At 50.7% G+C, this 142,449-nt stretch overlaps 1 protein-coding gene across 5 annotated transcripts; it reads right to left on the bottom strand.

The window, feature by feature from the left end:
- Window positions 1–623: 623 nt before the first annotated feature.
- Window positions 624–83,342, bottom strand: PAX2 (paired box 2). Of its 5 annotated transcripts, XM_063628005.1 has the most exons (12): window positions 83,286–83,342; window positions 81,787–81,897; window positions 78,156–78,324; window positions 77,174–77,371; window positions 48,369–48,454; window positions 46,695–46,814; window positions 41,054–41,122; window positions 21,437–21,612; window positions 19,000–19,126; window positions 3,538–3,639; window positions 1,195–1,281; window positions 624–745 (listed from the first exon to the last, which is right to left on the bottom strand). In XM_063628005.1, the coding sequence occupies exons 2-12, from the start codon at window positions 81,827–81,829 to the stop codon at window positions 624–626; spliced, it is 1,299 nt and encodes a 432-aa protein (XP_063484075.1). In that variant the 5' UTR covers window positions 81,830–81,897; window positions 83,286–83,342. The 5 variants fall into 5 exon arrangements, with proteins under 5 accessions (XP_063484075.1, XP_055098929.1, XP_055098941.1 ...); XM_055242947.2 differs by lacking the exon at window positions 83,286–83,342 and having other exon boundaries at window positions 625–764; window positions 81,787–81,981; XM_055242954.2 differs by lacking the exons at window positions 41,054–41,122; window positions 83,286–83,342 and having other exon boundaries at window positions 81,787–81,981.
- Window positions 83,343–142,449: the final 59,107 nt, after the last annotated feature.

Consider the following 142,449-nt stretch of genomic DNA (forward strand, 5'->3'; position numbering starts at 1 on the left):
GGTCCCAACCTTGGAAAGACCTGACACCCCCAAAGCCCGTTCCTAGAGCTGGACCCCCACGCCCCCTTCCACCTTCTGCGACAGGGCACACCCGGAAGGCGAGGGCAGTCCGGCTGGCACTGGGGGTGAATAATTTTGCCCAGGGATTCGGCAGCGGGCTCTTCCTCCTTCTGCAGAAAGTCGTTTTCTTCTTAATCTCCTTGGCTCAGCCCCTCCAGCGAAGCCTCCCGGCGCCCGAGCGTCCGAGGCGGGTGCCCGGGGCTGGGCCGCGCTGCGGTCCGCGCTGATTGTGTGTCACAGAAACATCCGGGGCGCGCCAGCAGGTCGCGCCCGAGTCCGGCGGGGTGGCTGGCGGGCTTCGGGGCTGGCTCGGTGGAGGCCGGGACGAGCTGGGCCGAGTCCCCCTCGCGGCGCCGCGCAGTCCAGGCAGGCGGGGAGGGGCGGCGGGCGGGGCTGGGGTTGGCGGGCCCGGGCCTGAGGGTCCCGCCCACGGCTCCACCCATCCTGTCCGACCTTCGAGGGGGGTGATGTGAAGGGTTGCGGGGGTCCTGGGATGGGGTGAGGCTGGGGCGGTGGCCGGGAGGCATCGCGTCGCGTCGGTCCTCCCTCCCTCCGGGGTGGGGTCAGACGGGGACGATGTGGAGGCCGAAGCTGTCGGCCTGAAGCTTGATGTGGTCCCCGCGGTAACTAGTGGCGGTCATAGGCAGCGGCAGCAGCGGCAGGGGCGGAGCCCCGGGGGGCGGCACTATAATAATAAGGGGAACCTGGAAGTTAACACAGGAGAAGAATGGGCTGGGTGAGAGGACAAACAGGAGAACAAAAAAGGAAAGAAAAGCAAAGAAAAGACCTCCCCTGGCTGGGGTCCAGCGGGATCCGGACTGGGAGACTTTGGCTGGGCAGTGGAGCCAGTTGCCCCGGAGAATAGTTGCGTTCACGGGGCATGAGAGGGACCCGATCCGGTGACTCCCGGCTGCGCACCCTCCAGGGGATCCGAGGGCGAGGGCGGCGCAGAGCCTTCGAGCGACCAGGGAGGGCACGGGAGTCCTCGAGGGGTCCCCGGGCCTCAGTGCTGCACTAACAAGCCTGTCCCCCTGGCCCGGCCGGGTCCCCAGAGGTCGGGTGGCCGGGAGTGGGACCGTGCCCAGAAGCCGCGCGGCCGCGCTGAGCCGCCGGCCAGCCAGGTGGCGTACTCACTTAGTAAGGCGGGGTTGCTGAATCTCCAAGCCTCGTTGTAGGCCGTGTACTGGGGGTGGCTGTACGGGTTGCCGGAGAACTCGCTCCCTGCGGGAGGGTGAGGGAGTGGGGATCAGACGCCCGCACGCCGGGGCGGACCCCACGAGTCCGGCCGGTGGCTTCTCCGCCCGCTCCTCCCTCCGGGTCTCAGGCGCAGGTGTCGCGGGCAGGGTAATGGCCGTGGCGAGCGGGCCGGGCGGAGGTGGGGCGATCACCGCCTCCGCGTGGGGAGAGCCCGAGGAGGCGGGAGGCACCGACGAGCTATCACACCCACGGGCGGAACCTGTGGGCCGGTGCCCGCCCAGGGCTTCCCAGCGGAGGCGCTAGCGGCCACCCAAGAAGGGTTTGTATTGGGGCGCGTCCTCCCTGTCGCGCTGGGGGCCAGGGCCTTTATAGAGGCCACTCCGGTTCTGGGAGGCATGGCCCCTAATGGGTGGAAATGGGGGTGGGGGGCGGTGGCGAAGAAAGGCCTTCGGGACACTTTTCTCCCAGAAAGTCCTAAGAATGGCATCAATGCGCGGTGCCAAAACAAGAGGTGGGAGCTCTATTGTGAGACACCGCCCTCCCGCCTTTCCCTCAAGAGGTTGGATGGGTGGGCTACGCGGCAGGGGATGGAGGCGGCGCAGGTGGACTGCCCGCTGGTCCGCTAGCGGTGAGCGGAGGGCCCGTGGGTTGGGAGCCGTCGGAAGCTGCCTCCCTCCCTCTGCAGGAGAAAGGCCAGGCCTCCAGGTTTCCCCCTCGCCCTTTCTCCTGTGTGATGACCCCAGACTGTTTACAGTGATCCCTAACCGCGGGTTAAGTAGAAGAGAAGGGGCCCCTCTCTGAGAGGGAGCTGGGGTGGGGGTGGGGGATGCAGCCACTGGAAAGCCTGTTTATTGACGAGGAGGGAAAGCATGCGTGCAGCAGGATAATGAGCTTCTGAGCTCAACTGTGACCAAGAGGAACTGAGCTATCTCCTTCCCCATCGCTAATGAAACAAGTGTAATTTCCTCATCAGCACTAGATTCTGTTTAACGACTCCCCCCTCACCACCACGAGCTCTCTGCGGCTCCCCTCTTCCCCACCTCCCTGCAGACTCCCTGCCCCCACCTCCCCACTCTTCCCTCACCCCACCTCTTTAAAACCTCCTCCAGCCCCCACCTGCTCACTGCTGGGAGCTTCTCCCTAAAATCTCCTTTCCTCCCAACAAGGCTGCTACTTCCCTTCCCCTAAATCTGCCCAGGAATCCCTTTACCCACACCTCTAACTCCCTTCAGCCCCTAGTCCATAAGACCCAGCAGCAATCTCCCTCTTTGCTGCTGCCCCCACCCCAAGCTCTGCTTACCCAGGGTTATCCCAAAATGTCCCTGGATGGATGCGGCCAACCACTCTCTTCTATCCTCCCCATTCCCCATACCAATGAGAGTTGAACTTCAGGGAAAGGCCATATAGAGGGCGGCCAGAGGGAGTGAGTTGCTGGCTGAGTGAGTCTAACCCTCCTTAAGACAAGAGTGTTTTGGTGTTTGTGCACATAGGAACTTCAGCTCTCTTTGGCTTCAAGCCCCTGCTCCCAACCTGGGGTTAGCGGTTAGGTATAGTACAACCTCCAGCTGCAGTCACCAGACCTTAAATACAGCCTCTGCCTCTCTGATCCAAACAACCCAAACCCAACTCCTCTGATCAGGGATAGGTCAGAGCCCCAGAGGAGCAATGGAAGGCTGGCTGCCTTTGAAGAGGTATAGGGGTGTTCCAGCCTGTCTCACTGCAGCGAGTCTCCCTGGTTCCCGCCGCAGCCTGACCTCCATTCGTCTTAGGGACTAGCTCCCTCCTCTCTCTGGGTTGGGGTTGGGGTTGGTTCTCAACACTGGTCTTCCCTTGTGTCTTGGTGTGGACCAGGGTGGCTTTGTCTGAGTGACTGACATGCCCCTGGAAATGGTTCTTGGCTCCAAGTTTCCATGGAAACCAGGGCAGGCTCTTCCAAGCAGTGTCAGCTGGCTGGGGTGGGCTGGGCACTGAGGGTGGAGCTGAGGCTGAGTGCTCCTCGGGCACAGACTTGGGTGGGTGGGCGCTGTGGAGGGGCCATGACATACAGTGGGTTGCACACAAGGGGGCACTTCTGCAAGCTTCCTCCCCGGCTTGCTCATGAGGGAGGATGAGGGACCAACTGCAGCCTCTAAGGAGAGAGAGGGACAGAATAGCAGTGGTTTGCAGGGAGGGGACGTTGGGTCTCCCCCCACCCCAGCCTCAGACTACAGACCATTCAGCAGCTCACCCACAATTTACTTCCCCCCACCTAGATTAGGCAGCTGCAGCATTGTCACCTACCAGGCACCATTCCTGCCAGGGTGGAGGTGGGGTAGCTTCCCTGGCCAGTGGGGGGCACGTGAGGGGGGTAACCAGGCAGAGTGGTGCTCGCCATGTCACGACCTGGAAAAACACAAAGGGGAAGGGGTAAGGCCTGGAAGAAAGGGGCCTGCCTCTACTCACAGGAGGGTACTGCATGGAGAGGAAACTCTTGGAGAGGAAAGAGCTCCGTGCAGACATGCAGGGGTACGTGTGCCGCTGTGCACCTGAATGCACCATCTGAGTGTGCCTTTGCATGTGTCTAAGCTAAATGTCTATGATCAGCTGTGTGTACGCATCTCTGTTTTGTGTATCTCTTTGTGTGTCTGTGCATTTGTGTGTGTGTGTGTGTGTGTGTATCTGCCTTTGCCTGTGTCTCTGTGCATTCCAAACCCAGATGGAGATGGGAGGGAGATGACCTGGTTTTACTCCTCCTTCTCAGCAAGATATTCAGCTGTGGTCTCTCCAGCAGCCAAATGGACCTCTATCATCTTGCTTATCTTTCCTCTCCCTAACACCCCATCTTTCCTTCAGGCTTAGAGGACACCCCACCATCACCCCTACAGGGACTGATGGCTATTCCTTGTCCTCTCCAAGTGGAGCTGCAGGTGCTGGGCCTGGCAGGTGTGGAGAGCAGGGGGCCAGCCAGTGGGCTATTTTGCTGTTAGTGTTTATGGCATTTACATGATAGAAAACCACCCTGAAGTGAATCAGGAGCTTTGAGCCAACAGTGTAAGTGGACCAGATAAAGTTCCAATGAGCAAAATCTGCTCCCCCACCAGCTGCTGGACTTCTGTCCCTGGAGGGCTCTATCAGCTAGAGCCTGGAGAGTGGGAGACAAAGCAAGTCAAGATGAGGGTGCTACCCCTGGTCCACAGACATGTCCTCCGGGACACAGCTGCACATGACTGGGCTCCCTTCCCTGCCTGCACCCTCCATTGCTATGAAGAGGTCACCACCTCCCTTTGCAATTTAGCATGCTCTGATCTCTAATAATAATTTGCTTTCTCCCCTCTGCCATTATCTCTTTATCCTCTCCTGGACCTCCTGGAACCCCCTTAACCCCTCCGGATTCCCCTTATCCTCCTCACTAGCCAATGCCACTCTACTACTCTAATGCCTCTGTCTATCCTTGGGAAGGCAAGGCATGGCTGGAGAAAGTAACAGAACTATGCATACCTGGGCCCATTCAGTTTCTTTTCATCAGCTGGGCCATAGTCATTATTCTCCCAATGGCTATTCCAAAGCATCTCTCTCTCTCTTTGCTACTCTCTCTTTGAAGATGGCCTCACCTCCCTGCATTCCAGAGCTATATGAGTTTCCTCACCCCTACCTTGACACATCTGAGTGATTCGTCCTTCCCTAGCTATACAGAGCTACAGCTCAGGTTTTTGCATTTCTAGCACCCTGCTGAACATTTTCCTTAGCTGTCCCTCTGTCACCTCAAACCTAACTGGAATAAAAACAGATTCATCTTCCCTCTGTCGCTTCTTATGATCTTGAAGATCACAAGACCAAAAACTTTGGAGTCCTTCTTGACATAGCCTTCTTCCTCCCATTCTAGATGAAGTCAGTCACCAAGTATTGTCAATTCTCCTTGGCAATGTCTGTTACATCTGCTCAATTTCCATTTCTTCCACTACCTTCCTAGCTCAGCTTCTAAGCACCTTTTTTTGCCACAGAATATTTTTGCTTGCATTCCCTGCCTCCACATTCTTCCCCTCCTGTCTATCCTAAATGTGGCTGCTTGGCTAGTCCTCATGAAACTTTGCTTTCATCACACCACTTCCTTTGTAAAAACCATTACTGATTCCCTGTAGTCTATAGTTTGAAATGAAACTCTGTGGCTTTTAAAGCTGCTAAAGTACTCTCTCCACCCAATTTAAGATTCTCACCTCTCCTGGTTTAGTTTGACTGTTTTCAGTGGCTTGTGTGATGTGAGCCCCCTATGCTTTTGCCATGACCTTTTCTTCTTCCTTATGGTTTTCCTCTCCTTCCCCACTGAAGCCTTAAAATCCCTACCATTCTACCCATCAGGGAAGTTTCTCTCTTCCAAACTTCCACAGCATCTGTGCTGCATGGTTTACCATGCCATTATATTTCATAATATATCAGCCCTGATGTTTCATATCATAGCTTGCTTCTTCAAACAGATCATAAGCAACCTGAGGGCAGGACCCTGTCTTCTGCTTTATCCTGCATGGTTGAGAACATGGTAGATGCTCAATAAACACTTGTTGATTAATCCTCCATCAATCTATTGCACTTAACAGCCAATTCCTGATGGGTTATAATTTTTTTATTGTTTCATATAGATTGGTCTCATTAAAGAAGTAAAGGCTGGGATAAAATGTAAATATTAGAATATGCTTTTCCTTTAAAAAACAATTTAAACAATAGATTATGGTTTTTTTATAGGCTGATAAGAGGTTTACAGTGAGGGACTCATATATTGTGACTTTATGATGCAATAGAATGACTTTCCTCTATACCTGTCTAATATAGCCAATATCTTTCATTTCCTAAAACTCGAGAACAAGCAGAGTAGAACTGCCAAACAAGAGATCACTTTTGACTCCTAGAGAGACAGAAGAAAGGATTTGTGTTTGCTTTGATGTGGGTTTTCTTTTATTGACTTCTGTTGTCAATGAAAGCTACACTCCTCCTGACTGTCTCTCAGTGGAGTGGACCTGAAGTAGACAATGACAGCAATATCAAAATCAATTCCTAGAGAGATTAATAATATGGTACTTATTGGTCAAAAACAAAAAAGGCCCAGGACAGGATCGAGTTAGGGAAGATGCAGAAGTTTTGAAGCTAAACAGATATAGAAACCTAATTCCTCCTTCCCTGTCATCATAAAGTCTGCAAAGCAGCAGGAAAAGGGGTGTGCCTCTTTCTTAATAAACAGGAATTTAAATGCATCTGAATTCTGGTTTTCAGTTGCATGATTCCCACAACCTGTCACCATGAATTCCTTATAATCTAAAGTTTTGTCACAGAATCTCCTACCTCACTTCAGGAGGAAGGAAGAAAGGCTGGATGACTAGAAAGATGTTTCCAGCTAATCTGGATGCAGTCCTATTGGAAAGTTTTATTTCTACTGGCTTTCTCTCTTGCAAAATGGCAACTTCCTTCAGGTAGGAACTTTTGCATGCTGAAAGTCACCCACTGAGCAGTTGATTGAAAGGCACATTGCCAAATTCTATTTAGAAAACTGAAGCTGGGCAGTACCATGTAGAAATTTTTTAAACGTGAAAGAAGAGTCCCAAGACGAGGAAAAAGCACACAAGCTTCCTCGTGTTCTGCATACAGCTGTGCACCTGCTGCTCCGGAGTCTATAACACCAGTATCTCCACAAAGGGGTACCCTGTTCAGGACCCCTGAGCCAACAAAGGTGCTGGCCGCTGCATACAAAGCACTTTCAATTGCTTCATTAGCACACAAGTGACACCTAAAGAGCAGAAAAAATTGACCAAACTCTTGCCAGAGCCATATATTCTTCTGGAACACCATTGTCAATAATGGAAAACACATACTGCAGGAAATTTTCAAATTACTAAGACTGTCATACCATTTGCCCAGCAGCATTCTTTGAGCAAGCCTCTTTTAGTGAAAGAATATGAATGGGTAATGGAATCTGTGCAAGCAAGAATCGACAGAGCACTGGGCCTTGCTGTACTATAGATGGATGGAAAAATAGGAGTGCAGACAGACTCTAAAACTGTACAACAGCACATTACCTCCTTTTTACAAACAAGCAAAAGCACAGAAAAAGGAGAAAACAGCTATGTGGCAGAATACATCAGTTATAAAATATGTGCCACCCAACAGAATGCAGTAGAGGATTTTTGTTGCTCACTGACAATGGCCAGTAACATAAAAACAGCATCAGAAATTACAAATGGACAAAACCCCACATATTATTACAAGAAGATGGGCATTTCATGTTCGACGCTTGCTTTGCAAGGTTACAAAGTTGTTTTTTGTTTCTCGTTTTTTGAGATGAAGTCTCGTTCTATCGCCCAGGCTGGAGTGCAGTGGTGCGATCTCGGCTCACTGCAACCTCCACCTCCTGGGTTCAAGTGATTCTCATGCCTCAGCCTGTAGCTGGGACTATAGATGTGTGCCACCGTGCCCGTCTAATTTTTGTATTTTTAGTAGAGACAGGGTTTCACCATGTTGGCCAGGCTGGTGTCAAACTCCTGACCTCAAGTGATCTGCCTGCCTTGGCCTCCCAAAGTGCTGGGATTACAGGCGTAAGCCACTGCGCCTGGCCAACGTTACAAAGTTTTTAAAGATGAAGAGCCTTCCAGATGATGAGGTAACTTCCTTGTTTCAAGGGTGAGACAATGAAGGCACAAAGATGCATCACAGTTTTCCCATGACTACAGAGCTAGTAAATGATACAGCCAAAATTTGAAGCCATGTTTATACCACACTGCCTTTTAATAACATGAAGTCAGATACTCCCCAAAAGAGCCAAAGAAAAGGAAAAGAAGTCATCTGACAAACAAAGTCTCATATCGTCATGGCTGTGGATAAAAAGGGCTCAGAGAATAAAATCCCGATGCCAAAAGTCTATAATAAAACTCCATGGGGTGGAGTATTAATCTCCTGCGAGAGTTTTCTGTAAAACAAAGAGGGTCTTCAACAAACAGTGGTAGTGGAGAATCTTAAAGTCCCCAGAAGTGTTCAAAGCACTGTATTTGATGAGGATGTCTTCTCAGTTCAACTGCAGAAGTCCCTGAAGATTCTAAAGCCAATTTCTACAGCAATCACTACAACTGCATCAGACAGTGCACTTTCGTCAGACATTCCTTACCAAATGGGCCAGATCAAACTGTTTTGGAGAATCTAAGTGCAGCTCCTCTTACAAGTACAGAGAAAAGCAAAGTGAAAGACTTTATTAAGAAAGTTGAAAAATTGTAGTCATCAGGTAATTTGTGCTACTTTCACCATCAGGTCTAAGATTCAAGGTCGGAGCTGTGTTTCTACTTGCGCCAGGACTACCTAGCATTCATTGAGCACCTACTATATGCTGGGCAGTGTCCTTAACATTTTATATGATGTATTATCTCATTTAATCTTCATATCAACCCTATGATGTTGATGTTTTATTTTTATTTTTATTGAGATGGAGTCTCGCTCTTGTCACCCAGGCTGGAGAGCAGTAGCGCGATCTCGGCTCACTGCAACCTCCGCTTCCTGGGTTCAGGTGATTATCCTGCTTCAGCCTCCCAAGTAGCAGAGATTACAGGCACCTGTCACCACGCCTGGCTAATTTTTGTATTTTTTAGTAGAGATGGGGTTTCACTATGTTGGCCAGGCTGGTCTCCAACTCCTGACCTCAGGTGCTCCACGTGTCTCAGCCTCCCAAAGTGCTGGGATTACAGGCGTAAGCCACCGGGCCCAGCCATTGATATGTTTTTAAATCCCATTTTTTTTTTTTTTTTTTGAGACAGAGTCTTGCTCTGTCTCCCAGGCTGGAGTGCAGTGGTGCAATCTCCGCTCACTGCAACCTCTGCCTTCCAGGTTCAAGTGATTCTCCTGCCTCAGCCTCACGAGTAGCTGCCACTGCGCCCAGCTAACTTTTGTATTTTTTAGTAGAGACGGGGTTTTGCCATGTTGACCAGGCTGGTCTCGAACTCCTGACCTGAGGTGATCCACCCGCCTCAGCCTCCCAAAGTGCTGGGATAACAGGGTGAGCCACCATGCCCGGCCTTTAATCCCCATTCTATAGACGAGAAATAAACTCAGAGGGGCCAAGTATTACGTCTGAGATTTCACTGCGTATAGTGAAATGTACGCCAGTAGATGGCAGAAACTGGATTGCAGAACAGGCTGTATACTTGGGAACTGATCCTGGAATGATATTATTCTCAAATAGTGCAGACCCAGAAAATAGATAGGTGTTTGGTCCAGGAAAGTAATATGGGATCATGCTAAGTGAATCCTTCCTGTAACAGAACATCTTGTCACTTCTTGTTTCTTATGTGTTTCAGTTTCTTCCACTTTTTTACAGTGGGGGTTTTAAATTGGGGTTAACTGATCCCTCAAGAACCCATAGATCACTTCAAGGGGTCTATATAAATCTATACATAAAATGTTATGGACATTATTTATCTGTATCTTTCTGTGTAGATGGTACATGACTTTTATCATATTCTCAAAAAATAGGGCTTAAAGATTAATAAGCACTGTTTATAAAAAAGCAAAAGAGCCCTGTTCTTTGGCATAAGACACTGATTTGCTTGCAACTACTTGAATTGTATCAATAAACAAGATGATACAAAGCACAGCAAAATAACATGTGAAGTAGCAGGGAGGTTTATCTCAAGTCAAGGAAAATGTCAGCATTCAGAAGATCCAGGAAATAAAAAGGAAGCCATGAAAGAAGCAGAAACTGCTGCTCATGATGGCTCAGATGAGACTTATTAGACATAGATTTATACAGCAAAAGTTCTATCAAGGAGTTTAGAGATGCTTTTCCTCAGCATCTTTCTCTGAAAATGAGCACTTTTGCTACCCACTTGACACTGTGGAGGACCCCAAGGCCAGAAAACATAACTCTTGTTTTACTACCCTATCCTCAAGTTCTGTCTGTTTCTCATAAGGTAGCGAAAATGAAGACATTAGATTTCTTCAAGGCTGGCAGTCTGTGCCTTCATTTGACATAGGCATTTATAATACTTACAAGAATACACAGTTATTAAATTTGTAATTGCTGCCTAAATACATAAATGCATAATTGGTATTTACTATAACAATTATGAGCACCTTACGACCAATTCAACTTACACTAAAGTAACAAACTTTAAATCCACACAAGATGTTTTAAAAGGAGAGGAAAATAACTATCTACATATTTCCTTTCATTTCTTATTTTCCAAGCTTCCAAATCCTCCCAGGATTTGATTTGTCCTCTAGGGCATTAGGGACTATGGGACGGCCCACAGCCCCAGGCTCTGCCTCAGCCCCATACCCCACCTGAGGCTTGCCTGCTCCAGGTTCCAGCAGAGGGGGCTGTGCCTGCAACTCAGGGTGGCTGCTCTTCCAGCTGATCTCAGCTCCCACTGACAACTTGAATCCCTGGTGTGTCCTAGGCAGGGATGTTACCCAGATCTGCAGGGGCTTAGTGAGGTCTACACCTTGATGGCCAACCGGCTGGACACAACAAGTCATGCTGTTTCCATCCCTTCTCCCAGCACCCCGCCCTCCTCTGGGCTGTGTAGCCTGTTGGCTCAGGGCCTCACAGGAGGTGGTTTCCTTCTAATTCAGCTGGACCATGGATGGAAATGCAGCTTCAGCATCCTAGGATAACACTAGGGAGTGCTGGGGAGAATCACATTTTCAAAGGGCTGAGAAGGAACTTGGCTATCTTCTAGTCCAACTCCCTGGTTTTACGGAGGAGGAAACTGAGGCTCAGAGAGAGGGGAAGACATTTCCAGTCCTCTTCCCAGTTGGCAACTTCCCAGTCCTTTTCCCAGAAGGCAACGTCTCTGTGTTGCCTTCTCTGGCTCCATGAGCAAATCACAAATGAAGATTGGAGTTGGGCAGGTGCTGGCACTCAAGAGGTTGGGCCCAGGCTCAAAGATGGGCTCAGAGCATGAGAGACCCTCATGCTGGGTGGGCAGAGGTTAAGCCTGTTTGCACAGACTTCTGATACTCCAGGCCTCCCAGTTCCTCTCTGGCTTTATTTTGTTCTCTGAGAGCACTGAATTGTCAGCTCTAATCCTTCCGAAAGCGCAGTGTTTTTCAGGCGCTCTGTGTAAGTGAAACCCTAATCCCAAGGAAAACGGCCACTTAAGCCTCTGCAGCATTAGGCTGTTCTCCGAGCCCTGCAGGATTTCCTCCTTCCCTGCCTGCCAGCCCAGCCGCCACCACCACTGGGGAGAAGAGGGGAGGATTCAGGCTGAAGGCATGCAAAGCCCTCTCAGAAGTGGCAATAGTGGCGGAGCTTGTCTCCCAAAGCTCAGGGTTGCAAAAGCACTGGCTTGTTTGTCCTGAGGCTACAGCTAATTGTGGAGGTGGAAGGGATTCTGGCTACCCTGGGAAAGGAGTGGGGGGTCTTCCTGTCACCTTGGAGGTGGCCAGCCCTCTGGGGGAAACAGGTTTTCAGGTCTTGCCTAGGTGGCTTTGAGGCCACTGGGACATTTCTGAGCCCTTGGTACAAATACATACCTCTTTCATTGGGACAGCAGTCTTTACGATTTCCGGTCATTCAAAAAATGTTGGGTTGACTGACCTTACTTTTACTTAGCCAACATTTTCTTCTTAAAAAGTACCAAATAATGGACTAAAAAGCTTAGTGCTGGGAGATCCCTTTTTTCGAGAATTCCCCTGTGGGACACATCAAGCATCTACATGACATCTACAGAAACTGAAAGGGTCCCCGTAACCTGACGAATCATGAAAGCAGTGGCCAGTATTCTCAACTGGGCAATCCTTTATTGGCCTGAGTTGGCTATTGTTACGCACTTGATAGCAAGATCATTGATTTCTTAGAAAATATTTTGATTCAAATTCAGACTGGCCCCTTTCTCTCTCTCTCTGATCTCTGATGAACAAGTGAGGCCATCCTTGGAGGGATAAGCACTCCATTTGGCATGTTCAGCCTTTTGGGCCTCACGGACAGAGGGAAGAGATTAAGGGAGGAGGTAAGAAGAAAGGCCCAAGGTTAAGGGCCAAATTTGAGCTCAGCGTAGAAAACACCAGAACTACATCTTTGCTAAGACACCCCAAACCCTTCCTACCTTTGTCACCCTCCCTACAATGCTCCTCCCTCTGCAGCCCCATTCTCAGCCTGGGTACTTCTGCCATGGCACCCTCCTGGGGAGGGCAGCCCAGCAGCACAGGGTGGCCAGTAGGCACAGACAAGGACATGGGATTGGGACCTGAGACTGAGATGGCACAGCTTTTATTCTGGCCAAATATGGCCTGACTCTGATCCCGACAGTGGATTAGTGCCTCTTCTTTTCCATATCCTTTACCTCTAGCAGTGGACTGGATAAAGGAGGAAGGGAAAGAGGCCTGATCCAATGACCCCCTAGGCTGCAGGCCCAGAGCAGCCGCATATCTGTCAATGTCTCATTGCTATGGAAATGCCCCCGTAATTAAATCAGAGCTGAGGTTGGGGGCTGGAGGTCCTTGGGGATGTGGCTAGCAGACACAGGGATGTTTGAAGGAGGCTAGCCTCTTTTCTTGGGACCCTCACAGCCTAAAGGAAGGGTCTAGGGCATGTGAGCACTGAGGAGCAGCCCTCTGGCTTGCTTTGGCCTCCACAGTAAAGGGCTCTCTGACTTGCCACATGTCTGAAGTTGTCCTAGCCCTCTCCTTTCAAGGAGAGGAACTGTGATGTCTGTGCCCTAAATTCCTCTAGCTAATCAGGGGCTTTGAGCTGACAGACAAGACTAGGAGACTCTCAGCCTCCTTCAGAAACATTTCTCAGTCTTTATTGCCCTCTCCTCCCCCAGGGGCTGGCCAAGGGCTAAGCTGTTTGTTTTATGGAGGGAAATGCAGTTGCATTGGAAGGGGGTTGTTAACTACAGGAAAGAGGCAGTTCCTGGAGGTCCTCAGGATGCCCTGAGTAGGAGGAGGATGCTTCCCAGGGTCCACACCTCTATCTGCTAAAAGGCCACTTTGCTGACCATCTCAGATGCGGGCCAGGAGGCCGAGCTTCTGAGAGTTGGCAACACTTTCTCAGAAGCTACATCCACACTGCTCACACTGGTCCCTGCTGCTGTCCAGCTGTGAACTTTGCCTCTCTGGCCTCCCCCACCTCTGCTCAAATCAGCCAGCTTCTGGGAGATCAGCCTCTTCTGCTCCCTCTTCCTGCCTTGGGCACTTCCCTCTTGGGCAGCATCCACATCTCTTCCTGGATCTTAGTTATAGCTTCCTTCAAAACTGCAGTCTTCAGGAATTAAGATACATTTCTCCCAAGCTCTTGAATAAAACCACCTTCCCCCAACCAGGATGGGGAAGCTATGGAGGCTTCCCACCTGCCCCCACCCCACTGGGGAGAAAGGTACTGTCCCCGTCTCTAGCTCTCTAATGTTCAGACATTTCCCCAAAGAAAATATAAGATTTTCTGCTGAGGCTGAGCAGTGTGGGAGCCTGGACAAGCCTGGAACAGGCTCTACTTTCAGAGTTGCCTGAGGCTCAGCTCTTTCTATGCCTCCTGGACCCCAAAGCAATAATCTATAGGTGTGGTCCTCATTCTTTGCCCTTTTTGATCTCCATTATCTGACAATTTGGTGAGCAGTGGTGGGAAGGGACTGGGGGATCTGGATCTGTGATAAAGATACAACTGATACTTCCTTTGATCTTTTTTTTTTTTTTTTTGAGATGGAGTCTCACTCTGTCGCCCAGGCTAGAGTGCAGTGGCATGATCTCAGCTCACTGCAAGCTCTGCCTCCTCGGTTCAAGTGATATTCCTGCCTCAGCCTCCCAAGTAGCTGGGACTACAGGCGCCCACCACCACGCCCGGCTAATTTTTTGTATTTTTTTTTAGTGGAGACGGGGTTTCACCATGTTAGCCAGGATGGTCTCGATCTCCTGACCTCATGATCTGCCCGCCTCGGCCTCCCAAAGTGCTGGGATAACAGGCGTGAGCCACTGCGCCCGGCCCCTTTGATCTTTTTTAGAATATTAAACATGCTGAGTTTATAGCGCTTTTGGATTATTCTATTGTTTCCAGTTCTTGGGGGGATGTTAAATGTTCTATTTATTGCTTCTACTAACTTTCCCTTTTGAAAGTTTGTATTCACATGAGATGTGTATTTTTTTTTACAGTAAGCTCATCAATAGTAGTGGGGTTTTTTTCTTCACCCTGTGGGAGTCCCATGTGCCCTGGATTGTAGAATGTCTCTACAAAGAAGGTTTGTCATTGCTCCTGGTGAGGTTTCAGAATGGGTTACTATCCTGTACAAATGTTTATGTAAGTTCCTGGTTTGGGTTTCCTGCAACAGACGTATAAATTTGCACTCTGATCTGGCATCAGGCTTGGGGTCTCCATGTCTCATGGTGACCTTCCCTGCTGCCCCCTTCCTTGTTTTCCTGGGCTACTTGGACGAGTGTATGTGTTTGCCTTTCACAGATAGTGTGGTCCCCGTTCTGTTCCTTGCTTTATGCAGGATGATACTCAGTTCTAGCTTCCTGATTCCCAAAGTCACATTCCCTGACTGGTGTGTTACAATCCCATCCTCTCCCAGTCAGCAGTCTCCCTCCAGTGTGATGCCAGTGGCCTCTCCAATACTGATCTGGCTTTGAGTTCCCCTCTATTTCTGGCACCAAAGAGTGAGATTTGCTGCATATTAACATTTTTGTTGTTATATTTTATTCAGTTATGTTTTGGTGAGGTAGCCTGCCTGGGTCCCAGACATCAATCTCATTCATCCTTTACCTCTCTGTGACTAAAGCAAGGGCGGTGAGAGCTGTACTTGCTCAAGGCTCTGCCAGTGCGCGGCAGCAATGCCCACTAGAGGCCAGTGAAGCCTGTGGGTGCAGTGGCTCCAGGGACTGGTGCTTTCCCTAGCTTCTAGAGTGAGCTTGTCCAATCCACAGCCCACAGGCCACATGCTGCTTAGGACGGCTTTGAATGTGGTCCAACGCAAATTCGTAAACTTTCATCAAACATTATGAGGCTTTTTATTTTTGTTTTTGTTTTTAGCTCATCAGCTATCTTAGTGTTAGTGTATTTTATGTGTGACTCAAGTCATTTCTTCTCCTTCCAAAGTGGCCCAGGGAAGCCAAAGATTGGCCAACCCTTTTCTAGAGAGTGTGGAACTGTACAGTCTCTGACTTCTCCAGCACCGTTCCTTGCATCTGGGCTCTCTCCTTCGGGGTGGACTTGCACTGTGTCAAGGGACTCTCTAATGCTCAGAAACATCCCCAGTGACTTTGGGAATCCTGGAGTAAGTTCTCGTCTTCTCCTGCCAGAACAACATCACTGCCAGTGTCTCTGCATGCTCCTTTGTCACTGCAGCCTCGGCCAGACATAGGGAAGGGGGGGTCAAGGTGAGAAAGCTATGGGGAACAGGGGCTATCTTATCTACCAGGGATGGGAGATTTTAAGGAATGAAGGCTCCAGCATGAAGTTGGAGCCAGAGTCCTCACTGCAGATGCCCTGACCCGGAGGGCCCTGGGACTACTGAGAAGTGGATGGCAGCCCCCCTGGGCTCCTTTGGAGGGTCAAGAAGGTGATGAAAGGTACCAGCCACAGCCAGCCAACCTGAAAAAGCCTGGGGCCAGAATGCCCATGACCCATTCTCTCATGTAGCTGGTCCCTCTTTATCACTTAGGAGAGACTCGGCTCTGTTCCAGACCAGCAGCCTAGAGCCGTGGGCTGGAGAGAAGAGATGCCGCTGAGCCAGAGCAGCCCAGCGGCGGAAGGGAAAGTGGGTGATAAATTTAAATAACCAGCTTGACTTGGCAGCTTGCTGAGTTGTGATGCAGTGAAATTAAAATCTCGGCAGAACTTGCAAACACTACCCAGCAAAATCAGTCTCTCTCCTTGGTTCCCTGATGGAAGGTGGGGAGAAGGCTGAGCCCTAGCCTCTGGCAGCCACCCTTGCTTGCAATGTGACTAGCTGTGTCCTGGCCCACTGGGCCCCACTATCCCCTCCACACAATAGTCCAGGTTCCTCTCTCCTCTCAGTCCTGACCTTGTGGAATAGCTGCATCAAGTGGCTGGTGAAGTTTGAAATCAGCCTCCAGTGCCAGGAGGTGGCAGGAATCTCAATAAGGTCTGGCTTTTTAGGTTGGGCTAGGGCATTCCCTCATCCCCTAAGGTTTGCAGCCGCAGCTGCCAGTCCTGGGGAAGAAGATGAGCAGGGTGCCTGAGACGTGGAGGATAAAGACGGCTCCTCGAACACCTTGGCACTCCTAAGCCAGGCTATGGGCACTGGGTGACCTAACAGCTCCCCTACCTTTAGCACACACCTCCCCAGAATCACCTACCCACCTGAAAGAGCCTCCTTTTCTCTTCTCCCACCAAAGCCCTTAATATTTGCCAACAAAATGAGCTTTTAGAGACTCTTTGAGGGCAATGTCCACAAATATACTAAGGGCCTCTCCCACACTCCAGCTCTGCCTGGAGCCCAGTTCTCACAGATGCCAACATCTTTCTAGAAGAACTCACCCAAAGCCCACTCTCCTGTTTCTGTTCTCATTGCATCACTGCTCACTACTACCCACAATATCCTGGCCTGAAGGCCAACATGCTGGACCCACTGCTGAGATGGCCCATGGAGTCTCTGAGCAATGCCCCATTGCTCACCTTGACAGTACCTCTAGCAAATTCTGTTTGTCCCCATAATAAACACATAATAAATCATTCATCTTTAATAGATTATGCAAATTAGGAGGACATAAAATCAACAAAGATCAATAACTGCAGCAGTTTAATTGCCAGCAAAAACATTTTAAGAATGAGCATAATCTGCAGCTCTTTCTTGGGTAATGGCACTATTAATCCAAACACTGGATCTTGGCCTAAGTGTGGAAAAATCATTCCCTACCCCTATCCCCATCTTCCCTCCCCCACCTCTCCACACACTTCTCTCTTTTTGGTAATTTCCAGTTTCTGAGTGAGTTTCCCCGTCATTACCACTGGTGAACAGCTCCGAATGTTAATGGTTCTGCTTTTGTTACTCCTTGCTTGATTGAAATGTCGCATACAGATTGAGATGTTAGTGCTAACTTGCCACCTGGGAATGTCAAGCTGGGTCTGAAATGAACTTTTCTCACACTTGGATCCAGATGGATCAGCCGGAGATGTTCCCAGGCTGAGCTGGGACTGTTCCAGGGCCATGGGGGGGAGGCGGGTGGGGGCTGCTCAAGGTGGAGACACTTCTCTGCACCAGCCCCTGGGTCTCCTATGGCAGGAGCCCTACCCTGAAGATTCATACCTCCACCCCAGGAAGTCCTTGCCTTCTGGACTATGGCCTGAGCACTGGGCAGCAGACGGGGTTAGAGAAGTCTCCCGGCTTCTCTTTGAACAGTGCCTGGAGTGGCCATCTTTGGGAAGTGACCACTGCACCTCTGAGCAGGTCAGGAGAAAGGTGGCCTGGCCTGGGCCGTCTCTCTGCCTTGGGTCAGAATACCTAGCAGGTCAGAGAGCTTCCCAGCTGGGCAAAGGATGGCTCATGCTGAGGGCCACTCGGTCATGGGCTATGTCCTGGCCCAGCTAACCCAGCTAAGGTCGTCACTCCTGAAAGCCCAGTCCAGGTCTCCAACACTTCCAGAACTCAACCTCTGACTCCCTAGTCAAAGATCTAGGCTGGAAACAGTTGTACCAGTACAGCCCCTTAGGGAGAGGCTGGGAAAGCTGACAGGGCTCTCCTAAGCCCCCAGGTGGAGGATGGGTGGCCACTGAGCCCAGCTCAGACTCAAATGCAGCCACACTCAGACCCGCTCCCAGGCAGAACCAGGGCCCAGTCCTAGAGCGGGCTGTGCCTGTTCCCTGCCTTTGCCGCTGGCTCTGCAGCCCTGCTGCCGGGTCCCCAGGCCACCTCCACTTGCTTCGCTCTGCAGGTAACGCCTCAGTGTCTCCCAATCCCCACCGAGACCCTTCTCAATCATCCTGTCTCCCAAGGAACAAACGGCACATTGGCTTTAGTGTCTCCAGAATAATTAGGTGAATTTTAATAACACCTCAATGCGTGTCTCTCCCACTTGGGCAGTCTCCTGGCCTGGAAACCCTTCTGCAGTGGCATGCGCCTTCCACAGCCTGGAGCTCTGCGGCCTTCCCTGGACTCCACCTCCCCTTGCAAACTAACTGGCCCTGCTGCTCTTCATCTGTAGGGGCTCCTGGCCATGGCGCCCCTAGCTCTGCATTTGATTGTGGGCCAAGCCTGATCCTACCTGGCCTTGAAATCAAGCCTTGGTGTCAGTGACTTCTCTGGGAAGCAGGAGGAAGGCTGGAATAATTATACTCATCTCAAACTCCACAGAGCTGGGTGCCATGCCCTCAAGCCCAAAGCCATGGTCACCCATGCTGCCTGGAAGGAGTGGTAAGCGGGTCCCCCAGGAATCTTGGAGACACAAGTGTGGAGGCTGGACACTGGGTACCCATGCTCCACTCTCACCAGCCTGGCTTATTTGCCCTCTGCAGATGTCCTAACAAGAGGCTCATGATTCTGGGCAACTTGGGAGAGGGAAGAGAAACAGACAGAGGGAGAGGTGAAGGACAGGAGGAAGAACTGGCAACAGCCCCTCCTAGCATCAGCTTTTCCAGGTTGAAGCCCACAGACGCCCTGACCCCAGTTTTTTTCTCCCCACATCTGCACACCCCTGTTCAAGAAGCACTCTGGTTTTAGAAGCCTCGTTCTCTCTGTAGATATCATGGCGGGGGACCTGCTCATCACACTGGGCCTCAGATGGCATGCGCTGAGGCACCTTCCACTGAACACAGTGCCCCCGCCCTCCTGGAAGCCCCCTTACCAGTCACAACGGGGTATGTCTGCGTGCCTGACACGTTGCTGCCCAGCTCAGGGTTGGTGGAGGCAGATAGACTCGACTTGACTTCATCAAGCCCAGGGGTCAGGGCTGGGAGGGAGTACTCGTTCCCCTGAGAGGAGAGAGAAAAGTGACAGCTCTCTATTGATGCACGCACAGAGAAAGGGCTCGGTGTGCAGATGGGGAGGAGGAACAGGGGAACCTGCCCAGATGGGGTAGAAAGAGATGGTGGGGCAGAGGGGAGATGCGGCAGGGGGGCACTTGGCGGATGATGGCAAGTTTTGTGCGGGTACGAGTAGACCTGACTTGGTGAAATTGGAGGCACGGCACCCTTTACACATTTTGGGCACTTATGCCAGCACCCTTTATGTTTCTGGAGCATCTCCTGCCTAAGCACCACCGAGGGTAGGGTGTAGTAGTGGGGATACCCTTGTTGAGAGGCATGGGATGTCTAGGAGCCTTGGGGAGGAGGGGGGAACCATGACATGACTGGCAGAGCCAGTAGCTGGGGGAAGGGCCTAGTTGGGGCCTTCAGCCTGGCACTGCTGGCTGATCGGGTATGGGTGCCCCTTTTTTAAAAACAAACAATGACAGCCCCATGGGCCCCTCGCTCTCTGCCTGTGCACTGGGGTATGAAATTGGGGAGAGGGAGAGTCCACATGGCTAACAGAAGGGTAGGAGGGGGCCAGTCATTGACTCTGAAAGGGTGTCCTGCCCGAAACACTCGAGTAATGGCCTTTTTATTGCAGCCACGGCCAAGCCAGACCCCAGAGCTGGGCAGACCAGGAGCCTGCACAAAGCAGGAAAAGTTGCTCTGATTAATATTACGTTAAATTAAAACTGATTTTCTGCTCTTTCGGGTCTGTTTTTTTCCCTTCCACTTCCTGGCCCCCCCAGAGTACCCCCTCCCCTCCATGGCTGGACGGGATTGCCTCGTCATTTCCAATTCCTTCTCGTATTGATCTTCCTGTAGAAATCAGTTTTGTAATTAGCTGCAAATTAGGCCTTCTACTGGGGGTGAAGCTGCCCCCTGATTTATCACCAGAGTAATTCGCTGTGATCGGAGAGAAATTAAAATGAACTCAATTAGGCTTCGGATTTGCTTTATGGGCCCTGCTCCGAGTTTCAGGGGGAAAAATGACTGTGCTGGTGTTTAATAGTCTAATGAAAGTAAATAAAGGTTATTCATTGTAATACAGCCGGGGACTCAGGGAGGGTGCACTGAGCCGCCCGCCTCGGCCAGCTCCTCCTTTGTTGGTTTATGGCTCAGGGCACCTTAAAAAGACTTTTGATTTTTGTTTTATGAAGACAAACAGCTTATGGGATAAAAGGACGGGCGGGGAGAAAGGCGAGTGGCTGGAAGCTGTTGGAGTCTTACAGTGGAACTGTAGCCTGCGACGCTGTGGGGCTGCACTGACGTGCATGTGTGGGTGCGTGTGTGCATGCGTGCAAGCACAGCAATGCTGTGTTCTGCTGCGACTGTGGGCCTGGCCTGGGCCGCATGTGTAGCAGGGATGGGAGTGTGCCCCTGTGTGTTAGCGGGTGTGCTGGGGGCTCCACCCAGCATATGTAGGTGGAGGCATATGCTAGGGGTATGCTGAGCTGGTGATCTGGGGGCAGCACACACCCACTGGGTCCATGTGGTCGCCGGGGTTAGCTGTGAGTACCGTGGGCTGTGGGTGAGGGAGCAGGTGGGCTGTGGGGTGTGAGCACGGTACTGTGGGCTGTGGGTGAGGGGAGCAGGTGGACGGTGGAGTGTGAGCACATGCACACTAGCACATAGAAAAGTTCGGAGGTGGTTTCTGCATTGTGTGTTTTGCTGGTGTGTTGCGTGCTGTGCCCCATGCTGTGTGTCCTGGGCTGCTCAGTGTCTGCAAAAAGTGTTGGGTGTAAGTGGTAAGCTGCCAGCCTACCTAGGGTTCCATTGAATTGCTGGCTTGGGGAGCAGGAGGCAGGCACAGGCAGGCTCTCCTAACACTGGGCAAGGAGAGCTCCCCAGTCTAGCATAGACTTTCTGTAGGACCCTGACGGGGTGTGGGCAAGGGACACAGCAAGAGGATGTTCCTGAGTACTCCATACAAGAACCACAGAAAAGCGGAGCTAGAAGGGACTTGACAAATCCTACATCCAAGCCCTTCATTCTATAGATGGGGAAACTGAGGCTCTGAACAGAGATGATTTACCCAAGGCCATATTCTTGCACCCAGAACTCATTTCCAATTACTATATACAGACCATAATGATTTGTCTTAACGATACCATACTGTTTTGTGTGAGCCTGTTCACACTGCACACACACAGAACACATGTGTGTAACACATACAATGCTGGCTATGCACGTGGTGTTTGGTGAACAAGTTTTTGAGAGGCCTTGTTCTGCCGGCTCCTTTCTACTTCTGCAAGCAGAAAGCTCCCTCCTCACCTGTTCTGATTTGATGTGCTCTGATGCCTGGAAGACGTCAGGGTAGGAAGGACGCTCAAAGACCCGATCCAAAGCTTCCAGCTGCTGCTGGGTGAAGGTGTCAGCTCGCAAGTGCTTCCGCAAACTGTCCACACCACTCTGGGAATCTCCATTGGGGACTGAGCCCTCGGACACATCTGGAGAACACATGGACACTTGGGGCGTTAGCACCAGGCCAGCAGAGGCACAGGAACAGTGCAGGGCAAAGAGGTGGGCATCTGGTTCTGGGCCCTGAAGCTCTGCACCCCTATGGGACCCCTTACTCTCAGCCCCTGGGCCAGCGGGGCTGACACCAGAGGGCGGCCCCGCCTCAGAGATCTGGCTGAGGAAGCCCAGGGAAGAGAAGGACCTGAGGACCTGGTAAGAGATGGAGCGGTCACACTGCGGGGTCAGGAAGGATTAGGCAGAGGTGGAGCCAGGGGGCTCCCAGGAGCCAGCTCCCTGGGGCATGTCTCCCTGAACCACCCCCTACCCCCAAGCCAGGGCCAGCCTGGGGAAGAAAGAAGCTGGGTGTCTCAGACTGGCATTACTGAGCCTGTGGAGAATTGAACTCGGCTCCGAGATGAATTTCAGTTCCACTAATTCCAAGGGTTGAAAACCATCAAATTTCCGAGGCCGAGTGTAACCTGGAGACTGGGTGAAGTAATCAACTTCGCCCCGACGGAGGAGGGGCTCTGAGGCAGAGCTGAGGCACTCTGCTTGGGTTGGGCCAGGACTGAGGCCAGAGGGAAGCCAAGAAGAGGAAAGAGGTATCGCTAGAGCAGCAAAGCTCCCGCTTGGGCAGAGCCCACAGAAGGGCCCCTGTGGATGCCTCTATGCCCTGGCCACCTTCTCGGCCTCTGTCTCCAACCCGGACCCAGGCTCAAGCCTCCTACAGGAGCCAGTTTCTTGGTCACCTGGTTCGTCCTGCAAGTCTCCAGAGGGAGCAGAGACTTGTCACACTGGTGCCTGCTCCCCCGAGGCTACAGGCCAATCCTGTCTCCATGTCCCCTTTCCTCAGGCGTTCTCAGCCCTCCCCTATCCTTGCCTCCCAGCGTCGGTTCCCTGGAGTTTTCAAGGTGTACAGTAGGCAATGTGCCTGCTCTGTGGCCTCTCTCTGAACCAACATCTTGCAGCTCCCCAAAGTGGGGATCCCCCCAAACCCCATACCAGCTTGGTCACTCCAGGCTTCCCTCAGCCCAAGACCAGCTGAGGAGCCTTGGGCCTGGGGCCAGCCCATGCCGGAGGCCCCAGGGTGTTCCTCTGGGACTGTTATATATATCAGTTTATAGGTGATTATACAATATGATATAATCAATATTGCATTATATATAGTAACACCATACAGTATCATTCAGGAGACCATAGAAAATATTACATATTGATTAACTCAACCTGCAGCCATCCTCTCTTGCTGGCCTCCCAGACCAAGCGTGGGGTCTGCTTTCCTAATGTGACCACCCATCTTCCCTCCATATCTATTCTGGAGGGGGTGGGAAAGCAAAGAAAGTGTGTGTGTGTGTTGGGGGGGGGGATAGAGAGAGGGAGAGAGAGAAAGAGAGGGAGAGAGAGACAGAGATCAAGACCAGGACCACGTATGAAGAAGACAGGCAGAAGCAGCTTCAATGGTATTTGTTCCCATGGACACAAAACTTGGTGGTTGTGGTTTTTTCTGCATAAGGCTCTGGAATCATTTCAGTCTTATGGGATGTATGCATCAACATATGAGTTGAAAGTTGAAGTGTGGTAAATTTATTTTTCCCTTTTGTGTGAGTATTGCATGTCTATGCACTTGTACATAAATAAACATCCAGATAAACAAGGGTCTGTGTGTGTGGAAATAGAATGAGAAGCTTCCTGAAAGGATGTATGTGTCTGTGTGTGATTGCACGAGGACTGTGAGGCCACATGTCCCATTTCTCCTGTGCCTACTTCTTTTTTCAGGATGTGCCATCATCCTCATTTCACTCCCGGTATCTATTTGCATGTACTATTGTGTTTGATTCTCCCTTCCTGGAGCCCTCCTACCTTTTGGGGAAGCCGGACTCTCAGGGCTGAGGAAGGCATCAAGTATCTTCATACATGGTTATTGCAGGGGCAGAGAGGGTGTATTTGTGAGCGTGTGTTCACACATTATGTGTGTGCATGTGTGGCAGGACTCCCCTCATGCCTCTGTGTAGATTTATGTATATGCCTGTCTGTGTGTGGCTTGGCTCACTGTGTGTGTGTGTGTGTGTGTGTGTGTGTGTGTATGTGTGTGTAGAGGCTGAACTGAAGCTTTGTCCTCAGGTCACTGGCTGGAGGAGTCTCTTTGCCTTCATTTATTCAGGGGCCCTTCAGATCTTGACAAATCTGTCACTCTAAATTTGCGAGAGATTATGGTGCTCTCTCCCCGGCCCGCAGAGAGGTGATATATGATATCTGCTGCCCCTATTGATTGCCTGATCTGGTGGCAGAGGCCGGCGAAATGAACTTGAAATGAACATCATGCCTCAACTCATTGTGCGTATAATACACTACTTAATCCCACATTTTTCAGCTGCTATGGAATTCAATTGATCAATCATGTTCCACTGATAGTACTGTTTTAGGGGTTATTGCTGCTCCCTCCACCCACTGACCTTTTTATTTATTTATTTATTTATTTTTTTGTATACTCAGACCCTGATGGTAAGACAGGTTACAGAGGCAGCAAAGGAGGGGAAAGGGGAGAGAAAGGAGGCAAAGGCTAAGGAAGCCTGCTACTGGAAGAGATGGCAGTGGGAGGCGGAGAAGCAGAGGAGAGGGAAGTGGGGAGGCGAAAGGAGGTGCTAGAGGAGAAGGAAAACAAAGTGGTGTGCTGAAAGCATGCAGAGAACCCCCGCCCCCCAGAGAGGCTGGAGGAGGCTTGCGGGAACTCCTGTAGGAGAGGGAAGGCAGCAGTCATGGTGAATGGCGAAGGAGCACAGAGAAACTTATGGGGAGCAGGGAGGTGAGCTGCAGGGCTCAGGAGAGGGCAGCGGCATTACTGGTGGGGGACAGCCAGCCAGCCCTCCAAATCCACCACACATACCATAGGCTCTCACGTGCTCTTTCCAGAGGAGGGGGTGGCATCCTTCCATCAGCTAGGGAAGGAAGGGAGGAATGAAGGCAAGCAGAGAGGGCAGGAAGGGAATGAGGGAAGGAGGTTGGGAGAAGCCCTGGATCAGAAGGTCCAAGGAGGATAAGCTCAGGGAAGGAGGAAGCCCAGATGCATGGAAGGGCAGAAAGGAGGGGAAGAAAGGGAAGAAGGAGGGGAAGAAAGGGAAGAAGCCTTCCACACCAGAAGCTGGAAGCGCTGGCTGGGGTGAGGACACTTACTGCAGGAATAAAACCAGCTGGCTCTGCTTTTGCTGAAGCCTGGGTGTCCTGATACCTGGTGCCCAGGGCCTGGATGAGGGTGGCTTTGCAGGGGAAGGAGAGGAGGAGGAAAAGAAGAAGAGAGTAAAGGAGGAGGAGTCAAAAAGGAAAGAAGGAAGACAGCTGTCAGTGCTGACCACCTAGAGGGTTCTCCTGGGAAGATGGGGAGCGAGCTCAGCATGGGACTTGCCAAGGGCAAAGTCTCAGACGGGACGGGACGGCAAGGAGGAAGAAAGAGACCACTGTTAGGCCCAGCTGTTGAAGGGCTGTCTGGCAGAGCTGGGCTGGAACAGAGGTGGAAGCAGAAGCCGATCTTAATCTAGGTTTCTAGGATGTAATCTAGTGAGCAGGGAAGGAAAGCGTGTGAGTGATTAGACACCATCCATTTCCAAGAAGATCCCCTACCCAACAGCCCCTTCACCCCCATGCCCAGCAGCCAGTCAAAGAGCACCTTGTGGCAGGGACCATGACTAATGCATTTCTGCGGCGCCAGCATCAGGAATGGCCCCGAGTACTCAGACTCTCCTGGGTGGCATTCAAAGCCATACCTCTGGCAGAATGTTTTGGGACTGGCCACCTGACTGGCCTGGCACCCCAGGACACCCAGTCTCTCATCAGGTAAGCCCCACACATCCCTGGCTAGCAAAAGATGTGCTATCCCCACTGCTTGTTAGCCTCTAACAGCATCAGCTCTGACGCACAGGCCTTTCCCACTCTCAGCAACACCATCCTGCCCATCTCTGGTGCCTCTACCAATAGACAGAGAACACCGTGTTCCTGGTGAGCAGCAGAACTTAACCCCAGGGCTGCTGAGCTGCCATCCAAAGAAGGTGGCAGAGGCTGCTTGAGACTGGGGCCTGGAGAACACATCTACATTTGAACTCCCTGCACCAAGAGGGCTGGAGGCTGCTGGTCATGTGTCCTGGGCTTTCAGGAGGAATTCTGATTTCCAGTATTCTTCCCCATTCTCTGGCCACATTTTTAGACTGGGGCTGGAAAATACAGTGGCTGCGGGTTTAATAAGACCAAACAGAGCAAGGAAGGGACCCTGTGCTAGTCAGTCTCCATAGAGGGAGGGTTCAGCCTCATTCTCTGTCTGCCCCCTGCCCAGCTACCATTCTGCAGCAGCTCACAAGTATCAAGAACTCATTACATGCCATTGCTGTTATTTACAGAGCTCATTTAATCCTTCTGACAACCCTGTGAGGGAAGTACTATGATACCCATTTTAAAGATAAGGAAGCTGAAGCAAAGAGAGGTTAAGTAGCTTGTCAAAGGCCATGCAGCTAGTAAATGACAGCCAGATTTGAATCCGGGTCTGTCTGAGTACAGAGCCTGCCCTCTAAATCGTTTCACTCTGCAGCCTGGGTGCCAAACACAGTGGGCCCAGTTGAAGGCCACTTGGCTCCATCCAGGGCACAGCCTTCCTCTCAGCATCCCTTGTTCTTTGCCTGGCACCCTCCCCAGATGGAGGCTACAGCCTGTGGCACAGGTGCTGGCTGAGTGCAGACTGTGCCCAGATGATTAGGGGACATCTGGTCCAAGTTTTTCATGTTACTATAACTAGCGGGGGTGGGCAGTGACTTCTCCAAGGTCTCACAACTGGGGAATGGGACTCCCAGGACTGGGCCATTCCAGGTGCTCTGTCCACTGTGGCATGAGCACTCTCAAGGGGGTGAGCTACCACAGGTCTTTTTGGAACACGGATAGTGTGTAAATAAATTAATTCAATTAAACAAACTGCTGAGTCAAAACTTTGACATAGATTATTCTTTCGAGGATAACAAAGCTCATATTGTCTTCTTCTCTGACTGTTTCATATTTGCTTAGTATTTAACAAAAGGTCTTCACAGATCTTAGGTTATATGGGCTTCCCAACCACTCTCCAAGGTAGGTAGGGATTTTAATTCCTTTTTACTGGGGAGGAAACTGAGGCTCAGAGTAAATGAGGTGCAGGTGAAGCGAGGGCAAGTGACTGGCTCAAGGGGACATTTGCTGGGGATCCTGGCACAGGGCAGGTGCCCCGACAGCTGTGGACTAAACGGACGGACAGAGAGGCTGCCTGCCCAGCCAGAGCCCAGAGTGTGGGGCTACTGGCAGCAGGACCCTAGTCTCCAGGCAAATGAAGAGAACTCCAAAACCAAAGATCAACTTGACTGGAAGGAGAGCTGCCGGCATGGTGACAGTGGTTACTTTCCGATCACAAGCAATTTTTATTTTCTTTTCATCTAAGTTTTTCCGTATCATCCAGGCTTTGTGCAATTAGTATGTGCTACTCCTAAAATCACTATTAAAACTGTCTTTACTCCTCAACCAATAGATCTCATCTCCTCATTCATTCAGCCCTATGCTCACTCCTCATCTATTCCTGGGTGGCCCTGGAGCTGGGCCCTATCTCACACCTCTCACCCCAGGTCAGGGCCCTGGCACTGGCCAGTCATGAATGGAGTTGTCCAGTGGGGTCTCAGCAGCTTGGGGAGGGGGACACCCCCTGAACACTGTCTTGGGAACAGGGTTGGGGCAGAAGGGTCACTGCAAGGGACAAGAGACAATTGGGGGTGGTGGTGATAGATAAAGTGAACTAATGGGCCAGGCATAGTGGCTTATGCCTGTAATCTCAACATTTTGGGAGGCTGAGGCTGGAGGATTGCTTGTGTCCAGGAGTGTGAGACCAGCCTGGGCAACATAGCGAGACCTCATCTTTACAAAAAATAAAAAATTAGCTGGGCATAGTTGTATGCACCTGTGGCTCAGCTACTCAGGAGGCTGAGGTGGGAGTATTGCTTAAGCCTGGGAGGTCAAGGCTGCAGTGAGCTAAGATAGTGCCATTGTATTCAGCCTGGACAACAGAGTGAGACCCTGTCTCAAAAAAAAAAAAAAAAAAAAAAAAGAAAAGAAAAAAGAAAAAAAAGAAAGAAAAGAAAAATAAAGAAAATGAAAATGAAATGATGCATTTCCTTGATCAGAAAGCACCAAGGCTCATCAAAGTCTACAAAATCAGGGTGGGATGAATGGGGTTGCCCATCAAATCCCAGGAAGCAAGATGAGGTATTTGAGAAGAATTTAAGTACAGCAAAGAATTACACTGACTTTGGCCGGGCGCGGTGGCTCATGCCTATAATCCCAGCACCTTGGGAGGCTTGAGGTGGGTGAACCACAAGGTCATGAATTCGAGACCAGCCTGGCCAACATGGTAAAACCCCATCTCTACTAAAACTACAAAAAATTAGCTGGGCGTAGTGGCGGGCACCTGTAATCTCAGTTACTTGGGAGGCCTGAGGCAGGAGAATCACTTGAACCCGGGAGGCGGAGGTTGCAGTGAGCTGAGATCATGCCAGCCTGGGTGACAGAGTGAGACTCTGTCTCAAAAAAAAAAAAAAAAAAAAAAAGAATTATACTAACTTCAGTTTTCTAAGCTCAAATACAAACGTCTATCTGTCTATGGAGAAAGTAACGATATTAGGGCTTTCACCTACACTCATCAACCTCTTCAAACTTTATGAGGTACTTATTATTACTCTCATTTTCTAGAAAAGGAAATAGTCTTAGAGAGGCAAAATTATTTGTTCAACACTGCACAGCTAGGAAGCAGCAGAGCCTGGATGTGAACTCAGGGATGTCAGACTCTGAAGCTCTCTCCACTCTACCACGTTTGCCTTCTCTGTCAAGGATCCATCATCATTTACTGAGCACTTACTGTGTTCTGGGCAGGCTCAAGATACTTTATACACATTATCCACAGTCTTCACAGAACACTTGCAAAAGTGATACTGTTAGTTCAATTTTACAAACGAGGAAACAGACTCAGGGAGAGTTCAAAATATGTACAAGATTGCACAGCTGGCAAGAAGCAGTCTTGGGGAAACTGAGTCTTCATCCGCAGGCACAAAATGACCTCAAAAAGTGATATGGGAAGAAAAGAGAAAAGCATGGAGGCAGGGGGAACAGTGGGTGATGGGCCTCAGGCCTCAAGGGCTGGGGGAGCAGTGGGGCTCAGGGGCCAGTTGTGCTGGGGATGGGGGCTCTGCCCGTTCTGATGGTGGCCTCTGCTCAAAGGGTGCTCTCTCTCCCTAGCTACTCCACACATTACTTCTGCCTCTGAGGGGTTCACCCCCAGGCTGCCCCCCAGTCTTCCCAGCTGCCAGTTGTTGCAGTTTCAAACTCAATTGTTCTCCTCGGTAGTGAAGCAAATGGAGTCATTAATTACCTTCTATCGGCTGGGCTGAGTTCAGAACGCGATCAATATCCCCGCTTGTCATTCAGGGCAGCTCGCCTGTGCAGCCCCAGCCCCACCCCCATGGCGGCACAGCAGGACCAGGGAGGTGGAGGTCCAACTGGGAACAGGGAGTGAGGTTTGGGAGCTGAGGAATGGGGTGGCTCCCCAGAGGTCAGGTGCTGTCCAGACTGGGAGAGGAGGGAGGATTGATGGATTCGGGCAGCGGGGGCGGGGCGGGGGGGTCAGTCACAAGGGAGAGTGGAGGAGGATAGAAAAGGAAGGAGTGTTCCGGAATGAAGAGAGAGGTAAGGGAGATAGGAGAAGGGAAGGAGGAAGAGAGGATGAGGGGGAAGTGGGATTCCGGGAGTGAGGGAGGAATAGATAGGAAAAAGGAGAGAGGAGGGAAGGGGCTCCAGAGGGCCGGGCTGGGAAAGGAGCTATGGTGACACTGCTTGTCCAGGGAGAAGGATGATATGCCCCATTGCTTCCCATCTTTAAACTGGACATTCAGTGAGTTTGGCCTGGCCACAGTTCCCAAGCCAAGCTCAAGAGGTGGGTATAAAGTGGGCCAGGTGCAGTGGCTCACTCCTGTAATCCCAGCACTTTGGGAGGCCGAGGTGGGCAGATTGCTAGAGTTCAGGAGGTCAAGACCAGCCTGGCCAACATGGTGAAACCCGTCTCTACTAAAAATACAAAAATTAGATGGGTGTGGTAGCATGTGCCTGTGGTCCAGGCTACTTGGGAGGCTGAGATTGGAGGACCACTTGAACCCTGGGGGTGGAGGCTGCAGTGAGCTGAGATCATGCCACTGCACTCCAGCCTGGGAGACACAGTGAGACCCTGTCCAAAAAAAAAAAAAAAAAAAGAGGTGGACATGAAGAAGGCTTTGGAAATCTGGCCCAAACCTTGGCTCGGGGCAAGACCAGGTTCTGCCCAGCCTTCTAGCCCTGGGAAACTACCTGCTGTACTTGACCAAGCCCAGCTTCTAAACACTCAGTTAGTTCATGAACGGGGAGAGGCTGGGGTGGCTGTGGGCCTGCCTGACCTCAGGCTTGCTATGCCCATTCACATCTACCAGCCTCTAGGGACACTAACTGTACTAGTGACCCTAACACAATGCTGGACCAGAAGTAACATCTCCTGGGTTGAAATCCTAGTTTTGTTGCTCACTTGCTATAAATCTCCTGAGCTTTTCTGGATTGAGTTTCCTCAGACATATACAAGAGGGCTGTTAGCTCCTCCCTCACCATTAATTTCTCCTTTCTCTGCATTCTAACAGCCATCTATCCAAACCTCTATTGTAGAAATAGTACTAATAATAACTAAAACAGATCCAGTTTCTACTTGGATACCAGACACTATGCTTAACATGCATGCACTGATTTAATCCTTACAATAACAGCAACTAACATTTATTAAGTGCTTAGTATATATCAGGCACTCCTCTGTAATCTTACATATATTAACTCACTTAATTTTCACAAGAACTTAAACATTATTGTCCCCATTTTGTAGATGGGGAAATGAAAGTGCAGAGATTAAGGAACTTTCCCAAGATTACACGCCTCACGGATGGCAGAGGAGCCAGAAGTCAACCCTGGCAACATGCCTCTAGCAGCTAAGCTCCTAACCTGGGGAAACTGAGGGATAGAGAGATTAGGTAATTTACACAGAACAACTTATGATAGCCAATAAGTGGCAGAGCCAAATTTAGAATCTCTTCATGTCACAGTTATTATTTAATGTTTGTTTTCTCCTCTGAACTGTGAATTTTGAAGGCAGGGGTCCCATAGTTTTCAACTTTATAAACTTCATATAGAGAAGGTGATCACGAATGTTGGCTGATTTGTTGAAAAGAATTCCAAAAGCAAAGATTGATCTGCTCTTAACTTGCTATGCTCAACATTTTACCTTTTAGAAGGAAAAAGAAGCAACAAAGGAGACTGCTACTCTGAATTCAGTGTCACTCACATGCTACAGCTGGAAGATATCATGAAAAGAATTTAATTGGATTCCCTCTTAGATATTTAAAATTAAGACAAAAACCAAAAGCCAGGCTCAGAGAAGTTAGGTAATTTTCCCATGTCACATAGCTGGTTGTCATAAGAATGGGAACTGAGGTTCCTAGCTCAGATCCCTTTCCACTATTGCAGGCCACTTAATTCTGACCAAGAAAGAAAAACTGATGAAAGGGAAATGATGGGGATGCAGGGAGAAAGCAAGCATGTCTAGAGTTGACAGTAGCTCAGGAAGGGGGTGGTGGGCAGAATCTGAATTGAAGAAAGCAAAATGCTCCATGCTGGGCGAAAGACATAGCCAGGGATTCCATGGCAAGAGATTCTAAAAGAGATCATAATTCCACGAGGACGGGATGCTCTAAAAATGAAATTCTGCTTCTATAAGTTCAAATAATCAACCTGACAGCATAAAGGGAGTGGGAGTGGGGGAGGGGTGAAAAGAGAAGGACATTTAAGGAAAATCACTGTTGTTGCACACAGATAAGCTTTAAAATATGATGATCCCAGATTTTAAAAGGACATGTACATTGAACAGCGGAAGATTATGCAGCCATTAAAAAATCGTGTTTTCAAAGAATATTTAATGATATGTGAAAATGGTCCTATATTAAGTAATGTTAGCTGAAAATAGCAAGACATGAAGCTGTTTATATGGTATTGCTCAATTTTTGATTAAAAAATTATATATACACAAAAACGAAAGAGAATGGGAAAATATACCAAATTCAACAGTGGTTGTCTACTGGCGATGACACTGTGAGTGAATTTTTAAAAATTTACTATCTCTTCCAGGTATTTCCCAATGAGCATGTATTGCACCTAGGATCATAGAAGTCACTTTTTTTCCTCTTATACAGGATACATGAGAGATGGAAGGGGGGACCATAACCAACGATGGATATGAGGGTGGCATGAGCCTGTCAGGAAGACAAAAGCTCAGAACAAGCTGAGACAACAAAAAAGGGCCTTGGAGAAAGAAAGAAAAGAAAGGCAGGTTTTGGCTCAGTCCTAGGGAAGAGGATGTAATATTGAGAGAGAAGGCAGAACTTCTCAACCCTTAGCTTGCTTTTGTCTTCTCCAAAGGAAAGAATCTTCAAACTGAGCCCAGGAGGAGGGCACTGGTGCCCTGGTCAGGGAGGGGCCAGGCAGGTAACCTCTGGCCATTTCAATGAACTTTCCCAGGTCCAGACAGGACCCTAAAACTGCTGTTGATGATTCCTGAGATGTCACAAAGAAAGGATGAGGCGGTGACAAGCCCAATCAATGCCATCCTGCCTGTCAGAGAAGGGGGAAGAGGTACACATATGCAAATGACACTCAAAATCATAAACTCAGGATCAGGCTCTGGAAATCCTTTAAAAGAAATTATCATACAGTTAATTTACGGGCAACAGGAAAGAAAATGGTGACACCCCAGAGCTTGCACGCACGCACTCACAAAAATAAGTTGTGGCATATTTACTCCATATCAACACTTACATCAAATACCTCCCTCATAAACACTTTCCTAGTTGCCCTGACTGGAAGCAACTGCTCCTTTGTTTTCTTCGTTCATCATATGACTTCATGCCTTGATCACGGCATTCATCACATTCTGCTTATATAATGATGTGTATGTCTACCTCCCTGCTAGATTGTAAGTTTCTTGAGGTCAAGGACTGTGTCCTGTTTACCTTTGTAAATCAGTCCTGCCATACATTGTACATACCAGGCACTCAATTTGCTCATCAATGTAAACTAGATTTTTAAAAATAATTTATTAAGGGAATTATGTGGAAGTAGTGAGTGTTAACATTTGACAAAGAATCTCCTTCCTAGCATAATGGACAAGATGAAAACAAGTAAAATGATTGATGGCTGTTGGGCTCAGTAGTTCCCAAAGCATTCATTCACTTACAGCAGGTAGGAGGAGGTCTCCATTTGTGGGCCATGTGGCTTTCCTGTGTTTTCAAGGAAAATAACTCTTTTGCAAAAAACTAGTTGGATGATGATACAGAAGACATCCTTACGACCTTAATCGGGTAGAATTAAGAACCCAAACCAACAAGATGAAACTCAGCAGGGATAAATGGAATGCCCTATGTTTAGGTTAAAAAAAATCAATTACACAAGTGCAGAATGGGGTAGACCTGGCTTGATAACAATTGATGTGAAAAAGATCTCGAGGTTTTAGTTGACCACGAACTCAATATGAGCTTGAGTCTGACATGGCTGCTAAAAAATCGAATGTAATCTTAGGCTATATTATGGATGTAGAGTCTCCAGATGGGAGAGTGGCAATGCTCTACTGTGCCTGGCATTGGTTAGACTGTCTCTGGAGTTCAGTGTTCATTTCAGAGGAACTTCAACCTTCAATAACAAATTCTGAGATGGGTAACCAGGATGGTGAGGGAACTCCAAGGGCACGAACCATATCATGTGAGAATCTGAAATCCACCCAGGACCCAGCCCAGCATTTGCCAAGAGCTCAGTAAATAAGGTAGAGTGGATGAAAGGGAGGGAGGGAAGCAAAGGGAGGGTGTCAAATGGAGAGCTTTACCACCACCACCATTCTGTGTGGCAAATGCCATTACCTCTATTTTAAAGATGATGAAACTGAGATTCCGAGATATTATGTAATGAGTCAAAGGTCCCAGAGCAAGTAGGGAGTGGAGATGGACCCAAATCTGGACATTTGGATCCCATGTCCTGTGCTCTTCCCTCAACCCGCATGACTTGGTATAAAGTGATGCTGCAAACAAACAATGGCCACTGTCCGTCTCTGACATATGTCCAGGCAGGGCTGTGGCCTTTTAGGCAGAACTGTTGGAGGAAAGAGTTCTATGGTGAGTGGCAGATAAGACAGGATGACCCTTAAGAATCTGACACTCTCCCTTGTCACCATCCAGCCCAGCCAAGGCCTCTCTCAATCTCAGCCACTCCCAGGCTCCCAGGCTCAAGCCCCATTTCCTGCTTGCCCTTCTAGTCCATTTCCCCAGATTCCTATGGAACACACAGCCACGCGTCTGGGCATTTAATGAACAGCCAATTGTCTGAGTGCAACAGCCTTGCCTTCCCCAGCAGGCTGTAAGCTCCTGAGAGCCACATCCTGGTTCTCTGCTCCTCTCATACCTCCCAACACACTGGGCACCTGAGCCCACACTGATACAAAGATCCCCAGAGAGGCCAGAGAGGAAGGTGTCAGTTTCCTCAATATCCTACCGATTTACACACGAAAGCAGTCAAGGACTCTTAGCTCACTGAAAACTGCCGAGGACAGAGGGATGGTCTGAGGGGCCCCTTAGGGCCCTGGCATTTCCTAACCAACCCGTAGAGAAGAGAGAGATATGGAGGAAACCTAGAACCCCAGGCAATTGTACCAGCACATTTACTTTCCTCACTTTGAATAACTGAGCTCCCCCGAAAAAGAGCCCCCAGGTTACCTGTGGAGAAGAAGAGCATGGCACCCACTGCCAAGTCACAGCCAGCCTAGATGTGTGCGACCCATGTATGAAGAAGCGGAACGGTGGAGAGTGGGTACCGACAAGGAGGAGGGAGGTGAAGGCCAGAGGCCTCAGGAAGGGAACACACATGTTGTGGGAGAGGGAGGACGGACCCAGGGGAGGAAGGAGAGGGGTGAGCCTTGAGTAGGGTTAGGGGAATTCCCTGAGGAGATCAACTTTCCTGCCTGGAACCACTGGTATGCAGTCCTGCTGGCCTGCTGCAGGGGCTGGTGGGGAAGGAGGGCTCACTGAGCGTCTAGCTCCTGGGACCCTAGCCCTTCCTCAGCCTTCTCTGGGCTCTCAGGGAGGGGGTGGGGCCCTCTGCCTGGTGCTGTCCCCATTTGGCTCCAGCAGGGGCCAGAACCAGTTAGAAATCTCTGGAACCAAGAGGAAAGGGGGCTTTGTTAGCTCAAAGGACACAAGCAAGGCGAAAAATTACATACCAGGCCGCCCTAAGTATGCTTGTTTAGAGAAACTGCTTGCATTTATGAAGTCTTTGGTGCGGAAAGCAGGGTTGCAAATGACTGCATCAGAGCGACAGTAAAGGCCATTAATTTCCTGTTATGTTTTCCTGTGTTGGGGGCTTTATTAATTTAATTTTACACTGTCGAACAACAGCGAGAGCTGACACTGCCACACCACCACGGCTGGGGTTTTCTTTTTGTGTGTGTAGCAAGGCTTTGCCTGACATGCAAATCAACGCTATTACCAGAACCAATAAAGATGTGTGGAGGGAAGAGGGGAGGGAGGGGGAGGGAGAGAGCAGCGGGGAGAAAGGACCAACGCCATCCTTGGCCAGTTTCTGCCTCCTGTGCCTAGCATCTCCTGGCTTCCCAAGGCATCCTCCACAGTGAGCAATTTCTGAGCATCCTTTGCTATCCTTCTGCCCTCTTCTCCCTATCTTCTGCTTCTGGATGGTTCTACCTCTGTCATCCTCTTCTGTCTCAGTTCCTGGTAGAACCTGAATAGAGCAGACATGGAGTTCCCAGAAAGAGAAGGGAGATAGACTTCTCACTGTCTGTCCCCAGCTGAGGTATGTCGCAGAAGCCACAGGGGCAAGCAACATGACGGTGCCAAGCCCACAGGCCAGAGCAAAGGCCTATGCTGCGGACTTCCTCTCCAGGCATTTTCTCCCCCACACTCCCCGTTCATCTAAAGTCAAGGGTCCTGGCCCACTTACACATTATTAGTGCACACACGCATGAACCCATGTGCTTGTGCACGTGAAGAAGAGTCCAGAAGAACAGATAGTCCAATACTCCAACTTGCTTTTAAGTCCCTCTGTGAGCTTTCATACTTTAACATTGTCAACCACTTATTTCCTTTGAATTACCAGGAAAAAAATACGGTCTCTATTTCTCCTTAAAAGACTCCAATAACTATCTTCAGTAGCTGTAAGGCACCCACATGGTTCAGACCAAAATGCCAGAGAAAAATGGATCCCCAGCATCCGAAGAAAAAGCAAGTCCCTAGAGGTTCCTTTGTGTAGCATTCTGGTCCCTTTTGCTGCCTAGACCACATACCCACTGCCCAAGACCACCCACACCATCCCTCACCCAGGCGGTTCCTACAAGCTGGCTGCCCCAGGTGGCCCACAGTGCCCTCGGCTCCCCACACCACCAGTCCACCCAGGTGCCCACACTACCCAAGTGCTCATGCTGGGCACTCTGCCTAAAGAGATGGAGATGGCAGGTGAGGAGGGAAGAAAGGAGGAAAGAACGGCTCCTGGAGTCACTCCTACCAAACCTACTATCTCCATCCCTCCATCCCTCCATCCCTCCATCCCAGGCTTCCCAGGCTGCCTGGGCCGAGGGAGATCTGTGTGAGCCAGCAAGTATGTGTGAGTGAGTCCGCGCATCTCTCCCTCTGTCACTGGCTTGCTTGCTCTCCTGCTCGCACTTTCTGCTTCAGGAGCTGTTTGGCAGGCTCTAGGAGGCTGTTGGATGGAATCCAGCTCTCCCTAGGAGGAAAGCATAAACTTCATAAACTGCATTTACTTTAATGCAGGTTCCTGGAGCTGCTTTCCTCTGGCTTCTCTTCCCTCCCCTTGTCTGCTGTCTGGATCACATTCTACCGCTGCCCCTGTGTGTACCGCAACCTTACACACATGCACACACATACACATGTACACACATACACATGCACACACACTCTAGCCAGTCCTCCTGAAAAAGGTGAAGCCTGGGGCAGAAAGAGAAGGGCAAGGTGTAAAAGCTCTGCCTGCAGGATAAAGCCCCAGCCCCAGTCCTGGAAAGGCCCCCAGGAGATGCCCACACACTTGTCTCCAGTAGAGATGAGCACAAAGGGTGCTTTGAAGCAGGCAGGCGGAGCCTCAGGGAGGGAGGGGATGCTGACATTTCATGGGGGCAGCCAAATTAGGAGCCACCTGGAGGATGGGCCACAGGGCTCCAAGAATCGGAGGGAGGGAAGGCCAGGCCTCCGTGCAGGTTGAGGTTTGTGAGGCCTCTGTTGTCTAATGCTGTCAAGGTCAGCAGGTTCAGGTTCACCGAAGGGTCAGGATGGTTTGAATTACTGGCTCCGCTGCAACTCGGCTCTGAGGCTGCAACTCGGCTCTGAGGCTGCAACTCGGCTCTGAGGCTCGTGATCTGTCTCGCAGTCCTTGAGCCAGGCCCAGCCCTCCCCCAGCCCTCTATGCCTTTCCACCCCAATGGGGCAAAATGGAGAGGGTCCCAGAGAGCCCTAAGGCCACCATGGCTCTGAGGAAGGCAGGGCAGGAGGGGTCCTTTTCTGGGCTCCAGGGCGGGCAGCAATGGTCAAGGAGGCTGCCAGGACCATTCCACTGGCAGGCAGGGATCTCGGGTCTCCCCAGCCTACATCCTCTCCAAGCCCTTTTTCCAGCTGCCTGCGCTTCTCAGCTTCCTGCTTGGCTGCAGAGGAAGAGGCGCCCAGGGAGGTGAACTCAGGAGTAGCAGGGCCCGGGGATAGATTCGGCGCCCATCTCCTCCTTCCTGCTTCCATAGCCTGTGCTTGGGGAAGAAGGGCAGAGCTGAGGCAGCGGATTTCCTGCTCGGTGCCCTTGCTGGGTGGGGAAAGGAGAACAAGGCCTACCTGCAGGTCTGGAAGGTAGTTGCCAAGTGAAAGACTAGGAAGTTGAAGATGTATTCTGACAAGATGGGTGCTCGTCCACAAGGGTGCAAACGTGGAGCTGGGCAGGAGTACCAGACAGCCTTCGCTGAGACAGTGGTATACCTACACCCACCCACCCCAGTTTCCAGTGGTGGATGGACACATATAGCCTCCTCTAGGGCAATTCTGTATATTCTCTCCTGGTAGGGTGGAATTGACCTCTCTATTCTGAATTTCTGGCATTTTATGAAAAAATATATACCCTTTTGTGCTAAATCTCAAAATACTTCCCCAAAGAACCAGATGGAACTCTTCATCCACAACAGCATTAACTAGTTAGGAAGCGAAGGTAGTTGGCGATTTGGCTGCTGTCTCTGATATAAAGGCAAGGACTTATATGCAGATGCATGCACCTATGTTGATCCACACAGCCAGGGCTAAACCCCTGTACTTCCCCACAAAAAAGTACAAATCACCTATGCACAGGGCCCAAGATAAAGGTGCTTCTAAAACATCGACAGAACCTACACCTACCTCTGGATAATGACATAGTCAGTATTCAACAGGATCACGGCCAATTCTACCCAGAGAGTTTGGCTAAAATATGTGATCCAGCTAAGACAGAAAACCTCCCCCCTCAGGTATGAACAGTTTAATTTCCTTGGTTACTAGGAAGATATAATCGTAGCAATGAATGTGGGTTCATAAATGAGTTTTTTTTTTTCCCTGTGTTTGGTGAGTGCTGACCTTTGAACCTCAGCTGTTTCTTGGACTGAGTGGACCTTAGCCAGGTTTTGAGTATGAGTTGGAAAATGAACATAGGTTAAGCCAATGCAGTTAAAGTCAGGCACTTGTCTAACAGACAGTTACCATAATATAGATTTGGTTTCTGGACTTTCATATGGCCTAGCTCCTAGGGAGGGGAGAGTCTGTGATGTGCTAGATAGTACAGTGTGTGAAATCATAGAATCCCACCAATAATCCACAGAGCACCTCTCCTTAGAGAAGCACAAACTCAGGCTGGGCACAGTCACTCATGCCTGCAATCCCAGCACTTTGGGAGGCTGAGGTGGATGGATCACCTGAGGTCAGAAGTTCAAGACCAGCCTGGCCAACATGGTGAAACCCCGTCTCTACTAAGAATACAAAAATTAGCCGGGGGTGGTGGCAGGTGCCTATAACCTCAGCTACTCAGGAGGCTGAGACAGGAGAATTGCTTGAACTGGGAGGCAGAGGTTGCAGTGAGCTGAGATCGTGCCATTGCTCTCCAGCCTGAGCAACAAGAGTGAAACTTCATCAAAAAAAAAAAAAAAGAGAGAAGCAAAAACTCTGCTCAGCTGCCCTCTGCCAACATAAATGTCTTCTTACAGTGCTGAACCAGGGTCTGGGAGGAGAGCAAAAGCAGAGAGAGGCCCTGCAATTCCCTACCCAGGAGGTAAGCTCACTTTAGAACCCTGGGAGCACACTCCTTCTCCCGTCTTCTCTAGGAAAAGAGTCGGATGGCAGGGTGTGCATGTGTGTGTGTCGGTGTGCGTGTATGTGTGTCGGTGTGTGTGTGTGTGTGTGCGTGCAAGAATTAGGTGGTAAACAGACATAATCGTACCCAAGTGCTGGGTTTTTGTTTACCCAATATGGTGCAACCTCGCCATGTCTTCTGGGCCCTCCTCAGCCTCTCTCCAAGCTCCCTCAAGCTGACTCCCATCCCATTAAAATAGTGTGTACTCAGTAAAACTTCCCCAAGCTCTTCCCACACAGGGAGCACTCAGATCCCTCTCTGGTTCTGCCAGCTCCCTGCATCCAGACCAAAATGCCGCTGAGAGAGTCAGGCTCTGGCTCCTGCATCTGCCCCCAGCCATACCCAGCCCTCGCTCAGTTCAGAGCAAGCCCACCAAGGAGTGCTCACCCACTGACTTCCCCCATCAGCCTCGGCCAACACGGCAGGCTGCACCCCAGTGCCCAGGGCCTGGGAAGCCGGGCAGTGGCAGCCTCTGGTCTTCCTCAGGGTCCTCCTTGCCTGCCTTTACTGACCCCAGCCCTCCTCCCACTGCCCCTCCAGAAGGAGAGCTGGGAAGAGAGCTTGGTGACCAGGGCACGCCTGGTTTACATTAATGAGATACACCGAGTGTAATCCAGCCGTGGAGGCAGCTTACAAAAGGAGGCGATCGCGGGCGGCCAGGAGCAGAGCTGCTCAGGTAATTGGTTTATCTATCTGGAAGCAGGGGGAGCAATCTCAGCACAGACAGACTAGCAGTAAAGTCTCTTCCTTAAGGCTATTTCCTTTGTCTTTTCAATTGCTTGCACATCCATGTGAGAGAGGGAGAGAGTGTTAAAGAGAGAGGGAGAGGGAGAAATGTTAATTTGTGAATTAATGGCTTTTCTCAGCGGAATTGTAAATTCAAATGTCACCTCACACGGTGACACCACGGCTGGTCTGCTGAAGAAGCAATGATAAGATCCCCCACCTCCCTCGGTGCCCCTCCCTCCCCAAAGATAGCTGTGGAGTGGAACATGCTACTTTTAATTTGCAATAACAACACAACAGAGGTATGCAGTAATGACTGCCTTCTTCTACCCTCCTGGCTTCCTTCCCCCATAGTCCAGTGGCTCCCCCATTTCCTCTCTTCTCACACCTTTCTCAAACAACACCTCACTTTGCCCTGGGTGCCCCCCACTCCACCCCAGCCAGTGCCCGATCACATGGGGGGGTGCCTTTGGAATTGACGATGCTGCAACCCTCTCTTCTCCTTCAATAATCAGGGAATTAATGACCCTGAAGTTAAAGTGAGGCTGATACCGAGGCCCTGCCCAGCGTTGGGAAAAAGCCTTCATTGTTTTCAAGCAGGAGGCGGGCAGCAGTGAGGGAGATTCATGGATGGAGATTGAATATGCAATTTTCTTTCACCTTGCCAAGAGCTGCCCCTGGGCTGTGCCTGGCCTAAATTTTTCCTTTTACCATCTCTGCCTTATCCGGCCCTCCCACCTCCCTTCCATTCTTTCCAGAAAATTACCTTCAAAATTGATTTCCACTTTTACAAACAAATATAATGGGAACACAGGAAAAAACTTGGGCCGTGATGAATTAGGGCTGTCAGGTGCTTCCAGGTCTCCTTTGCTTTTGTTTTACTACCCGATCTGCTCTTTGTTTTTCCAAGGGCTAGAAAAAGTGCCCCCCATCCACTGGGTGCCTGACACTCCAGGCCACTGGGGCCTCAGCCTCCAAACCCCATCAGTGGCCCATGGCCGAAGTAATCCAGGCCCTGAGACTCTATTAGCCTCCTGGTCTCCCAGTGGAAGCCTGAGCCAACTCCTCCTTTTCCATGCTCTGGCCCTTAGGAACCCACTCTCTGAATGTTCTCTAACCGCCACCCCCAAGCTATTTCCCTTGACCCCCACACCATGTTCCCTCTGGCCCTCATACCTCTTAAAGTCCAGACCAGATGCAAACCTCCACCTCCTCTAATGTGGGCAGGATCAGTGTATACCTCAACTAGAGCAAATAAGAGACAGACAAACACTGAGAGATCCCGAAAGACAGGCAGGCAGAAGATTGAGGGTAGGACCCCAAGATCGGGAGACCAGACTCCCCTTCTAAGGGCTACAAGGGTTCTGAGCTGCAACTCCCACACAGCCTAGGTGTAAGGGCCTCAGTCTCCCTAGTCTTGGGCCCTAGGCCACCCCTGGAGGCAGGCTCAGGACAGCGCCTCCATTTATCAGCAGAAGGTAGGGTGATGCCTGTGCCCAGGACCATGGGCGCTCAACACACTCAGGCCTGGCTTAGAGCTCTCCCCGCTCACACAGTCACACCTGGCACTCTCTCCAAGCACGCAAGCTACCCAGGTAACTGCACACCTTCCCAGCGCATGACATTCCCATCCCCTTACGCCCAAAGATCTCAGAGCGGTAGAACGCACGCATACTCACACTTGCATAAACTGTGTAAAAAATTACACTTGGGTTTATAAAACAAATATACATTTTCCAAGATAAATAAATAAACTTGCATGTGGGAGCAGAAATGTACACAGATGAATAGAGGGAGAGATGCCCACATGTTAGAAAAAGAAGGAGATCTTATATTTATTTATTTATACACACCTAAAATGCCTGTGGAGGCTGAAAGACGACATGTGGCCCAAGTGGGTAACCACAGAGTAAATGAACAGATAGAAATGGACAAACGTTCTCCCAATCCCGGGTGTGAGGACGACACCTTTCCTCCACTGTGCTGGTCCCATCCGGGTTAGCTAATCCCAGCATCCACTAAAGGCTGCCCTAGTTACAAGGAGCTTTACCAAGGTTAGGGCGCCTGTGCCCAGATAAATTTCTTTCTAATACAACTTCATTTCCTCATGAAACATAAACCTGCCAATTAGGCTTTCTTTCCCAGATACACAAGGATGCATCTTCCAAGATGAAGTCAGCTCAACTCTAAATTCATGATCTCATGGAATCCTCTCCACAGTCCCCAGGAAGGAAGTGCCATTACCATCTTCATTTTACAGAGGAGAAGATTGAGCTGATGAAGGTTAGGTGACTTGCCCAACTAGTGAGGGGCAGCAGGATTCAGACCCTGCTGTACTCACTCCAGAGGCCACATTCATTCCCACTGAGCCCTGCTGCCCATCCATGCGCTGCTCTAGGGATGGCATGCGCACTCCTACCCTGTGCCTTCCTTCCTGGTGGGAGTCTCTACAACCTTCTGTTGCCTCAAGCCAGGCTCGTAGACAAAGGCAGGTGCTTCTCATTTCCACGGCTTAATCCCCTCATTTGCTCCAAGTCTAACCTGAGCAACACTCTTGGGGACCTCTAGGATGGTAGCTAACTAAGGAAATAAACTGCTTCTTCCAGTTATGGCTTCATCCAAAGCAGAAGGGAGCTATTAAAGGCAGTGACAGGACTCGGCCATTTGCAGCCATGCAACCTGCCCTGCCTGCAAACGCACAACTGCACCAGCTTGGCACCACTCAACAGCACAATTCATTGTACACCTAATTAATGGAATGCAAAATCATGGCCCCCTGCAATCTCACACCTCAAAGGACGATCCCAACACACCTCCCTCACACAGACCAGCAGACTCTCACCATATGACTTCATTTGGATGCTTGGACAAGTTATGTAACTGCCCTGTGCTTCAACACCATCACCGATGAACAGCAATGTTTTGGGCCCCAGCCGAAAGGAACTGGGTAAAGGCGAAGGACTTGCAGTTTTCAGCCTGATTGTAGATAGGGAAATACAAGAATCTCTCTCCTCCAGCCACATAAACCAGTTCACACAGTGTTCAGGGAATTGGCGTCCCTTCAAAGGGCCCAGAGAATCCAGCACCAACATGCCCACCCATAATTACAGCTAAGAAGTGAGGATTTTTGCATAATATGAATGGGGATTCTACCTTCTCAGATTGATGGACAGCCTGTCTTCTGGGTGCTTCAGAATATAACTTCCTCATCTATCTGGCCTGTCTACCTGTCTCATTCTGGGAGCTCCTGGGCTCTTGGGAGGAGGGTCAAGCCTCTTGACCAGCGCATTTCTCAAGGGAAAGTCAGGGGATGTTTTCCGTACTCTCAAAGGCCAAGGCATGGGAAGGGGTCTCAAACAGGCTCACAGTCACTGCCAGTTTTTCCCCAGAGTCACAGCTGAGCAGTCCTTTCCTGATATCCCCAGGGAAATGATTGCTGCAGATACTAATAACTGTCCATATTCCGAGTGCCAATGCCAATAATGTTCTGGGCATTATCACTGTGAACACCAATAACTACTGCTGAGATTGTCTCCAATAATGCCAGCACGCACTGCAGTGATTGTCCTCACTAACGCCCATCACCGTGACATTGTTAGAGCTGAAGAATAGGCCGAACTGTACCCAGAGCAAAAGAGGAGCAGCTCCCTGGAGGACAAAGAGGTTCACAGCTTGCCCTTGGGGTATGACACTCCTAGGAAGATGCCACAGTGCTTGGAACCAAAGGAGGGCCAGTCTGGCAGGGTCTTTAAGGGTCCTCCTGGAGGGAGATGAGCCCCTCCATTCCCTCTAGGATCTAGCCCTTTAATGTGCATGCTCAGTCCCATCCCAACACCCCTCAGTCCCCCAGTCAGTATTCTCTTTTGTTGCAGTCCCGGCCCAGTCACTGAAGGACACACCTGGGTGTCTGCAGCCCATGCCTGAGGCTGCCTTCTGTGACTGGCCTGCCAGCTGCTTTGCTACCTTGGCCTGACTGCAGCGTTGGGCTACATCATCTTGACATATAATTATCTCCCCTATTCTTAATCATCTGAGCTGCTCCCTAATGCAAACTGGGCCTGGCTGCTTAGAAGCATCCAGAATGGGGGAAAGGGGAGGGGGGGCTGCCACAGCTCTACCTTTGCTCTCTCCTCTCCCTTCCCACCGGGGGCTGGTGGATCAGGATTGGAGGGGGAGGTCAGGGAGAACTGGTCTCCCTCATAGGCCTGGCCTCCACCAGGGAAAATACATCTCCATTTGGCCTGGGGTTGGTCAAGAGGAGTTGGTAAGAGGAGGAGAACCGTCTCTCAAAAAAGAGTGAGGCCTCTGATATGTCTTGCCACCCAGATAGGCCCAGCAGGTAAATGTTTCAGAGGAAACTTGGGGGCCCCGTAATCTCTTGCTTTGAAGACTTTGACTGCTTGCTGCAACATGGCCCTGGTGCATCACTGTCACACTGCTGGAGCATGAGCTTCCCAAAGCCAGCCCTGCTCCTGTCCCTTCCTGCTCAGACTACTGCCTTCAGAAAAAAAAAAAAAAAAAAAAAGCCCAAACTCCTTCTATGGTCTAGACCTGGCCTGCTATCCTGTGGCCCTAACCTGTCTCCTCAGCCTTACTGTCCACCACATCTCTTTGTGCCTTCTATCCCTGCCAAAGCTGCCCTGCAGCGGCTGGCGAAAGGGCCTTCTGGTCACAAGGCTCAGTCTATCAGACAGAATTTCAGGCTACCATTGTCTCTGAACATTCTCCTCTTCATCCCTCAGGCCCCTCCTCAAAGAGCAGCCCTTCCTGGCCATGTACTCCCTCCCCAGCCCAGTTCCTGTGGCCCGCCGTCCAGCCCTCCATCACAACAGGATATCTGATGGGCCTATCTGCTCTTTGGGCTCACATGTTTAACATGCCCCACTAGAATGTAAGCTCCTTAAGGACAAGAATCATATCTTGTTCTGCTTTGGGATCCTATACTACCAAGCCTTTCTTGAAACTGATGTCCAGGAAAGGTTCACTGAACTGAATTGATTAGAAACAATGGAGGCAATCAACCGCTCAGGAGAACACCCTGTTCTGGGCCAGCCGGGCGCAGCCCTGGGTGGCTACAGCCTCATGCCAGTGCCTCCCTACCCCCAGCCTTTCTTGCCCCACAGGATCCCATGCAGCAGAGGGCATACTTGGCCATGAGGTTGGCATACTTGGCCACAGCCTCAGACTGGAAAAGGATAGTACAGAGGGGCATCTGTGGCCTCCCATGGGCTGCTGGGCCTCTCACCCCTAAAAAACACAGGGGCTGCTGGTTAAGGGAGAGACCTTTAGGGTTTGAGGCAGATTCTACCAAAGCACTTGGGGCGCCAAGGAGCTTGGCCAAGGCCTGAGCATGGGGAGCCTCAGGGAGAATTGGGACTTAGGGCCTTTCCCACAACCTCCCCCTGCCCATCAGGGGCTGCCGCCAAAACAACCACAATGAAATTTAGTGAATGGCAAAGGCCGTGGCAGCCAAATCGGTTTGGATGTTTTGGAAGAAGGAGAAATAGAGCCAGACAAGCTGTTTCCCTGTGAAACGAGGCCATTAGGGCTTCTGGAAGGAGGCCAGCACCAGGTCATCACTGTCTTGCCAGGCCTAGGCCTCCCCTCCACACTGTCCCTTCCTCTGGGAGCCAGGCCTCTCCCACCCTCTTCCCTCAGCCTAGGCCGGGGGATCTCGGACCATGGGCCCAGGCAAGCTCAGTGTTGTCCCTTTTCTCTGCTCCTCACTCCATTAGGCTTCCCCTACCGAGGGTTTGTCTATGTGTGGAATGACCACATAATTTATTGTCCAAACAGGACATTTCTGAGAGAAAAGGGAGATGCTGAGATGCTGACTGGCCAAGATGCAGAGACAACAGGCGTAAACTGAGACTGTCCTGGGCTAATGGGATAGATAGTCACCCCTTTATGCTCATTGTTTGAGGATTCTGCCTCTTTCCTGGGAGACGTCTTTAAAATCCTCTGAAGGCCAGGAGGTTACCACTTCTCCAGCAGGAACCATGAGAAAATGGGGGCAGGAAGCTGGCTGGAGACACCGGTGTCTCTGTTGGTCTGGGTCTGCCAGCCCTGTGCCCCAGCTTCATGCATCAGAAGAGAACGAGATGGTCACCAAGGGACCCCCAATGTCACAACATTTGAAAAACACTTTGTCCCAGGCTCATCCCCACCACTCTCCCACTTATTTCTTTTCTTCTCTCCTCCTCCTCTTCCTTCCCTATTCCCTTTGACACCCTTCCTAATAGCCTGGCTGCACCTTGAGGCATTCCAGGGAGGTGAGGGAGAGGGCCAGGGGATTTGGAGTGGCATCTCTACTCATGGAGAAGAGGAGAGAGGGGTCCCATGTCCAGCTCCCTGTAAGGTTTGAACTGGGGGTGGTGTGCAGGTGTTAAAGAGAAAGGACACCAGGGTCGGCTGCACATGACATCACTCCCTCACCTCCAGACAGATTGGGATCAGGTAAGGACAAGGTAGGTTGGCCTTTCATCCTCAGGTCAGAGACCAGCTGTTCCCCCAACTCCAAAACCTTCCCAAGGTAAACGGTTCTTGCTTCTCCTCCTGGCATCCCACAGGGATCGATAGGGTGAGCCCTAGTGGCAGGTGAGGCAGCCGGGGCTGCTGAGCAGATGGTGAAGCTGATGGCCCCACCAGCAGCCACCCTCCCTCTCTTCAGGAGCCAGCAGGGCAGTGGGGGGACCTGGGCTTTGCTACTAAAATTGATCTCACAGCAGAGCAGCTGCGAGGCCAGGCCGAAACTGGAGCTTGGAGTCCAAGGACAAAGCATGCGAAGGGGAAGCCACACCTCTTCCCTCCTCCCTACCTTCATCACGTTTCCTCTTCTCACCATTGGAGCGAGGAATCCCCAGGATCCCATTGATGGAGTAGGATCCCACTGGGTCATTGGAGGCGCTGGAAACAGGAGGGGAGGCCGTGCTGGGAACTGGATGAGAGGAAGGAGGAAATGGCATCAGGATAGCAGTCGTGATCGTAGGCCAAAGCCCCAAGGCTGGGGGGCAGAGAGAAGCAGAGGACATAAGGAGGGATGAGGAGCCCACGTTCCTCTCATTCCTCTACTTCCTCTGGGGTCTATTTATGAGGGGACTGCATTGCCATATACAGGCTATTATTCACTTCTGTCCAGCCCCGAGGTAAGTGGTGCCCAGTCAACCCCAGGCCTTCTCTGCAGACCTGTGGATTTCACTGGGGTTCTCAAACTCAATATCCTAAAGACGGATGGAGTACAGGCCCAGGAAACAGCAAAGCTGTCTCCATCTAGGCAACACCTCTGTGGTCCTCTAGAGAGCACAGCTCCTTGGATACCCCCTTGCACAGCTCACCCAATCCCTGGGGCTGGGCAAACCCTTCTAATGAAGCCCCAGCTCATTGTTCTCAGTCTCCTGGGCTGAGTCTTTACCAATCCTGATTTAGAGTCTGTGGCTTTCTAAGATCTGTCTCTGATTCTCCAGGAGACACAAGACTGGTCCTGATGTTCCCCAGGAGTGTGCATTTCTTTCTCAGCTGCTTTTGGTCTTGAAATCACTTGAGAAACTCCTAATTTCCCCCTTAGGGCACAGATTAGTGAACCCATTCACTCCATGGTGATCAACTCAGGTACAGCCCGGCCAAACCCTCCCTCCCAGCACACACTGTAACACTGGCCTAGTAAACAACAGCTCCTGCCAACTCCTGGAGGGCCTCATCTATGGCTACAGTAGCACCAAGTTTCTCCTTGGGCCAAAGGGAAGCTAGTCTGTGTGTGTTGGGGACAGAGGAGGAGTGTTAGCAGGTGTTCTAGTAGGCCTGGGTCATGCCTTTGAGAGTCCCTAAGCATGGCTCAAAGAATGAGGAGGATGGAGAGAGGAAGAGAGATGCAGAGTGGGTGAGACAGAGGCTGAGCAATCAAGAGAGAAAGGCCAAGAGGAAAGAGGCCATGAGGAAGGAGGGAGACAGAACAGAGCCAGAGCTACACCTAAGAAGAAGAGAGAAGACAGGGAAGGGCAGAGGGAGAAAAGAAGAGGAGGCAAGGGGAGAAGACAGAGGACAATGGTAAACATTGATGTTTAATGTTAAACAAAGATGGAATGTTAAAGATGGAATAAGAAAGTTGATATAAAAGAAAGGGCACAGGTAGGGAGACAGAATCAGATAAAAACAAAAGATGATGGAGAAGGAGGGAGAGGGAAGCAGGAGGAGGAGAAGAAGAAAAAGAAGAAGAAATGCTAGAAGAAAAACAGAGAGAGGAGAGGAGGGGAGAGGATAGGGACTGACTAAAACAGGGCAGAGGGAGGTGACACAGGTGGGAGGCAGAGAACAATCCTAGTGAACCAGTATCTCTCAGGGAGACCCTATGTGGACATGAGCTCAGGTGAGAGGAGTTGGCAAATAGGATGGGCCCTGGACCTCAACTGGGCAGGCAGTTCCCAGGGATGGAGCTGCGTTTCCTGCCTTTCTCTAGGTGGGATCTGGTTTCCTCCCCTTCCCTGAGCCCTCTTACCAATGGTGTGGCCAGGGGCGGTCACTCCTGTCCCAGCCCCATCTGGCGTTGGGTGGAAAGGCTGCTGAACTTTGGTCCGGATGATTCTGCAACAGCGTCACAACAGCATCACACATCAAATGCCCACTCCTACCCCGGCCAATTCCAGCCCAGCCATGCAAAGGGGCTCTCTCCCAAGTTCTTCAGCGATTTCCTCATCCATCTGCTCCCTGCATCCCTGCCCTCACTAACTGCTGCAAGGCACAGGGTTTTCCTTCTGTTGGCTCTGCAGCTCCAACCTAATGCAGCTCTGGGTGAATGCAGCCTACCTTATGTCCTGCTATGTGCGTCACCCAAATTATTGTTTGATTTTTGGTAGCAAGGATCAGGGCAGAGACCCAGTGAGCACAGCATTCTTTCTCTTTCTGCAGGGTGAGAACTGCCCTAGTGGCTTGTTGTCCACCTTTCTCTCCTCAACCACACACACAGCTCTTCCTGGTACCAGGACCTCCTGGGTTTTGAGATCATTTTGGAGCTGGCTTTCCTACTTGGGACTGTATCACAGTCCTTCAGAGTCGAGAGGATGAGATTTCCCCATATCCCGAAAGAATGAGAAGTAGCCAGGGAGGGGCTGTGACCCTTTTGTCCCCAGGACTCCAACACAGCACACAGTCCCTTTGCCAGATGTCAGGCTGAACAACCTCTTCTTGAGCCAACTTACTGCCCTCAAACAAGTCAGAACCCTGTTCCTATATGGCTGGCTGGTTTGCTGGCCTCCTTTTCTGAGGTTCTTACTTGGATTGCAGCTTCTTTGCCAGCCTGGTTGAGAGGTCTGGTGCCCTCCCTGTACATCCTGGGAAGAAGGGGCCAAATCAAACATTCCAGGAGCCTGCTTTTCAGGGATCTGAAAAACCCAGGGCTCAATGATGCCAAAGACCAGTCCCAGGGCCAAGACTGAAGTATGGTTCCCCTACCCACTGGTCAAATGAGGGGCCTTTGGAAGCCACTTTTCTGATAGCCTTGCTCGTCCCCACAGAGAGGCATGTGAGCCAAGCTCACCTCAACCAGACAGGTGAGTCACAAGCCATGAGCCAAGTCAGCTCTAAAAGCTTTTCCTGAACACTTGCAGGCAGTTGGGATAAGGCCCCTAGCTCACAGTGCTGGATATGAAGGTGGGGAGGGGAGACTTAACCCCCGAAAAAGCTAAGTTATGAGAGGGAATCAGGTCGTTAGTGCTGGGAAGTTGGAGCAGAGGAACCATTCCCCTTGCAGGAGAGGGAACTGCGGAAGAAGTCGCTGAACAGAGGGAAATTGATGTAGATCTTCAAAGCCGAGTAGGGCTGAAATCAGAGGCACAGAGGATGGCGGAAAGGACACTGGGCTGCATGGCAGGGGCCCTGAGTCCTGCTTCTGATTTTGCCTTTAAGAAGCCACATAGCCTTGGTCTCATCTTTCAACTTCTCTGGGCCTCAGTTTCTTCAGCTGTAAATGAAGGGGTTGGACTACAGGATCTCCACTGTCTCTTTCTCCAGTAAAAAATAACTTGATCCTCAGATGAACAAAGAAGTAGAGGGGAGGGCATCACAAGCCAGTGGAAGCGGAAGCCATGCGAGCCTGCTGCCTTCCGGGTTAATGCCCACAGCGGTCAGCCAGAATGAGTGGAGGCAGGCAAGGGACTAAGAGGAAACAAGGGTGAAAACTTGGATGTGATGAGAACCATCACCATTTTCCACTTACTGAACATCTACTATGTGCTAATATTATACACAATTTATATGACGTATGTATTACTGTTAATTCGCACAACCACCTCCAAAGTAGAGACTATTATCCTCATTTTGCAAATTGAAAACCAAAGCTGAGACAAGTTTAAGTAGCTCACTCAAGATCACACTATCGGCTGGGTGCGGTGGCTCATGCCTGTAATCCCAGCACTTTGGGAGGCCAAGGCAGGTGGATCACCTGAGGTCAGGAGTTTGAGACCAGCCTAGCCAACATTGTGAAACCTCGACTGTACTAAAAGTACAAAAATTAGCCAGGCATGGTGGCAGATACCTGTAATCTTAGCTATTCAGGTGGCTGAGGCAGGAGAATTGCTTGAACCCAGGAGGGGGAGGTTGCCGTGAGCCGAGATCACGCCTCTGTACTCCAGTCTGGGCAATAAGGGAGACTCCATCTCAAAAAAAAAAAAAAAAAAAAAGCTGGATGCAGTGGCTCACACCTGTAATCCCAGCACTTTGGGAGGCCAAGGTGGGCAGATCATGAGGTCAGGAGTTTGAGACCAACCTGAACAACATGGTGAAACCCCATCTCCACTAAAAATACAAAATTAGCCAGGCGTGGTGGTATGCACCTATATAATCCCAGCTACTCAGGGAGGCGGAGGTTGCAGTGAGCTGAGATTGTGCCTCTGCACTCTGGCCTAGGCGACGAGTAAGACTCCGTCTCAAAAAAAAAAAAAAAAATCACAGTACCAATTAGGGAAGACTCAGAATGCAGCCTCTAAAATCTATGCTTTTTGTTACTTTGTCATCCTGCCCCCAACATGTAGGAACCAGGTTTAGGGAGTCTTAAGCTATGAGTGATCTTTTTTTTTCTTTTTTTTATACTTTAAGTTTTAGGGTACATGTGCACAATGTGCAGGTTTGTTACATATGTATACATGTGCCATTTTGGTGTGCTGCACCCATTAACTCGTCATTTAGCATTAGGTATATGTCCTAATGCTATCCCTCCCCCGTCCCCCCACCCCACATCCCGTTTTCGCAGCCATGAGTGATTTCTAAACTAGGGGGGATCTCTACAAATGGATCCCAGTAAAGCAACATACATACACATGAGGCATGAGGCAATAGGGAGCTGGTCTCAGGAAAGAAAGGGAAGAATTTGCAAGACAAGAGGAAGGCAGAATGGCCTGAGTTTGGCAACCAACTAGAGTCAACCATGGTTTTATAACCTCAGATTTGTGTAACTGGAAGCTTGGTGGAATTTACATCAGCAGGTCAGGAATAAGGCTGTAGGGAGGTGACTGGTTTTGGAGGGAAGTGGTGATGTTTGTCCTAGATGTGCAGCATTTGAGGTGAAAGAGGAGCATCCAGGTGCAATGCCCCTGCATCACCAGACACACAGAGGTATGGATTTAGGAGACTGTCAGGGACCAGGGAAAGGAGTGTTTAAAAGACAAGAGGTCTAAGGAGTGGATACTGGAGGACATTTATTTCCAGGGACTGGGAAAAGAAACTGACCTTGCAAAGGATTCAGAGAATTAATTGCACAGGAAATGGCAGAACCAAGATAGATCAGTTTCACCGAAGTCAATGGAGAAGAATGTTTCAAAAAAAACACAACCTGCAGTGCCAACAGCAACATGGAGACCGAAGGGACTTGGGAACAAGAAGAAGCACAGATTTGGGATTCTGATAGCCATTAGTGACCTTGAGGAGGAGTCTCAGCAAAGCGACTGGAGCAGGAGCCAGACAGAACAAGGTTAGGGAATGCATAGGGAGGAAAAGGAGGCAGGGCAGTAAATGGAGACTATTGCCTCAGAAGTTTTTGGAAAACGAAAGGAGAGGAAAGTATGGAAGGTGGAGGATGGAACGGGCAGCTAAGTGGAGGGAAGGCCTTCTTGGGTAGGGAAGACCTGGATAAGCTTATAGACTGAGGAGGAAGAATCAGTGAAGAGGAAGAGACTGAAGTTGCCTAAGGCACTGTGGATGATTAACAGAGCAAGGGAGAACAAGGAAAAATGGAGTGCAGACTCCAGGGAGGCGTTAGCCAGAAATGGCGTATTTTCAGGTGGCCAAAGCTTTGAAAAGGAGCTTTTACGGCTTTTGTCTCTCAGCAAAGCAGAAGGCAAGGTCATCTCCCAAGAGTTGGAGGGAAGATTTGGAGTTTGATCACAATGGAAAAGATTGGGTAGTAGCTGAGAGGCAGTGTACAATCATCTACAAGAAAAGTCTAGAAAGATGCTGAGCAGCTCAGAGCAGCAGCTCCTAGTTTACTGCAGCAACAGCTTCTGTGAGCTCACTGGGCCTGTGGGTGGCTCTGGCTTGAGGGCTGATGGGCTCTTGACTAAGGGAACCCCAGGGGTGGGGCTGGCTGAGAGAGATAACTGGAAGGATTTGAGGAGTTTCTGTCTTTGTTACCCAGAGCCTCTGACCCCTAGGGCACTGGCGCAAATTTAGCTGAGGCAGCAAGTGATGGAAAATCACTACTCCCTGACAGCGGCTTGGTGGTGCGTGGGGGAGGAGCTGGGCAGGGTGCCTGCTGTGAGTTACTAATGCTCTTGGTGTCCACCCATGACCTCAGGCAGTGGGCACTTGCCAGTCCCTAGAGCTGATCTCAGAGAATTTAAGAACTGGGATCAGGGAAATCTGATGGTCATCCATTGTCCTCCTGTCTCCCATACAACAACCCAATAACTCATGGCAATTTCACTCGGGGCTAAAGGATGAATGAAGTAAAGCAGTTGTTGATGATGACGGCCTGATACCATTTCCCCATGTTCTTTCTCTTCCTTCTCCAATTCTTTTTCATACTTGGCCTCACAAGACAGCCAGACACACAACAAACCTCCACGGCCCCGGGTAGGTTTGGCCTGGAAGGTCAAGTTCTGGATATAGATCCCTGGAGGGTGCGGCCGGGACCCTGGAGGACACAGCTCTGCTCAGAAGCTGGGAGGTGTCATTTTTCCATTTCCACAGAGAGACTGGCTGCCAGGGTGCCTGCTCCCCACTTCTCTTTCCTTCACAGGATGCTCTTTCTCCTCCACCATTTCCGATGAGAGCTCGCCCTTTCCTGGGGACCTCCAGGGCTTTGGCCTGGGCCCCGCATGGGGACTTCCAGGCACTTAGAGTCTCCCATACTTCCAAGGGAGTGAGAGCAGCAAAAGGAAGAAGGGTATGGGTTCTGGGCTCAGCCTGCCTTAGTCGGAATCCCAACTTTGTTACTTGTTGCCTGTGAAACCCTTGGCAGTTTCTTATTCCCTTCTCTGTAAAATAAGATAATACTACCATACACTTCACAGGACTGTGGTGAGGACTAAATAGGGACACTCCATGTAATGTGATTAGTATGATGGTTGGTTCTATAAATGCTACCTATAACAACAATGATGACCAGTATTATTATTCCTATGGGTGACCCCTAGGCCCAGCTGCTTTCAATTTAGGCAGATGCAGGCAGGAGACCTCCCTACCCAGTATGCCCCAGCGTGGTCAATGCAGGTGCCACTGAGACCCTGGGAAGAGCATTGAGAAGACAAAAAACAGCAGCAGTGGCGGCAGCGACATCTGACCCAAAAGGAGGTTGTGTCAGACTCTCAAGAAGACAGACTGGGGACTGGACCAAGCTCCACTGGAGTCACTGGCAAGGATCCACAGGGGACCCAAGGGATGGCAGGGGGTCGTGGCAGGACTTCAGGCAAAGGATGACAGGGCAGGTGGGGAGGCCACTCCCTCATTGGTTAAATTCCCGGAAGGCCCCCACCTCTCACCAACCTGGATATCAACACAGTCTCAGGCTCTGTGAGTAAGAATGAAAGCCCTGTATGAGACTCCTATTAACACTATGTTAAACTCAAGAAGAAAGAGAGAAGCCCTCCACCTTTTCAGAGAGCACCAGGCATTCTTACTCATCTTCTAGTTCGGCTCTCTCTGTTCCTCCTCCTTCCCCATTCTTTTCTCTGTGTTTCACTCTCTGTCTCTCTCTTCTTCTCTTTCTCTGCTCCTCTCTCCACTTCCCCTCTCTTTGTCTGTCTGTCTGTCTCCTTGCACCCTGAAGTCCCACCGTGGCTATGTGAGTTTATTGATTCCTGGGAGCTGGGGGAAAGCAGGAGGCAAGGCTGGGGTGCAGGCTCAGGGATGGAAATAGAAGGCTATAAATTATTTGTGACAGGAAAGCAATAGTGGCAGAGTGCTGAGCACAAGTCCTGTGTCACTATTAGATTCCTTTTAGCCTGATGACACTGTAAAAAAGGTTAAGTGTCTGCTGGAATCGTACACCTGGGGGGCCGGGGCAGCCTGGGAGCAGAACAAGCCACTGAGAGCAGGTATATCAATTCTCCAGGCCAATAATATTCCTCTCATTGATCGCCACACAAAGTTCAAAAATCTCATTACAGCCAGGCAGACCGGGAACTTTTTATAAATCAATAGAATGATATAATGTATGTATACTTAGTACAAATGTATCTATTCATCTATCCATCCATCCACGGTCTGCCTCAGGGTTTCCAAGTTAACCTACCCATCATATTATGTTATGTTATGTATGATATTATATTGCATTATATTCTATGATAATAAATGGTGTGCAAAAACACCCTGAGGTGGAGACAAGAAGAGGTCCTATTAGCATTGAGGTGACCTCAGACAGCTCACCTTGGGAGCAGTGAGGTGGCAGCATTTACAGGACTAGGCTGGGCAGGATTTCTAGGAGCAATGCTTCCTCAGGAAAGGCTCCAGTTTAAAAACAAAAACAAAAAGCTGTCTACTGAGTATCTACTATGTGCTAGGCAATGTTCTATGTACTTCAAATAAATAGTTCACTCAATCCTTACGACAATGCGTTTTGCACATAAGGCTTATTACAGCTTGCCCAAAGTCACCCATTTAAGAAACAGCAAATCTGGGATTTGAATTCAGATAGACTAATCCCAGGGACTAATCCCTTACCTGCTAAATTATACTGCCTCCAGGGGAGAGACACCCAAAGGCACCAAATTGAAACTTCTATTTTCAGTCCCTTCTGAGAAATGAAGGGTGAGGGGTTTCCCTGAACCTCAGTTTTCCTCACTAGAAAATGGGAGTAATAACACCTGCTGGACCCAACTTCTGACAACCCCTGTACATTGGATCTCCAAGTGTGTTGACATGAAATCCTTTCCTGCTGTCTAGAACAGACTTCCTTCCCAATTTTAGAATTATTCCCTAGAGGAACAAAATTACTTCTAGCAGAGCTTGAACAAACCAGTGACATGACCAGGCTTGGGGCAGGCTGCTCTTAGGAGCAAGATGTCAAGTATCTGGATATACGTGTTATATACATGTATAAATCAGCTTAAATTGTCCTGGAGTAAACTGCCCACTTTAGAGTCTTTGCAGAAAATATTTAATCCCTGGTATGGGGAGGGTCTTACCTGATTCGGTAAATCAAAGGCACTCCAGGGTAGAGAATGTGCCAGACTAGCTGGCCCCACTGCCCACTAAGCCAGACAAGTGGTAATGGGGGCCTCTGCCAGTGGACTCAGACTGCCTGAGCATTATAAACTCAATCATCCCAGAGAACAAAATGATATTTGCAGCCGGGCGTGGTGGCTCATGCCTATAATCCCAGCACTTTGGGAGGCTGAGGCAGGTGGATCACTTGAGGTCAGGAGTTTGAGACCAGCCTGGCCAACACGGTGAAACCCCATCTCTACTGAAAATACAAAAATTAGCCGGGCAGGGTGTCACATGCTTGTGGTTCCAGCTACTCAGGAGGCTGAGGTGGGAGAATCTCTCAAACCCATGATTGCAGTGGTGAAATGGAACCCACGATTGGAGTCGGTGGAGGTTACAGTGAGCTGAGATGGTGCCATTGCACTCCAGCCTGGGCTGCAGAGTGAGACTCTGTCTCAAAAAAAAGACGTTAAAAAGGATATTTGCGGCCGGGCGCAGTGGCTCACGCCTGTAATCACAACACTTTGGGAGTCCGAGGCAAGTGAGTCATGAGGTCGGAAGTTCAAGACCAGCCTGGCCAAGATGGTGAAACCCTGTCTCTACTAAAAATACAAAAATTAGCCGGGCATGGTGGTGGGTGCCTGTAATCCCTGCTACTGGTGAGGCTGAGGCAGCGAACTGCTTGAACCCGGGAGGTGAAAGCTGCAGTGAGCAGAGATTGTGCCACTGCACTCCAGCCTCGGCAACAGAGCAAGACTCTGTCTCAAAAAAAAAAAAAAAAAAAAAAAGAAGATATTTGCTTCAGCAAAGGATATTTTGCCCAGCTAATGCAGGTGGTTATTGCTTCAACGCAAGTCTTTGAGAGCTGCCTGTATCAGGCATGTATCCATGGCTTGGCCCCGAGGCAAGTCAGCAACACTAACAGTGGGAGACTTTTCACAGCAGAACCTTGAGTGAGATGTCATAGATCACCCAGGAAATGTTTACGTCTCCTGGAAATGGTCCCTACTCCTGAGAACTCTAAGGAACTAGAATCTCCCCCTTTGTATACCCCAGGAACTGAAAAATTGAAATTTACTTCCTCCTCTCCACAGAAACACAAAGGAAACAGCATCTCTCCCGCACGTGGCTTCCTTTAAGGCAGGCCTGAATCACTTAACACACTGTTTCTGTAGCCTCTGGCTGCAGTTTGGGCTGAGTTTAGAGGTTTTTTTGCCCATGCTCACTCACATGCCCTGCAGGTTTCAGTCTGGATAACTGACCATATGTCAGGCAGGGTTCTGAACACGGCCACGAATAAGGTCCAGGCCATTCTTCAGAACTGTGGGCAGGACCTTCCATTCTGGCTGTGGCAGGATGTTGCTGGAATACACAGGTTCCAGGTTACCAGGATTCTTCCCAAATGTGTCAACTCTTGTTGACTCTCAGAAGTCATAGCTGAGCTCTAAGAAATGAAAGTCCTACCAAAAAGCTGGCAGAAGGGTTTCCTCAAACTACTGCCCTTGAACTGCCTGCATTAGAATCCCCTGGGGTGCTTGCTAAAATGCAAATTACCGGGTCCCACCTCAGACCTGAATGAGAGTTTCTGAACTCTATTTGAGAAGACTAGCTTAAGCCAGGGGGTGAAGAAACCATCCTTCTGGTTGGTTTCTCAAGAGGATCCTTGGGAGAGTTGGGAAGAAGTCTTAGTGAGTTAAGAAAGTTCCTTTCTCATACTCTATCAATCCACATTTCTCTCCATCTATTAACCCTGACTCCAGCTGACATAGTCACCAAAATTCAATAAGCTATCAGTTGCTCTGTGGAAACAAAACCATAGGTTAAAAATTGAAATAATTTCAAAATGGTTTTTGGTACATTCCAGGATGATAAATTCCCAGCGGGTTACTTAGATACCAGGCATATATTCTGCATCAACTTAGCCTTCTAAGACTGGCATTGAGGGTGATAATCTTTCCACTACGTGCCCCTGAGAGCCCAGGCCAGAGACAATTTACCAGGCTAGATGGGCCATGGGGCTGGCCCAAGGGGGCAATAGTGATGGTTTATATGATGAATGGTAAGCATATGGATTGATTTAACTTCAAGATATGCATAGGTTTAAAAATTAAGGGGCAATGTGTTTAACTAACCATTAGGAAACCAGTCTGTGGTGCATGCCAGGCCCAGAGCGTGATTAGACTAGTGCCTCTCACCACTGGCCCTGCCCTCATCTGTCAGAGCTTCTGGCTAGAGCTGGAATCTACCAGCTGTCCACCCCCATGATCCTGTTTGGGAAGCTCCAGAGGCTTGAAGACTGCTTGATATAAGGTGAACAAGGTACTGCTATAGATTCATTGCTGGGATAAAGTCTGTCACTCTGCACCTGTCCATCCCCCAACCCCGTCCCACCACAGGCATGCTCACCTCCCTCTGCAGTCACCTGAGCAGCAGCAGATATAGGGCCTGCTAGTGACTGCCTGGCCTCCCTACCTCTAACCTTTCCTACCTGTCACCTACTCAGGCATTCAAAAACAGTCCGTTGGCCGGGCGCGGTGGCTCACGCTTGTAATCCCAGCACTTTGGGAGGCCGAGGCGGGCAGATCATGAGGTCAGGAGATCGAGACCACGGTGAAACCCCATCTCTACTAAAAAATACAAAAAATTAGCCGGGCGCGGTGGCGGGCGCCTGTAGTCCCAGCTACTCGGAGGCTGAGGCAGGAGAATGGCATGAACCCGGGAGGCGGAGCTTGCAGTGAGCCGAGATTGCACCACTGCACTCCAGCCCCGGCGACAGAGCGAGACTCTGTCTCAAAAAAAAACAAAAAACAAAAAAAAACAGTCCGTCAGTCTTTCTCTGTCTCCTCCTGAAAGAATGTGATATGGCTAAACCCTACAATCACTTCCTATCACCTATAGGATAAATTCAGAATTCTTCAGCCTGGCCTTCAAAATCTTCCCTAATCTGGCTGTATCCTAGCTTTCCAATATATTTCTCTCTGTTTCCCTCTTCCTCTCAGGGTCTAACACAGAGCTGAAACCTTGTTTTCTTGCTTACCCAGTTCACATAGAGTCCACCCCTCTGAGCTCTGCGAAGGCAGATGTCACTGCTATTTTTCTCACGACTGTCTTTCCCCAGCACCTAGCAATGGTGTCTGGTATAATGTAAGTACTTGATAGCTATTTGTTCAATAACAAATGAATATTATTATTAATAATAATAACAATAATATACTCTTGTTTTTTGTTTTTTATTTTTTATTTTTTTATTTTTTGAGATGGAATCTCACACTGTCGCCCAGGCTGGAGTAAAATGGCACGATCTCAGCTCACTGCAACCTCTGCCTCCCAGGTTCAAGCAATTCTCCTGCCTCAGCCTCCTGAGTGGCTAGGATTATAGGTGCACACCACCACGCCCAGCTCATTTTTGTATTTTTAGTAGAGACAGGGTTTTACCATGTTGGCCAGGCTGGTCTCAAACTCCTGACCTCAAGTGATCCTCCCACCTTGGCCTCTCAAATTGCTGAGATTACAGGCATGAGCCACCGCACCTGGCCAATAATAAAAATGACATAATCTTAAAGGACATAGTGGGCCAATATACACTTACTATGTACCAGGCACTGTGCAAAGCGCTTTATATGGATTATTTAACTTAATTCTCACAAGTGCCTATGAAGATTATTGTCCATAATCTACAGATGTGGAAGCTGAGACTCAGAGAGGTTAGGTAACTTACGGAGGGTCACACAGCTGTTAAGCAACAGAGACAGAATTTAAACCTGAGTGTCTCACTCCAGAACTAACCATTGAGTAGAAGAAGTCAGTCATATCAAGAACAGACGGTAGAATCTACGAGAGGCTAGGCCTGAATAGAAGAGTTGAATCTAATAATAGTAAAAGCAATAACTATCACTTATTTCATATTCACTGTATGAAAGGCATTATAATGAATGTATTTTCTCATTCGAATTCAACTATAACTCTATCAAATAGCCATGCTCTCTATTTTGCCTAAGAAACAACAGAAAGGCCAAGCAACTTGCCCAAAGTCACATGCTTAATAGCATTGGAGCCAGAAATTTTTTGTTTGGTTGGTGTTTATTTTTTTCAATTGACATATAATTATACATATGCATTGGGTAAGAGCCAGACATTGGATCCAGGCTTGTGACTTCAATATCTGTAGGCTGAACCATTTGATCTCTTTGGGAAATTTATATATATATTTATTTATTAACTATTTGGACATGAACAAATTTTTCCTTCAGCCTTTTCATATCCATGATTTTGGAAAATTGAGCAATTATATATGTAGACAATTAACAGAGAGCACATGTAGCTGTGATTTTAAACATGCTTATCCTCTCCCATGCATGTGCCATAGCTGTATTTGATAAGCATCATGTCTGTGTTACTAACAAATCACAATTTTAGATTAAGTGGCTATAGGCTTCAGTGAATTTTATATGCACCGGTAGGTTTGGGGGGGAAATTTTCCAAATTATTTTCATCTATCTAGTTTCCAAATCATGTATATGGTTGCATGATTATACTACATATAGATGTGTTTCTCAATTTCTGTTTTGAGGATCTATTTCTATGATTAGTGTATCTTTATATTCAGGTCTGCTCCAATGCATTGATCTAAGATTTTTAATAGTGGATATATTTATCAAAACCTGCTTCATGAATATCTGCCAAGTTATGCCCATTTTTGTCAAATATGTAAACTACAACGAGACTCTACACCATCATTGTTCCCTTCCTGAGGTGTTTGAGATTTTCACATCACAATCATGTTTTTATATTGGTCCATGCACGAGTATTGATGTACATAAATGTGCATTTGTATAACTGTGTATCTCTCTGTCTATGGACAAGATGGGGTGGGGGAGTGGGATGTGGAAATGAGAGAATTATTAAATGCCAAGTAGCTGTGCAATAAATTCCATTGATTTTATAAACTCCAACTTGTCTTCAGTCTCCTTCCATTCTTTATCCTGGGGGCATTGCAACAAAAACCTGTTTTAAATACCTTTGCTTCCCCCCTCCCCCTCCCCAAAAAAGTGTCAATATTTTATTTGGATTTTTAACTTCGCTCCATAACAGTTGTTTGACCTCCTGACTCATGCGAGTCACATAAATTCTGGGACTTTATTCAGGAGCCATGTTCCTGCTATTGAATAAGCAATTTGGGAGGGTGAATTAATGACTTGTGCTGTTGCTGGAAAGTCCCTGAAGAAATATTAAAATTGCTTGCAGACTGAATCAATACTCCGTGAACACCCAGCAAGAGGGCTTTGGCTCTGGAATGGCCACAGAAGGTAGGGCTGGGTAGAGGAAGGGGAATTCCTGCACCCAGCTTAGTGAGCTCCCTTCCCACCACCACCTTTCCCTTTATCCCTGGAGCTCTGTCATTTTCACTAACAGCGAAGTCTTATTAAATCCCAACCAGGATAGAACTGAATTGTCCTGTCTCGGGAAGCAGGCTCAGGGGACAGTTTACTCTCTTACTAGCAATGAGAGCCCAGAGGCCTTATTAGAGGTGATGGTCTGGACACGTCCACCTGCTGGAGAAACAGCATGGTGCTGCTGCTTTCTGGCAGGCTGCATCGTGCTTGGGAGGACTGCAGCTGTGATCGTTTTCTGCTGAGTGTGCAGGAGAATTGGGTGCTGCGCTACTGGCTCTGTCTCTGTATGTGTCTGCCCATGTGGCTCAAGTGGCCACATGGTTTCAGCCTGTGGGTATGGGTGTGCCTATGGGATGCAGAGTTCGAACTGTGTTGTGCATTACCGTGTATTATTGCATTGTGTTGACGCATTCCGGCAGCTAGCTTAATGTTTGTTACTTGGTGTTTTGTGGTATTGTATTGAGGTGGCTGCACTTTGTGTAACACTGAGTTGGAGGAATTTGAGTATTGTTTGGTGGCAGTGTCTGTGTTTCTGCTTTGAATTATTGTGTTCATTGATCATATCAGCATCTTTTTTCCCTAATGTATGTCTCAGAGATTAGGTTAATGGGTGTCTCCTTGGTGATGTGGGTTGAGTAATGATGCTGGATCTGGGTGGTGGTGTATGATTCGGTAATTGCTTTAATTGCCTTCTTGGTGTCGTTGTGGGTGACAGGATCCATCCTTTAGCTTTTTTAGCTTACTCTGGCCTGGTCATTTGCACTGCTGCTTTTCAGAAGGAAGATTCTAGAGATGCAAGACAAATCTCTTCTTGATAACCAAAAATACGATTCTATTCTTCTTGGAAGCAAATGTCCCTGCTCTGCTGAACAGTTACGACTTTACCAAATGAGAACAGGTCTGCCTGATTTGGAGAGTTAAGCCCCTAGACCAAACCTTATGCCAATTGAGAGTCTAGATCCCTGCTGTAGCTAGAGGAGGATGGACGGGAGTAAACTTCCCAATCCCAACGGGAACAGCAACCTAAACTCTAGTTCCAAGAATCCCCATTCCACTCTACTCTGTGGCTCTGGCTATTAGCATCTTCTTCCTTCCCAGTATCTCTAGATGATGTGGCTCAGCAGTGGCCTGCACTGAGGAACACACACCATGGAAGAGAACAGAGATACACAGAGGTGTGACCATCTGCTAGGGTGCAGTGTTCCTGTTTTGAGCTTGTAAGAGACTGCAAAATATACAGAGTTCCCCAAGAGATTGCCTATGCCTGCACTTCCCTTGATCCAAAGTAGATATGAAGTATGGCATAGGGAATAGGCATGTGGGTTTTAGAGCCAGGACTGCATGGGTTCAAATCCTACTTCTGCTACTTAGTCTGTGACCTTGAGTAAGTTATTTAACTTCTCTGTACTCCAGCTACCTCGTCTATAACAATCCTATAAAGCCCTATGGGGTTATTTAGGATGCTTAAATCAATTAATGCATGAAACATGCTTATAACAGTTCCTACTGTAGTAAGCACTTGTTACCACTATGATGATGATGATGATGATAAATATAAAGGCTTTCTGAGTAAAGCAGCCATAAGATTGGCCCGTGTATGTGTATAAACATGTACACATCTGTGCTAGTGTACATAAAATCCTAAGACAAATTAAGAGGTGTATGTGTGTGTGTGTGTTTTAAGCAGAGAAGTGCAAAAATTGCAGCCAGGTAGCACAGGGGCAGAGGGTAGTTCTCTCCCTGCCATCTGGGCAGTGGCAGGGGCTGGGGGTTGACAGAGCTCACCACTGCCTATGCCCACACAGACGGCAGCATCTGGCCCTGCATCCGGTAATGAATAGGCAGCCCTTGATTTGTTTCATACTACAAGAAAAATGTAAGGATGATTGAGCTTTCAGGATTCTAATTTTGCTCATTAAAAACATTTACCTTCTAATTTGAAAATCAGAACCTTTACCAGCTAATAGGCATAAATGACGAATAATGAAATCTAGGAATTTGAGAACGATGCAAAAGGTATAAAATGTACCAGATAAGTGACTGTTTAAGAATTTGGGTGTGGGTCTTACGGCCATCCATTGAGCTGAACTTGGTCACCTAACTAAGCCAAAGGGGCAGGGAGAAGTTGAGGCAAGAATGGGATTGCACCTCAGTCTTTTTCCATAGAAGTTCCCATAAAGATGAGAAACACATTGTCATGAGTTTGGGAAACTGGTTTTCATATTTGCTCTTGTCAGGCAAAGAATAAATAGAATTTGCAGTTGTCCAGTTAGTTGGGGCCATTGCATCAAATAGATTAAGCCCAAAGTAATTTTTTCCTGAAATTTTTTTCTTAAAAACTTTTACTCCTTAGTAATGGAAATAACTGCAATGATTGTCAAACTCCCATGCTTCCTTAGAATATCCAGACATGCCAGACAAGAATAGACAGATTTCATTTGAATTTGTTAAGTATTTGCTCACTTCTCCCTTTCCTCTTTCTTCTTCGTCTTATCTCCATTTTCTCTCCTCTCTTCCCCTCCTCTTCTTGTTTACCTCCCTTTCCTCTCCCCGTATGACATTTAAGAATCAGTGGAACCCTTCAAATGCATCAAGTAAGGACTTTTTGCCCACTACCATTTCATTTTATCTTTTAAAAAAACTACAAAATGCAAAGCACCACAACCTACGAAGATGCCATGAAGCCCAGAAAATGCCAACCTTCAATTCCTCAAGCAATAGCAGGCTCATCCAAGAGGAGTGTGCAGTTATACAAAGTACACACACACACAGCCACAAGGGCTGGGCTCTCAAAGTCGACAAAGGGGCAATTATCTGACTAATTCTGCTCAGTGGTCAGATTACTGAATCATAGAGGGTCTTTTTTTCTGGAAATACACTGAGTGGGCCCTCTTCCTAAATCCATCTGGGCTCACGAGGGACCATGATTCTCACTGGCATTCATGATACACAATTCTGTTCACAGAATATCCTTTTGGCTCTTCAAACTTTTTTATTTAAAAATATTTCAGGCCGGGCACGGTGGCTCACGCCTGTAATCCCGGCACTTTGGGAGGCCGAGGCGGGCGGATCACAAGGTCAGGAGATCGAGACCATCCTGGCTAACAGGTGAAACGCTGTCTCTACTAAAAATACAAAAAATTAGCTGGGCGTGGTGGCGGGCGCCTGTGGTCCCAGCTACTCGGGAGGCTGAGGCAGGAGAATGGCGTGAACCTGGGAGGCAGAGCTTGCAGTGAGCCGAGATGGTGCCACTGCACTCCAGCCTGGGCGACAGAGCGAGTGAGACTCCGTCTCAAAAAAAAAAAAAAAAAAAATTTCAATGTTTGTGCATACACAAAGCAGAATGCATACACAAAGCAGAATGCATACACACTGAAATAGACACATAACAAGAAATACAGACTTGCTTATTACTACTGCAATAATAATAACTAGCATTTATTGAGCACTTAATACCTGCCAGGTGCAATTCTAAGCAGGTTTATGTGGACTCACTCATTTAACCCTCATGAGAACTTATGAGAGACATACACAATTATCCCCCACATTTTATGAGTGAAGAAACTGGGGCCCAGAGAGGATATAAGGTGGATCCAGTACCCTCTAGCCAGTGAGTAGGGAAGCCAGCTTCAAACTCTGGCAGTTTCTCCCCAGAGCCTGCTTTCTAACACTATGCCACATAGCTTTATGTGAATTGCCTAGCACATATGCTAAGCACCTACTTGCTTCTGAATGGATGAATGAAAAGATAAATGAAGAAAAAGCCACATGTATTAAGAACCTGACAGTCTCCCTTAAAATGGCAAAGTGGACTCCCTTAGAGAAACCAGGTCTAACAGGCAGCCTAAGCTTATTTGGACAAAGTGATCTGCCCCCCTGGCCAACTTTTGGGTGAAGGAAAACTCTCACCAGCTGTGCTTGTTCCAATACTAACTACTCTAACCACCAGACCTCCACCTGACTTAGAGCCCAGCCCAGCCTCCTTTCAAGCCAGAAATCAAGCTCAAACACATCAAAGATGCTTTCTGATGACAATACTTTGTTTCCTGGAATATTTTTCTCTGAAAACAGGTGTTTCCCAATGTGTTGATTCTGTGCCTGGATAAAAAACTGAGAAATTCAATCAATTATGTGGACATTTCTAAATCACCAGATCTTTGGCATCATATCGACAACCTTTATAGATGATTGACTGAAGTTTTGGTTTCCATCCAGATGTTTGGGAGTTGCCACAGTCATTAACCTGTTTGTCAGCAAGTGCTCATGCATTTCCAAGAGGCATAAGTGAATACTAAAAAGGAAAAGAGTAGCCCAGAATAAAACAGAAAAAGGAGGACAGGGGTAGCAGCTATTTGACAAAACCAGTCAAGCAGGCAGTGTTCTGGGAATGGGTTGCTACCTTAGAGATCCATTAGAAGGTGGATCCAGCTCACAAGAGACTCATGTGTTTAAAGACCTTTAAAAACCTCATACAGCTGTATCCTCGACTGCCTACCGAACTGTACCCAATCAGATCCCTGCAAGGAGGAACTGCTGGATCAATCCCAGAGTCCAGCATAGACAACAGCTTGCCCATGGTGCGACCGATCCACCCTCTGCATACTGACACTCTCTGGAAGTCTGCGTGCCTGTGCGTTTAGCATCTCTACGTATTGTCAGTCCAAGCTGTGGATTCTGCAAAGCTTGGCATAAAGCCGGTTTGTGACTTTGTACATGTACCCCTATTTGTGATTTAGTGCTCTGTCTTCTATCATTTCTTCTACCTCCATTTCCTTTCCTGCTTGACTTTTTAATGCTATTTACAACTTCCTTATCTAGAGAGCAGCATAGCTATCTTTCAGTGTCTCTAACTGATATACCCAACTAATTTTTCTTGTGCAGGTTTTCTCTCCCCTCGACTTAATTTATGTTTTTAGTAAATAGGAAATGTAGATTGTTCCATTCAGTAGCATTTAGGATTACCACTTTTATCAAGGGATCATGGCACTAAAGGACTCCTTGCAAGGGACATTTGTTTATTCTTATGAGAAACCGGCTCTCCTTATGTGCAAGAAGGCTGCGTGCGTGCAGGCGTGCATGCACAATGTCCTCCTTGGTTTGTGCCTCTATGCTTCACTGCCCCATGTCAATGCCACTTGGCACTGGCAGGAAGAGCCCAGTGAAACCCCAGTATGGACAGCAGATGACCCTCAAACTGCTGGAGATAAATCCAGGCCTTTGACCCTTCCTGATGGCCACTTAGTCCTTTATTTTTCTTTTTTTTTTTTTAATAGAGATGGCCCTCACTATGTTGCCCAGTCTGGTCTCAAACTCCTGGGCTCAAGCAATCCTCCTGCTTCAGCCTCTCAAAGTGCTAGGATTACAGGTATGAGCCGCCATGCCGAGCCTGGCAGGGCTGCTTCCTCCAAATTATCTCTCCCATGTACTCCTTCATCTCATAGCTTCAGAGGAGGCTTGTGATATTCACAAGTAAGATTTTGGGGGTCTATACTCCTAGAGATGTGGGTTGGTAGGGAAGGAGGGTGGGAAACCAGAATAATGTCTCCCTATATTCCTGGTAATCTATTGCCTTTTTCTCCTTCTCTTCAATTCTTTCTACATCTTCTCCCCATTTACTAACTCTATTTGACCTTGAACTCTGGCCTCTCCTTTCACACAAGAATCTGTCACAAGGGGGACAGCACCTCCAAAGAAGCAGTCACCTGACCTGACAGGCCTGGAGACCAGTAGCCAGAAGGGCCAGCCCATCACTCCACTCCTGGAAATAAATCCCATTGTATTTGCATTTTAATTTTCCACATAAACAAAGGCCCAGGGTACTCGCTTGGGCAGCATCACTGGACGAATTTAATTAGAAATGAAAAGTTTATAGGGCCCTCTTTAATGCGATTAATGCTCAGTTAACGTTTATCACATTCAGATGCTGGAATCGCCTTTTCTAAGCAGCCACTGGCCATGAAATGAATTTCTCTCAACTTTTTTTGTACCCACCCTGGAAGGTCATCTCCTAAGGGAGTCTGCGTGGCCTTCCTGGCTGTCTCCATGGGGCCAGGAGTGACCTGATCCACAGAGCCAAGTTCAGAGGAAACGAGGGTGGGGGAAGAAGGAAAGTGTATATGCTGGGTGGGAGGGCGGAGGGTCGAGAGTGCAGGTGAGCACTGTTTCTACGAGGAGCTGAACCCTAACCAGGGCTATACTCTCCGCAGGAGCTAAGTGTTCAGCCCCAAAGATGGGCTAAACGACTTCATAGCCCCTTCCGTAATTTAAAAAAAAAAAAAAAAGATACCACACCCCACCCCGTACAGTCCATTTCTGTGGCCAAAAACTAGGACTTAGCAAGGCATGTCTGTGTTGATCACATCTGGCTCCCACTTCTCTCTTCCTGTCTTCTGCTGTCTCTCTTCTACCCTCCCCTCGCTCTCATCTGGAGTCTGCTAGGGTTTCCCTTCCAGGACCATTGCAAATGGGTAGGAACCCGAGTCCCAACCCCAGTCCTACCTCCTTCTCTCTGGCTCTCCCAGACTCCAGACAGTCACAGTCGGAAGGCTGCCTGCCCTAGTGTCAGCTCCTCCGAGAAGCAGCGGGGAGTGGGGAACATGAAACCTCCATTGGTCCCTAGAGGAAGGATGGCCTTCCTTATCTTATCAGATTCTCCTCACTCTTTAATTAGAGTCTTCTGAGATTGGCCCCCTAACCCAAACCAGCTAACCCGAGGAATGAGGAGGAGGAGGAGGCGAAAGAGGAAGAAAAGTAAGGGACTAGGGGAAGGGAGAGTGGTATCCACTCTGCAAATGATAAAAGGAGGTGACTATCTTGACCTTTGTCTCTACCCAAATACATGCTCCCTTTGAGGATGTCAGCAGACACACAAGAAACAACTGCTTCCAGTTCTCCTAGGGCAATACTAAACACACCCTCCACCCTGGCCATCACACATGGCTTGGTTCACTCATCCAGCAGAGCAAATGCACACTACTCACAAGCATTCACATCCCCAAACTTGTGCATGCACACAGACCAGATGTGTAGGGACCCTGTGTGTACCTTTCAGAACCCCCGCTCATTGACCCATCGGGATGTCTACTGTCCATTCAACCACGTGCTCTCCAGGGAACATTAATTAACATCCCAAACAGGCAGGCCATCCAAGTGATAACAGGGACTTTCATTCTGGGACCAAACAATCCCTTTAGCCGGAAGCCTTCTGAATAGCAAACCACTAACTCCCAGTTTGACAAGACTGACTCCTTTCGAGAGCTCCCTGGGAGCCAGGGCCATTTAGACAGCTTCCCAGGGCATAGAAGCCAGGCCTAGCTGGATACCACCAGCACACATAGTCTTTCCAAAGCAGAGCCGTGCACAGAGGCTCCCAACACATCACCAACTTCTCTTGGGACAACACACTAAGGCAGGCACCACTGCTTGCCCTCCAAAATTAGGATCAGAGCTTCTGGACTAACAGGCAGAATGAGTGTCTCCTTTCTGACCACCTCCATGTCCGGCAGACCAGAAGCTGCCTGCAGACTCCTCATGCCCTTCAGCTTCTATCGCCTGCCTGCCAGGTATGGGCTGGGCAGTTGGGCCCAGCAAAGACCCCCAGGCCAAGAGGGAGAACCCAGACCAGGGAGAGCAGCCCCCAGTGCTCACTCCCATTTGCTCATGCTCAGGGGCCACTTTTGTTCTCCCTTTCTGCCTGCTCCCCTCTCTCCCAGTCCTCTCCAATCCTTCCTCTCTGATTTCTTGACTCTACTATGCCTGCAGGGTGAACACAGTTCTCCTCCCAGCCTGCTGCCCTGCCTTAGCCTTGCCAGGAGCCACCGGTCCTGTCCCTGGCTTGCTCTGTTCCCAGGTGGCAGCAGAGAGAAATCTGTGGTTCAGGCAGGACTGAGGGCAGGCAGAGGAAGAAGTCCAGAGCAACCCGGCCAAAGGCTCTGGGTGGAGATGGCTCTCAAATCTAGTACCCCCAGCAGGCAGGGGCCTCCCTCCCTCCCTTTTGGCTGCTCTCCTACTCTCCCTCTCCAGCCTGCCAGGGACCAGGCTGGAGCCACTGCTGGCCTGCCTCACAGCCTGCCGAGAGGGGCCACAGCCAGGCCATTGCAGCACACTCACGAGGTTCCCTCTCAGAAAGGGCTGCATAGCTCCAGCCAGGCCGCTATCCCTCCCATGCCACTTCCTTCGCTCCATACTCTTCTCAGAAACCTGCTTACCTTCCTCTTCCCCTTTCTCCTTCATCACCTCTGGGCCTCTCCTCAGGGCCCATCAGCCTGTACTACCAGCTGCCTGGAGCTCAGGCTTCCTCCCACCACCCCCAAGACCTTGCAGGGCCACCAAAGGCTCCAGCTCGGATGAGCAAATCCAAGCTCCCTTTGCGGGCTCTGCCGTGCAACATCCTGCTCAGCCATGTGCTCCAATCCTGAACAACACTGTCCAGCCCAAGGCAGCACCCTTCCTTCCACCTCTCAGCTTCATCGCTTCCTGCCTCACTCTCCCAGTCCTCATCCTCACTTTCTGCCCCTCCATACCCACACCCCACCTCTCCTCCTCTGGCTATAGGGAGTCATAATCTCTCCTCCACTCCCTTCCCCAGGAGCTTCTGGACCAAGGGACCCAGGAAATGTCCCATCCCCTTCCACCTGCATGGATGTTACTGCCCTGGTCTAAGGCAGAGAGATAAGTCCATCCAGTCAGGTCAACCAAAGGCTACTGAGTGCTGGCCAATGGACGGAATCAGGCCCAAAGTTGAGTTTTATTCCATTTGCACAGAGTTTTTAAAAATCCGGTCTTCCTGAATCACTGCCTGTAGGCAGGGTCCATGTGCTCCAGTTGTTTGTCCAGTTCTCGCCACTTTTCATCTCATATTCTGGAGCCTCTTCCTGCTGGGGCTGGGGAGTCTTTTGTGCTCATGACTCCTGGAGCCATAGTGCGTCTCCATCATTGCTTTTGGCAAACCCCAGTCTGGACTTCTGGGCACTGCTTTCCTTCCCCCAACATCCCTACAACAAACCTGAACTTTTCTAGAATAGAATGGCACCTGACTCGCTCCCCCTGCCCTGCTCTCTTTCTGTCTCTTTCCTTCTCTCTTGGAAAACACAAAATCTGTTCTCATTACATTATCTCTCAGAAAGCAAAAGAAGGGGCCTCATTTCTCCCACGGTTGTCGCGGATGTGCCATGAGGGGACCCTGGCTCTACAGCCTCGCCTGTCTACCTCTTTCCTGCGCACTTCTCTCTTACCTGAGAGTTCCCAGCCTAAAAGAGGCTGCTCCCTCTCCTGCAGGACCAGATCATTCTTCTTTAGCTTCCCATACCCTCAACAGCTCCCCTGTGCCCAGCCCTCTACAGGAGACCCGAGGCTGCCTCTGCCATCATGCCTCATCTACACCCCAAGTCTTCTGCAGTGGCCAGCTCTGCATTTCTCACAAACAGTAAGCCTCTTCCTATGGCCCTCGCACCTGGATTATTGAGGAAAGACTTGCAGGCTGGCCCTGGGGTGAGCTCTGCCCCCCATTGTGTCCCAGTGCTGCTGCCATGCCTCCCACTGTGGGACCACAGCTTTGGAGGAAGGATTGTGTTGGGAAGAGCGTCTTCTTGGCTGCTTATGCAATTGGTCCCTAACTAATCCTGCCAATGGGGCTTGGACCCAAGTATCAAAGTAAGGATGGACAGCTGGTCACACAGCTCTTCATCACAAAGGTGGCATCATCGTAGCAAAGCCCCTCTTATCTGGGGTTAACTGGACTACAGAGTGTTACAATGCAAATAACTGAAGGAAAATGTGGCTCCAATTTGCCTAGATTATGAAATGAGGAATCTTCAGCCTAGCCTTATTGCCGCTGCCACCTCGTCCAATGGCCCAATGACTACTCGCCAATTGATCTGATGGCCCAAGTACAAGGTGTCCAGCCTTGCCTGTGACTGCAGGTCATGTCCTTTGAGCCTTTCTCCCTTTTCTCCTCTTGGCCTCGGAGCATTTTCACCTCAAAGCGGACATAGGTGGGCACCCACAGACACACACAAATCCACACACACAGAAGATATCAACTTCTACACTGCAAACCATCATGAATATATTCAAGCCATGCCTTGCTAGCCCCAAAACAAATAGCCTGTTCCACAAGAGAAAACCATCTCAACCTAGTAGTTCAGTGGTAGATAGAAAAACCAAAAGTGATTTAATTTTTCAGCTGTCTAATATTTCACTTGCTATTTGGGCATCGGTTGTGAGACTCTATTTCCCACTTCTCAGTTTCAGGAGCCCTTTCCCCTTCTCTAGACTCACCTGCATGGCTGGGGAGCTGCACTGGGGATAGCTGCACCTGAAGCTGCTTCCCCTGCAAGAATCTGAGCTCTGGACATCTGGCCTGGAGGGGCGAGGGAAGTGTGAGAAGAAACAGCAGGGTTGCAGAGAATTGGCAGGTCGGATGAGCATTCTTTTAAAGGACAGGAAGTGAAAAAGAAATTCTCTTCCGTGTACAGATGCTCCTTAACTTACAATAGGGTAATGGCTCGATAAGTTGAAAATATTGTAATGTAAGTTGAAAATGCATTGAATACATCTAATCTATGGAACATCATAGGTCAGCCTAGCCTAACTTAAACATGATCAAAACATTTACAGATGGCCAAAGTCATCTAACACAAAGACTATTTTATACCAAAGTGTTGGATATCTCATGCAATTTATTGAATACTGTACTGAAAGTGAGAAACAGAATGGTTGTTTGGGTACTTGAAGTATAATTTCTACTGGATGCATGTCACTTTTACACCATTGTTTTCCTCTTAATACAGAAACTCCAATTCCAGGTAGACACAAGGAGGGGGTGAAGATAGACTTGAGTATTAAGAGGCAACCCGCGGAGTAGCTATTGTTGGACACCTAAGAAGCTGGGAGCGGACAATGGGGCTCCTTCATCAGTCCTGCTAAGAAGACTGGGAAGCAGGACCCCTATCCCATGTGGGCTCATAGGAACCTCCTTTTCAGAGGGGTTTTAGGGGGTGTGGAGTGTGATTAATCTTCCACACCAGTTACTACTATTGTTCCTCTTTCTGTAGAAGCTGTAACATTCTAATCCACAAGCCCATGCCATCATGCATAGTCACACTATCCCATGTGCACCAGAACAAGCCCATTTCCCAAATGCTCTCCAAAACACATGTTTCCTACCACCTCAACTTCCAACTTTGCCTCTCATTCCCTGGGTCTATTTTGCACAATACTCCCCATCTAATACCAACATGCATGTGAAGCTATTGCTCTCCCCTGCCACATCCCCACCCACTCCCTAATCTCCCCTACTCCAGGCACCCCTGTTTCCCTTCTCTAGGGGCTGCTCCTGTTTGGCCCCATCTCCACTTGGCTAATTCCCCCTGTGGCCCCTCTATTGAACTGTTGTGCTGTCCATTTCCCTGTGACAAGGGCTCTGGTTACAGAGTTATTGATTGGTTTTCATGCAGACAGATGGGCCCTTCCCGAGCTCCCATCGAAATCTCTGGCTGTATGGGCTGATTGTTGCCTCTCAGGGTGTAGGATTGCACTGGAGACCACCCTCCACGCAGCCTCCTTTGCCTGGGCCATGAACGGTAATAAATGGAGGCAGCCTGAGCGATAATAAAAGCAATTGAGTAGGTTACCTGTGCAGACACAAGATTTATGCCTCTTCATATTTGATGTGATTGTTTTATTGAGTTCTCAGAACAGTTGGGACACTATTTATTTATTTTGGGTTTTCCCTCTCTTTTCTTCTTTGCATCACCTTCTGAAATGCACCTGGAGCTGTTGTCAGGCCCAACGCCTCCCGTCTGCCTCTTCTTGAGAGTCGCCAGCTGAGGTAGGAAGGCACGGCAAGCAGCCATTGCTCTCACCAGAAACCCCTTTTGTAGCCTGAACACCCACAGAACCAGCCAACAGGGAGACATTCAGACCAACAGGACTGAGGGCCAGGAAGCCCAGGCTAAAACAACTACAAAAACAAAAAGGGGCTTTTCAGGAGGACAACTCCAGCTCATTTTAAGGAATGAGAATTTCAATCATCATGCCTGTTTCAAATGTTATTCCGATGATGGGCAACCTCACAGTAGGGGACTGTCTCTGGGAAAGGACAGGTGAGTGAGGCCTCTGTGACAGAAATTGGTGCATTGGTCTGCTATTTGTGGGCCCAATCTGCTAGGCTCAGGCCACAGAAGGCGAGTTCCCTGTCCTTGTTTCTCCCATTCCTCTGTGGATAGAAGTCTTTTTCTGAACTCTCCAACTTGTCCTGTCTCTTTGCCACGAGACCAACAGCCCTGAACACCAAACAGCTGCAAAGGTATGGAGATGTGGTAGGCAGTACCGCCCCTCTGGCCAAGCTTCATGCCAAGCCAGGTCCAAGAGTTGAATAGGCAATGTTCTGGAGCCTGAGTTTCAGAAAGGGAGAAACAGACCCTAGCCTGGAATATATCGTCAACATTCCCTGGGCTAGGATGAATAGCTCCCAGCTTATTTGGAAAGGTCTTTGAACGAACAACTGGTAGACCATTGTCATCCCACTGCCTGACCCAAGGGGAACAATGACCTGAGAATGACTCAAAGACCTGAGAATGACAGAAGAGGGACACCCAAATGACATAGGATGGAATTCCTTAACACAGCCCTGGGTTGCCACTGCTAGGAGAATGAATGTACTCACCTAGAGCCTAACAGGCTAAGACAGAGTGTGGATAGTGGCACATCCATGAGAAGTTGATTCTGGCAGGGTCCACTCCAAAGATCTAGGGGCAGAGAGTGCCCTGACTCCAAAGAGTGTTAGGCAAGCTAAAAAAGTTAGAAGGTGACACCCTTATTGTCAGCTCTTCCCAAAAGAGCACCCTCAGGGGATTGTCAGTAACCCCAGACTCTACTTGGGGTCTGTGCCTGTTCTTTCAAAGGAGCTGTATTCTCTGCCCAGAGTAACAGCCAAACCAGAAGACTTTGGCATATAATCAGGAAAAGCCCTCCTGCTTAGACAATTGCTCAGCGATGTAACTAGGTGACTTTTTCCTTTTTCAGTAGCATGGATCTTCCTCCACCTCTCCCCTCTCCAGGCCATTTTCCACACCAGGTTTCAATCTAAAGTCCCCTGTTTATAAACACCTGCCCTTTACAGCAGCAGTGTACAAACCAAAAGCTGGCAACTCCATGCTCAGCCATTGGTAACCCAATGTTTAGCAAGATTCAGATAAATTCCACATGCTAAGGAGCCCAGTCAAGCCTTGAGATTTTTCACAGTGGTCTGTGGGAGTGGGGAGGCCTTCCTGACCCAGTCCTCTGGTTCAGAGAGGCATTTCTGAGGATTTGCTAGTGCAGAATACAGGCTGGATGGCCACGCCTTTATTGCAACGGAATCAGAGAATGCCAAAACCATTTTTAAAGAGTGAAAAAAGCAATTTAGTTTATAACCATAACAGCATATTTCAAGTGTGGCGACAGCATCTGTTTTGGGGAGGAGAAGATGAAAAACCATTGGCTCAGGTGGGTGAGCATGTGTGGACTTCTTTTCTTGCCAACCACCAGCTCATGCACAACCTTACTCATAACTGTTATAAAGTACCTAACACAAGTGGGCAGGTCACTACCAACAAAGCTCTAAACTCGAGAACCACCCATTCCCCAGTGCACCACACTTTCTGCACACAGGAAAATCTCCAGGCTCTTCCTACAGTAAGTGAGAATTCCCAAAACTGATAAAAGGCAAAGTTTCTGATATAACCAGCACTAGCAGAAACATCCTGTTTTTATCAGGCTTTTGGGTGAAACAATACATCTCAGATAAACCTTCCCTCTTCAGAGCAAAAAGCACCTACAGGAATGAAGATGAGAGCATGGTTCCCCAGGTGGATTTCTCCAGCCCCAATTCAGCAGCACACTGGGAAGCCCCCAGAATTCTTTCCAAAATATGAACCGTGAGAGGATTCTGGCCAAAAGCAAAATTTGGAATAGTTTTCCTGCTCCTTGTAGACAAAGCCAGCCATGAAGCCTAACTGCAGACCCAGGGTGGGCTGCCCGTGTTGTTGGTGGCTTATCTGTTCCTCTCCTACTCCCTCTCCATCTCCAGCAACACCTGCCCACAGATGGCTATTTCTCCACACCCAGAGGAAGCCTGTGTGCCCCTCAGGTGATAGGGCTCTGTGCTGGGCAGGTTCTGCAGCTGTCACAGCTGTCAAGCTGAGGCTACTCTTTCCCCACCCTCATCTCACTTGTGGCTCACTTGTCTACTTTGTCCTAATTCTGGTGGGTGCACCTCAAGACCTCTGGAGCTTGATCCTAGGGTCACCTGGCCCTTGCCCTCCATGGCTTTTCAGGATAGAAGCATTTCCAAACTTATGCCTAAGCCAGCTTCCAAAATCATCTCAGCCAATGAGGGGTGCATGTTGTCGGGGGAGGGGCACGGGGTGTCGGACGGGGCCACCACACCTGACTTGTTGCGCCACTCCTCTATCCCATTCAAGAGAAACAAATTACCTAAATCCTACATGACTCAGGTTTCTCCAAAGGCTTGAAAATTCTATTACTGACAACAAGCATTTCTCTTAAATGTTCTGCAGAAGACCACTACTCAGTTCCAGCAACACTGCACACAGCAGGGCCACTCTTGGCCCTTGGCTGTTCTTCTCTTGAGATCTCAGTTCCAACTCACTCCCAGGACCAGCAGTCAGCCAAGAGACTGAGTCTCTACATGGCTCATAAAACAGCGCTTTGTCCCCTTCACCTCCCGAAGTGCCACTCTTGCCTCAGCCCAAAGCTGCCCCAGCCTCCTCTCCTGGCTTTTAAAGCAAAGGGCTTATTCCTCTCCCAAACCACCCAGCGTCTTTCTCCAGCTCCTTTGGAAGGTATCTGAATGTCAAATCGCTATGCTTTCAATACCTGGCTGAGCCAGGCCGAGGGAGCTGGAGGGTTTTTGGAGGGTGTATAATTAGCTGATCAGTATTATGTTACCCTGTTCATAACTGAATAACCATTTTAATACAGATGGCACACACTGGGATAATTTCTGGGGTCGCCTCGCAGTACATTACAGCACGAGTGTGGCAGAGGGAATCTTCTTTAGCCAAGGTACATTCTACCAGCTAATTTTACCTGCTGTTTTCAGGATGATTTGGGATAATTCCATATAATTTGTAAAATATTTTAAAAATCCTTGATATGTGATGCCAATTTCAGAGTAAGGCACCATGTGAATTATTAGTTGTCCTGATAATGAGCTTATGAAGAATGCAAAAAATAACAAAGGTATGAGCTGCTTAGCCCTCTTTTCATTTTGGGGTGTCTTAAAATGGGGGGCCAAGGCTGGTGTGTGACTTGCGCAGGGACTCTGTGAACAACTGTCAGTTTGTACAGTTCTGTGATCTTGAAACCAGCCTGGGTTCCTGAGCCCAGTGCTGCTTGTATGTTCTGTAGGTACCACAGATAGGCATATTGGCACACCGGCTAGGGTGGGCATGCATGGAGTGTGCACATGTGTTCTCCCTGAGAGCACGCTGGAGGGGTTTGCAGACCAGGAGACCTAAATATCCTGTATGTCAAGCTGACTCAGCCCTGGGTCGTCCTCACGTGTGTGAGCCTGTCATCAGTGCAAAGACTTCAGCCTAGAGACAGGCACCTTAGGTAGTTGAGGGTATCACCCAAGGTTCAGTCTCAAAGTCTGGAGTTCTCCCTTCCTGCTTGGCACTCCCTCCTTGTCCAGCTCCTCTACTCCCTGCCAGTTGCTGGCTGGTGGTTGGCATTTGTTCTGCAAGCCCAGATCCCAGTGCTTACAGGCCAGAAATTTGTGTGGAGCTGGCTAGCAAGACCAGACTCCTGGGAGGTGAGCTTTGTGGGAGCTGGCAGGGAGGGTGAGGGAGCCAGGACAAGCGGCTGCCCCTGGGGAAGGAGCAGCCTTTAGAAAGGGCAGTCTGTTTGGAGGGATGAATAGACACTGGTCATTTTAAAGGCTCTGGCTGCAGGCTGTGATTGTCTCTAGATCCCAAGGCTGGATGCTGGTAATCTTGGAGTCTTAATTACCACAAACACTTGGATTCATTTCCAGGACGCCGGCGGGAGAAGCCTGGCAGGGAATACCCAGCCCTGAACTGCAGACAGCCCTGTCTGTCTGTCTGTCTGCCTCACAGGTTCCCTTTCTCTGATGGAAGGATTTGGGGCTGGGAGCAGGGAGAAAGGGCAGAGTCTGGACAAAGAGCAGAGACTGGGCGTGGGACACCCCTGCGGGCAGGAGCCAGGAGCTGGAGTTCAGCCCTGAAAACCCGGGTGGCTTGCTCACCTGTTGATGGAAGAGACGCTGGGCACTGTGTCATTGTCACAGATGCCCTCAGCCAGGAGCCGGTCTCGGATCTCCCAGGCGAACATAGTCGGGTTCTGTCGTTTGTATTCAGCAATCTTGTCCACCACTTTGGGCGTCGCCACTTTGGGCTTGGAGCCACCGATCACACCCGGCTTGATGCTGCCGGTCTCGTAGTACCTGCGCCGGGAAAGCCGGCGGGTCAGCCAGAAGCGGACGGTGGCGTGGCAGGGGGGCTGCAGGTTCCAGAGCTGCTGAGCCACTCTCCCGCCCGGCCCGCCGAGGCAGCAGAGTGGAGGGAAAAGGCCCAGTGTGGCTGAGCTGACTTCCTGAGGGTGCTTGGCTAGGACGAGGAGCGCCGCGGAGTAGGAGGACAAGGGGTACCATCCCTCCGGGGAGACGGCCACACCAGGGGCTGGGTGCGCACCAGCCCAAATAGGCACCGGTGGGAGTGAAAGCCCAGCCTTTCATTTGGGAAGAGCAAAAGGAACAGCGCTGCAAAGTCTCCGGGAGGCCAGGGTTGAGGCACCACCTCGGGCCCTTTCCTACTGGGCACAGAGCATCTATGGGAACAGGACCCTCCTTCTGCCTCCCAAATGCTGCTGCTTCTCCTCTCGGGGACCCATTTTCACTCCCACCCCATTCCTCTAATGTCCCCCACCCCATATGTGCCTTAACTCCATTAGGAAAGTCATCCTTCCCTTTCTGAAGCCGGAAACGGGCTGCCTTCTCACCAGGGACCAAGGGCAGGGCAGGCACTGGGTGACACTGCTCCACCCTCGCTCCTGGGTCTTCGGCCACCATCTGAACACTCTTTCCAAAAGGAGCACCTCTCCAGACCCCTTTGGGGATCTCCCTCTCCGGCTTGGCGTGCTGGACTTTTAGCCACCTCTTCCAGCTGGAGACCCAGGGCTGGCCGGGGAGGTAGGCAAGATGTCTCCCGGGACAGCTGCGAAGCCCTCACCTGCCCAGGATTTTGCTGACACAGCCGTGGCTGACCCGCAGCTGCCGGGAGATGTCACAGGGCCGCACACCCTGGTGGGCCAGCTCCACGATGCGCTGCCTCACCACGTCGGGTAGGGGCCGGCCGTTCACAAACACCCCCCCGAGCTGGTTCACACCCCCGTGCCCTGCTGGGGAGAGACAAGAAAAAAACACAACACCCCACACACAGCAGGGACCGGCCATTAGTCAGGGTCCGCGGTCCGGGACAGGCGAAGGAAGCAGGCAGGGCGGAAGGGCATGTTCCCGAACTTGAGAAGAAAGGTGGTGGACCCCCACGACCACGCGGAGGAGTGGGGACTGGAAGCACGGACGCTGGGCTGAAGACTGGGGTCTGGGCGAGAGGGCGACTCAGGCCGTGCGATGCAAGGTAGAAAGCGAAGAGGGGACTGGAGAGAAACCAGATGACAGAAAAGAGGGGAGAGGGGAGAAAATGCCAAAGGGGAATTCATGCCAGCGGAAAGGGCGTAAGAAAGCGAGGAGAAGGAAGGGCCTGGCAGAGGACTGGACTAGTGCGAAGCAGCATCCCGCCTGCGCCGCAGGCAACCAGGGAGCTGTCCGCGTGTGAGGGGCTTGGAGGCGGACGATTTGGGGGCGTCGGGGCTCGGCTGTTTATCCGAGCTCCTAGCACAGAGAGGGGATAAGTGCCTGACACATACACACCCCTTTGCTCTCTGCCTCTTCTCTAAAAAGTATTAAATTGTAATCGGAATTTTTCTACCTCTTTCCTGTGTTTGGTTTTGATGGGAAGTTTTTCTAATGTTATTTATCTATAGGGGGACCGTATCTCTCTTTCACTTCCTTAGTATCTGAAGTGGAGCAAGGAAGGCGGATGAAGCAGGGGCCCGGGGTCTGCTGCGCTCAGAGACAGGGAGGCAGCGGAGAGCGGCTCCAGGCAGCAGGCGGAGAATGCCGGCTGCTTGGGCTCGCCTGCCTGCCGCGCCGCGCAGAGCCTGGTTGGGGCCCACCGTCTCGCCCAGGTGGCACGGCATAGGCCGCGCCGGCGAGTTAATAACTCTCGGGGCGCCCTGTGTAGCCGATCCAAACCCGGCTCCCGTCCCTTTGACCCCTCAGACCTCGGCAGCTCCCCCAGGAAACCGAGCGGCTCGGGCGTTTGCTCTTTCGACCAAGAGAAGGGCACGGGGTTTCCAACCCGGCTCCAGCGCGGGCTCCTGATCTCGGAGCCGAGGCGGCCACTGGGTGCCAGGCCTGAGGGTGCTTCCTCGTGCCCCATTCTCCCTGGCCTACAGCAGTCTAGAAACCCTGCACCCAGAGCGATCAACCCGCAGCCGCAGTTACTGAGCAATCCAAGCGCAGAGACTTCTAGCGGCCGAGTCGGGTCGGCCCGGACTGGCAACCTGCAGCCCCTGCCCCGCTAGCCTCACGCGAGTTTCGGAGAAAGCGGGGACATCTGTGCCCCCCTCATTTCTCTCCTGTCCCTTTCTCGGGGGGTACCTAGAGCAAGCTCGGGTGAAACCCTGGGGAAAGACCTCTGATCGGGTTGCTGGGAGAGACTGACACCTCTTTTTTTACCCCCTTGCCCACCCCGTTAATCTCCCTATCTCTAGCCCCACTCCTCACCCTCCCCTCCCTCCGAACCCCGACCATCAATAATTTAGGCCCCGGGAGAACTCGCGTTACCGGTATGAAAAGGCGGCAGCTGCGGGCAGATTAAAGATGAATAATTCAGCCTCCCTGGGCTCAGGGCCCAGCCCCTCAGCCCCAATCTAAGGGGTGGGGATAGGAAGGGGACACGGCGGGAGTCCAGGGCTAGGGGACTGCAGCGAGCCGGCGCTGAGTCGGGCCTGGAACGCGCCACTGCCGCCCGCACCGACTCGGGCTGCGGTGTCTCACCCACCAGTCCACCGGCCCGCGGGCCCGCGCTGCGGCTCTCTCCCTCCGACCTCTGCTTGGCCGTGCAGAAACCTTTGGGTTTCAAAGTGGCTGCCCGCGGGCAGCCAGGACTCGGCGGAACCCCGGCAGAATCCGCAAAAAAGGAGAACGAGAGCTGTGGCAGCGGGCCGCGAGGCAGGCTGGCTGGGCGAAGACGGCGTGTGGACCCGGTTCCACTCCTCCGGAAAAGGACCGAGGCTTTCCGGCCCGCTCGCCGAGACCCGCGGAGGCCTGATGCCCTCGGCGCGGCTTTCCTGCGCTTGGAAATTACTTAGGAAAATATATTTTAACCCAGGAGTATTTTTAAACGCCCCCCCCCCCCCCCCCACCGCCCGCAACGCTAAATACAGACTTAGCGAAAAACACAGCTCTCCCTCCTCGGCTCTGTTGTCCTAAACACAGGTCCAAGCCAGGTCTAAAGTTTCCTTGTGAAAAGTTACAAATTATCCTTAATTATTAATCTGCAGATAGGGAGGAGTTTTCTATTTAGAATTTTATCTTTTAAAAAAAGCCTACAAAAAAATCTCAGAATAGATTTCAAGCTAAAGACATGGCATAAATTAAATTCAAATTTTATTAAAATAATTCCCTCTTCTCTCTATTTTTTTTCTCCTCTTCTCCCTTTTCTTCTGCAACATCATTTCAACCTTCTTTCTTTAATTTCCTTTCCCGTGTTTGGATTTCTCTTTTCCTTTCTTCTCAGCTTTGGCATTTGCTTTCCTTTTGTTCTTTCCCCCTCATTTTTTGCTCTTTGCTGACCCCCTGGCCAGGTTGCTGGCTGCCTGATCCTCAGTGGGGAGTCGGGAGTCTATAGGCAAGGAGCCTCCAGAGCTGAGAGCAGAGCTGCACTCTGCCGGGGGCCCACCTGGAAGGCTGCGCTGCTGGCTCTCTCCCTGACTTCGATTTCTTCTCGGAACCCCTCTTTGTTTTTAGAGCATCCCCCAGGCAGAGGTAGGGAAAGATGACCATCGTGTCTTGACAACCTGGGATTCCCAACGTGAAGGAAAGGGGAAGACAAGGGAAGGGGGATGGGAAAAAAAGGAAGAGGAAGAAAATATTTCAAACCAGCCAACAAGAAGCCTATGCTGGGCTGGAAGGGCTTGGAGATGCTGAGAGATGAGGGTCAGAAGGGGGCACCCCACCCCCACACTCTTCTGCCCAATTGTCCTGACACTGAGGCTGAACATTCTTGGAGTCTCCTGGACCCCACGACTCTTAAGTTTGAGAAAGATAAAGATATGGGGAGACAGGAGAGGGAGGCAAACAGAGGAAGAGAGGAAGAGAAAAAAGACAGAGAAAACAACAAAACAACACCCTGAAAACTGCCTGCTAATTTGCCCCCCAGCCCAGGGCAAGAGGCTCACTAGGGAGAGGGTGGCTGGAATCAGGGCTCCGAGGCCGTGGATCCCATGACCTAAGAAGGAGCGGATGGAAAGAGCAAAGGCAGGTGATAGGCACCAGGGAATGTAGGAAGGCAGGCAGACAGAGAGGTAAGTATGGGTGACAGAAGGCAGGAGAGAAGCTGGAGGCATTAGAAACACCGGGCGAGGGAAAGAGAAAGAACGAAAAGAGGGACCAGGAGAAGCCAGGGAGGCCTCCAAGATGGGACCTGAGCGCGAGGGGCCGGGGCCACGCTGGGACTGGACAGGGTTGGGACGGAGAGCCCCGAGCCGGGACAGGAGCCGGGCGCCGGTACTCACGGTGCATCGCGGAGAAGGGGTCTGCTTTGCAGTGCATATCCATGGGGAGGCAGAGGAGCGGGAGCAGCGCGGCCGCCGCCGCCGTGTCGCCTCGCAAACTCAACTTCAGGACTTGAGGAGAAAAGGGAGGGACGGTGGGGGAGGGAGGATGAGTGAACGCCCGGCTGCTGCGGGGCGCGCGGGGGCTCCTCCGGGTTGGCCAGAGCTTGCAACCGCACTGGCCGCAACTTGCCACTGTCGGGGCTCGGGGCTGGGCGGTCAGCAGAGTGGACCCGGGGCGGTGGGCCGGGCCGGGGTGTACTGGGGGTGCATGGCTCGCGCGGCAGCTGCAGCCAGGGCTGAAGCCGGGCTGGGGAGGCGACTCGCTCAGCTGCCCTGGAACCTGGTCATCCGAGAGGCAGTGGTCGGAGAGCGCGCGGGGCGGGGGCGGCCAGAGGGCGCCGGGAGGGGAGCCGGGCCTCTCCAAGTGCTGGCGAGTTGGCGAAGTTGGCAGAGAAGTAGCAATCCCGAGGATGTCCGAGCTGGCGCCTGCGGGAGGGGAGGGCGCGGGCCGGGCCCCCGCCCCCGGAAAAGGCAGGCGCACGCCGCCGCGGCCAAAGGGCCGGAGAGAGGGAGGGAGCCGAGCGGCGCTGGCAGCGCTGGGCTGGCCCCAGGTGGGTTGCGGCTGCTAGAAGACTCGGCCGGAGACTGGAGCCTCGGCTCCCGGTGTGTGTCTCTCTAAAAGCTGCAAAGCCCCCTCCAGACCCCCTCCCCCTCCCCGCGCCGGGAGATGGATGACTTGTCAGACAAAGGCAATAGATTCCACCACTCTGTGATTCGCCAGCGCCGGAGCCCCGAGCTTCGGCGAGGAGGGCCCCGCGCCTGTCACTCCGGTGCCGGCAAGGGGAGGGCAGGGGAGGGGGAAATGGGAGGGAGGGAGGGAGGGAGGGAGGGAGGGAGCAGCCGGCGAAGGAAGAGGGAGGGAGGGGAGCGGACCGGCGGAGGGGGAATGGGAGCCCGGGATTAAAACTACACTGAGAAACGAAACTCGCCGATAAGATAAACGTTAGATAAGGATAAAGAGCGGCCAGTCTAATGAATATTCAGGTAACGACAGAGGGCCTCGGAGCGCGCTGCGCTCTGAAGCCGGGCTCTCAGTTCTAACTCTCCCAGCTCTGCCATCCACTGGCCAGTGCCCTCCTGGGCCGCGCGGCCCCGGGCCCAGTGCGCATCCCTAGCCCCAACCCCACCACCCTCGGCTCTGAGTTCCCTTCCGTTCCTTCCCGGCTCTTCCTTCCTCTCTTTCTGGTCCTTCCCTTTGGCCTTTCCCTCCCGAGGTATCTTCCCACCCACGCACCCCCCACTTCTCATTCCACGGAAAAGTGTCCAGCAGTTTGTCTTGTCCCCTTCCGTTCCACGCGACTGCGCGCAAGGCCTCCCCAGTCCCCTTGCCCACCGGGTCTGGGCAGTCCAGAACGCTTGGTTAAGAATCGAGCTGAAGACCTCCGGCGAGTACCCACCTGTCTCGGTGGGACCCAGCGGATGGCGGGAGAGCCGGGGGACTTGGTATCTGAACCCTCGGGTGACTGGGAAGGGGGGCAGGGGAGGGAGACAGTGAGGAGCTGCAAGCTGCAGGTCGCTGGCGGCAGAGGATGTGAGAGACAAGGCTGGCTCTCCCCGGCTGGGGAGAAGAGGAGGCTGCGGACACGGCTGAGCTCCGCCCGCTGCTAGCTCGGTGGATCCGGTGCGAGCGCAGGAGGCGCAACGCACGGGGACGTCCCCACTCCTGCCTCCGCAGCTCTCTCTGGCACTCGCTCCCTTGCTCACTGGGGTCCGCTCGCACGCACCAGGCAAAAGAAGCCCTTTGTCTCCTAACTGGTTAAGTACAGAATATCCGGGATATCTTTATGAAATATTTTCCCTCGTCTCATAAATCATCTTGGCACTTCAGCTGATGTTTTAACTCTCTCTCCCTCCTTCGCTCCCTCCCCCCGCTTCCCTGGGTCTGCGAAAGGGCGGCTCGGCGAAGCCTGCGCAGTGCTCTGGCAGCCCGGATCCGAGGTTTCTCCAGCCCCTGTCTGCAGCTCTGGGCGCCCCGCGGAAGCGCGGTGGACTCGCCCTCCCCTACCTCTGGCCGGAGCCTGGGCGGCAGATAGCATGGGGAGAAATGCACCTGCCTGACTTAGCCTGACTACTACTACTGGGCGTCTTGTACCCGGGTTTTCGGGGTGCCCTTATTCCTCAGGAGGAGCTCAGGCCAGGCTCAGCAGGACGGGGTTCTGAGCCTCTCACTCCTGTGGGGCCTGGGTCCGCTGGGATCCTGGCATTTGCCCTCCCTCCTATATCCTCCAGAGCCCAATAAGCTTAATCCACCTGCGAGGCAAAGTCTGGGAGGAAAACACTCCTCCCCGCCTGCCCCTCCCAGCCCCTACCCCACTTCCCTTGGGTGGCTAGGCAGGTTGGTTCTCTTGGGCTAGAGGTTGAAGGCGCAGGGCCCAGCCCCTAAGGTCAGTCTCTTCCTCTCGAGGCCTGCAGATGGCGCTCCCGGGTTTGCTTTGGCCTCACAACCCCACGAACACGCACTAACTTCGTGTTGGGAGCGAAGAAGGAAAACAGTTCGGGCAGCCGAAAAGTAACAGCTCCCAGGCCAGAGTGCAAGGGATCTCAGGTGATATTAGCTAGCACAGCCTTGGCTTTCCCCTCTGGGAAGTAATTAACCCAGAACTGGGGTGAAAGGAACGTTGAGAAAGGGTCCTTATTTAGAGGAGCTCAGAACTAAAGTAACCTTTGCCCCAGGTCTCTCCAAGTTGGTCATCCAGGAATTTGTCTCGGGGCATGTGAACTATTGGAGGAACAAAGCTGTGAGTAGAACCCCCCTTCCACACAGACACAGATTTTTCTAGAACCAGCTAGACATGTTCCTATGTTACAAGTACCATGAAATGTGGGTGCCCACAACAAGCATTTTCACATGTTGGGCGAGAAGGATTTTCCATTTTGTAGAGAAGGGGACTTAATGCACCAACTGTGCTGGAAGTTGTCCTCACACACCTGTCCTTCACATGCACCTTCTGAGGAGTGAAGACCCTTCTGATAGTCCCATTCCCAGGTAGCCCCTGAGAGTCCCCCCTGCTACTGGGATCCTCCCCCCAGCACTGCACTAGCTGGACACTCACTCTTCCGCCAGGCCGGCTCCTGGCCACTTCCCCATTAGCTCCAGCCCATTCCTGGGTCTAGAGAGTCAAAGAGTAATGCTCCCTAGTGATTAGGAACCCCTTTTCTCCAAAGCTCTGCCTTCTCCTAGGGCTCCAGGATGAAGGGCTGGCCTTCATCCAGTCACTGGCCCCTCCTCTGACTCCCTCTTTTCTGTTCTCTTTCTTCTATAGAGTCTAGTAGAGGGGTGGGGGAAGCAAGAAAGCAAAAAAAAAAAAAAAAAAAAAAAAAAAGGAAAGAAAGAAGAGGAAAGAGGAAAGGGGAAAAGAAAGAGAAAGAAAGAAAACAACCCAACCCCAAACACTACCCGGGCTCCGAGGCTCCGACCTGTCAGGGTTGGTTGCTTTTCCCGTCCGCCTCTAAATGAACCTTTTCTCTCTGGTGTTTTCAAAGCGGCCCTTCCACCCCCCAACCTAGGGGCATTTACACTTCAAACAAGGAGCCCGCCTCCCTGCGGAAATTTAAAGGCAAATAAACTTTTGGGGAGTTGCTCTGATACCCATCTCGGGATTTGCTTCATTAGCCGCCTCTGTGCATCTGATCTGCCCAATAAATCTTCCTTGTGGATCTCGGCTCCTTTGCCTTCTCGGCTCCCTTCTCTGCCAGGCTTGCTCAGGCGCCTGGCGGCCCCCACCCTTGCCTCCGCCCTCCAGGCCGAGCTACTGCCGGCCTGGCAGTCTGGCTGGGCCGCGCCTGCTCTGCCTCGGTGTAGGTGTCGGGGTGGCGGATAGGCACCCCGCACCTCGAGTGTACCCACCCACCGGCGCCCCAAGCCGAGCCGAGCGCGACTCCAGGGCTCTCAAATGCGTTTCTGGGCATGTTGTGCAAAGGTGAAGTGCCAGTGTAGACCTAGTCCACTGCCCCGCTGCAGCCACCCGCTCCCGCTCCCTTCCAGAAACCCTTTCTCCCGTTTTCCGTTTTCCAGTTCCCTGGCCCCAGCGTTTTCTGCCCAGGCGAGAAAAGGCAGAGGCGTGGTTGCCTCTCCTCCTCCTGCAGGTCCCTGACCCAGGGCCCAGGCGCCCGGCCTCCAGCAGCTTGGGCAGGCGGCTGAGCCTTGGTGAGACGGGCGGGGGCCGCGGGAGCATCCCAGCCGCGCCGCTCCCCCGTGGCCAGGAACTGCCTTCCTCCTTCCACTTCCCGGGGAGCGGCTAGGGGAGCTAGGGCCGGGGTCTGAGGGAAGGGATTAGAAATTCCGAAATTAAATGCATCTCCCCAGGAAATGCTCCCCACAGTGCGGACCAAATTAAACGCATTAAAGTTCAGAGGGGAAAAGCTGTTTAGAACCAAGGGGAGGAAACTAGTCCGAAGGGAAGAGAAGCAAAAGGGAGGGGAGAGAAGGTGAGCAGAGCTGCAGCTCCGCAGCTGAGCTTCATTTCTGGATTATTCCCACTTTTAGAAGTCACCACCAAAAAGAAAAATAAAAGTTCTTCTGACAACCGAACTCCAGAGCCGACCGCCGAGGCTCACTCGCCCTCTGGGTCCCGGCGCACCCCAGGGCGCATACCCTCGGCTGTCAGATCCCAGGCAGCCGAAACTTACACCCCAGCCCCTTCCGCAGAGAGGCCTGACCGGCTCCTGCCCGGCCTTTCCCCCTCCTCCTCCCCATTCTCTCCCCGCCCCTCCCCCTGCCTGGTCCTCTGGTCACGTTGGAGGATGGTTTGTTTTTTTTTTTTTTTGGAAGAGCTTCTGGTACAATATGGAGCACCATGGGCTGCAATTTCACACTCCACAGCACATTCCCCCTAAAGCTACTTTCTTTTTTTTTCATCTAAGACCCCCTAATTTCTGCTTCCTCGCTCCCTCCCTCCCTTGCGCTCACTCTTCTTTTCCTGCTTTTGTTCCCAATATTTGGGCTCCCTGCGTGAAGCCCGGGGGGCCTGACTCCCAGCTGGCCCCGCCCGCTCGGTCTGTTGGTCCTGTGGAGTCCAGGCGCACGTGCTGGGCCTTTATCCTCCAGGACCCCTCCCCCTTTAATCTAGCTTCCCCTCACAAGAGGTCTTTGCGACCTGCCCAGCCCTTCACAGGCCCTTTGAGGAGCAACAACAATGCAAGCCACTTGGCCACCAAAGCTGCCTCTTAGTGGCACGGGCCAGCCAGGTGGCTGCCGCCCATGGGCCACTCTACTAGGGAACTGAAAAAATAGTGAAGCTGGGAGAAACCCAGCCAGCAGATCTAGAGAGTAAGAGTGAAGGTCCTGTCCAACAGAGAACAAGCTAAAAGGGCTAGGAGCCCCGTGAGGCCCTGGTACTTCTGGCTCAGACCTGGACACAGCCTGTACCCCCTCCCTAGATACCCATGGACCTCTGCACAGCTGAAGGGGCCACTCACCCCACAGCCTACAGGAAAAAGCGACAGCCACTACATACACAGTCCCTTTGCTTCTTTGAGCCTCCGTTTTCTCACCTGTAAAATGGGGATAATTACGCCTGTCTTGTCTACTCCATGGAGCTAATCAATAGGCATTTTGCAACCCAGACATTTCTATAGTAGATTATGGAGTAAATGGCCAGCTTTCTGAACTCTTACCCTTCCACAAAGAGGTAAAGGAGGGATCTGAGTGCTAAGGTAGGGCAGGAGGTGGCGTTTTCCACCCAACTTCAATCCTATAAAGGTTACTGGGGATTCCTCCCCGCGCCGCCTTCCTGTTTTATTTTGTTTGTTTCCCTTTCTATTGGCTATGCCACACCTGTCCAGGTTTATCTTTCTTCCCTCTGTCTGTCCCTCCTGCCACTCCTCCATTCCCACTTCCTGCACCCCCCTCCCAACTGCACTAGCGCAGCTGCTAGACGATCGGTTAAATTCCTCACTGCCCACCCCCCAACCACCATCACCAACAGCCGGGTTAATTGTGGCCTCAGGCGCTGTCCTCTTCAGCCAGTCCGCCAAAACCGTCGGGAGGAGCTGGCCCATTGGCGGAGACCTAGGGAAGGAAATCCCGTCCGGTCCTGTACCAAACAAAGAAAGTTGGTCCTCCCAAGACCTGCAGTTAATCAGTCAAAGCCAGAGCGGACAGGAGACGGTGGGAGAGGCCTGGCGGGGAGGAGGCTTGAAGGAGGGAGAGACAGGAGGGGAAGAAAGAGGACCTAACAGAGTTGCCGAGGGAACTGAGAAGCCACCACCTGTCTCTGGGAGGCCTGAAGAGGCTGGTTTGTGCGAAGCCGAAGTCCCCACCTGGCCAGCTGTCCCCTCCCCTTCTCCCCTAGGCCGGGCGAGAGAGTCGGAGGGAGGCTGAGTGTCGCTGGCGAAGTAATGATTAACTCTCTTAGCAGCCGGCCCGGAGCCCGCGGCCTCATCGGCCTGTGGTCGAGGGAGACGGTGCAGGCTGACCCAGGACGTCCCCGGCGTTACCGCCACTGTCATCGCCGCCGCGACCGTGGGACCTGCGGAGGGTGGGGGCACGCGACAGCCGGGGGCGGCCGAAAGGGAACGGAGTGCAGGGCCAGGGGAGCACACTCCAGAGGCCGGGAGACCAGAGCGAGCGAAACAGCCACAGCCGAGATACAGGGAAAGGAAGGGTCCCCGCAGGTGAGCGCGCGCGACCAGGCCGCGCTGGGCAGAGTTGGAGAGGGGCGGGAGGACCCGGGCTGAGTTTCCCGGAGTTGCGAGCCGGCACCAAATCTACGGTCTCGGATCCATCCGCGGCGCGCCCGCCTTTCCTTCCTCCTCTCCCAGCAGCTGTGTGGATGTGAGGAGCAGGCGGAGAGCGTGCCAGAGCCGGGAGCCGGTAAGGCAGGGGGACCCGCCAGAGAGACCGGGAGGCCCAAAGGGCAGGGCCGCCGAGGCGGGGACAGGCTGCGAGGTGGCTGGAGACAAAGGACCCGAACGCAGGGGAGAGGGGACCAGGGGCGAGAGCGGCTGGCTGAGACAAGGGGAGACCCGAGGAAAGGGGTGTCGTGGGACCTGCCTGGGTTTGTCCACTCCTGCCACCTCCGCCCACGTCCAGTCTGGAGCCGGGACGTCCCAGGGGTTCCTGGCCCGCCGTCTTGGGGCCCCGGGTCGGGGCTAAGGCTGTTGCTGAGAGTTGCGGTGGCTATGGGGGCCGTGTGTGTGTGTGTGTGTGTGTGTGTGTGTCCGCTCGCGCGCGCGCGACGGATTAGGCCCGCGGGGAAAGGGGGAAGGAGGGCCCTCGCTGTAGGGTGAGACCCCTGCCCCAGGCGACTGCCAGCCTCTGCCCTCCAAGGTTCAGAGCCATCCGTTCTCCGAACTTGAAACAAAAGGGCTGAATCGAATCCCTCAGGAGCCAGGACAGGGTCTCTTTCTGGAAAAAATGCTTTGGTTTGAGACTTGCATCTCAAGGGTCACCTGCATCCAGAATTATTTCTTAACTTTGTGTAACTGTTCTTAAAAAAGAAAAGCTGCAAAGTAAATCTTGGAAAGAAAAAACTCAGGTTCCAGGAGTTCGCTCCGCTAGGTCTAGGCGGGCTGGGAGGTCTAGACCCGCGGGTAACGAATACATTGAAGAAACTGATGGAGGGAGGAAGCCCCTTTCAATTTCTGAATCAATTAAGGAGAATTTCTGATGTGTCTCTTTGGGGGCTGAGCGTCTGGATGAGGGGATCGTAGGAGTGCGCTTGAGTGTTGTAAGGGTGTGTAAAAAGTGCCAGGGGGTGGCGAAGGTTGTATAGGCAGACAGCTGTGTTCCAGGTGGGGCTGAGATGGGAGCTGGGGACCCATATCCAGCACCTCCCCCTCCCCCTCCCCCTTTGCCCTCTGCAGAGGCTGCTCCGAGGCCAAGGCCTCCGCAGCCTCTTCCAGCCCGGCCGCCAATCAATCCTGCAGGTCAACACAGCAGTTAATAACTGGGTGAGGAGGCCTGGCAAAAGAGGGCGGGGAGGCATCAGGCTGTGTCTCCCCCAGGCTCTGAAGGCCTGGCGCCCGAATGGGGAGAGGGAGAGAAGTATCCCAAGGTAGAAAGAAACCTGGGAACTCAGTGCAGACCAGGGAGGGAGCTCAGGGCCCCAGAAGGCAGAGGCAGGGAACAAGCGTCAGGGAGCCAGAGAGCCAGCTGGGACAGGGCAGTGCAGAAAAAGCGAGGGGATAGAATAAACGGCTTATTTTTTAAGTTCTGGGGGTAGAGGCAACAATAGCTGAAGACCACCATTGCCCTAGTTGCTGATTCAATCCCCTTCCTCCTTCCCTCGCCCTTTCCTGATGGTTTTCGCTGCTCCGGAACAGGCTCAGTGAGACTAAGTAAAACCCGCATCTTTCGCAAACCCGGCTGCGGCAGTTGCGCCGGGGCGTCCAGCAGGCACGTTCGGTCACGCGCGTCTGTCATTGTCATTTTAAACTAGCCGGATGAGGTCCAAAAGGGCTCGGGGCCGTCTAGGGGTGCAGGGCCTCCAGAGACTTGTGCCCCGGCCAAACGCGGCTACCGAAGAGATGAGGGAGGGGGCGGTGAAAAGAGAAACAGTCAAAGGGAGAAGGCGGCTGGGAGGACGGAAGACTCTGCAGCTCTGCTCGGTGGGTCCGCCTCGAAGTGCGATTTCCTTTTCCCAAACACAGCCCTGTCTCCTGCCCAGCTCCGCAGCTCCTCCCCGCCTTTCCCGGAGCTGCTGCTGCCTGGAACACGAGCCCCGCACCCGCAAAGGCGGGAAAAGAGGGAAGGGAAAGGAAGTGCGGTGCGGAGTCCGACCGCTGGCCGCTGTGCCACGCGCGCCGGGGGAGGGGCTGCCCTAACCCGTCAGGCACAAGTAGGTGCAGGCGCCCCTGGGTAAGTGGAGAGTGCCCTGGTCTCTTCTGTAGTATCCCGAGGGCCAGGAAATTTGGAATAAGGACGCTGACAGGCACTCAAGGATGCCCCCCATCACACTGGCTTCTCCTTCCCGAGGTCCGGGGGAGGAGGCCTAGATGCCTTGCTGGGAGACTTGCTGGGACTGAGAAGCTGGTTCACAAACATCAGGCTTGCAATGCAGGCAGAGCGCCTGCCCGGAGGGAAAATGGAAAAGTGGGAGTCTCGGGAGCTTGAACAAATGGGACAGGGAAAGAAGGAGGGCTGGGGACAGGAGGTATCAAGGGGCAAAATAGATTCAGAAAGAGTTTGGAAGAGAGAAGCCCTGTGCAGAGAGGAAGAAAGGGGAGATAGCTTCTCAGGAAGAAGGCCCAGACGTTAGGTCTGTCCTTGGGCTGAATATTTATACGGTCGAGGGGGTGCACAGATGGGCTCTCAATTGAATTCCATCTTCAACACCATCAGAGATTGATTTTGTACTCGCTTTTAATTTTGCCATAATTAATTAGATAATTACAACTGTTTGCTATTGATCTCCCTACTTAAACCTCTGGTGCAGAGGGTCTGCCCAGAGCCCTAAAAGCTCAGGTGGCCACAGTTGACACTCCCGGGGGTTCAGGTTTCCCAGTGGGGACAAGGCCCTAGGAGGGGAATTGGGTACAGCCCAGGGATTGGGTCAAGAAGCTAGATCAAGTGTAGGGCTGGGGGTGGGACCTGGGTTATCAGCTGAAACAACTGGAACCTGAGCTGGGGGAGGGGAGAGCAAGGAATGAGATTTGGGAAAGGTGAGCAGTGAGGCAAAAAAAGGCCTCAAATTAGGCCTTGACCTCTGTGGAATTATTTGGAAAACTCTGGAAACCTGTTCCAACCCTCTCCCTCCCCCGAAGTCCAAAACTAAACTTGGGTGCCTGGCTTCCCACCGCTGTACAACACCAAGGCACCTAAAGGGCAGTCCAGAGCTGAGTTGGCAGCCCTGGGGGACAAGAGAAGGAATGAAGAAAAAGAGAGCAGCACTCTACTCCCTTAGCCCTTTGGGTAAACATTTTCAGATTCCTCTCCCCACTGGGTCCCCTGGGGCCTGCAACCTGTCCCATGCTGCCCTTGATTTGGGGATGGGGGGACAGAGCCTTCTCCCTACACAGGTTAGGCTCATCTACATTAGTGTTCATAATCGAATACACAAGACCCTACACACAGGTACATACAGGGTTTCCCCACCCACTGGCATAGGCGCTGGCCCAGCTCACACTCCCTTCTTACTGGAAGCGAAGGCCTTTCTAATGCTCCCAACTTGGAGGAAGTTGTGCAAAATATCTGTATGCCCAAAGTGGAACGAGAAAGTCCTAAACATACAACAGAAAGGAAAAAGCCAAGTTCTGCAAAGAGACCAAGCGAAGTTGTAGAACTCACATATTCTGAGTGGAAAGTTTTCAGAAGGTTTAGAGGACACCGGGAGGGACGGCCCAGGAGGCCCCAGCGTCCGCAGAGCCTCAGTCCCCAGCCTTCACAGTCGCCCGCCGGGTAGTGAGCACAGGAATGAAAGAGGAGAGGAGCCCGCCCCGGCCCTGGCCGCCCCCATCCCTCTCCCCGCGTCCTGGCCCGCGGCGCGGACGGGTCTCTCCGGCTCTTACCTGCCCGACCCGCGCGCTCTTCCATGCTAGGCTCCCCGCCGCCGCCGCCGCGTCCTGGGCCTGGGTCTGGCTGTCCCGCTCCTCTGTGGCCCGACAACGCGTCTCGCCTTCGCCGCCGCCGCCCGGAGATCTGGGCGCAGCCACCCAAGACCAAGCGGCTCAGATAACCCGAGCCGCCCGCCGCCTCGGCTGCGTGCTCCGCCCGCGCCCGCTCTCTCACTCCCGGCCGCGCAGAGGCTCCGGCACCCCGAGGAGCCCGGGTTCTCCGCCCCGCGCACACGCGCGCACACGCACCGAGGCCCCAGCCAGCCGCAGGCAAGCAGCCACCCTCGCTGCCTGAGGCGCCCACGGACCGCAGCCCAGCCTAGACGCCGGCACACCCTCTCACCCCACCCCCTCTTCTTCACTGTCACACGCCCCCGTCCAGACCCAGAGCCTGGCTCTCGCCTACTCCCCAACTTTGTGCTGTTCCCCTTCCCCACCACCCTCAGCTCTCGCCTCATTCCACTTTCTGGAACGTGAGGCTCCTCAGCCTCCCTTTCCAGGATCTCCACAGGCGTGCCCTAACTTTCTCAGGCCTCACAGCGGTTCCAGAAGGGCCCTGTCCCCACTATGTTCAGGGTGGAAGTGCTCGCTAAATCCCTCACAGGTTCTCCTGCTCCAGGAGCTTTTTTATTTTTAAACTGAATAAAAGAAAAAAGTTCTGGCTTCCTTGCCTTTAAAGAGATGGCGAGGGCCAGGGGGAAAGGGAGGAGGAACTCATGCCTTCCAAGCTCCTGCCACACTCACAGGGCCACCCGCTTGAGCCATGCCCATCCATAGCATTCTGGTCCCAAGTCTCTTATACCCTCAGACTCACACCCTCCTCTCCCAGCACACTGACACTTCCAACCCTGATGAAAGGCCCACTTTAGCTTTGCCCCACATCACTCCCTCCCAACCTGGAATTTACACCACTCACACCTTAGCCACAAGCTCTCCCTCAAAACTCTCACACCCCCTTTGCTCATCTGCACCCTCTTGTACTCCTACTTCCGACACACACACACACCTTCTAAGCAACACAGCTCCCACTCCTGCTTGCCCCAGGGTTCCCCTTCTTCATTTGCTCCACTTAATACCCCTACCCACATACCCTGGGCCTCCCACTCCACACAGCCTGGCTCACACTCACGGGGGAAAACTGAGAGGCTATCAAGGAAAGTGCTGGGTAAACCCCCTTGGGCAGGCAGAGGCTGGGGCTGGCCCCATCTTGAGCATACCCCACCAAGCCCCAGGCAGGAAGGCACCAAGGCAAGCCAAGTAGCAGTTTCACCAGGCCCACTGAGCCAGCTTCCCTCAGGAATTGGAAAGGGACTCCCACCACTTCAGCTGAACTTCCTCTAGAAAGGTTGTATAACTAGGGACAGGAAGCCGGAGGGGCACAAGAGCCCAGAGGCAAAACCTATATCATGGTTCTGTGACTTAAAATTTAAATATCTTTCTATAGGAATATAATTTTTTTTACCCTTTCAGGCAAATTATGGCCAAATTATCATCGTACTAATATTTGTGATTTAAAATGTCAGACCATGGTGGTGTTTTTTTCTTTTTCATCAAACAGTGATTTTTCCAACCCAAGCACACAAATACTTAGAAGCAAAAAAAATTTTTTTTTCACTTTATTTCCACAGAGCAACATTTCCAAGGACAGGGATGGAGAGTAATATGTATACATGAGACCCTAGTTACATACACAAATTCTCACACCATCGTGACAAAAATCTCACACCGTCGTGTGGTCCCTCCGTTGCATACATGTGAGATCATCACACATGTAATTAGCCTCTCGCTGTCACCTACTCAGAACCACACCCACTCACACACAGGGGTTTTGGCCTGCTGAGTCTCACCTTCACTGCACAGCTCTTTGTGCCCTTTTGTGGCCTTTTCTCTGAAATAGTGATGATAATCCTTGCCCTACTAGCAGGTTTCTCATGAGATAGTGTGTGCGCAAGTGATTTGTAAAATGTGAAGTATGACCATACACACTTCCGGTGCTTTTGCTTCTGTTCTGTCAGAGACTTGAACTGAGGCCCAGCGTACCAGACACATACACAGGGAAGCGCCTACTGGGAACCAGGTGTTTTGAACTGGAAACACACGTACTCTGTGTCCCCTGCCTGCTCCTGAGCCCGTTGGTCACAGTTACCTGAACACAGGGCCCAGAGTTGGGGCAGTGCCAAGGCCAGGGCCTAGGCTCAGGGGAAGAGAGCTGAGGCTATTGTGCAAAGTCGCCTGTTGCGTACCAGAGGGGCCATGAAGAGGAAGGTGACTTCTTACCTCTGGCTCTGATAGTCTTCCTCCGGAAGCCTGCAAAGTGATGTCAGTCAAAGGGCCCAGCCCTGTACCTCAGCCTCCCTCTGGCCTCCTCCCTCAGGCTCAGCTTCTCTTTGTTTCCTGGCCCTCACCCCTGTCCTGCACTGTCTCTTGGGCCCTCTTGCTCATTGCCCGCCCCATTGATTGAAAGGCTCTCTCAGGATCTCCAAGGAGTCCCAGGAAAAATGATCCGCCAGCCTATTGATTCTTCATTAGAATTACATTTTCACGTGTGCTAAATTAGTTTTAAAAGCTTTTTCTGTTGTTATTGTCTTGTCAGACCCTGTGGCCCAGGGCAAACCAAGTTTAAATGTTGTGGCTTCTTAGGAGAAAAAATAATCACTGGGGCTGGGTCTGTGATTAAAGGCTTCTCTGCCTTATTGTTGTCGTGATGACAATTGTGATTTGGTTTAAGTATCTTTGGGAAAAGGGCCCTGCAGGAGGCTGCTCAGGTCAGGCTGGGGCTGGCTGGTGAGAAAGCTGAAGCCCCTGAAGGAGAGGTATCAGGGCAGTTTTTCTTTTCCTGAAAATTAAATTTAGCACTTGAGCCTGTATTAATTTATTCTGGGACAAGATGAAAAGCAAAAGTTTTCAAAAAATCATTTTTTATTTCCTCACTCCTGTTCCAGACCAAATAGAGGAGAAATAAAAAACAGGACCCTCACTTCTTCTAGTTCCTTCCCTTCTCCCCTAAATAGCTGGGGAGCAGGGAGGAGCATCAGTCTCCACCAAGGTGCTGAGGGAGAGGTTGCAGCCTCCCGCTTTGTAGCAGGGCAGAGGCCTAGTCACAAGGACTGGTCATCATTATGCTTTGCACTGGCTAGGGAGGAATGAATCCGAATGATGGGGAAGAAAGGGAAAGAGAGAGGCAAACTCCGATAGAGGGAGGAAGAGAGGAGAACCAGAGAGGGAAGGGTTCAGGGCCCAGACTGGCAGAGAGAGATAAACACTACCAGAGACAGAGGCAGAGAAGCACAGGGCAGAGGAGGAGGACAGGAATGGATGGGAGGAAAGGAGGAAAAAAGGAGAGAGGGAGACAGAAATAAGGAAAGAAGGGAACAAGACAGACTGAGAAGAGGAAATGTACAGAGGAAGGAAATGAGAAGGAAAGACAAGACAGAAAGGGAGGAAAGAGATCAAGGCAGGAAGAGGAGCAAGCCCCAGGGAGCTCTCAGGCCCTCCAGCCTGTCCCGCCTCCAGCAACCCCCTCCCCCAACTCCTTCTGGCCTGGCAACCCGCAGGCCACGCTGGGAAGTGGGTATCAGGCGGCAGCGGAGCCGAGGCAAGAGAGCCGAATGTCTTCGTGATGTGTTTATCCCCTAATCAGTTCATTAGTTATAAACAACATGACATTAGAAGTTAGGAGGCAGTTGATATTAATTTTTATTTAACTAGTTGATGTTTAATCCGTCACGCCAGGCTGGGTAGCGGCGAGAAAGATCTTCCTGACACAAAACCAGTTAGAACTTCATAAGGCGCAATCAGTGTCCGCGCCTTGAAACAAACAAGAGAGACAGAGACAGAGAGACAGGGAGAGACAGAGAGAAACAGAGAGATAGTGGCAGCCCTGCCAGAGATGGAGTCAGAGACGGAGACAGAGTGGAGGGCTGGGAGAGAGCTAACCCAGGGCGAGAGCTGGGGGGAAATAAACTAGAAAGGCAGAGAGCTCAGACAGCTGGCAAGGGGCTGACAGCCCTGAACCTGGGCTCCAAGCCCAGGACAGCCCCGACTTAATAGGGACCAGGAGACCAACGCCCTGGGAAAGTCCCGCCAGGGCAGTGGCGGGGTGGTCGACCAGGGGCCCTGCCAAGCCTGGCCGCTGCGACTACTAGCGCCTTCCGGCAAGGAATGTGTTTAGTGTCCGTCGGTCTGGTGGGTGGCAAGGGTCTAATGTCACAGCGAGGCGAGGCCCTGACTTTCGGAAACTCTCCCAGGTCTGGAGGCCAAGAATCTCTTCCCTCCCTGCTCCAGGAGTTGCTGGCCCAGGCAAGAGAGGAAAGGAGAAAAGGGCGTGAAGTTTGCACCCAGCGGTTCAAGTTTCACAAAGTTTGTTGCGGTCATAGACAGAGAGGGGTGTGTGTGTGTGCACGTGTAAGCTCGGCAGTGGCAAAGAGGGAGGAAGTAAGAGACGGCGTGGGGATTCTGCAGGCGGGGGAGGGCATTTCCCCTCCTGGTTTGCCTAAGCCTTCGGGAGCGTCCCTGCATGCGGGCTCCTCGGGTGGCAGCCCTGGCTGCAAGTCTAAGGTCCCCTTGGCTTGCCCGGGTTAATCTCCCCCTCTCAACCCCGCCCCCGAGCAGGAGCGCTAGGCTTTTTCCACCTTCACTCCGGGCACCGGCGGGCACTGGCTTGGTCACGGCTTCCTGAGCAGGCACGGGAGCGGGGGCGGGCTGTAGTTTTCCGCCGTCGCGAAGGACACTGTTTGAGGCGACAGAGGCATCTTCTCCAGCGCCTAGACTCAAGCCGAGCATCTCACCGTTTGCATGCTAATCTGAGTCCACCGCGAAAAGGAAATCGCTGAAATTCCGAAGAAAATTGCCTCTCGCCGGCGGTTAATAGTTAACTCAGACGGGAAAGTTCCCAGGGAAAGGCGAAAGCCAGGGCGAGAGGTGCAGGGGAGGCGCCCCGGGAGGGCCTCGGCCAGCCCCGGTCTCTCCCCTCCCAGGCCGCGCCCGGCCCCGCTCGCCTCCCCTTCCCGGGCGGCGCATCCCCCACCCCGTAATTAGCATCGTTTAGTTCACAAAACCTTTCCTGGGAGAAATCTGTTCCCTCGTTCCGGGGCTCGGTTCAGCACCTGATTCCGCCGGGTGAAGCGAATAAATCACTGCGGCGGCGGGGGAGCCGGACCCAAGCCCGCCAGACGGTGGCCGCTGGGAGAACGAAAAAGTGAGAAAGAGGCAGCGGAGCCAGGAAAAATGATGCAGGGAGACGGCGCAACCCTAGCCCAGGAAGAGTGAGGGGCCCGGGAAAGGGAAACCCAGAGAAAGAGAGGGACCCAAAGGCAGAGAAGGGGCCAAAATGGAAGAGGGAGATACAGAAAGAGACAGAAGAGAACCAGAAGGAGAGTGACAAGGAAAAGCGAAGGAAAAGAAAGGGAAAATGAGGAAGGGAAATAAGTTAAAGAAACAAGAGCGAAGAGGGAGATTAAGAAGGAAGGGACAGGCGAATAAAGAAAATAAAAGAAAACCAGAAGAGCAAAAGCTTTTGTTTAGCTACAAAACCCCCTTGCAGGGCGCGCTTTCCCGACCGCGCCCCGCGGCGGGGAGGGGGCCAGGGCTCTCGCGCTGAGGCCGCAGACCCAGGAGGCCCGGAAGGGGCGCTCAGCCTGTGCGCTTGGGGCGCTAGGCGGGGTCCCGCGCGGACCTGGACTCCAAGTTGAACTTCAGGGCGCGGGGCGCGCCGGAGCATCTGCCCCTGGAAAGAGTGGTGTCTGGGTGTGGGGTGTCATCCTGGGTCCATGGCGGGGAAGGAGACAGGTAGATAAAAGGTTCACGGCTCGTTCTTGGGCACGCGTGGGCGCCTGGGACTTTCAGCCCTGGCGCGAAGGGAGGTGGGGAGGCGGGAAGGCGGGAACCCGGGGTGGGCAGGCTGTGGCCGCTAAGCACAGACCCCCAACGTCCCCGCAGCTCGGACTTCTCATTCTTCAGCCGGCCCTGGGAGAACTCCCTTCTTGCAGATCTAGTGTCCAGGATGTCGCGCCGGGCCACAGATGCAAGGAAAAAGTAACGCAGCCAGAACCGCGACCCGGCGCCAGCGGAGGGCGCATTTCCTGAGCCGCCTTCCCACTGCGACCCAGAGACGCGGCTCAGATTCTGCCCGTTCCCAGGGTCTGCTCCAGCACTGGTGTCCTCAGGCCAGAGGGTAGAGAGGAAGAAAGAAGAGGAGAAAGAAGCGGGGGCAGGAGAGGGGTGGGAAGGAAAAGGGATGGGAGAAGGGTGGGGGAGGAGAGGGGACGGTGCAGAAGAGAAGCAGATTGCAATGAAAAGTGGAAATGCAGACCGGATGGAAAGGAGGGCTTAAGGATGCTAGTGAGCTTCCCCCTTCGGTTTGACTAGGTCTCTGGGTAGACAGAGGTGGGAGCGCCCGGTTCCCCGGCCTCCCCATTTTGAGCCCCTGTGCTTTGGCGCCCCCAGGACGTCGGGCTGAAGACTGAGACCGCAGCAGGGCCGCTGGAGGCTCCTGTATGAGTGAGACCGAGATCACAGAGTGGAAGACTTCCCTGCCCACTAGGCGGCCCTGGGATGACAAACGCCCTGAAATTTTCCAGCCTTTTGAGACCTGGTCCAACCCACTCTGCTCCTCCTCTCTCCTCCTGTCCCTTCCTCTGGCATTGGCTGGTGGGTCAGCTGCAGAGCTTGACTAGAGGAGTGGAAAAACAAACAAAACAAAACAGAAAAATCTCCAGGAAGGAGACTGGCAGCTCAATCAGTTCTTACTTCTGCACGGAGACAGAGTGCAACTGATGCCTAGACCAGAATTCTTTGGAAGTAGGAAGGCAGCGACGGAGCTGGGCTAACTCAAAGAATCAGGGCACCAGTCAGTCAGTAAACCTGGATTGGGACACTGGGGCTAGAGAGGTAAATCACACACTGGCCTTGTTTTCAAGGAAGACATTACCTGGTTGCAAAGAGAAAGAGAGAGCTATCAACCAATAAATTCTAGGAAAGTGTCAAGATAGGCCGGGCGCGGTGGCTCACGCTTGTAATCCCAGCACTTTGGGAGGCCGAGGCGGGCGGATCACGAGGTCAGGAGATCGAGACCACGGTGAAACCCCGTCTCTACTAAAAATACAAAAAATTAGCCGGGCGCGGTGGCAGGCGCCTGTAGTCCCAGCTACTCGGAGAGGCTGAGGCAGGAGAATGGCGTGAACCCGGGAGGCGGAGCTTGCAGTGAGCCGAGATTGCGCCACTGCACTCCAGCCTGGGCGACAGAGCGAGACTCCGTCTCAAAAAAAAAAAAAAAAAAAAGAAAGTGTCAAGATAAAGGTGACTGGGATACAGAGAAAGGCAATTGGGAGTGTCAGGGAACACTTCATAAAGGGAATGGGTTTTTGCAAGATCAGTAGATGACCACTAAATGTAGGAGCTAAGCAGGTGAAATATTCCTAGGCAGAAGGAGCATCTAGATAAAAGCATGGGGAGGGGGCAACAGCCTACCTAGCTGGGGAAGCAAAAAGGATTCTGTGAAGCCAACATATGGGTGAAGTAAGGGAAATAAGGCTGGGAGGTTGGCAAGGCCTAGAGCAAGGAGAACTTTTGCTAAGGATTTGCTTTTCTCCTTTAGGTCATGGATGCAACTGAGAGATTTTTTGTTTGTTTGCTTGCTTTGTTTTGTTTTTGTTTTTGAGACAGGGTCTCACTTTGTCACCCAGGCCAAGTGCAGTGGCACTATCACAGCTCCTTGCATCCTCAACCTTCCAGGCTCAAGCAACCCTCCCACCTCAGCCTCCCAGGTAGTTAGTACTACAGGTACATGCCACCACACCTGGCTAATTTTTTATTTTTTGTAGAGATGAGGTCTTGCTATGTTGCCCAGGCTGGCTTTGAACTCCTGGAGGCAAGCAATTCTCTCACCTTGGCCTCCCAAAGCACTGAGATTATAGGGGTGACCCACTATGCCTTGCCTGGGAGATTTTCTCAACAGAGGAATGAAAAGATCTGATTTGGGGGGACTCTATGGACAATGAGCTGTAGGTAGAGAGAGCATCAGAGACTGAGTGGTCTGCAAAAGAAGATGTGAGGCCTCAAAAAAGTCTAAGGGATATAGAAGCATTAGATGAGAGAGGCAGAAACAAGATGGTCACAGATTTTGTGTGTGTGTATGTGTGTTGTAGGGTGAGATGCTAAATTAAGGTCAACCTAGGTTTCTGAGTGAATTTCATCTCAATTCTGATTCCTCCCCTGTACCTTCCAACTCTCTTCCCTTGCAAATCCTCACCTGTAGTGGTTGTGAAGTGGAAACCCACGTCCTGTCTCACTTGACAAATGGTTTTTCTCCCAACCTCATGCACTCTTTACTGGGCAGTCTCATAGAACAATGCACACTATAGAAGATGATAACTTCTCACGAATCCCAAGACATCTGAGAAAGCAGCACCCAAGAGTAGAAGATGGAGTCAGCAGTCTGGAGGTGGACTCCACCTTTCTCAGATCTGAAATGTACCAGCTATGTGACCTTGGGCAAATCCCTTGAACTCACTCTGCCTAAGTGTTCACATCTGTAAAATGGGGACAAGAATTTCTGCTTTATAGAATTGTTGGTCAGGTTAAGTAAGTTTATATATTCCTGGCACATTTAAATAACACATTTCTTTTTTTTTTTTTTTTTTTTTTTTGAGATAGAGTCTCGCTCTGTCACCCAGGCTGGAGTGCAGTGGCGCAATCTCGGCTCACTGCAAGCTCCGCCTCCCGGGTTCACGCCATTCTCCTGCTTCAGCCTCTCCGAGTAGCTGGGACTACAGGCGCCCGCCACCACGCCTGGCTAATTTTTTGTATTTTTAGTAGAGACGGGGTTTCACCGTGGTCTCGATCTCCTGATCTCGTGATCCACCCGCCTTGGTCTCCCAAAGTGCTGGGATTACAAGCGTGAGCCACCGCGCCCAGCCTTAAATAACACATTTCATCATGTTATTTCATTCCCTACCCCCACCCAAGCCTTGGACTTCTTCATGCATTGATTGAGCTTTGTCTCTTGCACAGGTACAGGGTGTCAGGGGTACAAACAGCAGTAATGTAGTGATACTCCGGAAAAGTTGTCAACAAGAAGAAAGGCCTTGTACTCTATTGAAGCAAGGTTAATGATAATAACAACAAAACAACTAACATGTCTGAGGGCTGACCACATGTCAGGTATTGTTCTGAGGGCTTTATATATAGTAATTCCTTTAACCCTCACCTACTGTCATGAATCCCATTTTACAGATTGGAAAACTGAGGCACAGAGAGCTTCAGTAGCTTACCCACAATCACACAGTGAGTAGGTGGCAAAGGTTAGGTTCAGATCCTATCTTTGCCACCTACTGCCTCCCTAACCTACACTCTTTAAGCATATGCTGTATTAGGTAATCCTAGTCCCCAGAGAGAAGTCAGAGGGGAAGAAACCATTCTGGCTGTGGCTGAGAGGACTCTTTAAGGACATCAGTTGGTGAAACACAGGAGCCCCCCACCCCCTGCCTTCCAGATCCTCATGCCAGTCCTCTTTCACTCCCTCCACACTCTGCTATTTTCTCTGCCCAGGGCCTCTAAATCAGATAACTCAGATCTGACTGCTCCAGGCAGACTAGCCAAGACTGTGAGGCTGCAGGGCCTCTCAGCCCTCACTGGGCCCTTCAGGAAGCTCTAGGGCCCCCACCCCAAGAAGTGTTTTTTGTGTTGAGAGATTGATTTTTCCCAGTCAGGCCTTGCCCCTCTCCAAGATGCCCTCAGGCCCTCCCAGCTTCCAGGCCTGCAGCCTCACGATGGGGGTCTCCTCTCCATGCCCTGTCCCAGCTGGGCTTGCCTCTGATCAGGCCTAAGTGGGCCCTGATCCTCAACACCAGCCACAGCAAGAATTCCCTAGACAGATCCTGATGGGCCACATGCAGGCCTGACCTGGGTTGTCCCATACAGATCCTCCATGAGACTGGCCAAGGTCCCTGGGAACTGCAGAGCACAGAGGACCCTGCCCATGAGCCCATCCTGTCTACAGGCTCCTGTGTCCACACAACAGGCACTGTGGCCAGCCTCAGAACTGACCTCACTGTGGCCAGAGCTGCCCCCATCCCATATCCTAGAACTGCCCTGTAGTTCCTCCTTCCTATTTTTTTTTTTTTTTTTGAGACAGAGTCTCACTTTGTTGCCTAGAGTGCAGTGACACAATCTCAGCTCACTGCAACCTCCACATCCCTGGTTCAAGCGATTCTCCTGCCTCAGCCTCTGGAGTAGCTGGGATTACAGGCCTGCACCACCACACCTGGCTGATTTTTGTATTTTTAGTAGAGATGGGGTTTCACCATGTTGGCCAGGCTGGTCTCGAACTCCTGACCTCAAGTGATCTGCCCACCTCAGCCTTCCAAAGTACTGGGAGTAGAGGTGTGAGCCACTGCACCTGGCCAGTCCTTCCTTTCTCTAGGCCTGCAGTGGTCTTTCTTTTCTTTCCTTGGGCAGGAGTTGTCTTTGCCAAAAGATAGAAGTTGAAGTTCTGAAATGATTCAGTTCTGTGGAGACCAGAATGAGTAGGAATGAAAATATGTGTGTTGAGGGAGGAGAGGCCAGGGCTTGTTTTTGAAGGATCTCATTTTTTACTGGAATGTAAGCATTTCCTCACCAAGTAAGACTGAATGGCTTCTTGAGATGACCTTTGAATTCTTTAAAATAGTCCCTGTAGCTCAGCAGATGCTACTCTCAAAGTACTAGTATCATGGAGCCAAACCATTGACGCACTCCTTTTGGAGGTCTGCCTTCCTAGCTTGCAGTCCAAGCTTTGAAAACCCTCCCTCTAAGACGGACAGGGTGTCAGGCCATAGGCCAAGGCATTCAGAGCAGACACTGGGGGTGGAGGTGACTGGATGCATGTAAATCAGAGAGAAGCGCTTTCTGTCTTGCCGCCCCTCCCTGGCTCTTCCTGTCAAGGAAAAGTGTTTTGTGTATGGGGGAGGGGGAGAGGTGGGGGACAGGATACCCTTGAAGTACATTTATACCTTCCCAAGGACAAGTTGCTTCTCTAAGTCTTAGTTTCCTCATCTGAGAAGTGGGAAGCCTCATCCCTTCTGCATGGAGAAAGTAAAGCCTCAGAGCTCCCAGCACAGTTCCTGGCACACAGTAAGGGCCTCATAAGCGTCATTGTCATGATCACATGCCTTTCAAGCAGCCCGCACTTGCGCCAGTCCCAGGCTCGGGGTTCACGGCAATCCTCGACACCTGTGGGAGTTGGGAGCTGGGGGTGGGGGTGGGGTGTGCTTTCTCTAGCAGAGCTGTTCCTCACCGGCCTACAGCTGCGGGCCTGGGGCTGGGGGCCTGCTCGCCTACCCCGGCGCGGAGCCTGATGCTCGGCTGCGCAGGCGCGCCGGCCAGGGAGGGACGTTGGACGGCCGGGTCGGGGGCTGGCAGGGGTGAGGAGTGCCGGATGGGCGCAGAGGGACCCTGCTGCCCGCAGCCCGAGTGGGAAGCGAGCCTGGTTGCCGCCGCCGCGGAGCCCGCCGGGCTTGGTGCTGCCCCGGGGCCCCGCGCGTCCTCCGCACTCCGAGCGCCGCTAGCCTGCGGCCCGCCGCGCCCCGCCCGCCGAGCTCGGGCGCTCGATTAATAATCATAAACCCCGCGCTCACTCTCCTCTTAAAATTAATAACTCTGTAATTAGAGTCATTTCAGAAGCCTCCTGAGCCGCCGAGGCCGGCCGGGCCGGCGTCCGCCCCGCGCAGTGGGCAGGAGGGAGGAGGAGGCCGGGCGCGGCGGCCGCGGCATCTGCAGGTACAGAATGAGAATTAAAATCGCTCTCAACAATCCAATACACTTTTTATCAGCCATCTATCTGAGAGCCGGGCCCATTCATCATCCAAGGCATTCTCCCTGAAAACAAGACCCATTCAGATTTTATACAAATTATCATATTTATCATCTTCTCCAACTCCGGGGTAACATCTCCGCAAAGTGTCTGCCGTCTCCCCGGGGAGCCGCGCAGCTCGGAGCGCCCGAGCGCCCGCCCGGCAATTCCCCCATCGAGCCCCCTCCCCTTGTGCCTTCCTCCCCACCCCGCCCCCCACCTCGCGGGCCTCCACTCTGGCCTTTGATCCACCGGCTCTGCTTCCCCCTCCGCTCTTCCCCACCCCCCCACTTCCCATCAATCTCTCTCCTGCACTCTTTCTCTCTCCCTCTCATCTCTCCCTCGCCTTTGATCTACTCTTGCTTCTTCCCCCTTCCCCCTCAGTTTTCTCTCTCTCTCTCTCCAGGTTTGGGTCTCCCTTCCTTCCCTATCTTTGTCTCCAGCTCTGCTTGTCTCTCTGGGTCTTTGCTGTCTTCCCACTGCCTCATCTTCTATTTCCCTGGCAGAACCAAAAAACCGGAGGGGCCATTTGGAACAGAGCAGCTTGAGCCTCCCCTCATGGACTGGGGAGGTGTTCCAAAGTGGGGCTCCCCAGGATCATTGGAGGGGTCACTTTGGGCCCAGTCCAAGAGTCTAAGGAAATGAAGTGGGGCCACAGGAGAGACGTGTACGTGCCCATCGCACACTACAGCTCACTGCCCTCAACACACCACACAGGCTCCCCATATACACAGTCACCTCACACCACACATGCACACACACACAACCCCTAATACACATGCAGCCCCCAACACACACAGCCCTTGATACACGTTACCCCACAGCTCCCTAATCATACTCATGCGGCCCTCCTCACAGACACACAGCCCCCCTCAACACTGCACACAACCCACAATATGTACACAGTTCCCTACCACACACATAGCCCCCCAATATGTACAGACACACATAGGTGCAGGAAGATACACACATTCCCAACACACAGGTGTGCAGATCTACAAGCCGACCTCTCCTGTCCTCATATCTGGATTATCCACCCCATTCCCCTCAACCACCATTTCTTTCTATTTATTTCTCCTGCATTTCTCTTTCTTTCTCAGCACACACATACCCTTCAGATGAGAACATGCCAGGCACCACAGCTCCTGGAACAACTTGTGGCTTGAGTTTCCCTGGAACCAGCAAGATCTCAGCTGTCCCATCCAGCTCCTGGAAGAGCCCTCCTTGCTCTGCGCTGACCTTCAGAGGTCAATGAGGCTTCCCTAGGACAGGCCTGCAGGCACTAGGACATCTCAGAAAGGGCTTTTATTCAGACTCTAAAGAGGGAATACCTCACAAAAAGGGACAACGGGGATGTTCAGAACAGAGGTTTCTGACTCAAACAACCATCCATAAGTGACTGCTTCCTTTCTAGGCCTCAGTCCTGGGGGTGACCCTGCTGGCTTGCCTGGGAGCATCCAGTCTCCAGTATTTTTTATTTTTATTTTTTTGAGCCGAGTCTCACTCTGTCACCCAGGCTGGAGTGCAATGGTGCAATCTCAGCTCACTGCAACCTCCGCCTCCCGGATTCAAGCGATTCTTCTGCCTCGGCATCCCGAGTAGCTGGGACTACAGGCACGCACCATCACACCTGGCTAATTTTTAGTAGAGATGGGGTTTCACCATATTGGCCAGGCTGGTCTCAAACTCCTGACCTCGTGATTCACCCACCTCAGCCTCCCAAAGTGCTGGGATTACAGGCTTGAGCCACTGCACCCAGCCAGTCTCCAATATTATACTGAAGTCCCCTTTGACTTCATCCCCCCAGTTTCCCCAAAAAGGCCACCTCAGTGGGTTACTGTGGAGGAGCCTATAGTTGTGTCTCCTGCAGGTATTGGTTGGTTCATTCATTCATTCATCAGTTATTAATTCAAAAAACATTACCGAGTGACTTCTCTGTGCCAGCTCTTTGCCTGACATGAGAATTACAGTGATGGACAAGAGATACTCAGTCCCTACCTCTATGAAGATTACAGTCTGCAGCAGGTTGTCCAATAGAACTTTCTGTGATGGTGCAAGTGCTCTGTATCTTCACTGTTCAGTATGGTAGCCACTAGCCACGTGTGGCTATTGAGCACTTAAAATGAAGCAAGTGTGACTGGGGAACTGATTTTTGATTGTATTAAATTAATTTATGTAATATAATTGTGGCTAATGGCTACTGTATTGGCCAGCACAGATCTAGCCGGCAGGTGAGTCTTCACTTTGTTAAATGAGACAGGATATATGTGAAAGAATTCCCTCTTCCTTCCAGAGCTGTGGAAGGTGCACGTATGGGGCCTCTGAGTACTGGCACTTCTTGTTTGGATCATCAGTTTCCTAAACACTCTAAGAATGCAACCCATCCACACATGCGTGACACATAAATCTGTGTCCCTAAAACAGGCTCATTTTCAAAACTCTAGATTAGTGATTTCTCATGCAAGAGTAATAATAGCATTTATTGAGTGTTTATTTCATTCCAGGCACTATTTGCATATGTTCTAAGTCTTACCAAGGGCTCATGCATGCGGACACCTGTAGGGGCAGGAGGAGTTGGGAAAACAACAGGGAGGGGGGTTCTAGAACAACTAGAAAGGAAAGGGTTCTTTAAAGGATGCAGTTCCTTAACTCTGGAGACTGTTGCCATGCAGGAGTGGCAGTCAGTGATGCCAAGTGGTCTGACTTTTAAAGAGCAACCAAAAATATTGATTTGTATTTGCAATCCGTTGGAAAGTACTTAAATTTTTTTTAAAAGAAACAACCTAACTGGGCAGATGATCAAATGATGAATGTGAAAGGATAGTCATTGCAGCTTTATTTGCAAAGTAGAAGTAATCAAAATGTTCACAGCTAGGAGCCTGGTTAAATGACTTATAATACATCTATTTAGGGGAATACTGGGCAGCCTTAACCAAGAGTGAAGTGACTTTTCATATATAGATATGGAAATAGCTCAAGATAAATTAAGTTGATCTCTATGAGATCAACTTTATTTATCTTGGAGTTCTTTCCATATATATATATATATATATATATATATATATATGCATGGAACAATGTGTAAGGTACCATTCATTAGACAGAAAAAGAGAACACACACACATGTACCTGCATAGACTAGTTCTGGAAAGTGATTGCCTTAAGGAATGAGGCAGAGGTGGAAGGAAGACTGTTTTTCCCTGTATCCCCTTTGGTATGTTTTAACTTTTGCACCAACCGCATGACTTACCTATTTACAGTGCAGGCTGAGCAAACCTGGCTAAAGGCCAGCTATGGCTTTTGAGCCACATGTGCATAAACTCTGATCCTCACAGGCTGTCCCTTTGAAGTAGGTGTTAAAGACTCCATTATACAGACAAGGAAGCCAAAGCTCATTTGGATTAAAGTGTGGCTGCTCAAGTTTATACAACTGGTTAACTAACTGGTTAGTGGTGAAGCTTCGATTTTAACCCAGGTCCCTCTAACTCACAGGCCAGAACACCACACTGCCTCTTCCTGGAAGAGGGGAGGAATCATGATGATAACAGCATCACTGCCATCAACGACAGTATTTATAGAGAACTTGTTACCTGCCAGGCACTGAGATAAATATTTCAGGCCACATTATGAACCTTATGAGTTAGACACCATTATTATCCCATTTTACAGATGAGGAAGCTGAGGCAGAGAGGTTAATGAGGCTGCCCAGAGTTACACTGGGCAGGAAGTGGTAGAGCTGAGAGCCTTACCTGGGTATTATAACTCCAAACTTACCTTGGTCCTTTAACCATTGCAATGCACAGAGAGAACTCTATGTCCTTTTTTTGTATCCCACTGTGAGCTCATCCCCAAAATGCCCTGTCACACCTCTCTGGGGCCTGCTATGAGTGTACACTGATTTCTCTAGTGTGGACCTATGTACACATGTATCTGCCCAAACACATATGTGCAGCACCGGAGCAGATGCCCTTGGGGGACAGCCTTCCTGTGTCCTCTTCTGTAGTGAGGAGAAATGGATATCTAACCCCCAGCAATGCTCCTTCAGATTCCTTGTGACCCTCCCTTCCTACTTATACCCTTGTGCTGCGGCATGTCCAAGAGCAACCAGAGTTGTTAAATGAGACTTCTTGGCTCCAGGGCCCCAGGCATTAACAATACCAAATGTTTGTAGAGAAAAATCTCTCTCTCTCTCACTTTTTTTTTTTCACTCTCGTCATCCAGGCTGGAGTGCAGTGACACGATCTTGGCTCACTGCAACCTCCGCCTCCTGGGTTCAAGTGATTATCCTGCCTCATCCTCCCAAGTAGCTGGGATTACAGGTGCCCACCACCACGCCTGGCTACTTTTTGTATTTTTAGTAGAGATGGGGTTTCACCATGTTGGCCAGGCTGGTCTTGAACTCCTGACCTCAGGTGATCTACCTGCCTCGGCCTCCCAAAGTGCTGGGATTACAGGCGTGAGCCACCATGCCCCGGCTGAGAAAAATCTCCTTTGATTATCTTAACACCCTGTAAGGAAAGAAGGACAGGATTAGTATTCTCTTTTTGTGGATGAGGCAACTGTGGCTCACACATCACATCACATCACACACAAACACAAACACACATGCACACACATACTTGTAAGAAATAAAAATCTATTGTGTCTTGGCAACATGGATGGAACCGGAGGACATTATGTTAAGTGAAATAAGCCAGGAACAAAAAGTTAAACATTGTGTGTTCTCCCTCACATGTGGAAGCTAAAAAAAGTTGATCTTATAGAAGTAAAAAGTAAAATAGAGGTTACTACAAGCTGGAAGGGAGGGATTTGTTAAAGGATTCAAAATTCCAGCTAGATAAGAGGAATAAGTTCTAGTGCTCTATAGTACTGCAGGATGACCATATTCACAATAATATATATTTTCCAGCAGCTAGAAGAGAGGATATTGAATGCTTCCAATGCAAAAAAAGATATATATTTGAGATGACAGATATACTAATTACCTTGATCTGTTCGCCATACATTGCATGTATATATCACTATTTATACCACAAATATGTACAATTATTATGTGTCAATTAAAAAAATAAAAAGAGAAAAACTACAATAAAAAAGTACGTGTTGTGTTGAAAATTAACTGAATCATTTCATTTTCTCATGTCAATGCCTCCAAGTCCCTGTCCCAATGAAGGAACCATGGGGGATCATTTACACAGGGACCCTAAGCTGGAAATGGAGGGAGACAGCAACAGAAGCAAAGAGGTAATGGAAGAACCATGGTCTTTGAGCAAGAACTCATCCCATTGGTGGCTTGGGTTCTATGACTAAGACTGTGACACAGTGTGGCTCAAGGTCTGGTGTAGCTTTCTGTGCATGAGGACATGTGTATACACCACTGGCTCTCAAGGCACCAAGTTCCTACACAAGTTTCCCTTCCATCACAACAACCTTGTCCTCAGGCCAAATCTGGTAAAAAAGCAAGTGAACATGAAGGCCCAAAGATTCTCAATCTGCCCCCCAAACCCCTCAGCCAGAGGCCTAGATCCCTGGTACTAGCTCCAACCCTAAAGCATGAGTAAGGAAGGACAAGCAGGCAGATATTGAGGGGACATTCCCCTCCCCCACCCACTGCATGTGTTCATGCTTAGGTTGGCAAAACACAGGCTCTGGCAGGAGCTGGAATCTTGGAGGGTTGGGGGCAGCCAGAGGCAGTCTGAGATGTGGATGGCAAATCTGGCAACAGACTGACCAACCAGGCCTTCCCTAAGGTCTCAAGCATTACCTCTAAGAAATTTATTTAACACACACTTATAAGGTACTTGCTATGTACTTGACACTGTTCTAAGCACTTTAGACAAGTGTGTTAGTTTCCTATTGCTGCTGTAATAAGTTACCAAAAACTTAGTGGCTTCAAACAACACAGTTGTTATCATACCTTTCTTGAGTTCAGAAGTCTAAAATGGGTTGGCAGGGCTTTGTTCCTTCAGGTGGAGAATTTGTTTTTGTGCAGGCTAAAGCAACTCCTTCTTGGATGCTAATCTGCCATGTTGACTTCTGATTAACTCCAGTTCTGGAAAGCCCGCTAAGATTTCCAGTTTATCTATTGTTCTTTGTGTAAAAGCAGGTACTTACTACAAATTCTCCCCTTATGTCAAACAACCTTGATATTATCATACTTCAGTTGTCCTATATATCCCTTCTGAATCATGCTTTCCTCATGGGCATATAAACCCTGGGTCTGGGGAATAAAGGCACAGGGATCCACCATCTCCTCTCACTGCTGACTGAGATACACACATGGCTTCTGTTCATATGTCCCTATTAAATGTTTTGTTCTAAGAAGCTGGATTTGTTAGCCTCTCTCCTTGTCCTCTCAACTTCCTTGGATTTGGGGGTAGATTTGAATAGACCTGCCTACCATGAAACAGTTACTTTGCCTTTTCCATAGTCTAGAAGCTACGCACATTCCTTGGCTTATGACCACATCATTCCAATCTCTGCTTTCAATCTCACATCTCCTTTGACTCGGATATTCTTGTTTCCCTTATAAAGAATTTTTGTGATGACATTGGACCCATCTGGATAATGCAGGATAATCTCCTCATCTCAAGATTTTAAAAATTAATCACAGCTGCAAAATCCCCTTTGCCATGAAGATAGCATATTCATAGGTTTTGGGGATTAGGATGTGGACATTTGCGGGGGGCAGCCATTATTCTGCTTACCAGTAACTATTTTTTTTTTTTTTTTTTTTTTTGAGACGGAGTCTCGCTCTGTCGCCCAGGCTGGAGTGCAGTGGCGCAATCTCGGCTCACTGCAAGCTCCGCCTCCCGGGTTCACGCCATTCTCCTGCCTCAGCCTCTCCAAGTAGCTGGGACTACAGGCGCCCGCCACCACGCCCGGCTAATTTTTTTGTATTTTTAGTAGAGACGGGGTTATCACCGTGGTCTCGATCTCCTGACCTCGTGATCCGCCCGCCTCGGCCTCCCAAAGTGCTGGGATTACAAGCGTGAGCCACCGCGCCCGGCCACCAGTAACTATTAACTCATCTAATCCTAACAATAACTCTATGAAGTAGGCACTATTACTATCCCCATCTTGCAAACAGGGAAGCTAAGAAACCAGAGGTTAAGTCGTTTGCCCAAGGTCACAGGCTTAGCACATGACAAAGCTACAAGTAAGTCTATGAGCTTAACCACCATACCACAAGTATTCAGAAGCTGATAGAAACAAATGCTCTGTTTCTGCACCTGCAGACACCCTACATACTCAGACAACTCACACAATGTCTGTGTATTTTTTATACATATATACACATGCCTTGCACATATAGATATATTCTGCTCAAATACATATGTACTACAGACACATGAATATATACAAAATACCTGGACACACATATCCACAAACATCCCCTCTGCTCACATACACTCACACTGTACACATATACACATGCCCTGCACACACATATACACATTTATATATATTATCTCACACAAGTCTATGCATAAATACATACTCTGTGGACACAGCCAACGTATTATATATTTATTTTTCTTTCTTTTTCTTTTTTATTATGGCCTGTGACACAGCCCTCAGGAGGTCCTGAGAACATGTGCCACCATATTATATTTTGATACTATTTATACATCCTGTGTTCACAACCACATAATGCCCTCTAATATATACACCTTGCACACTCACACATACACACAGAACGAGGCAAACATATATCCTCTTTATAAACACACCTTGCAAAAAGATATGTAATATGCCTGAAATGGCATATATATCCTGTACATGAATACACCACGCACACACATACATTCAGCAAATGTCTATGCTATCTAGACACGTATCTTAACCACACAGAGATTCTGTGCATATGCACATATATCCCACATAGAGACTCGCTTGGTATATGTACATATTATGAATACACACCCTTCATTTCAAAACACCATGCCCCGCATAGCCTATTAACATACACCTTTACAAACCATACATTATGTTCTCAAGTACTATGCACATACATACAGAGACCCCGGATACACATATCCAGCACACGCACACATACACACACAAGTTTTAATAGATGTCACACACAAATCCCGCAATTATAGAAATGTATATCCTATTCGACAGGTCTAAATCCACGTTGAACTCTCTGCTTTAATCAGCGCTTCCCATGAAAGATAACCTCGCAAGTAAGCAGCCCTGTCTGAGGTTCTGAAGGCTTCCTCAGGCATTCCCCAGCGCTGGACCGGGTTGCGCCCATTTTCCCGGGGAGGAGGCCGAGACAGGCAGGGGGCGGGGCTAGGCCGCGGCCGCCGACCCCGCCCCTCCCGCGGAAGAGGTGTGACCAGCCCCCGGCACGTATCCCTCAGCCTCCACAGAAAAGTAGTTCCAATCCCATGTTTGTTAACTAGGTTATCTAGGCGGTGGAAGATTTTAATGTTGAATTTTATAGCTTTAACACGCTCTGCCGTCCTTGTGAATATTGTAATATTGCATTTTTTACAAGTTACTCTTCTGTTAATGTTCCAGCTAGTAACTTTTATAATCCTCCTCAATGAAATTTTTTTGTATTCTTCCGCACCGTTAACCCCAATGGCGGCGCCTCGGCCCCTGGCAGGAGGCAGATACGAGATGAATTCCTCTTTAATCAGACATAATAATAATAAAAACACACACGCGGCTCCGCTGCCTCTCGCTCCGGCTTCCCTCACCACCGCCGCCGCCTGTCAGGACCGCCTGTGGACCCTGCGGCCTAGGCCCGGGGCGGCTTCCGACAGAAGGCGCGGGCGGCGGCTGTGGCGGAGTTGGGCTTCGGCCCGCTGGGCGCCCGGGGCAGTCCCTCCCGGACGCCCCTGCTCCCGGAAGCCGAATCTCTTCTTGACCCAGCTCTTCAGCCTCGGGCGGGCGCACGCTCTCTCTCTCTCTCTCTTTCTCTCTCTCTCTCTCTCTACTGTCCATCTTCCTGCCTGCGTCCATCTGTCTGGGCCTCTTTGCGGCTGACGCGGCCATTCACTCTCTCTGGCCTGCCTTTATATCCGCCTCTTTCTACCCGACCCCACTTCATTGGTCTCTCTGTCTCTGCGCTTCTCCACGCCTCTCTCTGTTGTGGATCTCCTTTTTTCATCTGTCTAGCTTTCCTTTTTTTCCACCTCTTTATCCTCCACATTTCCGGTCTCTACATCCTCTCCTCCTTTTTTTCTTCTCAGAAGGCCCTAAGCCACTTGGGGTGGGGAATAGGGAGTCCCATGTGATGGGATGGTCCCTGGTGAGTGAAATGGGCTTTTGGACCAGGTTGTGGCTGGGCTGGGATTGGGGTACGTTTGGAACCGCTGGGTCAGGGGAGCATGAGAGAGGGTGATGGTTCTGTGGCCATGCAAAGGGAAGAGGTCAGCTGGGGAGGGAGTGGTGACCAAGGGTTGGGGTGAAGGTTAAGTCAGAGGGGGCCTAGCTTTTGGGGCCCAGGCCAAAGGAGCCCTGGTTTAGTGTCAGACACACTCTTGCCCTGGGATTCCTTCTACCTAATAGGAAAGATCCACTGTGGAGGTGGGCGGGGCAGTGGTGGGGTGGGGGCGTGAAGGAGGCTGTTGCCTAGAAAGAGGGCTGCAGTTGGGGAGGAGTGTTGGTATAACGGAGTGGTGTACGCATGCTTTTGTGCTGGGGTGAAGAGCCTGTCTTCATTGATAGTAGCACAAAAAAACATGTTCCAAGATTTCAGTAGACCTCACAAATGCCTTCATTCAGTCAACAAATATTTATTGAGCATCTACTATGTGCTAGGCCCTGTGCTAGACCCAAGGAACACAATGATGAGTGAAAATACAGTTCTTGACCTCATGGAACTTATGGATTAGTGGAGGTGACAGACATTAAATAATCACACAAATGTATCTTTGCAAACTGGAATCACTGCTAAGGATTGCTGAACTGGGGAAGAATATGTTTCTGGGGCTTTCAGGGATCCTACAGGGGCTGGGAGAGGGGGTAGTATATTGGACTCAGGTCCTGCTATGAGTTCCAGGGTCACATTCCTAGGTTTCTCACCTTCCTCCCAATATTCAAGCTCCCAAGAAGTGGGAGGGACCCCAGAGGGCTGAACTTCCCAACTGAAGTGAGATTTTATCAGCTTCTCTAGAAGACTCCATGCCACTAGATTTTCCTAGCAACTCCCAGATCTGACAGCTACAGGACTCTCCTTCCTCATCATGCTGAAGGGATGGCGATCCCAAACGTGAGAACAGAGGTGCCCAACATCTGGAAAGCGGAGCCCTAGCGCAGCCAAACATCTGGAGCGCTAATCGCAGGAGCCGCCAGCGGCCCTAGACGTGGGGTCCCGGAAGGGGATGGGGAGTGGGAGGGCTCAGCTATCCGAGCACTCAATGCTCCTGTCCTCGCGCCCCCCAATCTGGACCTGGCGGAGAATTTGCCTCAGCGCAATTCTGAGTGCCGTCGCCCCCCGCCCCCGCCAGTGCCCCTGCGTGTACCCCCACCAGCGGAGTCCCAGGCCCTGCTCCCCAGTCCCACCTCCGCTGCGGGCCAGGAGCGTGCAGGTGAGGGGGATAGTGTTAAACGGGGACCTGGGGAGGGGAGAGGAAGAAGAACCAGAGGGGGAGAAGAGGGGGCGGGCGGGGCGCGGGCGCCCGGCGCGCCTGTGCGGAGCGCGGAAGCTGCGAGCGCCCGCGACAGTAAAACATCTGTAATGTGCCATTCGCCGCTGCTCGCTGATTGCTCATGGATTAAAGATTAAAATCTCGGCTTTGGCAGATGGGGAGAGAGAGGAAACTCTTATGAGCACGTTTTGCATCTGCATTTCATTCTGCTCTGTTCCCTGCGCCACGCCTGGCGGCGCCCGCCCCACCCCGCGCACCCAGCTCCCGGCTCCCCCTGCGCTGCCAGGCTGGCCCGCACCCGTCCGGCCTGCGGACCTCTTCCCTCCCTTCCTGTAGCTGCCAGCCCTGGGCTCCTGTCCCCCTCTTCTCGTTCTCATCCGGAGTTCCCGCCTCTAATCTAGTGTTGGTCACTTCCCTGCTCCCTTGTAGACTCCAGGCAGGACGCGGGGAACCTCCCCAGAAACGGAGTACGCTCCATTCCAGGAGCTGGGTGGCCACCCACATGCCTACTGTGCTAAGCTGGCTGCCTCCTGGGTACGGAGGCTGGGGAGGGCTGGGGCGCAGAAGGTGGATCCAACAGTGGTATTTCCGGCTATGGCGAAAAGTAATTGTGGCATAGCCAGGTGGGCTCACCTGGGCAATTGTTTCCCCTCTGCGTTTTTCACGCAGAGCTGCTGTGGAGGCAGGGGGTGGAGTAGGAGAAGGAACAGCGTCAGAAGGATTCCCAGGAGCTCGCCACCCAGTGGTTGTGGCAGGAGGGTCCTGGAACAGGGCCTGTTCTGGTCTTTGGATAATCCCTGTAAATTAGCGTGGTCCTGGCCTACTGAGGAGTTGAAACACATGCTCAGGCACCTTGGGTAGATCCACTGGCTTCCTTATTTGCCCCTTCCTCCCAGAATGTGTCCCTGGCATCGAACTTTGTTGGGGAGGGAAATCCAGGCAGGGAGAACTGGAGACAAAGGACTGTCAGAAAGACAGACGGGCGTTAGAGACACAGAAAAAGGAACAAAAAGCTGCAGAGCAGCATGGCAGATGCGAGCACCTGCATCTGATGGTGGGGGGAGAAGGCTGGGGCGATGGACAGAGGGGGCTCTGCCTGGCTTTCAGGCTCCAACGGGGAGGAGGAGGTTGGTCTAGTGTGAGCAGAAGAAAAGCTGAAGAAGGGTGAGCAAGAGGAGGGTCGCTGTGGCAGATGTAATTAATTACTGCATATTAAAATGTTTGTTTACAGAGATGAACAGCGGCTGGAGGTCTGATGGTAATTAATTCACAGCATTTCCCAGCCCTCTTTGAGCCTGAACCCCTCTGGGGAGCCTGGTGGAGGGGTGGACTGGACTGGGTGAAGTGCTGGTTTGTTCTTGCACTCCCCTCACCAGGGACTGGAGTCCAGAATGCTGATGCTAGAGGGAACCTCAGACATCACCTACTCAAGCCCCACTCCACCACACACACTTGGGGAAATCGAGGCCAGACAGGAGTTGTGACTAGTGATTTGCCCAAGACCACCAGCTAGTCAATGGCAGAACCAAGATCATAGTCTGCTTCCTGTCAAGGTGTTCAAGGCCAAAGGAACATTGAGGCCATGGTGATCTTGGGCAGAGATGATATAACAGAGAGAGCAGAAAGGAGAATTAGGGCTACAGAAAGGGCTTGGAAAGGGGGAGATCCATTAGGGCCCTTTCTGGAGAGAAGATCAGAGGTCCACTCATTCTGGAGAGGTGGGGAGGGGCAGCGTGGTTATCAGAAGGTAGCCTCTCCCCACCTCTGCACCAGGCCATGAGGAGGGAGGCAGAAGCTGTTAGCATCCTCAGCCTGAGGTTCTGCTAGTCTGGCAAGCTTCGTGACCTTGGGGAAATAATGTGACCTCTCTGAGCCTTCGTTCTTTATCAAATGGACACTTCCCTTGTAGGGCAGTTAGGAAGCGTGCAAGGGTTGTTAGGACTTCCACAGTGGCACTTACCCCATGTGGCTACCCCTGCTCTCACTTCTTCACACACACACAGTCACCCTCAACAGCCGAGACACAAGCCAAAGTCATAAATATCCCTCAGCTGATCCACTCATTCACGAAGAAGTCAGCTGATGTACAGGAGTAGGGAATGCAAGATGAAGAGGAGACTTGCCTGTTTTGTAGGAGCACACAGGATTCACAGCTATGAAGAGAGAACCAATGGTGAAGGCACAAAGGAATGTCAGTCAAGTGAGGGTTACAGATAGGAGTGGGGGGCCGAGGGTAGCCTGGAGAAGCTGGGCCCCAGGCTATGCCACAAAGGATGGGCAGGAGTAGGGTAGGAGTAGAGGAGGAGGAAGTTCTGTTGTGGAGCTGGGCATGGCCAGGGGTTCCTAGGTAGAAGGCAGGGGAGGCCTGCCTGGCCCCCTTAAGCCTTGGAACCCAGAGGGAGCCCACATAGACCTCTTATTTGGTGGGGCTGAGTAGGGGGACTCCTCATTTTCTCCAATAGGCTCTGCTTTTTTCATACCAACTCTAGTGCTGCTGGTAGAGCAGGCAAATTTCCCCTTATATCTCAAGACCAAGAAATGGAGTAGGAGGCTGGGAAGAGGGACAGGAGAGCAGATATTGGGAGGAGGAAGAGTCGGGGTGAGAAGAAAGCCAGCCATAGAATGAATGAGGGCATCTGAGATGAATGGGGCACTTGCTGTCTGAAGGGGCTGGGCTGGAGGAAGATGAGAACTAGAGGGCTATGTATTTGTCTGGGGATTTGAAGACAGGGGGGTGTGTGTGTGTGTGTACAGGAGGGCACGAGTGTTCATGTGTTCTTGGGCTGGTGGCCATCACTACAAGGACATGCTGGCAGGCATGAACATACGTGTGAGTGTGTGTGGATGTGTGCCCCTGGGTATCTGAGTGTCCATGTGTGAGGAAATGCAGAGGGGCTACTTGTGCACATGTGGGCCTTTCCCCTACAGCCAACACTCCTCCCCACACCCCTGCAGCCTCTGCAAGGTGAAATGGGAGGAGGGCCAGGGTCCCGGGATGGAGAGGGGTCACCTCCTGGCCTGGTCTGACCCCCAAGACCATTCCTGCATGCTCTAGCCTTGCTCCCTGCGGGCTGGATCAGCTCCAGGGCGTGGAGTCCGGGTGGGAGGTGGCAGCGCTCCTTCAAACAGCCCTTCTGCTCTAGCTTGGCTTTTGTGGGGGTGGGAGAGGGGGTGTTTATTACAAATGGACGCGAAAAGACAAAACAAGCCCATGAGACACAGATCCACAAAAAGACAGGAAAACCCACCTGTCACCTCACACCTGGGGAAGCCCCTCTACATGTTGCTTTCTTTCCAGTCTGATTTCTATGTCAACAGGGAGAAAACAAGCGGAGTCGTGTAGCGCCAACTGTGGGCTGCCCCTTATCCCCGCCCTGCGCCTGCCCGGCGCCCCTTTTTACCCCATCCTTGTCACCCCTAACGGCCGGGCAGAAGCTCCTCCCGCCCTAGGCCACACGGGAGGGGTCGGTGGCTACTTGTTGGGCCAGGACCAGCGGCTAGGGCGCCCCAGGCCGGCTGGGCTGGCAGCAGGCGCGCGGGACGCTGCGCCCGGGAGGAGCCGCGGGAGGGCAGGAGCGGAGGGAGGCGGGGCGGAGCTGTCGCTTCCCATCAGGCGCAGGATTGTTCCCGACACGCGCAGGCCCCGCGGCGTTTCTGTGTCAGGGAGTTTTGCCGGCGCCGTGACCCATACGAGGGGGGTCGGGCTGCGCGCGGGGAGCGGCCAAGAGTGACCAGCGCGGTCGGCCGCATCATCACCACCTGGCCGGGTCACTGCTTCTCTCTCCTGCCGGGACGGCCGAGGAGGGAGGGGCTCCTGGGGGATGGGGGCGCGGGGCGCGGGTTTCTCCCGGTGTCACTGTCCCCCAACCCCCAGGGAAGGGCAAGCGGGAGAAGCATTTCCCACACAGAGAAGGCGCCGAGAGACAGGAGAAATCAGCACCCTGGGCCTCAGTTTCTTCCCTTCGAAATTGGGGAGGGGGAAGTCCGTGGTCCTGAAATGAGAATGCCCTGTTCCTTGAGAAGTGGATGGGGTCACCGACTGGAGAATGCAGTGCCTGAGGGTGGGTAAATCCCCTCAAGAGGCACGGGGAGGCATCTCGCCTCGGTCGGCCCCCAAAGCCAGAACTGCTCAAATAGGACTGGAGCCTGAACTCCCACGGAGAGAACCGAGGGACCTGGAAGGCTAGGGTGGGGGTGTTTATGCAAATCAGATGATAATCGGGGTGTGAGTGGCCAAGTTTCCAGAGCAGGGATGGGGTGGAGGAGGGCCTGCAGGGAGGGAGGGGCAGGCTCCTGACCTCTTCCCCCAACCCACTGGTCCCATCTGAAGTCTGCCGGCTCCCATCTTCCGCACTTAATGATTTTGACGGGCCCCACCCGCGCACCATCGGGGCCTTTGTGTCTGCCAGACCAATGGCCCCTCTCCTGGGCCCACCCATCAGTCACCCGGAGCTCCAGCTGTTCCCAGCCTTTAGAGCAACCTCGGCCATCACCACTACAAATTGGCTCTCAACAGCCACTTGGAGACCCCTTGTCTGCCATTGTCTCGGGACAAATGGCCCTTCCCCTGCACACCGCCCCCCAGGCCCAGCCTAGGCTGCCTGCTGCTTCTGGGAAGGGAGGGAGCCCACCAGCTTCCTCCGGGAAGCCTCCTCCTCCCCCAACCCCAGTAATCTAGCCAGTCTGGGCCAGCACTCTGTCGCCAGTGCCTAGACACTCCATATCCTTTCCTCAGTCAGTTCCGGTTCAGGAGCCCCAAGACTGAATCTCCTTCTTTTTCCCTCACAGCACCAAGGGCTGAAGAAGTCTAACTACATAAAGATGCTCCTTGACTATAATGGTGTTACATCGGATAAACCAATCACAAATTGGAAATATCCTAAGTTGAAAATGCATTTAATACACCCAGCCTAGTGTATGAAACTTACTCTAACCTAGCTTGCCTTAAATGGGTTCAGAACACTTACATTAGCTTACAGTGTAAGGGCAAAGTCATCTAACACAAAGCCTATTTTATAATAAAGTGTTTAATATCTCATGTAATTTACTGAATATTGTACTCAAAGTGAAAAACAAAAAGATATTATGGGTACTCAAAATATGATTTCTACTGAATGTGTATCAGTTTCACATTATGGTAAAGGTAAAAAAAATTGTATTGGCCAGGTGAGGTGGCTCACACCCGTAATCCCAGCCCTTTGGGAGGCCGAGGCGGGCAGATCACCTGAGGTCAGGAGTTCAACACCAGCCTGACCAACATGGAGAAAGCCCATCTCTACTAAAAAATACAAAGTTAGCAGGGCATGGTGGCACATGCCTGTAATCCCAGCTACTCGGGAGGCTGAGGCAAGAGAATTGCTTGAACCCGGGAGGCAGAGTTTGTGGTGAGCTGGGATGGCGCCATTGCACTCTAGCCTGGGCAGCAAGAGTGAGACTCCACCTCAAAAAAAAAATTATATTAATAAGCCAAACCAGCATGAGTTGGGGGCTTGTGTACTTGTTGACTGAGGCTGAAGTGAAGGGTAAGAAAAGAGGGAGGGAAGGGTTGGTGGAGGAGGGCCTGGGAACTGGGGGCCAGGGTTCCCAGGAGCCATCATGGCCAAGCACAGAGCCAAGACAATTACATGCCTAGTTTTGCTGATAGCATTAAAATAATAAGAATGAGGGGTCTGGAAGTCATACATTAAAGCATAGAATTAGAAGGGGCTTTAGAGACTGGCACCGGCATCCCCAAAGTGAATCTGACACAATTAGCTGGAACTGTGTTACACAAGCAGGCTCTTTCACGTACTGGCTCAGTGGCCTTCTTGGCACTCTCGCCACTGCCAAACTCTACCCCGTCCTCCCCTTCCTTCTCCTTTTTTCTCCCCCTTGCAGGATCTCTGCTCAAACTTTCTCCTCACTCCTCCTCCTCTTTTGGTCTCTTTCTCTCTCACATTTCCACCTTTCCCCTCCAGTGCTGGCTTGCCCAGGGTGTGTTAAGGAGTAGGCCTGAGAGGAGACAGCGGGTGGGGTCTTTGGCTTTGGGGCTGGAAGACAGACGGAGCAAGACATCCCCCATGGAGTCTGCCCTCAGTCAAAATGCCCATCTTGGCATCTGTCCCAGTGTCAGTGCCAGGGCAGCAGGAGAGTTAAAATGGTGTGGTTTGGAGTGAGGATGGAAATGGGCCTGTCTGGGTGTCTGTGTGAGAGGAGGCCTGAATGTTAAGATCTGGCTGAGATTTTTAGTCTCTGGCTGCCTGTATGATACTATCAGTGTGTGTGTATTGTGTGTGTCCCTGCTGAGGCTTAAGCCTGTATGTAGATGGTCTTTCTCCAATGGACATCAGTTGGTGTTCTGGGAAGGGGAGCTGGGTGCATCTCTTTAGATCTTAAGGAGCAGCGGGTGGGCTGGGGGCTGGGCTGCACTGAGGTGGGCTCAGGCCTGGCTGGATTGGGCTGGTGTGGGGAGAGCCTGTTGTGGCACTGGTGAATGGGCCTATCTGGCGAGGGGAATGGTGGAGAAAGGATGGCACGTGAGTGGGGGTGGAAAATGGAATTGCCAGCCTGGAATGAATGGATGGTGGAGTTTCTCTTTTGTAACTGGGAATAATTAAGATAGATGTGCGGATGGATTAGCTGTCCTGCAAGGTCAGGAGCGCATTGCCGGATCACTCTATTATTTCGCTGCGCCACAGCTACCCAACTAACACCTTTTTCATGATATTTTGAACATCCACACAGAAAAAACCAAGTGAGTGCACGAGAGATACAAATGGATCGTTTGGTGGAGAAATCCGTCTTCATCACTGCCGCCAGGCTGGGATTAATGCGATTGAAGGCTCCGCCAGGGAGATGGCTCGGGAAAGCAAGAGAAATTGGCTTGTACCCCTGGGAGCACGATTGATGGGCCAGGCCTGCCAGGCTGGGCTGGGCCACTGTGTTCTCAGGCTGGACTGGGGGTGGGGAAATGGGTCTGGGGCCTGGTCTTGGCCTGGGTGGTGTCTTGCCCTGTGAGAGAAGCCTAGACTGGCCTAGAACCCACAGGAGCTCGCTTTGGAGGCTGTGGATGGAATGACAAGGACAGTCTCAGGCTCTGATGCCCCAGCTGGGCTGAGGGACTTCGGGGAAAGAACAGGAATGGAGGAGCCTATTCCCCAGTGACACCCCTTTTTCTGAGTGGCCAAGGATAGGCTCCAAATGCCTACCAGGATGCAGGACCTCGGGGAGACAGTCTGGACCCAGGGGAGCTGTGACCCACCTATTCTCAGAGCAAACATTTACTGAGCCTGCACCACGTGCCAGGCACTGCAATGAACACAAATGATGTCTGTCCTCAGGAAGCTTGTAGTCTAACTGGGAGGACAGACATTGAGCAAGTCATTCCTGCCTGGGCGATAGGACTGTGACAGGAGCTGATGGAGAACTCTTCACCAGCCTGATGGAGAAGACAGAATCTATCCTGAGGGAGGTCAAATAACTCATCCAAGGTTATACAACTAGTGAATGGCACAGCAAGGACTAGAAAGAAAGTCCTTAGCCTAAAAGTTACTGCAGAATCATACTAACCTGATGGAGGAGGCAAGGTCTTCAGTCTCTGACCATGGTAAATATGTGAGCCTCATTTGGGGAAGCAGGAGAGGGAAGCAGTGCACACTTATGTACCAGTAGGTACGCACGTGTGCGTGCACACACAAACACACACACACATTCACATACATGGAGTGAAGATGGCCTCAGAGAGATAATCAGAGAAAGCATGGACCTTTTTTTTTTTAAGATGGAGTTTCGCTCTTGTTGCCCAGGCTGGAGTGCAATGGCGCAATCTCAGCTCACCACAACCTCTGCCTCCCAGGTTCAAGGGATTCTCCTGCCTCAGCCTCCCCAGTAGCTGGGATTACAGGTGCCCATCACCACGCCCAGCTAATTTTGTATTTTTAGTAGAGACGGGATTTCTCCATGTTGGTAAGGCTGGTCTCGAACTCTTCACCTCAGGTGATCTGCCCGCCTTGGCCTCCCAAAGTGCTGGGATTACAGGTGTGAGCCACCACTCCTGGTCTGTTTTTGTTTTTACTTCTTAAATGTATCTAGTAAGAAAGAATTTTTATTATTTATTTATTTATTTATTTTTTTGAGATGAAGTCTAGCTCTGTTGCTCAGGCTAGAGTCCAGTGGCGTGATCTCAGCTCACTGCAAGCTCCACCTCCCGGGTTGATGCCATTCTCCTGCCTCAGTCTCCCGAGTAGCTGGGACTACAGGCGCCCGCCACCATGCCCGGCTAATTTTTTTGTATTTTTAGTAGAGACGGGGTTTCACCGTGTTAGCCAGGATGGTCTCGATCTCCTGACTTCATGATCCGCCTGCCTCAGCCTCCCAAAGTGCTGGGATTACAGGCGTGAGCCACCGCACCTGGCAGAAAGAATTTAAACATTATAATTGAGTGAAATTAAGTCCCCTCTCACTCTTCACCTTCAGTCCATTAATTTTCCTTCTCAGAAGCAACTGCTGGTATAATTTATGTATGTGTGTATGTATCTTTTTTTTTTTTTTTTTGAGATGAGTTTCACTCTTGTTGTCCAGGCTGGAGTGCAATGGCGCCACCTTGGCTCACTGCAACCTCTGCCTCCCAGGTTCAAGTGATTTTCCTGCCTCAACCTCCGGAGTTGCTGGGATTACAGGCGCCCTCCACCATGCCTGGATAATTCTTCTTTTGCATTTTTAGTAGAGATGGGGTTTCACTATGTTGGCGAAGATGGTCTCGAACTCCTGACCTCAGGTGATCCACCCGCCTCAGTCTCCCTAAGTGCTGGGGTTAGAGGTGTGAGGCACTGTGCCCAGCTGTGTGTGTGTATCTTTGTAGGAATATTCTCCACATTGGGCCAGATGCAGTGGCTCACCCCTGTAATCCCAGCACTTTGGGAGGTCATGTGAAACCTCGTTTCTACAAAAAATACAAAATTAGCTGGGCATGGTGGCCAGTGTCTGTACTCCCAGCTACTTGGAAGACTGAGGTGGGAGAATGGCTTAAGCCCAGGAGGTGGAGGTTGCAGTGATTGTGCCACTGCACTCCAGCCGGGGTGACAGAGCCAGACCCTGTATCAAAAAAAAAAAAAAAAAGAAAGAAATATTCTCTACATTCACAAATGATAGCAAACTGCAGATAGTGTTCTGCATATTTTTGTTTAATTTAAAAAATTATTTTAGAGATTATTAAAATCTCCCTTTTTCTTTTTTACCAGCAGTGTAGTATTCCACTGTGAGGATGTCCTGTCACTTATTTAACCAGCACCGACGTGCATTTAAGTTGTTACCAATCTTCTACTGTTGCTATAGTGACTATCCTTGAAGTCAAATGGCTGGGTTGAAGAGAATGTGTAAGAGGGAGTTTTGGCTTGGGTTTGAAGGGAGAAAGAGCAGCGACATAAGAGGAGTAAGAGGAGATGGAGAGGGCAGAGGGGCCAGGGTGATGGTGGGCATAGTGGAGACAGCAAGGGGCTCTGAGCTAGGGAGGCTGGAGGCTTGTGTCCCAGTCTTGGCTCTGTTCTTTACTACTCCTGTGTTCTTTACTTGTTCTGTGACCTTGAGAAAATTACTGAATTTATCTGAACCTCTTTTTTGTTTGTAAAATGGAGAGAACAATACAAACCTCACTGATTCATTGTGAGGTTTAAAAATAATTTCCATGATTATATATAGAAAAATAGGTGGACTTACTCTATAATAAAAGCAGCAATGATCTCTAGATAGTAGTATCTGAAATGTTCTATTTTTTCTTTTATATCATCTGCATTAGCTGTGTTGTCTAAAATTTCTACAGTACCCATGCATTATTTTCACAATCAGAAAGAAATAATATGGACTCTAGATGATTTTGGTGGGGCAGGGGGAGAGGTAGAGGTAGGAGCCACCGTAGGCTAAAATATTTGGTCAAGATTACTTAGCAGAGACTGCAGGGATGGGTTGGATTTACAGAAGAATAGAGTTGGCTAGAAAGACCACATCACTGGAGGACATGAGCGAGGAAAAGTGTGGAGATGACAAAGCATCAGTGGGCAAAGCCGTCCAGTTTAGCAGCAGCAGAGTCCTCTTGTTAATTTCACTCACTCGTTCTTTTCACAAGGATCTACTGAGCACAGATTCTGGCCAGGCACTGTGCTCTGCCCGGGGGCTGTTTCGTGTTATGGTGATCATAACAGAAGCTTTGTGGACCTTATGACAATTGGAGACGTTCACAGAGAAGTATAAATCGCTCCTGTGAAATGTCGACAGGAGCGGCTTGGGCCTTCTGAGAGCCTCGCGCAGAGTGTGGCCTAGTTAGTGAGGTGAAGAAAGCATTCCTAGAGGAAGTCCTCAGGGCATTAAACCAAGATTGGAAGGACAAATAGGTGTCAACCAAGCAAAGAAGAAAGGTAAGCGTGTTTCAGGAAGAGGGAACAGCAAAGTGGATGGCCCAGTTGCAGAGGAAGCCTGGTGAGTAAGAGGGATGAGGTCAGAGGGCGAAGGGAAAGGGTCCAGAGGCATTGGCAGACTGGGCAGTCGAAGTCCTCATAGGTTGTAAGAATTTTGGCACGAGAGCAGTGGGGACCACGGAGGAGTTTAAGTCCAGAGGGACATGATCGGGCTTGTGTTTTGAGCAGTCCCTGCTGGCAGCAGAGAGTGGAGATAACGTAAATCAATGAGGAGACCCCTGGGAATGGAGGCTGATAATGTGAATGAGGGTAGTGGTGATGAAGATGGAAGGAAAAGAATGGGATTAGCAGAAAAGGAGTGGGAGAAAAGGCTGAAGAGATATAGCGGGGCATTGCTGTAAGTCCCAGCTAAAGAGTTCAATCACCAGTTAGATACCTGGAGCCATTGATAGTGATATTCTGACAACCTCATTCATAGAGTAGAGTGTCTACCTTTGCTGGACCATGCACGACTATTTTTTGCATGCTTATCTCATTTAATACTTGTGGCTACCCTATGAGGATGGTACTATTACTCTCATTTGGTGGGTGGATTAAGCAACTTGATCTGGGTCACCCACCACTAAGAGGTGGACCTGGGATTTACACCCTGCATTCTGGTTGCAGAGTATAATCACCAAGCTACACTGTCACGGGAGCTTTTCAGCAGAAAAAGGATGTGAGCAGGGTTGTGACTTTGGAAAATTAATCTGGTGGCAGTGAGCAAGATGGACGGGTTTGAGCAGAAGTGAGATCAGGGAGTCTGGGTCATGGTGAGACCAAAGGAATGGGGAGGAAGAGATGGATGTGGAGGCCATTGTAAATAGATAGGATTGAAGATGTGTATTAGTTATCTATAGATAGGATTGAAGGTGTGTATTATCTATTGCTGCTGTAATCTACCACAAACTTTGTGGCTTAAAACAACACCTTTTTTTTTTTTTTAAATCTTAGTTCTATAGGTTGAAAGTCTTGGCAGGCATAACTGATTTCTCTCTTAGTCTCACAAGGCTAAAGTCAAGGTGTCAGCCTGTCTGAGCTCTTCTCTGAGGCTCTGGGGAAAGAATTTGCTTCCACTGTCATTCTTGTTGGCAGAACTCAGTTCTTTGCTGTAATAGGACTCAGGTCCCTGTTTCCTTGCTGGCTGTCAGGTGAGAGTCATTCTCCTAAAAACCACTCTCTGGTGCCTGCATATGGCCCCTCTGTCTTCCAAGCCAGCAACAGTGCATTATTTTTGTGATTTGAATACCTCCAGTTGCCTCTGTCAGCAGCCAGAGAAAACATTCTGCTCTGAAAGGGCTCCTGTGATTAGACTAGACCCACCCAGATTATCTCCCTTTTGCTATGTAACATAATCAGGGAGCAAAACCAGGAGGTGAAAATCATGGGGTCATCTTAAAATTCTATGTAACCATAAGACCACTTGTATTACACGTCTTGGAAAGCTGGGTGGGGAGGGATGTCAGAAGGGGTGGTGTGGGGACAAGATGGCTCTGAGGTTTGGAAACTGAATAATTGGGAACTAGAAGTGTTAGTTTGGGAAGCTGGAAAGATAATGAGGTGGGCTTCAAGGTGGAAACATAGAGCAGTTAGAAATGGGAATTGCAAATGGGTGTGGTGGCTTACGCCTGTAATCCCAGCACTATGGGAGGCTGAGGCAGGCAGATCACAAGGTCGAGAGATTGAGACCATCCTGGCCAACACGGTGAAACCCTGTCTCTACTAAAAATACAAAAATTAGCCGGGCATGGTGGCATGTGCCTGTAGTCCCAGCTACTTGGGAGGTTGAGGCAGGAGAATTGCTTGAACCTGGGAGGCGGAGGTTGCAGTGAGGCAAGATCGTGCCGCTGCACTCCAGCTTGATGACAGAGAAAGACTCTGTCTCAAAAAAAAAAAAAGAAAAGAAATGAGAATTGCCTCTCAGCAGAGTGGTGATATTGCATTCTTTTCTACGTAGTTATTGAGATAGGCCACACAGACAGGAAAGAACACCAATCTGAGTGTACAGCTCAATGAGCTCCCCCCAACACCCTTAGATCAAGATTTCCAGCCTCCCCCAGCCAAGTTCCCTGTGCTCCTTCCCAGCCATGGTTCCCCATGGGTGACCACTATTCTGACCACTATCGATTGCCATAAATTAGTTTGGCCTGTGCTTGAGCTTCATATACACGGAACCATACAGCATCTTCTCATCAAATATTAATAATTTATTGGGTGCCAGGTATTGTGCCAGGCTCTGCAGATGCAACAAGACAGACAAGGTCCCACCCTTCGTGGAAGTTCTGCCCAGAAGGAAGAGATCAGTACTGTAAGAGGCAACAGGATGACCCAGGGGGAGAGTGTGGACAAAGTAGAAAGATTGTAAAGGTGAAACTGGGAGAAATGCTTAAGTATGGGGTGGGAGTGGGGCAGGGTGATCGGAGGATGGAGGGAAGTTGGAGTGTGCAGCAGCGCAGAAATAGAAGAGAGAGCTCTTCAAGAGGACGGGCCATCAACAGTGTCGCATGCTGCTGAGACGTTAATCAACACATATTTATGGAGCATCTGCTTTGTACAAGGCTAGGGATGGAGTGGAATAGAGAGTGGCATAAAACTCCCTGTAATAACGATCTCTAATATGCTTATAGAGATAAGAGAAGGCCCTGGCAGAGGGTAGAGGGGGTGTTCGTGGAAATGCTATAAAATTCAAATATGATCATGTCATCGCCCTGCTTAAAACTCTCTTAGGGCTTTCCATTGCCATTGGACCTAAGATCAAAACTTCACCATGGCCTCCCCGGCCCTTGTGGTCTGACCCCTGTCAACTTCTATAGCCTTTGGCCCTTAACTTTCTCCCTGTTACTCTGACTTCCAGGCATCCTGGCTGCCTCTTTCCTCCTTGTTCTGCTCCCTCCTGCCCCAGGGCCTTTGCATGCATCATTTCTTTTGCCTAAAACTCTCTTCTTCTCCCTGCTACCCCCCTCGAGAGACCTAGTTAACTATGCCCACCATTATTCACATCTCAGGTCAACGATCATCTACTTAGAGAAGACTTCTCTGATTTTCCTGCTTGAAAGAGTTCCCTATATTTTGCACTCCCATAGCCTGCTTTACCGACACTTATAATGGTGGGTCATTATATATCTGTGTGATTACTGCATAATGTTTCCCTCTCTCATTTATCAGAGACTTTCAAGAGAGCAGGAACCTCATCTGCTCACGATTGTCAGTGATTCCCCAGCAGCTAGCTTAGCGAGGGCTCAATAAGTAATTGCCAAAGGAATGTGTTTATGAATTTGGAGTCAGAAGGTCTGTCTTTGAGCCCTGGCTATGTGACCTTGGATATGTAGCTTTCTTTTCTTCCCTGGGACTCAGTTTCATCATCCATAAAACGAAGGGATAGACTCTCTGGCTTGATGTCCTTGGATTCAATGAGTCACACTCATAAGAATGTCACTGGGCTGCCTGCCAGCACACTAGCTTGATATTACTAAGTGCTGAGTAACAAGCTGCAAAACATCTAGTGCTTTTAGAGACAGGACAGAGCAGTGTGATCTAGGATGTTCAGAGAAGACTTCCTGGAAGAGGTGGGTAGGAATGAATTAATAGATGGAGACAATAGAGATTTTTAAGAGCCAGAGAAGGGCTGGGGCACCAAATGTGACAGGAGGCAATAAGGAGACTGGCCTGGCCAGAGCCCGAGGGAAGGATCCAGCTCTCTTTAAATAGCAGAGGCCCAATGTATTAGTTTTCTGTTGCTGCAGTGACAATTGACCACAAACGCAGTGGCTTAAAACAACAAAATTTATTATCTTACAGTTCTGGAAGTCAGAGTACAAAGTTAGTCTCATTGGGCTAAAGTCAGGATGTTAACAGGGCCTGTTCCTTCTGCAGGCTGGAGGGGAGAATCTGTGTACTTGTCTTTTTCAGCTTCTAAAGGTCGTCCTCATTTCTTGGCTTGTGGTCCTGAATCACATCACCTTTTTCTTTGACTTCGACTTTGTTGCCTCCCCTGTGGTTACATTGTGCACACTCTGATTATCCAGGATGATCTCAAAATCATTAACATAGTTACATCTGGAAAGTCCGTTTTATCATGTCTCCCTTTCCTTTCCTTTCCTTTCCTTTCCTTTCCTTTCCTTTCCTTTCCTTTCCTTTCCTTTCCTTTCCTTTCCTTCCTTCCTTCCTTCCTTTCTTTCTTCCTTCCTTCCTTTCTTTCTCTCTCTCTTTCGTTCTTTCTTTCCTTTTCTTTCTTTCAGAAGGAGTATCACTCTGTTGCCCAGGCTGGAGTGCAGTGGCTCACTGCAACCTCCACCTCCTGGGTTCAAGTGATTCTCGTCCCTCAGCCACACAAGTAGCTAGAATTACAGATGTGTGCCACCATGCCCGGCTTTTTTTTTTTTTTGTATTTTTAGTAGAGACATGGTTTCACCATATTGGCCAGGCTGGTCTCGAACACTTGACCTCAAGTGATCTGCCTGCCTTGGCTGCCTAAAGTGCTGGGATTATAGGAGTGAGCCACTGCGCCCGGCCAGTAGTCTCTTTTATCATGTGAGGTAAATATTCACAGGTTCTGGGCATTAGGATTCGGATAAGGACTTTTTTTTTTTTTTTTTTTTTTTGAGAGGGAGTTTCGCTCTTGTTGCCCAGGCTGGAGTGCAATGGCGCGATCTCGGCTCACCGCAACCTCCACCTCCCAGGTTCAAGTGATTCTCCTGCCTCAGCCTCCCTAGTAGCTGGAATTACAGGCATGTGCCACCATGCCTGGCTAATTTTGTATTTTTAGCAGAGACAGGGTTTCTCCATGTTGGTCAGGCTGGTCTCGAACTCCCGACCTCAGGTGATCCGCCCACCTCGGCCCCCCAAGGTGCTGGGATTACAGGCATGAGCCACCGCGCCCGGCCTAGGATAAGGACATCTTTGAGTGGCTATTTTTCAGCCTATCGCACCCTAGTAGTTATTCATGTGGTCTCTGGGGCCAGAATGTCTCAGTGCAGGCGTTGGCTTTGTCACTCATTCACTAACTCACCCATTCACGAGGACATAAAGAGGTTAAATAACTTACCTAGGCCTAATCCTAGGATCCTAGCGCTCAGCATGGTGGGTCATAACTTACCCAGGCTTAATCCTAGGATCTCAACCCCTTTATGCCTTAGTTGTCTTATTTGTAAAATATGAAACTAATAGGATTCACCTAATTTGTTTTGATTATTGATTGTTGTATGACATAGCACCCCAGATTTCAGTAGCTAAAACTGATTTTTTAAATGTTTCATGAGTCTGGGGGTTGGCTGGGCTCAGCTGGGCATTTCTTCTGCTCTTTGTGGTGCTGGCTGAGTTCCCTCCCGCAGCTGCGTTCATGTGGAAACTCAGCTGGGAATGGAACATCCAAGATGGCCCCACTGACATGCCTGGCAGTGGCTGCTGGCTGGAAAATCTTGGCACTCCTTCATGCCACCTCTCACCCTGCAGGGCCTTTCTGTCTCCACTGGCTTTTTCAGCTGAAGAGTTCAGATTTCTTACATGGTAGCTGGCCTCCAAGGAGGTGACTATGGAAGCTGTGAACTCTCTTAAGGCCTAAGCCCAGAAAGTGTCACTTCTGTTGAATTCTGTTGGTCAAAAAATCACATGGCCAGCCCAGATTCAAAGGAATGGGAAATAGACTCCACCTCTTATGCAAAGTCATATGGCACAAGTCTCGTGGGATGCACCTGCTATGGCAGTTGTAAGAATTCCATGAATTGAAACCTGTAAAAGAACTTAAAGCAGTGCCAGTTTCCTAGAAAGTGCTCAATACTTTTTAAAAAGCTCAGGCTTGGCCAGACACAGTGGCTCACGCCTGTAATCCCAGCACTTTGGGAAGCTGAGGCGGGCAGATTGCAAGGTCAGGAGTTCGAGCCTGGCCAACACAGTGAAACCTCATCTCTACTAAAAGTACAAAAATTAGCTGTGTGCGGTGGTGGGCGCCGTAGTCCCAGCTACTGGAGGCTGAGGCAGGAGAATTGCTTGAACCTAGGAGGTGGAGGTTGCAGTGAGCCCAGATCGAGCCACTGTACTGCAGCCTGGGTGAAAGAGCAAGACTCCATCTTGGGAAAAAAAAAAAAAAAAAAAGCTCAGGCTCGGCCAGGTGCGGTGGCTCAGCACTTTGGGAGACTGAGGTGGGTGGATTACCTGAGATCAGGAGTTCGAGACCAGCCTGGCCAACATATAAACCCCATCTCTACTAAAAAATACAAAAATTATCTGGCCATTCCACTCCAGCCTGGGCGACAAGGTGAGACTCCGTCTCAAAAAAAAAAAAAAAAAAAAAAAAACTTAGGCTCTAGTGCTTGCCTGCCTAGATTCAAAACCCAGCTCCACAGCTTATGGTTTTGTGACCTTTGGCAAATTACTTAATGGCTCCAAGCCTCAGGGTCATCATCTGTAAATGAGAGTAGTGGCAAAATTTACTTTAAAGGGTTGCTGCAAGGTTGAAGTGTAATCACATATGCAGGCTTGTAGCTCAGGTCCTGTCATATAGTTAGTACTCAATAAGCCTTAGCTTTTGATGCAGGTACCGTGCAGGTACTTTCTCATATATTCTTTTATTTTAGCTTATTGTTAACCCTATGTGGTGGAGACAGATACACATTTATCTGTGAAGAAATGGAGGCCTGAAGTCTTCAGAAATTTGGGGAAAGTAGTAGTATATGCTTACGACTAGGGCCCAGGTTTGTGTACTCCTTCCGCTTTACTACTGATTTCAAGCTCTTTTGTTTTTTTGGAGAGAATCACCTCCCACCCCGACCCATTTTTTTCAAACAAACCTAATGTGTAAAACAGAGATGACAGTATTTTATTAGCACATATTATGAAGGCTCAAGATTTAGCTTTTTACTTATTAGGAAAAAATGTCAATAAACCCACATACTTATCATGATGGTTGCCTCTAATGTGTTCAAATTCAATTCATAACAACATTTCTATGAACATATGATCTCTTATTTAAGGTTTCAAAAATACACCGATATGAAAGTTCAAGCCAGGCATGATGGCCCAAAACTGTAATCCCAGCATTTTGGGAGGCCTAGGTGGGAGGATGGCTTGAGCCAAGGAGTTCCAGGCTGTAGTGAGTTATGATTACACCACTGCACTCCAGCTGGGTGACAGAGCCAGACCCCATCTCTAAAACAAATAAACAAGCAAGCAAGCAAACAAACGAACAAACAAACAAACTCTGTGGAGCCTTTACATACTTCCAAGGAATTTTAAAGTTCCATGGATTCCAGGTTGGAGACCCCGTCATCAGACCACATCCTTCTACATGGGGGTGAAGGAGATGGACCATCTGGGTTCCAAGCATTGGAGGTCTTAACTTGGCTAAGGACATTGGAGTCTTTTTGTAAGCAATGGGGTGTCATTTAATGTAGTTTTTTATCCATTATCTATTGGACTTTTTTTTTTTGAGACAGAGTCTCACTCTGTCGCCCAGGCTAGAGTACAATGGCACAATCTAGGCTCACTGCAACCTCTGTTTCCTGGGCTCAAGCACTTCTCCTGCCTCAGCCTCCCGAGTAGCTGGGATTACAGGCGCACGCCACCACACCTGGCTAATTTTTTTGTATTTTTAGTAGAGATGGGATGTCACCATGTTGGCTAGACTGGTCTCGAGCTCCTGACCTCAGGCAATCTGCTCACCTTGGCCTCCCAAAGAGCTGAGATTACAGGCGTGAGCCACCGCGCCCAGCCCTGGACTTTTGAGGATTGTGATCAAGAAGAATAAAGGCAGAGAAAAATAGTAACTGCCAATATTTATTAAATGCTAGCTGTATACCAGGTACCATGCTCTTTCCTTATTTTATCTCACTGAGTTACAGGAAGGCACTGTTATCATTCCCATTTGACAGGTGATGAAACTGAGGCTTAGGCAGAATAAGTAACTTATCAAGCTAGTAAACAATGAAAGTGTATTGCAAGTCAATGAGAAGTCATTGAATTTTTTTTTTTGAGACTGGGTCTCACTAAGTTGCCCAGGCTGGAGTAAAAAGGCTACTCACAGGCACAATCACTGCGCACTACTGCCTCAAACTTCTGAGCTGAAGTGATCCTCCTGCCTCAGCCTCCTATGTAGCTAGAACTGCAGATGCATACCACCACACCCAGATAATTTTAAAATTTTTCACTGACACAAGGTCTCAGTATTTTGCCCAGGCTGGTCTTGAACTCCTGGCCTCAAGTGATCCTCCTGTCTTGGCCCCAAAGTGTTGTGATTATAGGTGTGAGCCATCATGCTTGGTTGGAAATTTTTTAGGAGGAAGCTATTGGTGACATGGTAAGTGGGAACAGAGGGGTTAGGAAAGGAAGAGGTGGTGGGAGGTGGAGTCCACAGATGTATATCCAGGAGTGGTTGACAGCAAGGGGAAGGGAAATTAGGATAGAGGTCCAGAGGGTAAAGGCATAGAAGGAAGGCTCAGAGGGGAGAGGGAAAGATGGGGAATGCAAGAGGAAGAGGAGGGTCACTGAAGGAGCATGTGGATGAAGCATTGCTTCTCCCTGTGTCCCTGCTTCTCCTGAATTCCCAAGGGTATTGACCCCAAAAGAGCCACAGGTGGAGATTCTGCCTGCACCAGGCCCTTCTATAGGAATGACCCTGGCAATCCCAGAGGTGGTGCCGCACCATTAAAGGCAATGACCAGTGGGGGCAGTTTTCCCTTTCCTTTCACACACTCTATGCTCCAGACAAACTAGGCTGCCCTTTTCCCAAACATGCCTGGCACCACAGTGTAGAGGAAAGGGCATGGCTTTCAGAGGCAACCGGTTCCAGGTTTGAGACTCCTTACTAACTCTGATGTTGGGCAAGTTATTTAACTTCCCTGAACTTCAGTTTCTCATCTATATACATGGAGATTATAACACCTATCTCTAAACATGTTGGGAAGGGTTAATGAGATAATATGGATGAAAGCTGCCAGCATATTCTTGGTACAGAGTAGATACTCCTGAAATACTGGAGTCCTCCTTCTCTGCACCTCTGTTCATGCACCTCTCTCCTCTGGCCAAGCTGTTCCTCCAGGCTCCACCTGTTGAAGCTCTGCCCAACACCTGCCCAGCTCCAGTGGCACTTCTTCCTTCAATCCTGCCTCTGACCCTGCCAGCTTGCACAGATCTGTCCCTTCCTGGAACACTGGAACGGTCTGTATTACTCACAAAGAACTTAAGTCACACTTATCACTTTGTAGTGTAAGTTTTGTTTTTGGCTTTAACAAGCCTGTAATAAATATTTACAGAAAGAAGCAAAGGATGTCTTGGCTTGAGCTTTGGAAGAAAGTACAGAACCAGTTTTGCATCCCTGTTCTTTTGTGGGATCTGGAAGGCCTCTGGCAGAAGCTGGGGGGACTGGCAATGACATTTAATTGGCTTTTGGTGAGGAGCAGGCAGATCAATGATGTCCTTGATCAGTTGATCTGGCGGTGCAGTTGCAGGGGTGCAGTGTTAGTATCAGTGAAACTTTTAAGTCTGGGAGAGTCAATGACAGCTTTGGCTGAAGTGAAGATTCAGGAAGGCTCCATTATTGGGATAGGGTTACCACGGAAAGTCTGTGTTCCTAGAAATTAACCAGAGTTTGATGCTGAATTCAGTCAAATTTGAGAGCAGATGGGGGACTGGTTGAACCTAGGACTGGAGATTACACCACTTCTCCTTCTAGGGAAGAACCTGGAATCTCAGCCAGGGCTGAAGTCCATGCCCACTGGCCTCTCTGGGATGGGAGTAGAGGGATAAAATATCTGGGACAATGGAAGAAAAGGAAGATAGCCAGTGTGTCTGGGTCTTGGAGAAGTGACATCTGATTTCCCCACCCTTCCTCCTTCACATCCTCCCGGGCCACCTGGACCATCACCCACCATAGCTCAAACTCCCCAGGCCTCTCTCCTCCTAGGAAGTCATCTCTGTTCTCAGCATCTCCACGTCTTCCACTCACCAGTGTTTCAAGACTGACAACTGAGACCTAACTGGTCCATTACTACCTCTCAATCCTTTTTCCAGGGAGAAGTTTGTTTATTAATCCCTGATGCTGGTTTCCTTCAATGGAGATAAACAGCAGGAGAATGTTTTCCTCTGCCCTATTAACAGGACAATTTAAATACTGAATCAGGCTGGGCACCGTGGGTCACGCCTGTAATCCCAGCACTTTGGAAGGCCAAGGTGCATGGATCACCTGAGATCAGGAGTTCAAGACCAGCCTGGCTAACATGGCAAAACTCTGTCTGTACTAAAAATACAAAAATTAGCCAGGCGTGGTGGTGCACGCCTATAATCCCAGCTACTGGGGAGGCTGAGGCATGAGAATCGCTTCAATCTAGAAGGCAGAGGTTGCAGTGAGCTGAGATAGCGGCATTGCACTCCAGCCTGGGCGACAGAAAGAGACTCTGTCTTAAATAAATAAATAAATAAATAAAAATAAATACTGAATCATATAACAAATGTGCCACTTCTTACTGGCCTTTGAGTAAGCTCAGAGTCCAGTCAGGGAGATGAAACTCCATGACAATAAGCCGAGAGATATCTCAAGGCAATCTGAGAGTGGAGGGCCAAATGTGGGGGAATCATAGCAATAATAATGTTTCCTTGGGATTTTCTGCTTTATAGAATAATTTCACACCCATTGTCTCCATTTGACAGATGGGAAACTGAGGCTCAGAAAGGGGAATTCACCTGCCAAGATCAGATAGCCAGTAAGTGACAAGACCAGGATTCAAATCCACACCATCTCTGAAGCCTAAGCACTCCCAGGAAGAAATGCAGGGGTTTCTGGGTGATGGACAGGTGGGATGGGGAGCTCAGGGGAAACTTGTGGAGGACATGGTCTTTCTGGGTGGATAGGAATTCTTCTAGGGGAAAAGAGTGGATGCAGGAAGCAGCAGGGGGCTTATCTGGGAGTCTTCAACTTGCTAGATCCCGTCTGTGACCTGTGGACTCCGCAGCTTGGAGCTGTCCCTGGAAAAATCCTTCTACCCTTACTGCAGAGGCCCTAGGCTGAGGAAACAAGGGAGTCTCTAGGCTCCCAGACCTCTTCTGGAGCCCAGATTCTTCCCAGCTATAACCTCAGGTTGATCCCTATAGCAATTTGAGCCAAAGATGCCTTCAGCATCCCTGTGTCCCCCTCGTAGCCCTGGGGGCCTGTCTGCACCCCTTGCCCACATCCTGAGACCCTGAGAAAAAACCTCAGCCATCTGTGCGGGTCTCCTCCCAGCAGGTCAGTGCTCCCCCCGCCATGGACAGGCTCCCGCGATGATGGATCGCTGGCCCCAACGCACATATTATTATGAAATGGGTTTATTACACTCTAAATCTCTCACTAATGTGCCGCTGTTTAATCCCTTTATCCAATTCTCAGTCTCTCAGGCTCGGCCACAGCTCTCTCCACCCAGAAATAGGTCTGAATGGTTTATTGGATGATTTCTGACTTGGGGGAACTAGGGTGGGGGCTGTTTAGAGGAGGGGAGGAGGACAGTGAGCCATACAGCCTTCGGGAGAAGTTCAAGAGCTTGTCTGGGGTCTCAAACATGGTGACTTCCCAGGGCCCCTTCTGTCTGTTTCTCTCTCTCTGACTCACACTAGCCGCCACCTCACTCCGTCTCTGCTTCCTGGCTCTCAGTGCCTTGTCACCTCCTCTCTGGCTCTCTGACTATCTCCTTTTGTCTCCCTGTCTTCTCTTGAATCTAGATTGTGGTCAGTCCTCCCGATGGACAGGGCGTCCCCTACCTCTCCCATCCCACCTTGAGCCCCCTTTTCTGGAGGTTTCTTTCCTTCTGCTGGGTTTCTGTCCTCCAAGTCACTTCTTCACCCCAGCCCCACTAGCCAGCTACTTTCGTCTTTGGGCATCTGCTCCTGATGTGCCCCTCTGGGTTTCCTCTTCCACCCTCAGCCCCTCCCATCTGCCCTGCTCTCAGGCCCACACCCACCCCTGCTGACCCCAGCAGCCTGCGCCTCCTCTTTTCTGCCCTCAGCCTCCTCTGCCTCCCCACCCTGGCTGACTCTCAGCTCCGGAGGCCTCCTGTCTGCCCTCCTCGCCTGGCTTTGGCCCCCTCTGCACTGGCCTTCTCTCCCTCCCTTGGTCTCTATCTCTGTCTCCCTCAGTGTCTCTCCCCAAGCAGTCCCTCCCCATTCTGACACACCAGCCGGTAAGGCAGCCAAGGCTTCCTGCTGTCAGCTGGGGAATAGATAAAGATAAATGATATTATGTTAAATTCCACTTAATGACAAATTTTTAATTTTCTGAACATGGTCATTTTCTGGCTAGTGAATCAAGTGGAGGGAGCTAATTACATGAAGATCTGAACAAAAATAACTCCTAATTTTCAAGGATAATGGAAGAGAAATGTTGGAGATTAATGGCACTATTTATCTTTTTTAAATTTCTATCTTTCTCTGTGATAGCCGTGCTCCCCAAGGAAAATATTCATAAAATGAAATTGAAGTCGTAACTTAATAGGTTATTAAAATTTTTGAGTGCATATCACTTTCCTTCCGCAGCACTGTAAATTTAAATTGAAGTTTGCGGCTCCCCGAGTCACCAGCGGAGTTTTTTTTATGATGGCACAATAGAGAGAAACATGCATCTTTGTCAGGAGGTATTTGCTAGTCTAATTTTATGGCAGGCCGGATTATCAGACGGGAATGGCAGCGCCGGGGGAAGCTGACAAGCCCGCAGCCGGCAGCCATGTGTTTCCATTAGCGCCCCGAGCCGTCCGGGGCTTCTCTGGACTCTCATTTTCCACTTCAGTCTTTTATCTTGATTTAAAGTGAGGGCGCCCAATATTCAGGGCCTGTCATTTTTCTCTCTCACACACTCTCACGCGCTCTTCCTCACTTCTCCCCTCCCACTTCCTCTGCTTGGGGCCCACTCCCTTTCATCTCTGGGATCTCCAGTGTGGGCGCTGCCCTCCTTCCCTGTCCTCACCCAGCCCCATGGGCTCCTCTCTGGGAGGAGGAAGGGAGAAGAGGCAGGGGCCGGCAGGGCAGCCGCCAGAGTTAGTTATAAATTTGAGTGAAGCCTCCTCCCGGTGGGCTCATCAGCTGAACATTGGATGGGACATCCTGTGTGCAAGGGAGGGAGGGGGCTCTCCAGGCTCAAGCCCATCAGGCCCCCTAATTGAGTGTTAATGGAGTTTCGAGGAGGAGGGGGCAGAGCTGTTGGCCCAGGGGACCAGAGGGCAGTCAGAATGATCGCCAGTCTCTCTTCCCGTCCCTGTCTCTGTTTCCATCCAGGTCTCTGTCCCTGGCTTTGTCTCTGGGTCTCAGAATCATAGACCTAGAGGGAAACTTAAAAAGAGCCCAGAACAACTCCCACATTTTATAGATGAACAAACTGAGGTCCAGAGATGGGGAGTGTCTTGTCCAAGGTCCCATAGCTAATTAGTGGCTGAGAAAGCACAAGAAGTTGGATATTAGAGATGCTTGGATGGCTGAACTTCCCGTTGGACCACACTGCCTCCCACAGCCTCTTTGTTCTCGGATGGAAGCCAGCATCTTTGTGTCTGCCTTAGCTCCCACCCCGCTTTGCCTACTGCTGTGGTCACCAACATTCTCGAAGGCACTGGCCTTGACACCCAAGGTCATCTTTTACTCATGTCCTGTCCTCATCCCCATACTCTGTCGCTTACCAGGTCCTTCCATCTCTTCTATCTCTCCCATCCTCTCCTTCACTCAGGTTCACCCACCCTGTTACATCAGTCCCCCGCCTGCTCACTTGTTTCCATGCTCTCCGCCAACTCCTGTTCCATAGTGACCTCCCCTAAATACCCCAAATCCCCAAACACTCTTCTGCCTGTGCTCAGAACCCCACTCTGCACCCTCCATCCTACACCTACAGGGTTGAGTTCCGTGTTCTCACTCAAGCCTCAAAGCCTGCAAGACCAGGGCCCACTGTCTCCCCTCTGTCCCCCTCACCCTTGCCCACCATATATCCATGTAGGGTCAATTCCAGCCAGGTGGCACCACTGCACCTTTGGTCTTGGTGTCCCCACTAGGAATGTCCTCTCCCGTGGCTCCAGCCAACCACTCATGACCCACTTCAAACTACACCCTCGCTGGACTCCCCTAGTCCACAGTGATCTTCCCTCCTCTCTGGCCTTCCTTAGCCCTCACCACCCAGGTGTCCATCATCTGTGAACTCACGGCCTGGGACCATCACTGCACTTTCTGTGACTTGTATCATGCTGGACCAGGGACCCTGTTTAGTTCACATACCTTATTCCAGTGATTGCAAATGCTCACCTGGGTCACATATCCTAACCCATATGTCCCCTATGCAGCAGGGACCCCGGATAAGACATTAGACAGGAAATCTGTCTAACTCACGCCCTCTGTTTCTCACTCATGTTGATGCTAGCAGAGATCTGAGACTTCAGCTCTCTCATAGATGGAGAAACCGAGGCCCAGCCAGAGGGGTAGCATCCAGGGTTCTGCCCGAGTTAAGACTCACATCTAGGTCTCTGGCCTCACCATCCTGCTCCTAGGGTTCAGGTCGTCACTGTCACTCATGTGTAAGTTGGCAATAGTACTTGCAATCTCAGGGCCTTGGTTTCTCCAGGATGGAGAAAAGCAATGCTGGACCACGATGCCTTCCTCAAAGTGGAATCGGGGTAATTGGGGAACCCTGTGGCAAAGGCAGGACTTTTTAACGAAGCATCTACTTCCCCTCTCGCCCTCTTCCGCATTTGAGACTGTTCAGCCTCTGCCCGTCTGTTCCCTCGCCTGGCCACTTCCAAGGGCTCTGACCCCTCCTCGTCATCACCCACCACAATGGTGGTGGCCCCCCACTGTGTGGGGGGGCCATGTTACAGGCATGTTGCAAGCATGTGGCCGGCATGTCACAGGCATGGCCATTTCCACTTGGCTGCCTATGCCACACAGGTCAGGCGGCGAGCGGCCCAGGCCGCCCCCACGCCGTGTTTAGCAGTGGAGCTGAGCGGAGGCGGTGCCTGGATCCCCAGCCACAGTCTCTCGTTAGAAAGAAATTAAAAGCCACTCAATTTTGGCTAATATCCCTCTGAAGGCCTTTAACTCCACCTGTGACTAACCCATTCATAATCGCTCCGTTTTAGTGGCTCAGGCTGATGTAGCCTCAATTAATTTGGGAGGAGAGATAAACGGCCATTCCTCTTTGTCTCCCATCCCTTCCTCCCTTCCTGCCCTCTCTGTCGCCTCCCCCACAGCCTCTCTGTCTCTCTCCGCCTCAGGCTCAGTTTTTCTTTCTCCCTTTCTGTGTCTCACCTTTCTCATCCTGATTGTGGGGGTCTCTTTCTCTCTCTCTTGAAATTTCTGTCTTTCCAACTCTTTCTGTGTCTCGTTCAAAGTCTGTCTGAGTTTTTTTTTGTTCTCTCTCTGTTTTGTTCTGCCTTTCACTCACTCTGTCTCTCACTCTTCCCAACTCTTTCTTTTTCTTCATCCATTTCTCTGTCTGTCTGGGCCTGGGTTCTTTTGTCTTTGTCTTCCTGCCCTGTTTCTCTGGGTCCCCTGCTTCTGGTCATTTTGCCCATTGCTCACTCAGCTTTGGGGCTAGTTTCCATACCCATGAATGCACTGTGTGTTTTGTCTTCCTCTGTTTCTGAGATAGAGTTTTCCTGGCTGTCTCTCTCCTCATCTCTGTCTTCTTTGCCATCTCTGTCTCTTTGTCTCTGCCGCACCACCTCCGAATCTCTCTTTAGTTGCCTTTCATTCCCCCCACCTCTTCTATCTTAACCCTTCTCCCACAGCTTCTCTCCTTCCTCCTTTTTCTCCCTTGTTTCTCTCCTTCCTTTCCTTTTCTTCTGCCTCTGTCTCTCCATTTGTCTCACTTTCTGCTGTGTCTCCCTGAGTTTTTCTCTCTTACCTTCTTTTTTCTGTTACAGAAATGACTTTTCTCTCACCCCCGCCCCACAGCGCATGCACCTTTTTTCCTGGGGCCTCAACACCCCCCCACCCAGCCCACGAGTCCTTTTGTCTTCCCCTCCCCTCTAGATTATTATTAATGATAAAAGCTCAAACATCACATCAGTAATTTCTGAGTGAGTTTTGCAATGAAACTGGGGCCTTCTCAGCCCCTCCCGAGTCCCGCAAATTTTACTTTTGTAATTTCACGCCTCTGGTTATCACCACACTGCTCCGTCCCTCTCTGCCTCTCAGCTCTCCTCCCCTCCCCCCTCCCCCCCGGAGAGAGCACTTAAACTTGTTTTCATTCCCTTATTCTTTATTTTTTTAATGTCCACTCTCTCCGGAGTCAGTAATGTTCTTCCTCTCTTTCCTCTCCCATTTTCTGTTAATTCTGCGCCATCTGCCTTAGCATCTGTTAAAAATAAAATTTCCCTCACACAATGAGAGGCCTCCCTGCTCCTCCCCTCCCCCCTGCAGCCCCCCAGGTTTGGTGCCGGGGCCGTCAGATGCTACTTCCTCTCCTGGGATCCTCCCCCCTCCCCCTGTCCCTAGTCTGGTTTTCAGAGAAGAGACACAGCGCCGGGCAAGCAGGCGGCAGGGAGGGAGGGGGCTGCCCAGGGGGCCTGGAGCTGGAGGGGCAGCTGCAGAGGGAGCTAGAACTGGGGGGTGCAGAGGATGGAACCAGGCTCCACCCACTTGCCTTCGGGACCCTGCCCAGGCTGGAGCTTTGAGCTGCTGAGACACAGCACCTGCACAGGTAGGTGACAACAGGTGGGGGAGAGGTTTGAGGAGACAGTCCTCGCTCCCCAGGGAAGGAGTCCTTGATAAATCCATCAGCCCTTTTCTGAAAAACAATGCTGGGGCATGAGGCTGGGGTGGTGGGGGAAATGAATAGGGGGGATGGAAGGACAGCCCCCAAGTCCCAGTAGCTGGCCTTAGTTTGGGCTAAATATGATACTAGACAATGTGTCCTTAAGATCGGCTGCCCAGGGTCCCCTCCCCATGTCTGCTGGAGGACTGTGTCCCTGCTGCCCTAGACTCAGCTTGGAGAAGGGAGGGGAAGGGAGTCAACTGACCCCCATTCCCTGAAGACTTTAGGAGGCAGGACGCTTTTGGGTTGAAGCCAGCTTCCTAGGGGGTCTGAAAGGAGACTGGGGGTGTGTATGTTTGTGTGCCTGTGAGATTATGGTTTCCTGTCTTCAGTGATCTGTGTAGGTGTGTCTAGGAAGTGTGTGTATATGAACTGAATTTTCACTGATTTTCTTTCTCTGTCACATCATGTCTGGCTGCAGCTGTTAAGTGTGGGTGTATTGTGTGTGTTATGGTGGGTGTG

The sequence above is a fragment of the Symphalangus syndactylus genome, chromosome 2 (genome assembly GCF_028878055.3).
Source record: "Symphalangus syndactylus isolate Jambi chromosome 2, NHGRI_mSymSyn1-v2.1_pri, whole genome shotgun sequence".
Taxonomy (NCBI): domain Eukaryota; kingdom Metazoa; phylum Chordata; class Mammalia; order Primates; family Hylobatidae; genus Symphalangus; species Symphalangus syndactylus.

What these genes read in the sequence shown, in the direction of transcription:
- PAX2 (XM_063628005.1), bottom strand. Translation starts at nt 81,829, where the DNA reads ATGGATATGCACTGCAAAGCAGACCCCTTCTCCGCGATGCACC. An exon ending in CGCCCCTGGCCACACCATTG is followed by an intron (nt 46,815 to 48,368) that starts GTAAGAGGGCTC and finishes CCTCTCATCCAG; the next exon opens with TTCCCAGCACGGCCTCCCCT. An exon ending in GACATACCCCGTTGTGACTG is followed by an intron (nt 3,640 to 18,999) that starts GTAAGGGGGCTT and finishes GTGTTTTTCCAG; the next exon opens with GTCGTGACATGGCGAGCACC.